At 35.6% G+C, this 144,179-nt stretch overlaps 4 protein-coding genes across 12 annotated transcripts; all 4 read left to right on the top strand.

Annotated features, from left to right (window-relative positions):
• Nucleotides 1–4,476: 4,476 nt before the first annotated feature.
• Nucleotides 4,477–5,687, top strand: LOC109790785 (uncharacterized). The gene is made up of 2 exons (XM_083067009.1): nucleotides 4,477–5,264; nucleotides 5,350–5,687. Exons 1-2 carry the CDS (start codon nucleotides 4,638–4,640, stop codon nucleotides 5,458–5,460), a joined length of 738 nt encoding a protein of 245 aa, XP_082923135.1. The 5' UTR covers nucleotides 4,477–4,637; the 3' UTR covers nucleotides 5,461–5,687.
• A 14,931-nt stretch (nucleotides 5,688–20,618) lies between these two features.
• LOC145953377 (uncharacterized) lies at nucleotides 20,619–21,203 on the top strand. The gene has a single exon (XM_083067316.1). It carries the CDS (start codon nucleotides 20,619–20,621, stop codon nucleotides 21,201–21,203), a length of 585 nt encoding a protein of 194 aa, XP_082923442.1.
• Nucleotides 21,204–21,362: 159 nt separating this feature from the next.
• On the top strand, nucleotides 21,363–22,211 carry LOC145953376 (uncharacterized). The gene is made up of 2 exons (XM_083067315.1): nucleotides 21,363–21,679; nucleotides 21,911–22,211. The coding sequence occupies exons 1-2, from the start codon at nucleotides 21,363–21,365 to the stop codon at nucleotides 22,209–22,211; spliced, it is 618 nt and encodes a 205-aa protein (XP_082923441.1).
• A 23,665-nt stretch (nucleotides 22,212–45,876) lies between these two features.
• On the top strand, nucleotides 45,877–114,402 carry LOC109790786 (uncharacterized). 9 transcript variants are annotated; one of them, XM_083067076.1, is made up of 5 exons: nucleotides 45,877–47,061; nucleotides 47,299–47,401; nucleotides 47,783–47,870; nucleotides 109,005–111,136; nucleotides 111,215–114,402. In XM_083067076.1, the coding sequence occupies exon 5, from the start codon at nucleotides 112,423–112,425 to the stop codon at nucleotides 113,848–113,850; it is 1,428 nt and encodes a 475-aa protein (XP_082923202.1). In that variant the 5' UTR covers nucleotides 45,877–47,061; nucleotides 47,299–47,401; nucleotides 47,783–47,870; nucleotides 109,005–111,136; nucleotides 111,215–112,422; the 3' UTR covers nucleotides 113,851–114,402. The 9 variants fall into 9 exon arrangements, with proteins under 9 accessions (XP_082923202.1, XP_082923201.1, XP_082923200.1 ...); XM_083067071.1 differs by adding an exon at nucleotides 47,478–47,548 and having other exon boundaries at nucleotides 45,880–47,401; XM_083067072.1 differs by having other exon boundaries at nucleotides 45,960–47,061; nucleotides 47,478–47,870.
• The last annotated feature ends 29,777 nt before the right edge of the window (nucleotides 114,403–144,179 follow it).

The following is a 144,179-nucleotide window of genomic DNA, read 5'->3' as shown; positions in this document are numbered from 1 at the left end:
GGTTTAACAACCCTTTTCGAACTTGTACCAGTTTTGAGGGTCCAACAACCTTTACTGATCTTGTACTAGTTTTGAGGGCCTAGCAACCTTTACTGCTCTTGTACTAGTTTTAAGGGTCTACCAACCTTTACTACTCCTGTACTAGTTTTGAGGGTCTAGTAACCTTTTCTGCCCTTATACTAGTTTTAGGGTCTAGCAACCTTTACTGATCTTGTTCTTAAGGAACTCAACAGTGTCCTCTCATTGGTGTTATGGGATGCCTCTCAAGTTGACAAGCAGGGGAATGTCTGAGATGCCCCCCGTTTTGGGCTAGGGCTAACGGGATGTTTGATGCCCCGTTAGGTGAGTATTGTAACGCCTTCTCCAGGCGCCTTCATTGGAGAATGAGATGGGTGGCAGGGATTATGATGTTATTCCCGCCGTGTGAGTATTGTGATGCCTCTCTAGGTGTCTTCCTTGAGGTAGGAGTATTTTTCTAAATTTTGTTTTCTTGGCTTCGACCTTTTCATGCTTTGAAGGTCGCCTCTTTTTTTTTAAGCTTTACCTTTTTCTATTTTGTCTTTTTTTGTCATCATTGATTTGTTTATCGGTGAATGTCTAATGGATATTGACAGTATCGCAAAAGATTCCCAAGAGATTTTAAGACGACTAATGTCTGTGTGAAACATGCCTCATTAACGCCCAAATTTGTACTTTTCTTTTCTTTTTTTTCTTTTTCTTTTTCTTTTTTTTTTTTACAAAAGGTACATATTAGATTCTAATAAGGCTTATTTCAACAGAAATAGCAAAATAAGAGCCCAAGTATAATATTTTTAAAATCGATTTGGGCCTTTCTTTAAAGCGCAGATATTGTCGTATATTAGAGCATTCACTTTTCTTAACTTTTTATACATGTTGTTACCTAATCCTTCCTTAACTAATAAAAAAACATGAATGAAAATTAATGAGTTAATCTAAAATGCATGTCATTTTCATCATTTTTTTTTCCTAAACTTTATCATGTTTTTATTATCTAAGAGGAGATGATGCATGGTAAAGATAGGGATTTTTATTTATTTCTTTTAAAATAAGAAACTACCTATATGATGTTAATGGAACGATGACCTAAGAATGTACAAAAGGATATAAATTTCATTATTTTTTATTTTTTTTTATTTTTTTTATTTCTTTATTTATTTATTATCTATTTGTTTGTTTTAAAATTCCAATTCACTCTTATTGAAACAAAATAATACAAACAAATACACACACACATGCTCAATCAACGTACACCCATGAACGATCACGTTCAAATTCATGGTCTAAGGTCCCTGTCAAAGAAAATGCTTTGTATAGGAATGATCTAATTTTCCTCACTAGTCTTTAAAGGCTCCCAAGGTGCCCCCCATTATAGGGACCCAGTACCTCTGTTGTCGTCACCTGAAAAACTCTAAGGTATGTCGTAGTATTTCAGGCTAAAGTAACTGGTTATCACCTTGAGTGTGAATTTTGACAAGGCTTGCAAGCTCTAAGGCCATCCTTGGGTCGGTCGTACGTCAACCACTCCCTATGTTTACGCTGTCATGTCCTCCGGTATAGAAGGAACTGTTGTGTGCAAGGGTTTATGTACAGTTGTTATTTCAAACAAATGCGAAATTTAAACAAACAAAAGATATCGAAGCTACTCTAAAACAGATAAGCATATATTTGCGAAAAAGCTAAAAGATAAGAAAAAAGAAAACAAGATAAATGTAAAGATAAAGATAAAGATAAAAGATAAATATAAAAGATAAGGCTAAAAGATAAAGATAAATAAGATTAAGATAAGTATTTACAAACAAAATGAAAAGGGAAAAGATATTTAAACTATTATTCTTATAATGCTAACTTCATCATTTATTTGGGCCTGACCCTCTTTAGGCATCCCCAGTGGATTCGCCATCTGTCATGACCCAAAAAATTTTGATCTTACGACTAATGGTTTGGACTACCTTTTTGAAAAATCTCATTAATTAAGGAATGTCCGGATACTAGACTAATCCTCAAAGAATGGTTTTGAAAAATGAGTTCATGGAGTCGCCACCAATGTTTTACTCAAAACATTGAAAAAAGAAAAGATTTTGAAATTAAAATAGAGGTCTTCATAGCCAAAATTGGGTTCGGGGGTCGGTTACGTTTAGGGAAGGTATTAGACACCCCTACAACGCCCTAAATTGGTACCCTTTGATGAAATTAGCATAATAATAAAAAAAATATTTTAAATATTTTATCTCCTTTTATTATTTAATATTATTTATATGACGAAAAATACTTATTATTTACATGATTATTTATTGGTATATAAGAATTATAAATAAAATAAATAAAATGATAAATAAAGAAATAAAATAAATAAATCAATAATATATTAAATAATAATAAATAAATAAATAAATAAAATAAAGGAAAAGAATTTAGAACCTCAAAAGCAAGCCTTTTATAAGGGAATCTTCCCAAATGCGTGCGGGGCGCGTTTTGGCAACCCTTCGCTCTACAAAATCCTCACTATCACTCAAAGGTTTTGGCAGCCCTTGGCCAGAGGGTTTCTTATATATCCAACTAGGAGACAAAATCATAAGAAAGTTATCCGATGTGGGACTAAATTTTATAAAAATACAATCTTTTCCTTGACACCATGCAGGCTTCTAGAGAACTCGTTAATCGTCGGATCATGCTGGTTTTTTTATGGTATCCTCACAATATATTGATCTTCAATTTCAATGTTGGATCGTTGAAATTAGGTTTGTAGTGAGAGATACTATCATAACAAAAACGTTGTCTGGTACTAGATTCATATTTTCCAGCTACAATGCAAGGCCTCTAGAGAAATCATTAATCGTTGGATCATGCTAAAAATTTGATGATATCTTCTTAATACATTGATCTTTAACTTCAATGGTCGGATAATGAAAATTAGGTCTTTAAAGAGAGAGATATTATGAGAACAAAAACGCTGCCCAACACAATTTTCTAAAAAGGGGAATAGGTCATTCCAGTTTCGTAACGGGTCGTTCCAACATTGGGAACGACCCGTTCCAATTTGAGAACGGCCGTTTCGCCCACTAGATCAGTTTTTTTGAGTTTTCTGGGCCTTCCAGAGCCATCTTGGCCCGTTTAGGTGCTCTATTGGGCCCTTAGGGGTTATACTTGCTATTTTTTCCACCTGTAGTGCAAGGCTTTTAGAGAACTCGTTAACCGTTGGATCATGCTAGAATTTTGATGATATATTCTTAGTACATTGATATTTAATATCAACGGTTGGATCGTCAAAATTAGTTCTTTAACGATAGATATTATCCTAACAAAACTGTTGCCCAATGCGTTGAGCCCCTCAAGGGTTGTTTGTCTCACTCTAGTAGACATTTGTCCTTGGTTTGGGTACCCTGGACGAAATGCGGTGTCTACACTTATAGAATATTACTAACAACAATAGTAATAGTTACTATTGTCGAAAGGAGTTTTTCAAAATTAAAATTACTTAACTAATAATACAAGATAGATTAAATAGATTAACCATCTTATCTATTGAGAGTAAAATGTTAGAACTACTTGATTATATAACATTGATAAATGATTTTACTGCTCAAAAATCTAGAAAATTAATAACTAATAAATTTATTTAAAAATTTTGCTTAGGACTCAATATTTTTAGACACAACCCTATACTTAGATAATTACTTGAAGAAACAAGTCAAAGAACACTTAGGTTGAGTTAGAAGTCACTTTAAAAGAATATTTGTATCTTTATAAAAGATAATAAAACTTGATTGGGTTCATTAAGAATTGAACATAGTCTTGGTAGTGAAAACGAACACATAAAAATATTATGTGTTCTTCTTACTTATCTCTTTATGAACACTTAAATAGTCATGTTACTACTTCGTTATTTGAAAGAGTGTTGAATTTTTATTAAAACTATTCAACCTCTTTCTAGTATATTTCTTTTCTCTATAGAAATGTTAAATATTTCATATCTATACATGATATTGAATGACTTATTTTGTAATTTTTTAATTTAAAGAATATATGAATGATGTATTCCATAAAAAAAATGAGAATAATTCTAGAAAAATACAAAAGTATTTAACTTAATTATTGTTACTTCATCTATATGTTTTTTTAATATGTTAACTAAACTTAATAAAAAAAATATATAAATATTTACTTCTTGAATAAATATTGAAGAAGCTAGAATTTGTCTTGAAGAACAATCATTATTTAACTGTCTTATTAACAAAAATTTATGATTACAAAGTGGTGTGATTATAGAAAATATATATTTTCTTTACTTTCATTTAATTTATTCACAATTACAATTATATAACGTGAAATATTTATGCTATATTTTAAAAATTATATATAAAAAAATTATAATATTAAAAAATAGTTTAATTTTAAAAAAGTACATATAGATTTTATATTTAAGCAAACAGCTTATGGTATAGGATATCCAAAACCCGAACGTGAAAAGGGCCTCCTATATAAACTCTCATTCTTCTCTCACTTTACAAAACTCAGAACATTCGCACACTACAAAATACAAAAATTTTCAGCTTCGTCGGTGCAGTTCCGTTTTCCCTTTTCTTCTTCTCCTTCTTGCCACCTTTCGCTTCCGATAAATGGTGCTGCGCGGTTCCGAGCAACAGAGAGGGGCCACTCCCAACCGATCCAACTCGCTCCACAATTTCCCCTTCTTGAAGTGGGGGAATCAGCGCAAGATGAGGTGCGCCACCGCCACCGCCACCGTCACCGCTGCCTGGGATCACCGCTCTTCGGCGTCGAACTCCGACGAATCAACGGCCACGTGGAGCAGGGAATCCGGTGAAAAGCGGCGACACGGCGGCGACGGGGACGGGATCGCGGTGGTGCGGCAGAGGCTGATCCTCGATCTGAAGACCGAAGCGGATAGAATGAAAGACGCGATTCTACGAAGCGAAGAAGAAGCTGTGAGGCCGTGGAATCTGAGGAAGAGAAGAGCCAAGGTTGAGGCTCCGGTGCCCGACGCGTTGAAGATCGGCGACAAGAAGCGAAACCACTCGCCGCCGCAGCCGCAGCCGCAGCCGCCGAGACACGACGGCGCGTCCAAGTTGCCGCAACTGAGAAGCGGATCCGACAAGACGGTAAAGGTCAAGTTCTCTTTCCAGCTATCGAGGAAAGAGGTTGAGGAAGATTTCGTGGCCATCTTGGGCCACCGGCCTCCCCGGAGGCCCAATAAGAGGCCCAAACTCGTGCAGAAGCAGTTGGATGTGAGTAATCGCCGCCTTTTAAATCCGTGTTTTCTGTTTTCCATGGAGTTAAATTTAACGGCGTCTTATTTTTTTTTTGGTGCAGACGCTTTTCCCTGGGCTGTGGTTGACGGAGGTTACGGCAGATTCGTACAAGGTTATTGAGAATGGCAAGGTGCGTCACAATGGGAAGCGGAAAGTTGACGCTGGATTTTGATTTTATGGGTTTGTTGATTTTTGCAGTGACTAACATGTGGGTTTCGCCTCTTGAAGGCTCATATTAGTTCATTCTTTTGTTTATAACAATAATAATTCTCTTTCCAATTGAATTTCAACACTGTAATTAGCTCACTAACCACTCTACTTATGTAATTCTGTGCCCTCGAGGACCTCAAATATCACGGTTAAACTCAACTCACATTATATGATGGAACTTGTTGAAAATTTCTAGTGTAGTCTCTTATTTTCTAGTTGGTATTGTTAAATGCAAACTTGCTTCACATATTCAAATTCCTTGTCACTGTTCTTTTTTCAATCACTATTATTATTATATTACTACTTTACCGTAAAATCCTATTAAATTCTCTGTTTCTTCATAACTGGTAACGGTTTGATTTCATGCAATGGGAACCCAGTTTGTTTAATAATATATTTTGTTGCAACTTGCAAGGGCTATTGATTGCTGATGAACCTTGTATATGATAGTAGTTCTTTGATTTTTTTACCTAAATTTCAGTTTAGTGTATGGTTATGTTTATCTTGTAGTCCCATCTTCATTTTTATTTATTAGTTGAAAATCTTATATGTGCAACTTTTGGCCCTGTGATTCACATGCTTATGTTTAAGGGCATTGGTTTTCCTATTACTATGTCATGGTTATTCAAACAAATGATTAGTGTGTTGGAAATTTGAATATTCCTTTGCGGAGTTTAGTGTGGAGGTCAGAAATGGTCCATCATTCACCAGTCTCGAATGACTGGCTGTTTCCTGTGTGAAGATTATTAGTGTAAGTAGCGTTATTTCTTTATTGGGGATTAGGTTGCAAAAAACACATTCAACTGCAAAGTTGTGTTTATGAAGATGGCCACCATGTTACAAATACGAATGAAATAATATATCTTTAATATATGTTTTGCATAAAAAGGCGTGTGCTTTCTCATGTTTATCAGTTGTATGATCATATAACTTTAATAGCCAAAAAATTGGATGAATTTCTAATGTAACAAAGCCCTTGATGCGAAAGGCGCCTGAAACTAGTGGAGTCTTGATGACAAGCTGTACCAGGGATACAACTATAGCTGCGAATTACATGTATCAAAAATTATGTTAAGAAGTATGAAGGTGTTAGTTATCTGTAAAATTGGGTCGATACTGAATTTTTTAACGTATTGAACATTATAACAACTAACTATCTTAAATACAAATAATACTTATTTGGATTGTTCTTATTATTTCTAGAACACAGTTTTGTTTACTTTTGATTGAAAGTAACAGGTAACTGGAGCAAATAGGAAGCAAGATGCTTTTTAACTTGTTACGGGTAATTTTTTTTGTAATATATTTTTTAAAAGACAATGTTGTGAACTACAAACAGGACTTGCTCTTTTATGTTGTTTATAAAAATTTATGAATTTCTAAATTGTATAAAGTTAAAAAAAAATTGAAATGGGTAAGTTGTGATATAAGAGCAACTTTAATTTAGTGTTTTACCGTTCAACTCAGGTGGATCCAGCTGAGCTCATCATGAATCTAACCCTATTGAGTTGAGTTCACTATATTCGATCCAGAATATCACGTTAGTCTAGGGATAGCTCTCACACTATCTCTAGGAAGTATGAAATAAATTAAAGAGTGACACATCAAGGATAATATCCCAACCATTAAACATAATGTGCAATCATAGGAACTTATTCACAAATATCATGCAAGATTCTCTTTAAAATCATGCAACATTATAAATCCCTTATATATGGGACATCATATATCACTCTAACCCTATTTTAATTCTTTACCTAAATTTCTCTCTAACTTGTATGTTAGAGTGTCTTTACAAGTGTCTCCCTCCCCTCTGCCACTATCAACATACCTTTAGTCACTAAAAGCCTCTTGTCCACTAGCCTATTACCTTCCATAAGCAAACCATCCCACTTAACAACATAATTCTCAATACTAGATAGCACAGCGGAGCGACCGTCCCTAAAAGTGGGATAACAAGATTATAGATAGTGGAATGACCTCTATTTTAATATTATATATATATATATATATATTAAATAATTAATAATATATATTTAAAAGCTAAAAATAGAAAAATAACTCTAAATTCATGCAATAATCATTTTTAATAACCCATTGATGGTGCGAGACTAGGATTGGGACCAGTTCCAACAGCACTAATCCTTAAGCTTTAATTTTTTGGTTGGACCATGGTTTTGTTGATCACCAAAAAACAAAAATGCCTAAAAGAATGAATAAAAGAAAGAAAGAAATGGAATTACAAAAGAAGAGAATATTGTAGAAGAGGACCAAAGAAAGAATGCGAGAAGAGGAAGAAGATGACGTAGAAATAGAGACAAGTGGAGACAAGGTTGGAGAATCTATCCGAGAAGACCCATGAAGACGAGCACGGAGAGAGCCTGATATGACACATGAAGATGAGTGTCAGAGGCTAGGGTTGTATTGTTTACATAGAAGTGAAGGGACAAGAGTTGTGGTGCTCAGACTTGAAATGGCAAAAATACCTTCATAGATTTGCATTGTGCCACGAAATCCACCTCACCGCTCCTCAAGAAATCATACTCCAAGGGGCTAAACAGAAAAGTAACACCCATATGTTGTATAGCATAATGGTACTTGTACATGAATGGACAAGATACATCATCTTGCCTAAATACAGATGATCATCCTCAATGCACGAGCGAACAATGAACAGATGCGCTTTCGATGGTGTAGAAAACGCACAACTATCAAGTAATGCTATCATGGACTCCTTACTATCCAACCAACTTTCATACCGATCCATCTCACTCTTAATCCATTCATAGCCCTCACTATCTAATGAATCTTTCCGTTTATAATCATTTGAATCTCTAGACATAAACTCAACAAACTCCTCAACCCTAACAAAGATGGGCTCCGTTGCCACTGGCTAAACCACATAATAATGGGCAACATGTTCCAACCATGTCGAAAGTTCCCTATCAAACACTAGTGGAGGTATTCCCATGAAGCAACCTCATAGTAGTCTCAAAGAATGTTAAGTTAGACGAAGCAACTCCTAGCTAGATTTTGAATATGACAAATATATTACATATTGTTATTACTAATCTATGTAGTAGTGTTTCAGATATGTATAAGAACAGGAAAAAATAAAGCATGAAGCAGGGTCGAGCAAAACAAAGATCAGACAAACAAGCCAAATAATAGAAGGATCATGGCTTGCGCATCTGAAGACAACAAATACTAAACGAAGATATGCCAAGTGAGGTTAGTGGAAATACACACAAAAGGAGGGTTGAATGTGTGTGTTCATGTTCGAAGGAAGATTTTTGAAAGTCGCTTCGCAAGAATAATTTTTAAGCAGGGTGTTCCAATCTTGGTTAAAAAAACTTAAGCTTGTTTAGCAAAACTGATCTTCTACTTTAAGAAACAGGTTAAGTAAATTGGTTTTCCGTCTGAAAGGTTTATCGTCCAATAAAAATTGTTTTAGAAGGTCAAGTGTGTTTCCGTCTAATGATTTGTGGAAAAACAAAGTAGAAGAAAGACAAAGTAGGTAATGTTGAAAAATGAAGAGAATGCACAAATGGTTATACTGGTTCACTCAATCTGAGCTACGTCCAGTCTCCTTCCACTGAAGGGTTCCACTAATCACAAAGGATTACAAGTATTCTCAACCACTTCTGGCTCGTCAACCTCTCTTGTCGACGCTAGTATTCTTAACCACTTCTGGTTCTCCAAGTATTCTTGACCATTTCTGGCCCGCTAGCTTCACTTACTAGCGCTAGTATTCTCAACCACTTCTGGTTCACAAGTATTCTTTCTACCAGCCTCTTCAGGCTTTACAGCAATCGAGGGTGTTGAGTGTGTTTGCAACTCTCACAGAGAGGATAGGGTAGTTTCTACACTCACTAAGGTGCGTAACCTTCGTTTTACAGAGATAAGTGTCTAAGTGTTTGTTTACTCTCGTAGAGAGGATGGACTATTAGCAACACTTACTAAGATAAGCTATCTTAGTTTTTACACAGATATACAGGAAATACTTTGAGAAGAAATATAGCTTATGCTGATGGAAATCTAATCCCCAAGGATCCCTTTGGAAGAGGTAAGACCAAGAAGGGTGAAGGGTGATCCAAGGATGCTCACACTTGAAGATCATTGGGCCTTTAACTAGGTCCATGGTCAGGAGGCTAGAGGAGGCTTCTAGAGAGGAGGTGCTTCTTAGACCTATGCTCAATATGAGTATTGAGTATGATTCCTCTTGTTAGTCTCATAGTCTCTATTGTAAATACATTGTATAGTTTGATTTCTTGTACCTTGTATATAGTAGATACTTGTATAGGTGTATTTTTGCCTTTGTATTTGTGAGGCACTTTATTTCCTTTTTAGTAGCTATTGTATATTGTTTCTAGGGTAGGTTACTTGGGCACTTTGACTCCATTTAACCTAACCTAGAAATACATTCTTTTCTTAGTTTTCTAGTAGTAGGATTGGGAGTGGAATTAGCAAGCTAGAGAGTGCCATTAGCAAGCTAGAGAGTGTTACTAGCAATTTAGCCAAAAGGTGGTCCTAGGCTAAAATTTACATATTGGACTCATTTTACTCCTAATTTTTCATAGATTTGATTTAGCTAGGTTCCATTCACATCGGATGAACCTAACTAAACCAAATTATCAATTTCAAAACCGGTTGGAGTAAATTAAGTCCAAAGAGCCACCCACCTAGATGTGTTCACACTTGGCCAAATAGCTTGGTTCTTCTCAAGCTTGGAAGCTTGAAGCACAAGCTTCTCCTTAGCTAGCTTACCAAGCAAGCTAAGTGAGGAGCTTGCTCTCCAAGCCTCTAGACCATGGGTGGTTAGCTAGACCTTACCATGGTTCCTAGTGAACCATGGTTAAGGCTAGCTTGCTCTCTAAGCTTCCTACTCCTATATTTTCATTTTTCCTTCATTGTAAAACACTTTTGGATGTATTGAGATTTCATTTCTGAAATATTGTTCAGATTTCTCTCTTCTAAAAGTCCCTAAACCTCTTTGATATTCATCCAATTCTCTTATCCCTTCATTAGAAGAGTGTGGCGAGAATTGAAGAGGCTTATCTCTTCATCAAGGAGTGGCGCCTCTTGGGAGAGTTCTCCACCAAACCTTGGTGGTTCTAAGGCATCCTCCTCCATAGGAGACCTTAGCCAAGCCTAGGAAGAATCAAGAAGCCAAAGATCTAGGGAGGAACTTGAAGAGGATTCACATCAATTTGGATTCTCCAAGCAAGTTTCCATCATATGCTCTTTGCTTTCTTTTTCGTATTGCACATTTTCGCTACTTCTTTATTCTATCTTCTTCTTTTCATTGATACTTATAGCCATTTGATAATTCTGCCCGTTTTTTGAATTCAAATTTTTCCGTTAGAGCATAGTTGCAAATGGAGGCTTGTTCATGGCTATGTAAATCTTCTCATTTAATGCTTTTGATCTTGCATTAAATGTTTGCTTGTATTCGTGGAGTCTCTCTGTGTAGTTGATTACTTCAATATCTGACTTCAATCATGATCTAGGTATATTTGTACTTTCCTCATCAATTTAGCTTCTACTTTGCTGTCTTTTTCTAAAAATTAGGTGTCCTTTCTCTGATTCATTCAACTTTGACTTGTGATTCCACGTGTACTATCCACGCTGCGAAGCCGAGCTCCTAGCTCGGCATTACAACATAAGACGATCTCGGACACGTGTCGCGTGACCTCAGATCGTCACTTAAATAGATCATAACCGATCTCAGGCCCAAGGCCCAACACAGCCCTAATTCACACAAAGGTACGTGCATTACTTATAGGAAATTCATATTCACACAAACCCTAACTTTGGCATCGGAGTCTCTTTTGCAGGTACCACCCCCATCTTGGAACATCAACGTACCAGTAAAGGAGGCTCATCGACCTTACTCGGAGGATCTTTACAGCAAATTCCTGGTAAGAACATTTGGCACCCACCGTGGGGCTGATCGAGACAGCTCTCATCGGCCACGCTTATGGTTTACACCAGAAGCCATAGCAGACGCGCAACGGACGACCCAGATCATCCATCTGCCATGGATAACGAAGTAGCATTAAGGAGGGTGATTGATCAGGTCGAACAGATGCGGCAGCAACACAACGCCGATCTGCAGAACATGCGTGCCAGGCACGAGACTGACCTAGCTGCAATGCGGACCGCTAACGAGGCTAACCTAGCGGCGCTACGCGCTGAGAATGAGCGGATTCGCGCTCAGCTCCCTTGGCGACACTCCGATCATCCCCCTCATACGAGCAACCACAATGGGGAAGAGGAGCACTCAGTCTCCCAACCCCGGACCGCGACTAGGGTACCAACTCAAAGGCCCGCCACGCGTCGGTCTCAGGCACCAACGCACAAGTCAGCCCACGAAGTCAACAAGGCCCCTGCTCATGTCGTAGGAGACCAAACAACCTTCCGCCGCCACCCTTTTGTGGATGGCATCATGGAGACACCACTCCCTCATGGGTGGAAACCTCCCCCACCTCGATCGCTATGATGGCACGACGGACCCAGATGAGCACATCGACCTATATACAACACAGGTAAACCTCTACACTAACAATGACGCTATTTTGTGTAGGGTTTTTCCAACCTCGCTCAAGGGGGCCGCGCTCAACTGGTACACCCAACTGCCTGCCGAATCCATTGATAGCTTTGGCACCCTAGTCAGGAGGTTCACAGCGCAGTATGCAATGAGCCGACCTCACCATGTCACTAGGCCAAGGAATCCAAGAGGTGATACCTTAAAAGAACCAAGAGGAATGGGATGATCTTAAAGACCTTTTTCATATGTTTGTACATAAAGTAGCTCTTTTGTATAGGCTTATTTTTGCCTTTGTATTTGTGAGGCACTTTACTTGCTTTTTCTAGTGTTTGTATATTGATTTTAAGTTAGGCTACTTGGAGAGTTTAACTCCATTTAACCTCCCTAGTTGATACATTCATTTTGTATTTTTTCAGTAGAGAAAAGGGGGTGACATTTAGCAATACTTGAAGGTGTGACTAGTAATTGGGCCAGAACTGGGCCTAGGCAAAATTTTGCATATTGGACTCATTTTTCTCCTAATTTTTCATAGATTTGATTTAGCTAGGTCTCATCATCATATGATGAACCTAACTAAACCAAATCAAATATTTTTGAAATAAATCTTGGAGCAATTTGGAGCCAAGGCCGCCTAGCATTCTCTCTTGTTCATGGCCGAAAATTACTAGTTTTCCTTCTAGTTTTTGAAGCTTCTCCTCCAAGTCTCTAAACCATTGTAGGTTAGGCTGACTTTACCATGGTTCTTAAGTGAACCATGGTCAAGGATAGCTTCTCCTACAAGTTTTAGAAACCATGGATGGTTAGCTACACCTTACCATGGTTCTTAGTGAACCATGGTTAAGGTTAGCTTCTCCTAGAAGCTACCTCCCCTATATATTTGTAAAACCCTCTCTTGTAATCACTTTTGACAAAATTGAGAAATAAACTTCAGATTTCTCTCTTCAAGAGTCTCCCTAAACCGTAGAGAATTTCTCTCCTAGGTTTCCTATCCAAGGTTTTCAACCTTCTCTTTGGTTCCTCAAGCTTCTACACAAAGCTAGGAGTAACTGAATCACCTTGAAGACTTCTCCTCCATGGAAGGTTTCTTCGTGGAGCTTCCATCACTTTTGGTATCTAGAGCCTAGTTCTCTTGAGGTTTGGTGTTCTAATTTTTTTTGTATGAATCCGTGTTGTCTCTTCCTTCTCCTATGTCTAAATATGTGTTTGCTGCATGGATCTAAATTTTCTAAAATTTTTTGATAGATCCTATATGTCACATGAGAAGTAAATTGATTCATGTTCTTGCTTGTTCCTATTAATCCGTGAATCAATTGTGTTATGCTTTAGGTTCCTATACTTGTGCATTTTTTTTCTTTTATTTGAGTATCTCCATTCTATAACATGTGTCCGTGATTGGAAAACATTCATTGAGCATAGATTTTGTTTTTGAATCTCTTGTTTTGTCATAGAAGTCATGTGTAGTCCTTTTGCTTGTTGAAACTTCCTAGACTAGCTTGTTTGACCTAATTTTCTTTGTATTGATTGTGTCCAAATTTTTTGTGTATTTTCTTATTAAATCTGAACCTTACCTATATGTTCTTTTGATTTTACATATTTGAGTTCATGATTTGATATTAGTTCTAGCAAATTTCTTAGAGTTAGGTTTCCTTTATGTCTTGTTAAAAGTTTGTCAAGAAAAATTGTTAAACACTAATTCCTATTAGGTTTCTTTGAGTCTTGTGTTGTGGCTGAAACTTTTAACACTTTTTAGGCACTTAAAACAGAGACAAAACAGAGGTGTTTGTGTTCTAAAAACATTAAAAAAAAACAAGAGAAAGAGTGCTTAAAATTTGACAAAAAAAATAGTACAAAATTGTGAAGCACTAGTTGAAAATTGCATGTGAACACCTCTTGTTTTGTGTGAAATTTTTGCTGCAGTTTTTCTAACCTAAAACCGAGACTTATAAGTGATAAAAAGGCATTTAAACTCCTGATTACTCAAAGAAAAAGAGTGAAAAATATTTTGCAAAAAGAAAGAAAGAAAATAGCAAAATAATAAGCCAAAAGGAGTGAAAAATCTAGTAAAAATAGCTCTCGGTTTTGGTGTGAGTTTGCTTACATATTTTTTGGTCCAGCCACATCATTTGTGTCTTAATTTTGTTTCTAATCTTAGCTTTGATTTTGTAATCCATTCTAGTGCCTTTCATAGGTTATCCTTTGTGTGCTAGCTTTCTAAATTTGCCTTAATTTTTGCTTGTCATTTTTGTGGAACTCCTTTTAGTTTTTCACATTTTACTCTACCATTTGGTGTAGCCATTCTAAATTGTTCCTTTTCAGTTTTTGTAATAATATTCCAGCATCTTAAGGTGTGTTGAGTGCTTCTTGGAAGGTGTTGAAGGCCAAGCTCAAGGTTAGCCAATATTGAAGGACTTTGGTGGTGACCTAGGAGCTTGTTTCTCATTGGATTGGATTCTTGGAAATTCAAACACCTAGGAGTAACCATTATCAAGGTTGTTTCTAAAGAGGAGTGAAACACATTGAGAGGCTGCAAGCTAGGTGGCTGAATTGGAGAAAGAAGGAGCAAAATTTTTGTGAAAATTTTGTGAAGAATTTAGTAACAAATTTAGTGACGGAAATTTTTCTTCAAAAATTTGAACACCAAATCCGTCACTAAAGTTGTCACTAAATTAGTGGCTGATTTTTTGTTTCTAAAATTCTTGGTGCAGCCACTAAATTTTCTTTAAGTGAATTCACATTTCATTTGGTGTAAATTTGCATTTCATTTGAATGTGAATTTGCATTTCATTTGGTGTAAAATTTACATTTCATCTTTGTAATCTTTTAATTTCCAAATTTTTGTACAAGGCCTTTATTAAGGAGTGTCTTGGAGTGCCTTTGGTGTATCTCCATCTCTCCTTAAGTGTTCTCATAGTAATTTCGTTAAGTACTTGTGAGAGGGTCCTTGAAGGTCTTTGGTGCCTTTCAAGCTCTCACCTAGGTTTAATTGCTTTCCACGTCTAGTTTATGTTTTCTTGTCTTTAAGTTTTCATGCAATTTATGTTTTGAGCAATTTATGTTTTCAAGTTTTGATTGCATTGCTTAATTATACACATTAGGCACTTGCTTGTTATTTTTCTTTTGAAAATAACTTTGTGAAAACATTTTGTGAAAGGCAAAGTACAAAGGGGTTTAGAGATTTTTACTTGAAGAAGCTTGGTTATTAAGTGGCTCGATAGTAGCTCACCTCCCTCCAAAGTTCAATTTGTACTCTTAGACCTCCAAGTGCTAAGTCTAGCACTTCCAAAAATATTATTTTCTTAAAATCTATTTTTGTGTGAAGAGAAAAATCTTGTTGTTTAAAATGTCTCAACAATCCAACTATAGTGGAAGTGATAGCTCTCCTAAAAACATTTCTTACTTAACAAAAGAGCTAAAATCACTTAAACTATGGAAGAAGCAAGATGCCTTTCAAAAAGAGAAGGAGAAAATTGAAAGAGAGGCCAAACTTGCTATCCTAGATGAGAAGTTGAGAATTCTTAAACAAGAAGAAGAAAAATTGAAAGAAGACATGAGAAAACACAAAAGAAGAAGAAAAATGAAAATCAAAAGAAAAGAAGAAATAGAAAAAAAATAAAGAACTTTGTGCAGGGAAGAGTAAAGAGGAAGAAATATCCTCTAAAGGATTTGTGACTAAAGAGAATTGTTTTAGTACTAAAACTCCTATGAAAAAAATTCTCTTTATTCATAAAGATCTTAACTCTTGCCCTTATTCTGCCACTAGTCTTGAAGAGGAGATTCATAAATCCATTATTTTTAAAGAAAAAGAGTCTCAACTTCAAGATTTGGTAAAGGAGAAGTGGACTTCACTTAGTTCCACTTCTCATGCTACTTCCTTGGTGGTGCCCAAGGTAAATAGCCTTCCTTTGTGTAGGACTTTTCCTACCTTAGTTGTGTCAATAATGCACCCAATTTATGGAATATATTATTTGTTGGATATAACATATGAACTTTCAAGGTTCCTTGTGACAAATTCTTTTCATAACTATCCAACAAATAATATAATCCAAAATTGTTTAGGAAATTTCTTAGTAGTATTTTCATTAATTTCTAGGAAATGCCTAGGTTACCACATAGGGTACTTTAAGCAAGATATTTTAGTTTTTAGGATTAAGTCTTTAGTGTGCTATAGTTTTAGTTTTAGCACATTTTTAGGATTTAGATATATACCTAGTCTATGTTTAGGAGAGGATCCTATTCATTATATTAGTAGGTCTAGTATTATAGATTTCTTTAGGTTCCGTGAAAGGATTCCTACTAGGATATACCTTTCACATTTATTTGTTGAAAATATCACCTCTTATGAATTTTATTATATATTTGTAGGTGTGGCCAATAATCATGAAGACCCTCGAGATTTGAGGTCAAATCCTTTTCAAGAGGGAGGGAATGATAGACTATGGCCCAGGCCAAGGAATCCAAGAGGTGATACCTTAAAAGAACCAAGAGGAATGGGATGATCTTAAAGACCTTTTTCATATGTTTGTACATAAAGTAGCTCTTTTGTATAGGCTTCTTTTTGCCTTTGTATTTGTGAGGCACTTTACTTACTTTTTCTAGTGTTTGTATATTGATTTTAAGGTAGGCTACTTGGAGAGTTTAACTCCATTTAACCTCCCTAGTTGATACATTCATTTTGTATTTTTTCAGTAGAGAAAAGGGGGTGACATTTAGCAATACTTGAAGGTGTGACTAGTAATTGGGCCAGAACTGGGCCTAGGCAAAATTTTGCACATTGGACTCATTTTGCCCCTAATTTTTCATAGATTTGATTTAGCTAGGTCTCATCATCATATGATGAACCTAACTAAACCAAATCAAATATTTTTGAAATAAATCTTGGAGCAATTTGGAGCCAAGGCCGCCTAGCATTCTCTCTTGTTCATGGCCGAAAATTACTAGTTTTTCTTCTAGTTTTTGAAGCTTCTCCTCCAAGTTTCTAAACCATTGTAGGTTAGGTTGACCTTACCATGGTTCTTAAGTGAACCATGGTCAATGATAGCTTCTCCTACAAGTTTTAGAAACCATGGATGGTTAGCTACACCTTACCATGGTTCTTAGTGAACCATGGTTAAGGTTAGCTTCTCCTAGAAGCTACCTCCCCTATATATTTGTAAAACCCTCTCTTGTAATCACTTTTGGACATTTATGAGAATTAGAAATCAGATTTCTCTCTCATTTTCAAGAGTCAAATTCGTGAGAAACCTTCTCCTAGGTTCTCTCTCAAAGTTCCTTCTCCTAGAAGCTTGGTTTCTCAAGCTTCTTCACTTCTTCAAGAGGTAACCGAACCTCACTTAGGTGCTTCTCTACCATTGGAGAATCCTCTAAGGTGCTTCCGCAACTTCAAAGGAGTTCTACCTCAAGAGTATTCAAGGTCCTTCCATGGAGAACTTGGAAGAACAACAATCTTCTCCAAGTACTTCCATCAAAACACTGCCGGTACCACAAGAATCACGGCCACACTTCTGAGGAATGTCGCACACTCCGAGACCGCATTGAAGAACTCATCCAATCAGGCCACCTCGGTCACTATGTATAGCGAAGTCACCAGGGAAGCTACGGTGGACAAGGACGAGACAGAGGCCATGGTTCAGGAGCTCGCACGGACCAACCCTCTGGCCCTCAACTCAACCTCGACGGAGCAGTGCAAGCCGAGGTAAGCCGGGAAACAGAGCCAACTCCCCCACGGGGAGTAATCAATACAATCGCAGGTGGTTTTGCAGGAGGGGGCGCCAACAACTCGACCCGGAAAAAACACTTGCGCAACATCAATCGCATACACGCTACCACCTCAACTTCGCACCAAAGCTCGCCGACAATTACTTTCACCGACGACGACTATGCCGGGGTCAATCCCAACCAGGATGATCCCATGGTGATAGCCGTAGAGTTAGCCAATTGGGAAGTTCACAAGACACTGATCGACCAAGGGAGCTCGGCCGACATCCTGTATTGGCCAACATTCCTCAGGTTAGACGTCCCCAACTCTCTCATACAACCTCACACAAAGCCCCTAGTCGATTTTGCAGGAAAGAGTGTTCACACTTGGGGGTACGTGGACCTACTGACAACTTTCGGAGCACCTCCGAATAGAAGGCGGGTCATGATGGGAAGATTATCTCCGTCAAGGCGAACCAGAAGACGGCACGACAATGCTACACCAAAAGCCTGAAAATCGCCTCACCCGGTGAAGAGTGCAAGAGTGACCCTCCCACCGTGGCTCACGCCAACCACGAAGAAATCACCGATCTCGATCCAAGATCCGACTCTCATGACGAGCGGCCAAGCCCCGTTGACGAGCTCGATGACCTCCAGATCGGAAAACTCCCCGGGTAATGCACAAAGATCAGCAGACAGTTGACCCTAGAGTTGCGACAGCAGCTCGAAGTGGAAATCCTCAAAAATGCCGACCTTTTCCCCTGGTCCAGCGCTGACATGTCAGGCATAGACGCTGACTTCATCTGCCACAGGCTGGCGATACACAAGGAAGCAAAGTGATAGACTATGGCCAAGGCCAAGGAATCCAAGAGGAGATACATTAAAAGAACCAAGAGGAATGGGATGATTTTGAAGACCTTTTTCATATGTTGTAAATATCTTGTACATAGTTCTCTTGTATAGGCTTATTTTTGCCTTTGTATTTGTGAGGCACTTTAGTTTCTTTTATTAGTCATTACATATTGATTCTAGGGTGGGTTACTTGGAGAGTTTGACTCCATTTAACCTCTTTTGTTGATACACTCATTTTCTATTTTTCCAGTAGTAGAAGTGGGGTGGCATTTAGCAATGCTTGAGGGTGTGACTAGTAATTGGGCCAGAATTGGGCCTAGGCAAAATTTTACATATTGGACTCATTTTGCTCCTAATTTTTCATAGATTTGATTTAGCTAGGTCTCATCATCATTGGATGAACCTAACTAAACCAAATCAAACATTTTTGAAATAATCAAAGTGAGCAAAATAGGACCTTGGCCGCCCACCTTTGCCTAGCTCTTTGTCTTGGCCAAATTGTTTATCCTTTCTCAAAGTTGAGAAGCTTGTGCTACAAGCTTCTCCTAGCTTGCTTCCCAAGCAAGCTAAGTGAGAAGCTTGCTCCACAAGCCTCTTAACTAGCTTGGATGGTCAAGCCAACCAAACCATGGTTCACTTGAACCATGGTTAAGGTTAGCTTGCTCCATAAGCTACCTACTTCTATAAATTTGTAAACCTTTCATTTTCCCTCACTTTGGATGAATGAAATCAGAATTTCTAAAAGAATTCTCTCTTCTCAAAGTCTCAAAACCGTGGAGAACAAGTTCTCCCTAGTTCCTTCACAAAGGTTTCCACCTTTGTGCCTTGGAGCCTCCATCTTCTACTTCTTCAAGGAGTAACCGAGCACTCCTTAGTGCTTCTTCACCATTGGAGCTTCTTCAAAGGTGTTTCTTCATCATTGGAGTGTCTAACCTCAAGAGAAGAAAGGGACTTAGCATGGTTCAACTTGAAGAACATCAATCTTCTCCAAGTGGTTCCATCACAAAGCCAGTGGCCCAAGAAAGAGAAAGGTCGGTGGTGTGAGGCGAGAATCCATCATCACCGAATCACAAAAGTTGCTGAGCGTCGGCTTCATCCATGAAGTCAGGTACACCACATGGCTAGCGAATGTGGTTCTGGTGAAGAAGAGTTCGGGAAAGTGGCGCATGTGCGTCGATTACACCGACTTGAACAAAGCGTGCCCCAAGGACTCATACCCCTTGCCAAGCATTGACAAGCTGGTCGACGGAGCATCCGGGCACGCCCTCCTCAGCTTCCTCGATGCCTACTCCGGGTACAATCAGATAATGATGTACCCACCCGACGAGGTGCATACGACTTTCATCACCGACCACGCCAACTACTGTTACCGGGTGATGCCCTTCGGCCTAAAAAACGCGAGGGCAACTTACCAGCGGCTGATGGATAAGGTTTTTCACCAGCAGATCGAGCGAAACATGGAAGTTTACGTCGACGACATGGTGGTCAAAACCACCGCGGCAGTAGACCATGCTTCCGACCTCGCCGAGGTGTTCGCCCAGATCAGAAAGCACAACATGCGTCTCAACCGGGAAAAGTGCGTCTTCGGCGTCCAGGGGGGCAAGTTCCTCGGTTTTATGATCACCAGCAGAGGAATCGAGGCCAACCCCGAGAAGTGCAAAGCCATCATCCGGATGCAAAGCCCGCAGATGGTAAAAGAGGTCCAACGCCTAGTAGGAAGGTTAGTCTCACTATCCCGCTTCATCCCCAAACTCGCAGAGAAAGCAGGGCCAATCTTCACCCTGCTGAAGAAGCCAAAAGACTTCCACTGGACAGGACAGTGCGAAGAAGCCTTCCAAAACTTCAAAGTCTTTCTCTCGACCCCACCCATCCTGCAGAGGCCGAATCACAACACCGACCTCCTCCTCTACTTGGCCATAGCAGAAAACGCCATCAGCGCTGTAATAGTGCAAGAAAACTAGAAAACGCAAACACTGATCTACTTCATCATCCGAGTCCTCCAGGACGCGGAGAAGCGTTACCAGATGGTTGAGAAATTGGCGCTGGCACTCGTCACCGCAGCCCGGCGTCTCCGACCATACTTTCAAAGCCACCAGGTGGTAGTCAAAACCGACTACCCCATAAAGCAAATCCTGAGAAAATCGAAGCTCGCCGGACGAATGATCGCATGGTCAGTAGAATTATCCGAGTTCGGCATCCAGTACGAAAGTTGCGGCGCCCTGAAAGCCCAATCCTTGGCCGACTTCGTAGCCGAGCTCACGCCTGCTACTGATGAGGCACCCCAGGTATGGACTTTGCACGTTGATGGATCCTCCAACTCTAAAGGTGGTGGTGCAGGTATTATTCTGGACGGGCCAAACCAAGTCACCTTAGAGCAGTCCCTCAAGTTCAGTTTCAAAGTGACCAACAACCAGGTAGAGTATGAGGCTCTCCTCGCAGGACTGAGGCTAGCCCGCGACCTAGGAGACCGAAGGGTAAGTTGCAACAGCGACTCGAAACTCATGGTAGAGCAGCTCAAGGGGACATACCAGGCAAAGGACACCCTTCTGCAACGATATTTCCACATCGCATCCCATCAGATCTTGTCCTTCGACGAATTCACTATATAGCATGTGCCACGAGAGCAGAATGCCCAAGCTGACCTCTTATCGAAACTCGCCAGTACCAAAAAGCCCGGACAACACCGAACTATCATCCAGGAGACCTTACACTCGCCTAGCCTCGATGACAAGATTGTCAATGTTAGCGACAGTGAAGACCTGGGCTGGATGACGGACATTTGGAATTACTTGAAAGAGGGAACCCTGCCTGAGGACAAAGAAGAAGCTCGGAAGGTGAGAATGAGGTCAGCCAAGTTCGTCATCGTCGGGGACGAGCTGTTCAAATGCGGCATTTCCACCCCGCTGCTCAAGTGTTTGACCGCACCCCAAGCAGCCTACGTCATTGACGAACTTCATCGGGGCATATGTGGCTTGCATTCCGGAGCACGCTCGATGGCCGCCAGAGTACTCCGAGCAGGATACTACTGGCCCACTCTGAAGTCGGACTGCCAAGACTACATACAAAAATGCAAAGAATGCCAGCAGTTCGGCAACACACACCGACAACCGCCCGAAACCCTACACCACATGATATCGGCATGGCCTTTCTCCCAGTGGGGAATGGACATCCTTGGACCGTTCCCCCCTGCGAAAGGCCAGCTTAAGTTCCTCCTCGTGGCAGTCGACTACTTCACCAAATGGATTGAATCATGCCCACTCGCCAAAATCACCACGGAAAACGTGCAAAGGTTCACCTGGAGAAACATTGTTTGCAGATTCGGAATCCCTCACACCCTCGTCACCAACAATGGACGACAATTCATCGCACAAGGATTTGAGGACTTCCTCCGCAAGCTCGGTATCAAGCATCTTTCGACCTCGGTGGAACACCTTCAAACTAATGGCCAGGCCGAGGCAGCCAATAAGGTCATCCTTCGGGAACTCAAGAAGCGGCTGGGGAACGCCAAAGGTCAGAGGCCCGATGAACTTCCCAGCATCCTCTGGGCATTCACTGCACCCCCCAGTCAACCACGCAAGAGACGCCTTACAAGCTCACCTACGGGACAGACGCAATGATCCCAGTCGAAGTAGGAGAGACGTCCCATCGACGCCAAGTTTTCAACAATGAGCAGAACGCCCAAGAGCTAGCAGCCGACCTCGACCTAGTTGACGAGATCAGAGAAGCAGCTCAAATCCACGAAGAAGCCTGCAAGCTCCGAGCTTCCAGAAGGTACAACACGCGAGTACGACCTCGCTCTTTCCGAGTTGGCGACTTAGTATGGCGTTTGCTAGGCGAAGCTCGGAAAGACACGTCAGAAGGGAAGCTGGCACCCACTTGGGGTGGCCCATTCTGAGTTACGGAAGACTTGGGGAATGAGGCATACTGATGGAGCTAGGTTGAAGAAGATTGAAGTTCTTCAATAGTTTCATGCTTAGGACCATGAACTCTTGAGGTGTTCTTAGAAGCTTTGAAGCTCCACGAAGAAACCTTCCATGGAGGAGAAGCCTTCAAGGTGATTCGGTTACTCCTAGCTTTGTGTAGAAGCTTGAGGAACCAAGGTTAAGGTTGAAAACCTTTGGTAGTAAACCTAAGAGAGAATCCTCTACGGTTTGGAGACTCTTGAGTGAGAGAGAAAATCTGATTTCATTTTTCAAATTGTTCAAAAGTGAGTACATGAGAGGTATTTACAAATATATAGGGAGAGGTAGCTTCTAGGAGAAGCTAACCTTAACCATGGTTCACTAGGAACCATGGTAAGGTAAGCTTAACTTCCCATGGTTTAGCTAGCTTGTAGGAGAAGCTAACCTTGACCATGGTTCACTTAAGAACCATGGTAAGGTAGGCTTAACCTACTAAGGTTTAGAAGCTTGCAAGGCAAGCTTCAAACCTTGAAGAGGAGACAATGAAATTCGGCCAAGAACAAGGAAGAAGGCATAGGCGGCCTTGGCTCATATTTGCTCCATGAATTAATTCAAAAATATTTGATTTGGTTTAGTTAGGTTCATCATATGATGATGAAACCTAGCTAAATCAAATCTATGAAAAATTAGGAGCAAAATGAGTCCAATATGCAAAATTTTGCCTAGGCCCAGTTCTGGCCCAATTACTAGTCACACCCTCAAGCATTGCTAAATGCCACCCCTTTTTCCCTACTGAAAAAATACAAAATGAATGTATCAACTAAGGAGGTTAAATGGAGCTAAACTCTCCAAGTATCCTACCTTAAAAACAATATACAAACACTAGGAAAAAGCAAGTAAAGTGCCTTACAAATACAAAGGCAAAAATAACCTATACAAGAGACTATGTAAAAACTATACACTATATACAAGTAGAACTAGGCCTTCTCTTCATGATAGAGCATTCCAAGTGAAGAATACCTTGGGCTTGACAAGTTCACTAGTCTTCACAAGGTCCAACTCTTATGCTCCACCACGATGGAACGCTCTACCTCCTCAAGTCTCCTCTCCAACGCCGCCTTCTCGGCCTCCAGCGTCGAAAGGTCTACTCTCTGGGCAGCAATCTCCTGCTCTTTGCTACCAATAATGACCTCGTCATGGAGACGCTCCTCAGTTACCGACACCACTTCACTCTTCAAAAACGCGACCTCATCTTCCAAAGAGCGAACCTGGTCCCGAGAAGACATCACCTCGCCTCGGGACGAGGTAACAAGCCCCTACAGCTCACCTACTTGGGAGGCATAGCTTTCGTTGGAGTGCAGGGCGATCTCCAATGACTTCTGGACCCTGGCGAGGTCCTCCCTCGCCGCCTGGAGCTCGGCTCCTTGCATCTTCGCTTCGCCAAGGGCGGCAGTCAAAACCCTGTTTTCCTCCCACAGAACTCTATTTTCATCCTTCAGAGGCTGAACCAGACTCTTCAGCTTCGCCATGTCCTCCTGCTGTCTCGACCACTTGTGTTTCCAGTAATTCACAATGGTCGTGCCTCTCTACAGGAAGATTTGGGCGGCATCAAAACTCCCCATTGGCCCGGCCGACTCGATCATCGCCTGATCAGCCGTGCTCAGCGACCCCTTTGGGAAAAACTTCTCCGGAGTCACCGCGGCGCTCCATAGAGAGTCGATCTCCTCCGACTCACTCAAATGCTATAACCGCATCGGCGCGCCCTCTTGAGCATAGCGGTACGCAAGATACGGTCGCTTCGGCTTAGGAACTGGAGCAGGTGTAGGGATCCCGGAACTCGACCCTTCCCTACGGGCCTCGGCAGAAGTAGATGCGGGTACCCCCTGCTCGACCACGGAAGGATTCACTTCCGTCGCCCCTGAGCTCGGAGGATCCGAAACCCCGACGATGTTCCCCGCCTGCAAAAAACAAGCGATACTCTTCTAAGACAAAAAGTAAACAGAAGGGTAAGACGTCAACGCCACAAAAGGGCCAACCGCTTACCTCGCCAACCGGGGTAGCAGGTACAGCAGCCCGGATCACCTCCTCGGCAGCCGGGGTAGCCCGCCCAGCAGCAAGGACCACTTCCTCGGCAGCATCTCCTACCTATGGAAAATAACCCCAAGTCAAAACGTAGAAAAACAGCATCAAAGATAGAAGATAGAAGCAAGACTAAGAAAGGAAAGGTACTCACCACGGCGGCCTGGACAACTCGCTCAGCAGCTTGGGCCATCACCTCGCCGGGCTGAGCGGCAGGCTCAACAGCCGACGCCACCTCTTCGGTGGCCACAAAAACGGCCCCCTCCGGCGGCCACACAAACGGCCCCCTCCGGCGGCGGACTTTCAGTAAGGTCCACCGCGCCGGCTTCAGCGGCCTTGAAGGCAACCTCCCCTATTTCGCGAGGGGCAGAGGTCCCCCCGGCCTCTCTCCCGCCCCTCTTTCTTTTCCGGTTGACCTTCAGGGGAGAAGCCTCCTCCTCTGGAGGCTCGGAGGCCTCGAGCTCGATCATGTTGAAGCGATGCTTCAGTTCAAGCCACAAGTCCTTCCCTATAATGCCTGCAGACAGAAAATAGAGCACATCAGTAAAGAAAAAATTATACAAACCTTAACAAGCTACCGAAATACAAGATACTCACCCTCCAGGCCCCTCTCCCTGTGTGCCGAGTTTGCAAGCGACAGAATCGAATTGCAATCCAACGGGCGAGGGAGTGCCGAAAGATTCCTAATGGCGTCAGCCTCCGAAGTTGTCAGTTGCAAAGGGTCCACCCCGTGAAACCTAGACGGCTTGGGGCACCAGTAGAAAGGGAACTTCGGCAGCCTGCCGAAGTAGAAGCCCCCATCCTCTAAAGGGTCAACATCCACGAGGGCAACCTGGAAGAACTCGTGTTTGTAGTTTTTATAAGACTGGGAGTAAAGAGTGAATAAACCCCCTTCTTTACTCCCGCTCAAAGAAAGAACGCCATAAGGCAGAACACCCAACTTCAGCTGGTAGAAGTGAAGGAAAACGCGAAGGGACAGCTCCATCCCTAGGACCGCACGCAGGACTTGAAACGCCCTCAGAAAACGCCAGCTATTGGGGTGCAGCTGGCAAGGAGCCACGTTGATGTAATTTAAAAAATCACACTCAGACAGAGTGAAAGGAAGACAGACGCCCAAGTCCCTGAAGAGACACTGGTAGACATAGAAATGAGGAGAGTCGGTAGACCGCCCCATGTACACACCCACACCGGCCGGACAGGGCTCGAGTCGAATCATCCGCGAAATGGAAGGGTCGCAAATTCGGTGCGTCTCCCAAACCGCATTTACCTCCAGAAGTGATCTGAACACACTTTGGACCCCCCCCTATTTCACGCTTAACCTAGTCGTAACCAGGAACGCTTGGCTCCAGGTCCTTGGGCGGAGGCGGGTCTTTCTTCTCGGCAGTGGCTTTCCCGGTAGCCACCGCCTTGTTGCGCGCCTTGCTGTAGACCCCTAAAATTGTCCGGGTCGGAAATAAAGCTTGAAGACTCTGGAAGACTGAAGGAAGATCAGCCAGAAGGACTCCTGGAAGGCCCTAGGAGGGTTCTCTGTAGGTCTAGAGGTCTTAGAATAGCTCAAAATAAGGAAGTGGAGGGAATGAAGCCCAATACGGCCGTACTGAACTTAATACGGCCGTATTGAAGCTTCAATACGGCCGCAGTGAACTCAATACGGCGTATTGAAGTTTCTGAAACTTCAATACGGCCGTACTGAAATCAATACGGCCGTATTGAAGCTTCAATACAGCCGTATTGAACTCAGTACGGCCGTATTGAAATTTCTGAATTTCAATACGGCCGTATTGAACTCAATACGGCCGTATTGAAGTTCAAAAATTTCAATACGGCCGTATTGCTTCTGTAGGCCGTATTGCGCCTATTCCCTATAAATATGACGTCAATTGGACGTCATTCCACACTTTTGGAGATAGTTTTAACCCTCTCCTTGAGTATTCTGGGGTTTTTGAGCAGTGTTCTGCCCTAGAAATCACTCGGAGAGTTGATCCGACAAAGTTTTTGAGCCCCGAGCCATTTTGCTTGAGGATCGAACTTAGTCGAAGGGAAATCCTCCGGATTTCCATAGTTAAAAGTTTTTAGGAAGGAGCGAGCGAGCTTGTAGAGCGAGGGAACGCCAAAAAGCTTCCCAGTTTCACTCAATATATAAAAGCACGCTTCAAGAGGTTTCTTCTTAAATCCTTCCTTTTACTGCTTTCTGTGTGCATATTTAAACTGTCATCATGTAGATAGTTAATTTATAATTGCTTAGAATAAATAGGGGTAATTTAGTAATTTTACGCTGTTATTTTAGAAAATAATCTGTCATAGGGAACCCGAAAGGGGCGCTGTGGGGTGCTAACACCTTCCCTACGCGTAACCGACTCCCTTACCCAACTCTGGTTGCAATGGCCAAAGTTGATTTGTAAAAATCAATTGCCTTATCCCTTTTTCCAATGTTTTGAGTAAAACATTGGTGGCGACTCCACGAACCCCTCCTTTTTGCGAAAACCACTAATCCATGGAGGGTCCCGCTTGGGATTAATATGGATTGGTGAATCATTTAATAAAATTGCTCGTTTGACAAGGTCTCAGTTTGAGAATACGTCATTCTAGCAATCCATATTTTTAAACAAATAAACGAGTCCAACCATCCTTCGCGAATGCCGAAAGCCCGTTTGGGCCGGGTGGCGACAGATGGCGACTCCACTGGGGAAGCTTTGAGAGTCAGTCCCATTTAGTGACAGATTGTTTTTAACAAATAATAGTAAAAATTACTTCATTACCCCTTGCTTGTATGATAACGTGCTTTATATATTTGGCTTTAAATAACTGTTGTTTGTTTAAATTTCCGCAATTGTTTGAAATAAATTGCACACAAACCTTTGCACACAACAGTTCCCTCTATACCCGGGGGCATGAGTGGTAATCCATAGGGAGTGGATGTTAGTACGGCCGGTTGAATGGGTCTATAGGAGCCTACGAGACCGTTGTCGGAAAAACATCACTCAAGGTGATAACCATGAACTTGAGTCCGACAGTGCGTTGGAACTTTCCATCGACTTACGACGAGAGGAATTGGGTCCCTATAATGGGGGCACCTTGGGGGCCTTTGACCAAGTGAGAACAGTTAGATCCTCCTTGAATATGCACTTTTCTGCAGGAGACCCCTACCTCGTGATTCGTTCGTGACTGTTCGTGGATGAGTGAATTGTTTGTGTAAATGCTTATGTGCAATTGTTTGTACATTAATAAATAAACTCGTAATAAGGTCTAAGAATAAATCCCCATGCATGAAAACCATGACATGAGAGGAAAGACCATGTGTGAAAATATAATAAAAGTGAGGAGCATGTACATCATTACCAATAAGACATCATGCATCCTCATAAACCATGCATTTTAGGTTCACCAATACCTCTTGACATGAGTAAAAGAGACCCATAATTATCAAGATTCTCCGTTGAGGAGAGATCATAAGTCAAGGAGGGTGGTAACGCTTTGTTTTAAAAAGGCAGCGCCTTAAAAATGGAGGGTTATCAAGCTCATGTCAAGAGCGTATTCATCCCATAAATTAATTAGATTAAATATTCATTTTTAGAAAGTGGCTGGTCATCTCTCTGTCCTCACACGCGCGCAGAAAATCAAGAAAATGGACGCGTTGGAGGAACGAAATAAGGAGCTTACAGCCGAGCTCTCACAGCTCAAAGAGCAAATGGCGCAAATGATGGAACTCATGCGTCACCACAACATACAAGGGGCTGAGCACAGTGACCATGAGTCCCATCATGTTGGAGGAAGAGTGGAACAAGAGCTGAAAAGCGGGAAGCTAGCTAAACCTTCCCAATCATTTAAAGCTAAGAAGACCTTTGGGAAGAAGAAGGAGAGAGTAGTCAGTGCCATAACCATCTCTTCGTCTTCTTCCACTTCGAAGTCAGGAAAATCGCAATTCAAACCTGTGAAGAAGTTTGATAAACTTCCGACCACATATAGCGACATCCTGCCGAAGCTAGTGGAAGCACGTCTTCTAGCTTACGTTCCACTAAAGAAGATTGATCCACCTCATCCCAGTTGGTACAAACCACAAGACAAATGTTTATACCATTCGGGGACATCAGGGCATTCAACGGAGAACTGCAGAGCTCTCAAATATAAGGTCCAAGACCTTATTGATGCCGGGTGGATCACTTTTGATTCAATAGCGCCCGACGTGAGCAAGAATCCTCGGCCAAAACAGGATTAGAGAGAATAACAAGCCATGATAGGGCCCCTCCACTTTTTTCTTTTAGGGACTCATGATCTGTACCCGAGATCATGAGAACCTTTTCATGTAAATAAGGGTTTTGTACAGTTCTACATACATATATCAATAAAGAGGCATATTTCACACATTATTCTCTTATTTTGTTCTTTTCTCTCTCTCTCATTAACATTAATAATTCTAAACCTAAACAGAACCAATAAAATAATTATGTCTGTAATTGTTCGCTCTGACCGGGATCCGAAAGTTGAGGATAAACGGGTTGAGTTGGACAGTGATGAGGAGACCATCTCTCCGGATCTGCAAAGACTACTAGATCAAGAAACTCGTCTACTCCAACCGTGTCAAGAGAAATTAGAGACCGTGAATTTGGGGCAAGGCCGAGAGATAGAAGAGGTCAACATTGGGACCCATATCAGTGATGAAATAAAGACTAATGTTTCCACTATGATTATAATAAAATCATTCTTCATTGCTTCTTTTCTTGCTTATAATAAAATTCTAAACCACATTATTTTTAACCCTGTTTGAATAAACATGAATGAAGTTAAAATCATCTTAATAATAATAAGCCCACATCATTTTTATGTGGAGGTGTGTGTGACAACTTGGAGCACCTTCCCTTGGCCTTGACAAGTGCCATCATGGGTAAAAAGAAACCTTTCAAAATAAAAGAAGCTCGGCAGGAAACTCAAAAAAGGGGACTGCGCAAAAATAAGAGCAAAAGACCCGCTAGGAATCCCATGAAAGGGTGACCTAGGCAAAAGTTAGGGTTACAAAAAATAAACAAAAATAAAGGTCCGCTAAAACGCCACAAAAGGGTGTTTTAGGCAAAAATAAGGACAATCAAAAAACAAAATAAATCCATGATGGTACCATGAACCGAATTCAAAAAGAAAGGTTCAAGGGAAGTTATCTAAGTTGTCAAATCACAACGTCAATAAACAAAGATTTTCTTAACTTCATAAGTGTTTAATCAAACAAGCCTAAACACATAAGCCTACCTTGGCCAAACATTCTTACAAAAACCATTTTTGAAAAATAAATCCCTTCTAAAACACAAACTTCAAAACAAAAATATCTTTCCCTTCTTTTCTCTCTTGTCCCAAAAGATTTTAGAATAATCTAGTGGAAGCATGGAGAAATAAATCATCACTGATAATGGATCCAATCTAAATAACAAGATGGTGGAAGAACTGTGCCAAGAGTTCAAGATCCAACACCACAACTCTTCCCCATACCGACCAAAAATGAATGGGGCAGTCGAGGCAGCCAATAAGAATATCAAGAAGATAGTACAAAAGATGGTTGTCTCATTCAAAGACTGGCATGAGATGCTACCCTTCGCTCTCCATGGTTATAGGACTTCAGCACGTACATCCACAGGAGCTACTCCATTTTCCCTTGTTTATGGAATGGAGGCAGTTCTGCCTGTTGAAGTCGAAATACCTTCTCTGAGAGTAATCATGGAAGCAAAACTTTCCGAGGTAGAATGGGTTCAAAGCCGGTATGACCAGTTGAACCTCATTGAAGAGAAACGGCTGAACGCCATATGCCATGGTCAAGCCTATCAGAGGAAGATCAAAAAGGCTCTTGACAAGAAAGTCCACCCTCGAGTCTACCATGAGGGAGAGTTGGCAATGAAGAAATTACTACCAACTCAAAAGGACAAAATCGGAAAGTGGGCCCTAAATCATGAAGGACCGTACATGGTAAAACGAGCTTTCTCAGGAGGAGCATTGATCCTCACAAACATGGATGGAAAAGAACTTCGATACTTAGTCAACACTGACGTGGTAAAGAAGTACTATGCTTGAAGACGTTGCTTGCATAGGCCCGCTAGGATGAAAACCCAAAAAGGGCGTCCTAGGCAAAAGTTAGGGTAAAATAAAAAGCCCGCCAGTACAAGGGTACTAGGCAAAACAACGGCAAAATCATCCCCGCTAGGATACGTCCTAGGCAAAAGTTAGGGGCAAAAGAATAAGATGTAAAAGCAAAGCAAGCAACGATCGCTTGAATCGAAAACCGAAAGGCGATTCAAGTGATTATCTTCTAGAAGCAAGCATCTTGCAGCATCTACACTCCTGGCTCAGGCCGAAGCAATTAGGGGAACGTAAAGAGCAACAATTACAGATATAATTGTTAAGCCCAATGTATATAGCCTACCCTGGCCAGCCATTCTTCATAAATTTCCTTCTGTATATCTTTCTGTAAAAACACTTGCGAATATTAATAAAATATCCATTCATTTCTTTTCTCTCTTGACCATGTGATTATGCCTTTAAATTGGTATTTCTAAAAATTGTATGAGATTCCTTAATAATCGGTCAATAAAGAAAATTGGAGGGGTTCCTGTAAAATCCATAATCTCCTGCATAAAAGGCTCACAAAAATCCTCCCTCGCGTCTATGACAGAAACTCCTCCAAAAAAGAAGAGGATAGGGAGAGTCACTCACTTTTCTAAATAAATGAACAAAAAATAAAAAATTGTATTGCATGCATCACACATATTAGTTGCACATTCAAAGACCTTATCATGAGGCAATTACATAAAATAGAAAAATAGAAAATTGCTTGTGTATGACAGCAGCAAGCAAAATGCAAAGATTCAGAAAATCAACAGCATCATACAGAATAACTGAGCCTGGAGAGGCTTGCTGAAAGAATACTCTCAAAATAACTGAGCCTGGAAAGGCTTGCCGAAACAATACTCCCACAGAATAATTGAGCCTGGAGAGGCTTGCCGAAACAATACTCCCACAGAATAACTGAGCCTGGAGAGGCTTGCCGAAACAATACTCCCACAGAATAACTGAGCCTGGAGAGGCTTGTCGAAATAATACTCTCTCAGAATAACTGAGCCTGGAGAGGCTTGCCGAAAGAATACTCTCAGAATAACTGAGCCTGGAGAGGCTCGCCGAAATAATACTCCCTCGTCATACAGAATAATTGAGCCTGGAGAGGCTTGTCGAAATAATACTCCTTCAGAATAATTGAGCCTGGAGAGGCTTGCCGAAATAATACTCCTACAAAATAACTGAGCCTGGAGAGGCTTGCTGAAATAATACTCTCTCATAATAACTGAATTTAATTTCTTTAGCACTTTTAATTTCTGTACAGCAAAAGCCAAATCAGAAGAAAAGGCAAAATACAGAAAAAGCCGAAAATGAAAAAAGGCAAGGATATAGAAAATCCAACAAACAGTTTGAACCGAATAACTAAGCCTGGAGAGGCTTACCAAAATAATACTCCACATCCTCCACAGTATGCAGAATAACTGAGCCTGGAGAGGCTCGCAGAAATAATACTCCCCAGAGAAATCTCAACTCAAGCTCACGGGCCAAATTTCCCAGCGAGAGCTATCAAAGCAAGATCGTCAAAATCCCCAATGGAAGTACGATCTCCCAAGCAGAATATCCAAGTCAAAGGACTTAAACTTCCTCAGTGAAGATAGCTCTCCAGCTCAAGCGTTGAGTGAGGCTAAGCCTGCAGAGGCTTCCTAAATAATACTCTGGGATACATAAGATCCCTAAATCCCCAGTCGCCTACTCAGAGGCACCCCTTCAAGAAAAATCACAAAAAGATCAATAACCATTCCCAAAGAGGAATCCGGCACTCAGCCGAACACTGAACATCAAGATAATTCGCCTACTCAGAGGCACTCTTCCAAAAAAGGAAAAAAATATATCAATAAATATTCCCCAAACGGAATGTGGCATCCAGCCAAGCACCAAACATCAAGATCATTTGCCTAACAGAAGAGGCCAGTCAAGAAATGAATGACAAAATCCCCAGCGGATAAACAGCCTACACAGAGGCTACAAAAATCAGAAAATTCAAAAGAGATACCCGAATAAGGACAACCGGGATACTCCACCCACGTCAAAAGGACGTCAGCCAAACATAAGGCATCGCTCAACTCAGAGAGAGAGCATCTGTGTCTACACCCCAAGGAGTCAAAAATTCCCCATGGGTACCAACAATGCAATGCAAGTTGGGGCACAAGAACCTATGAATGACTGCACATCCCCTAGACGGATCCCGGCGTTATCCAGCCCTCAGCGGCACAAAATCAGAAAAACCGTCGAAGCAGCATCGTGGACTGTGGAGACAAAAATCATATCAAATCATTGCCGAAGTGATCAGAAGACACGGAAGCAGGCCTGGAGAGGCGATACTCAACTACCTCATGTTGAGAGGAAGGGCCTGGAGAGGCGATACTCAACTACCTCATGTTGAGAGGCAGGGCCTGGAGAGGCAATACTCAACTGCTGAATGTTAAGAGGCAGGGCCTGGAGAGGCAATACTCAACTGCTGAATGTTAAGAGGCAGGACCTGGAGAGGGTAAACTCACACTGCTGAATGTTAAGAGGCAGGACCTGGAGAGGGTAAACTCAACTGCTGAATGTTAAGAGGCAGGGCCTGGAGAGGCAATACTCAACTGCTGAATGTTAAGAGGCAGGACCTGGAGAGGGTAAACTCACACTGCTGAATGTTAAGAGGCAGGACCTGGAGAGGGTAAACTCACACTGCTGAATGTTAAGAGGCAGGACCTGGAGAGGGTAAACTCACACTGCTGAATGTTAAGAGGCAGGACCTGGAGAGGGTAAACTCACGCTGCTGAATGTTAAGAGGCAGGACCTGGAGAGGGTAAACTCACACTGCTGAATGTTAAGAGGCAGGACCTGGAGAGGGTAAACTCACACTGCTGAATGTTAAGAGGCAGGACCTGGAGAGGGTAAACTCACACTGCTGAATGTTAAGAGGCAGGACCTGGAGAGGGTAAACTCACACTGCTGAATGTTAAGAGGCAGGACCTGGAGAGGGTAAACTCACACTGCTGAATGTTAAGAGGCAGGACCTGGAGAGGGTAAACTCACACTGCTGAATGTTAAGAGGCAGGACCTGAAGAGGGTAAACTTAGCTACCGAGGTTGTCAGGAGCGCCGAGGTATGCAACAACCTGGAGAGGTTACTCAACAATTTTCCACCGGAAGACGCTACAAGTCAGAAGGTCGGCGCATCACCCGGACAATTGGGTCAACTCCTTTACTTGTCAGCCGGTACACCAAAAGACCGTTTGACTAAGTAAAGGGGGGGGCAGCTGTAGACCCCTAAAATTGTCCGGGTCGGAAATAAAGCTTGAAGACTCTCGAAGACTGAAGGAAGATCAGCCAGAAGGACTCCTGGAAGGCCCTAGGAGGGTTCTCTGTAGGTCTAGAGGTCTTAGAATAGCTCAAAATAAGGAAGTGGAGGGAATGAAGCCCAATACGGCCGTACTGAACTTAATACGGCCGTATTGAAGCTTCAATACGGCCGCAGTGAACTCAATACGGCGTATTGAAGTTTCTGAAACTTCAATACGGCCGTACTGAAATCAATACGGCCGTATTGAAGCTTCAATACAGCCGTATTGAACTCAATACGGCCGTATTGAAATTTCTGAATTTCAATACGGCCGTATTGAACTCAATACGGCCGTATTGAAGTTCAAAAATTTCAATACGGCCGTATTGCTTCTGTAGGCCGTATTGCGCCTATTCCCTATAAATATGACGTCAATTGGACGTCATTCCACACTTTTGGAGATAGTTTTAACCCTCTCCTTGAGTATTCTGGGGTTTTTGAGCAGTGTTCTGCCCTAGAAATCACTCGGAGAGTTGATCCGACAAAGTTTTTGAGCCCCGAGCCATTTTGCTTGAGGATCGAACTTAGTCGAAGGGAAATCCTCCGGATTTCCATAGTTAAAAGTTTTTAGGAAGGAGCGAGCGAGCTTGTAGAGCGAGGGAACGCCAAAAAGCTTCCCAGTTTCACTCAATATATAAAAGCACGCTTCAAGAGGTTTCTTCTTAAATCCTTCCTTTTACTGCTTTCTGTGTGCATATTTAAACTGTCATCATGTAGATAGTTAATTTATAATTGCTTAGAATAAATAGGGGTAATTTAGTAATTTTACGCTGTTATTTTAGAAAATAATCTGTCATAGGGAACCCGAAAGGGGCGCTGTGGGGTGCTAACACCTTCCCTACGCGTAACCGACTCCCTTACCCAACTCTGGTTGTAATGGCCAAAGTTGATTTGTAAAAATCAATTGCCTTATCCCTTTTTCCAATGTTTTGAGTAAAACATTGGTGGCGACTCCACGAACCCCTCCTTTTTGCGAAAACCACTAATCCATGGAGGGTCCCGCTTGGGATTAATATGGATTGGTGAATCATTTAATAAAATTGCTCATTTGACAAGGTCTCAGTTTGAGAATACGTCATTCTAGCAATCCATATTTTTAAACAAATAAACGAGTCCAACCATCCTTCGCGAATGCCGAAAGCCCGTTTGGGCCGGTGGCGACACTTGCCCCTAGCCCTGGCAGGTGCAGAAGAACCGGCGCCATGTCCACCAGCCATCAAGAGAAACAAGAAGACTCGAAGAAGAACTGTGAAAATGGAGACGAAAAACGAACGGAAGCAAGGAGACAAGAAGAGCTACCGTACTCGAAAAGCCAAAGAATGAAAAAAGAATAAAGTGAAAAGAGGAAGAGGCGCGAGGGAGAGAAAAGGTTTTCCCCCAAATTCAAAACGGTCACGCCACGTGTCAGTTAAGGGACACGTCTGACGGCACATTAATTAATGGAAAACCATTATGACAAACGCAAACCATCATTACATAACCGTCACTCCATTAATGCGCCACTTGCACGTTTTCGGAAGTGACAGTTACGATACACAACACCTTCACAGGCCAACACATGTGGAAGATCACTTTCCCCAACGAGCTTAGTCTTAACTCCTCGACCTACGGTCTTCGGAGCTCGGGGGGCTAGTGTACTATCCACGCTGCGAAGCCGAGCTCCCAGCTCGGCATTACAACATAAGACGATCTCGGACACGCGTCGCATGACGTCAGATCGTCACTTAAATAGATCATAACCGATCTCAGGCCCAAGGCCTAACACAACCCTAATTCACACCAAGGTACGTGCATTACTTATAGGAAATTCATATTCACACAAACCCTAACTTTGGCATCGGAGTCTCTTTTGCAGGTACCACCCCCATCTTGGAACATCAACGTACCAGTAAAGGAGGCTCATCGACCTTACTCGGAGGATCATCTTTACAGCAGATTCCCGGTAAGAATACCACGCTTACCTATTTTTCTCCTTTCTGTATTCACGTTGATGTCCTCTTGTGTTTCTTGTATGATTTCTTTCATTGTGATTAGTGGACTTCAGACGTGCTTCAGTATTTTTGACATCGTCTGGTTACAAGATACTTCGTCTAATCTTGACTACCCTTTTCGTCTGGGTATAGGAGTGATAACTTTGCCTTCTAGTTTATTTGGTTCTTTCTGATGGTCACTTCATGTTGATGTCTGGACAAGTTGCATCTGATGCCTCAGGCTTCCGTTGATAGACTTGACTTATCTTGTATTTTGATTTGTGCCTGAATCAACCTTAGTCTTGATACTGGCCTTTCTATTGTTTGATGTTTTGTCTAGCTAGATTATGCTTGATCATACTTCATTGCTTGAACTTTTTGTTATCCGACTGAAACACTAATGCACATGTTAGTAATAACAATATGTATTATATTTTTCATATTCAAAACCTTGGTGGGAATCGCGAACGCGCTTCGTCTGACTTAACAATCTCCCTTTTTTTATGATGACAAACATAATCTATCTAGTTCATACATGTTTATACATATCAAGTATTTTTGTATTAGACACAGTACAGAGCAGAAAGAAAGCAGATAGCAAATATCATATTATATTCGTTTTCTTAAGGTCCTAAGGTTCCTCCCCCTTGGACTATACTCTCCCCTTTACTTAGTGAACGATTTAGTTTGATAGATTTTGTGTTCTTTTCTCCCCCTTTGTGATCATCAAAAAGAAATAGAGGGTGAGTATGATATACTATTAATCATCTACCAATTCCATACCTAGTCTATCTCTCAGCCAGACATATCTATCTTCTTGAAAGGGTTTGGTGAAGATATCAGCTAGTTGTTCTTTAGTCTTAACATAAATCAGTTCAAATATTCATTTTTTCACATGATCTCTAATGAAATGATGTTTAATCTAGTAATAACAATATGTATTATATTTGTCATATTCAAAACCTTGGTGGGAATTGCGAACGAGCTTTGTTTGACTTAACACGAAGAATAATCCAGAGCGCAACATAAGAAATCAGAAACAAGAGCAAAACAAGACCAAGACAAAGTTGGCTTAAACACCAAATGAACATTAGATGATGCTCAATGGTCAACCACATATAAGTCAACAAAACAATCATCAGTCGTTGGATAACACAAGACGAAGAAACATTCCAGACAGAATAAAATTTGTTCACCCTTAAGACTGATTAGACGAGATGAAAAAGTCAAAGTCTAACTCTTAGACGAGTACCCAGTTTTCAAGACGCAAACGAAGCATGATGAAAAACGTTTAGAGTCTACTAGTTACAACAAATAAGATCATACATCATCTCCATTCACAAGAAAAGCACACAAAGTTATCAAAGATATGAAAAGAGAAATAAAAAAAAATGTAAGAGCACGAATTCACAAGTCATAGCTGCATGTGTCAGGGCAAGTACACCTAGTTTTTCAGAGAAAGGCAATGCCTTCGCAGGTACAATCAAGGAAAAAGGACAAACATACATAGGTCATGATTGAAGTCAGAAATAAAAGGGAACAAATTATGCAAAGGACTTCACGTAAAACATATTAAGCAAGCAAAGTGTTTAATGCAAAATCAAACGTATTAAATGAAAAAAATTTGTGCAGCCATGAACGAACGTCTATCTGCACCTACGGAAAGCTTTGCCTCAACGGACACATTCAAATTCAAATAATGGGCAGATCTATCACAAGGCTATAAATAGCAAGACCTGAGAAGAAAATAAAGAGAAGAGAAGCAACAAGCGATAAGCAAAAACAAGCGTAAAACAATCTCATTTTTCTTCTTGTTCAGATTTGAATATCCGTGTAAAACTAAGATAGTTTATCTTAGTGAGTGTAGAAGCTATTCCATCCTCTCTACGAGAGTTACATACACACTCTAAACACATTCTTGTAAAACTAAGGTTGAAAACCTTAGTGAGTGTAGAAACCAGTTTACCCTCTCTGTGAGAGTCACGTACACATTAAAAACATCTATTGTTTGTAAAGCCTGAAGAGGCTAACAAAAGAATACTTGTAGAACCAGAAGTGGTTTAAGAATACTAGTGTCAACAAGTGAAGTTGACGAACCAAGAGTGGTTGAGAATGCTTGGGTAACCAGAAGTGGTTTAAGAATACTAGCGTCAGCAAGTGAAGTTGAAAAACCAGGAGTGGTTGAGAATACTTGGGTAACTAGAAGTGGTTTAAGAATATTAGTGTCTGCGAGTGAAGCTAATGAACCATAAGTGGTTAAGAATACTTGTAATCCGTTGTGATTAGTGGAACCCTTCAGTTGAAGGAGACTAGACGTAGCTCAGAATGAGTGAACCAGTATAAAATCTTTGTGCATTGTTATTTGATTTAGAAACGTTGTTTTTTCTCTCATTGACTTATCACTCTGAAAAACTTCGTCTACTACTATTTATTTATATTTAGACGAACTTATATTTGTTTGACTGAGGAAACAATTTTTGAACAGACGATAGATCTTCAGATGCAAAGTTCCTTTTAACAAATCCTGCACTTTCCTTATGTAGTTGAAACATTATTTTTTGACGGAAAGTAGCACCTTTGCGAAAACATTTTTAAAATCCTTCGTACACACACATTCAATCCCTCCTTCTGTGTGTTTTTCACTATACTTCAAAGAAGTCATTATCGTTAGACTCCACTCTCAAACATCCCTTCCCCACCCACACTCTCACACAAGACAAGCAAATTGAGATAATTAAAACTAGTGAAGAGGAGAAAAATACCTGAGAGCAAAGAAAATCGCAACAAAGCTACCACAAAATCATGATCAACCAAGAACGTGCAATTAACTCGTAACCCACAATAATCTGAAAGAAAAAATGAATAGTCCATCAAGGCTACCCTTAAACGACAATAGTGTAACCACTTGTCTCTCTCTCCTAATCAGCAAAACACATTTGAATTTGCAAAACAATAAGTGTCCTATATATAACCTTGGAAATAGTAATCATTACTTATAACGCATACGAGAAAATTGTCGATGTATGAGGGAAAACTATCAACAACGTACATCACATGCCAAACTGTCCAACCACCTACCCCACCAAATCATTGAACTATCCGAGTAATAACTACTTCACTGTTGCAAAGCTCAAAATTGACAGATTTATGTACGACATTTTCTTTAGTGCAAGTTTTGTTTAGGGGTACAAAAAATCTATGTGACTAGGACCACATAAACGATGACATGTATTAATTTTGTCAGAACTTTTATTTTTTAAAATTTTTTTAATATTTGCTATTTAACCCTCCAACAACAATAGCAAGTCCCTCACACCCTAATGAAACACAACTCAATCTAAATATGTAGCTCTCTCTGGGTCAAGACCTTCTCCTCCCTCAAAACCACCTCCTTCCCCAACCTCATCGGCTTCCTCTCAAACTTCAACCTCTGGCTCTTCGCCTACCAACGCTCTTGCGCCCACGCCACCGGCACCTTCCCTCCGCGCAACGCCGTCCACGCCCCCCTCCTTCGCGACCTCCTCTCCCTCAGCAATGCCGTCCTCCGCGCCCATTTCATATGGAACGACAAAACAAACCCTCTCCTCCGCGCCCCCAACGACACCGCCGTTTCCAAGCCCCTCTCCAAACGCAAACTCCAAAACATTCTCCAATCCAATGAGCCCTTCTTCCAAGATCGACGGCGAGCTCCGTTACGTCGGCAACCACACCAAAGTCCTCACTGTCCATCGTTCCGTTACCTTTTCTGGTTCGTTGCTTTCTCCCTAGCCTCCGTTTTCACTCTCGCGTTTTAATCTTCCTCTGTTTCGTTCGTTAACCGATTCGGTGTTGTGTTTGCAGAATTGATAATGAAGCTCGGCAAGTTTTGTGGTTCGTGTGTGATCTTGAGGTGTCAATTACCCGAGGGAGACTTGGAGACCTTGATCTCCATCACCAACGACGAAGATCTCGCCATCGTCATCGAAGAATACGATCACGCCTTGTCCAAGCTCGCGCATCAGTTGAAGATCCGCCCCGTTCTCTCGCCACCGAAGTCGATGAAGAAGGGTTCTCTTGCGCTGTCGTCGGCATCGTCCAGCGCGAGTCACTCTTCGGCCAGATCGCCTCACACCTCTTCCGAATCGCTGCCGTACGCGGTGGCATACCGCATAGGCAGACATAATCGGTCGCCGCCGGAAAATAAATTATTATAGTCAATGAAAAGATAAAAATATATTCAAATAGGCAGATAGTTATTATTTAAAATGTTATAAATTAACGAGGGTTAAATAGCAAATATTAAAAAAAATTTAAAAAATAAAAGTTCTGATAAAATTAACACATGTCATCGTTTATGTAGTCCTAGTAACAAAGGATTTTGGCACCCCTTAAATAAAACTTGCACAAAAAAATGCCTTTTATGTACCGCTCAACTCAGGTGGACCAAGTTGAACTCGCTGGTCATACCGAATCGAGCTCACCATGTTGAATCTAGAATATCACTTTGATATTAGTCAAAGAATAATCCCCACACCATATCTTCAGGAATCATGGAACACATTAAAAGCAACACATCAAGAGTAACATTCTCACCATTAAACACCACATGCAATCATAAGAATGTATCCACGAGACGAATTCTACCTTTTTGAGGAATATTTGTTTAAAAAAAGAAAACTTCGTATACTTCAAAGATCTATTAGAAAACTTTGCAAGTTATGCCAATGTAATATCAGTTTCAAGTTTTAAAAGTGTCTCTACCTTCATTCAAAACTCCAATTTCATCTTCCCTCTCGACCAAGTCTCTTTTATGCCTCCTTCCTCACCCCGCAACACTACACTACCACACTAAACCACCCACCTCTAATAACGTGGCTCGTTGAGATCTTCACATGGGAGTTACTACTTAAACATCATCCTTAGCTCTACTACTATTCCCACGCATGAAGGTTTATAACATATTCATTCCAATAGATTACATATTAATACTAAGAGAAGAAAATGATATCAAATATATGAAATGTAATAATTTGTGATATAAAGTTATAATAATTTACGTATTAAAAGTAGTAAATATAATATTTTATTATAAAAATTTATAATAAATTGCATTTAAATTTTTTAAGTATATAATTTTGGTATTAAACTTTTTCTATAGAGACGTAAATGTTTTCATATTATAATTTTTCAATCATAAATAAAATATTTCAATAAAAAGTTATAGTTAAAGAATTAATAGTTATTATAATAACTTAAAAAATACTAAAAAATAAATAAATTAAATTACTTTCTCATTGTCGTAGGCCCCCTACTCCAAATTAGAATAATTGAGTAATATATTTTTATTATTTTATTATAATTAATTTGTTATTACATAAAATCATATAATTATTTAAAATTTATATATATACACAGATAAATATTATCATAAAATTATTAATTTGAAAATTTTATTATACTTTAAAATTTATTTTACATTTATTTTGAATTTCAATAAAAAATAATGGTATCAAAATGAATATAAAGATTATTTCCTATAAAAAATAGTATGATTTGTATATAAAAAAAAAAATTAACAAAAATGATAGTGATAAGATTGTAAAAACATCATGTTAATTTGATTCTTCCAAAAAAAAGTATTTTATAGTTTTAATTATTTTGTATAAACATTAAATTATTTTATTTTTTTATCTACATCATATTAGAAAATATTTTAAAATATAATATAATTGAGTTTGATCAAATAAGGAACCTGAAGAAACTAAAATCATTGTTTGATTATATTAAGTAATGTAAATGTCAATTATATTAGATAACAACATTAAAAGAACATTAAATAAATTAAAATAGTAGTTGTAACATATATGAAGTATTAAATTATAGAAAGCGAACATAATCAAAGGTAAATTTTATTATCCTCCCCTAAGAAATAAGAGTATTACATTTCTCTCTTCTAGGATGTTAAAATATATAATTGAGTTAACTTAACTTAATGTAAATTACATTCCCCTTCCCTAAGAGATGCAAGTATTATAATATTTGTAATAGCTTTACTGGGTCGTGGGCCCAATTCGTTGCCCGAAACGGTCCGTTTCAAAAGTGAAACGGGCCGTTCCAGAATAAAGAATTTGCCTAAAAAATGTAGTTGAGAACGGGCTGTTCCGGTTGGAGAACGGGCCGTTCTAGAAGTGGCACGGGCCGTTCTGCTGGGATTGAGAACGGGCCGTTCCGGTTTTGGAACGGGCCGTTCCAGTTAAGAATTTTGCGTAATTTCGAAGAGCCCAGAACGGCCGTTCCACTTTTGGAACGGGCCGTTCCGGTAGGTGAGCCTGAAATCCTATAAATAGTGCCTCTCACCTCTCATTTTCACACATCTCTCATTCTCTCTTCCTATTATTTTTTGTTCTCTCTTCTTTCCCTCTTCTTCTCTCCGAAGACCAAGGGGCATTTACAGGAGGAGACCAAGAGATTCCTGTTTTAGTTCAACTACTGTTTATCCAGGTACGGGAGAAAATGGAATTATTTATATGTAGAGTTACATGAGGGAATTGGGTAGAGGAAGAATCCCTTAGGATTATGAGCAATTTTATAATTATTTCTGTTTGGAGAATTATTGGTCTTATTTGATTCTGTATGAATTTAGGATTATGAATATATGATTTATTTGTAAAAATGATGCTCTGGAAGAGAGAATGAAATTATAGAAAAGTGTCTGTAGGCTAGGTTTTGGAAAAATTGGAATATTTCTGTCTGAGAAATTGATGATCCCATTAGATTCTGTATGTGTTGAGGATTAGAAATACATATTTAATTTGTAAGAATGATGATCTGAGAGGGAGAACGAAACTGTACAAAAGTGCCTGTGAGTTAGGTTTTGGAATAATTGGGGTTTTACCGTTGATGTTAAAATTATATTAAATTGATAATTCTATTGATTATTATATTAATTTATGAATGTTATTGCTATATTACTTGATAAAATTGATGATCTAGATGTGAATTGCTTGAGGGATGTGTAAACCTTTATTTTGTTAGACTTATCTGTTGAGTATGTGATATGGAATTGTGTATGTGATTTGGAATCGTGATATGAGATGAGATGTTGTATGGACATGATTAAGAATGTGATTGCGATGTGTTTCCTCACACTAATGACTAGGGATGGCACGACCCCTGGGTAAGTGGTGCTACAGGGAGGGCGTGACCCTAGCATGGAGTGGGATGAGTAAGACAGTTAACACACACCACTTATGTCGATTATGGCAGCCCTGACATAGGGTTAATTGCAAGAGATTGTATGGATTGTAATGTGATTGTGGATCCTCACACTCATGCTTCAGGGACGAGCGTACTCCTGGATGATCAGGGATGATACGAACCCTGGGTAGGTGATGCTTCAGGGACGAGCGTACTCCTGGATGATCAGGGATGATACGAACCCTGGTATGGTGTGGGTTGAGTGAGGCAATTAACCCGTACCACTTGTGTCAGATGTGGCGAGGTCTTGACATAGTGTTAATTGTAAGATTGGCTTGAATTATGGATGTGGAAATGATATTATTAATCGTAAAATTGTGTGGATTGTGATGAATTGATAAATTATATGATACATTCTTGTATATATATGAATTATGATGAGATTTCATTATGATGTGGTTGTATGTACTTTGCATATAGATATTTTCTTTTCTCACCGTATAAATTGTGGATGTTTTAGGTGAGGAAGATCCGGCTTTGAGTGGCATCTAGGATGCCAACAGTTGAATTGTGGGTGTGGTCTGATATTGTGACATCGGGGCAGAGAATTCTAGGATATAGATTTTTATATGTATTTGGAGTTATACATTGCCTTTTGAAAACATTTTGTAACCTTTTATGTTTTATTTTCCAAGTTCCATTTTCAGACTATTTTGGATATTGAAGAATGTTTCTAAAGGTTTTTATGTGAACCCTTTTACCTATGTTGAAAAGTTTATTTTCCTTAGTTTATTGATATTATTACTATATGTGTTGGGGTAGTAAGGGTGTCACAATATTCACCCTGTATATGTTAAAATGTAAAATATACTAGACTTTTATCCCTTAAAGTTTCAAGTATTATATTATCACTTTTTTAATGTATTAACTTAAGGTCATTAAAGAATTATCATTAAAGATTTCACAAAATACTTTTAATTTAATTATTTATAAAAATATGATTTTAATTAAAATATATTTCAAAATATTTTTAAGTTCATTACCATTCATTCATTGAATTAAAATTTTAAAAAATATTTAATGAAATTTAAATTATTTTATTAAAATAATAAATAAAATAAAAAATATAAGTTATATAATATATTATACCTTTATTATATATATGTCAATATATATGATATTAAATTAATATATATATATATATATATATATATATATAATTTTTAATATAAATAAATTTATTTACAAATTATATATTTAATATACATATTTAATTTTAGCATCAAATTAATTAAATATAATAAATAATGCTTTATCATACAATATTAATTTATTTATATATTATTTAAATATTTTATTAGTAACATTAATTAAATAATATATTAATTTAACACACACACATTCACACATATATATATAATTAATACTATATAATGAAAATATTATTTTATTTAAATTTTTATAAAAATATTACATTAACTATATTGATTAAATAATATCTTAACACTAGTATTTTATTTTATTATACCTATATATATTATTTTTATTTTGATATTTAACTTTAAAAATATTTTGTAAAGATAATAATGAAAATATTTTTTTAAGATATATATATATATATATATATATATATTTAATTTTAGTAAAATTTGAAATAATTTTTTAGAATAATAATTAAATACGTCAATTAAGAGATATATGATTAGAGTGTAACATGTTTAAAATTTTTAAGGGAAAAATGTTTATAAGAAGGAAGGATAGTGTGATATTTACATCTATGAGGGGATGTTAGTGTACATGATATTTTGGTGATAATTCTTTTTGTAAGAGAGGTTAACAAAACTTTAACGAAAAATTTAAAAAATGGGTGAGGTATTATACATTAAAATTTGTGAAAGGAAGGAACAATAATTTTTTAACATAATAAAGGAGGATAGTATAATACTTGTATCTCTCAAGAGAGTATGTCAACCCTGACTAATGAGTGTCCTTGCAGCTAAGATAGCCTTGCAACTAATTGATCATAATTTTAGTTTCTTCCATTAAAAAAATTCAAGCATTCAAAAATTTGATGTAGAAATTACATTTTGAACACTCATTCAAGGAACCTAATTTTTCTGTTGATTGTCTTTCCATATTTGGTTTTTTTGTCAATCAGATTTTATTTTGTTGAATTCGTATTCTTTCTTAATGATAACCACTACAAGAAATTCATTAAATAGAGACTGATATAGAGACCAAATTTATATAGTCACTTTAGCAACTTATTTAAATACTATTTTAGAGATTGATTATAGTTGGTCCCTAATTCAATCTCTATTGTTATTAATATTTTTAATGTAATTAGAGACCAAACTTTTAGTAGTTAATAGTTTAAAAAATATTATTTATTTAATTAGATACAACTTTTTTAGTCTCTAATTAAAATATAATTTGAGACAAAATTTTTGGTCACTATTAAAATACTTTAGAAACCAATATTTTAGTCTTAAGATGCACTAAAATTAGAGACTAAATTTTCTAGTTTCTAATTTAAATATTACTAGAGATTAATTTTTTGGTCACTATTAACTCAATTTAGATACCATTTTTTAGTATCTAATTGTTCTATATTAGAAACTAATGTATTAGTCTCTAATAAAAATGTAACAAGAAACTAATATTTCAATCATTGTTAAATTATTTTAGACACAAAAATATTTGATCTCTAATTAAAATACACTAATAAATAATAATTAATTTTTTATTCACTATTAGCTCATTTTAGATTTTCTTTAGTATCTAATACAAAAATATAATATACAACTAATTTTTCACTCATTGTTAATTTATTTTAGATAAATTAGACTCTAATTAAAATACACTAAAAATTGATATTTTTTTTGTCATTGTTAACTCATTTTAGAAACTATTTTTTTAAGTATATAATTAAAATTAATAAAATTAAAATATTAATATTATTTATATAATATTTTTTTTATAACTATCAAAGCCTAATCTTTAAATTTATATTTTATCTAACTTATCAAAACTCAAAATTTTCTAAAGTGTATGGCATGAATATATATTGATACCATTATTATCTGATTAATTATATACCAAAAAAACAAATTAAGAACCTAAAGCATTAAAGATCTAGCCGTGTAAGAGATGGGCTTCAAGGGCTACTAAATAATTTAATAATAATGAACAAAGGTAAACCTTTTGAAAAAAAATAAAAAAATGAAGCAAGACATTTTCGTTTTGAGACGAAGAGCCTCCACGAGAAACGAAACTACGCGTCGAATATAGGAGCAAATATAGGAGCATCCGCGATTTCTTCTTGTCCACGTGTGGAGTGTTCATCTTTAAACCCTCACCCTCACCTTTACCTTCTAATTTCGACTCTCATGTTTAGGTCGCTGAGGGTGTTTGAGCTTGTGGAATTTGTGGTGGAGGTAGAGGATGATGAGGAGGTCAATTGGATTTCGTGTTTTCCCGAGACCCAAACCAATATGGAGTCTCTTGTGTTCGATTGCGTTGAGTGTCCTATTAATTTCGAGGCTTTGGAGGCTTTGGTGGCTAGGTCACCTTCCTTGAAGAAGCTTCGTTTGAACCGATGTGTCTTCATGGCTCAGCTTTACTGGTTAATGGTTCAGGCTCCGTAGCTTACTCACCTTGGAACCGACTCATTCAGTGCTACGGAGGGTGCGCTGGTTTCTGATCAAGAGTTGGATTATGCTGCCGCATTTGAGCTTTACTGATTAATGATTATATTATGCCATTGTGTGTTTTGATTGTATTCTTGTGGATTTGAATTTTGATTTGGGGCAGATTGGTGTTTGGATGTTGTTCTTGTACAGGTGCTTGATTCGATATGCGATGAAGGGCTTCAGGCAGTGGCTGTGGCTTGCAAGGACTTTATAAAGAGATTAACATAAGTGAGATTCAATTAGTTCTTTATGTATACAAAGTCGATTTTTGAAGTGTTAGCAAATATCAAAATACGGTGTCATGTTTTAATCAGGAAAAAATTGACTTGAGAAACGAAAATAAAAATATTTTTTGTCTCTATACATGTGTGTTTGATGTCAATACTGAATATATAATATTTTCTCTTATTTTGGTTGAAGGATGTGATTTTTTAAAATACTTTCACAGAGATATGGTTTTTGCAGTTATTAATGGACTTAATGGAACCAAAACAATTCTGGCTTTTTCCTTACTGTATCTCCTGATTCGATACAATTAGTTGCTGAACATGCAGCCAAGAATAACAAGGTTTGATATCAATAGAACTTGGCATTCCCATTTTACTAGCAGTTTTGGAGATCAAGTATTTTATTCCTGTATGCAGTTCTTCATAATGAACCTTTCTGCTCCCTTTATTTGTGAGTTCTTCAAGGATGAACAGGAGAAATTTTTGCCGTAAGGATCCTTTTCTGTTAAATTCAAATAAGGAAAAATTTACATGTTGATCTTACCGATATCCATTCCGGGATTCAGACATATGGACTACATTTTTGGAAATGAGATTGAAGCAAGAACATTTTCTAAAGTTCATGGCTGGGAGGGAATCCTTGCATAACAGATCTGTAGGGTCGTAGTTTTGGTTTCAAGTTTTAATTTGTTATCTATTTTGACTCTTTTCCTATTGACTAGATTGATAATGTCGAGGAAATAGCTTTAAAGATTTCCTAGTGGCCAAAGGCATCAGGAACACACAAAAGAATTACCGTTATCACACAAGGTGCAGATCCTATTTGTCTTGCTAAGGATGGGAAAGTTAAGTTGTATCCTGTGATACTATTACCTAAAGAAAAATTAGTTGACACAAATGGAGCAGATATAATACAACCTATTGCTTTTAGTATTTAAATATTAAACCAAGTTATATGTGCAATTGAGTTTATGGGAATTTGGTGTGCTCATAAAATACGTGCAAGTTATAAAATTTAGAATTTGATAAAATTAATAGAGAATTCACACATATAATTCTTTTGCAATCTAAATGCTAATAAGCTTTCATGTCTTTGGTTAAATATATATTTAATCTCTCATAATTATGTCCTTACCTTGAAGAAAGGTATACCTCTCAACCTTTGGATATATATATATATATATATATATATTTAGGCATCAGGGCGCTCATTTATGCGGAAAAAGAAGAGAAGAGAAGATAAGAATTATAAGAACAAATTTACAAAATCTTCTAAATATTCAAAATTACCACTTGAAAGAAGAAATATGCTAATAAAGTTATTATATTCTTCATCACTGTTAATTTCTTGATTATATATATAAACAGGAATTAAAAATGAAATTTCATAAAAATAAAATTCGATAATTACAAAAGATTCAAAGAGATTATAATTATCATACAGATGTACATGTGCAAAACCATCAATAAAATATTTAAGCATTATTATTAAACTTACAAATTTTTACAGACTCATTTCAAGGCTGGGCGTCTTAACTATGAAGGAGACTCAAAGGAAGATAGAGGTTTTAAGGCTCAGGAGAGCTGTGTCCTCTTACTCCGAATGAATACTCTTTTATAGATGAGAAAAGAGCCTCACGACTTAAAGCAACACATCCTATACATACACGTGTTGCAATCTAAGAAAAAGAAATTACAACTGGCAAGCCTTTACTTTCGGCTGCCGACACAAACGACAAACTAAAGAAAGCATCTTTTGGGCGACGTGGGAGAAAAGGGACCCACGACTTCTTACTCAGATGCACTAAACTATTCTTCAATAGTATTCCAGTACTGATCTTCATCTGATTTTATCTTCAATTTTTCCAAGATACGTTGCACTTGTTCATTCATTTTCTTCTTATTTTGCATACTTTGTTTTTCAGGATGTTCTTCAACATTTTTCTTAATTAAAACAATCTTTTCAGATGATTGCTATAAATTAAGAAAATCAATTTCTTCATCTTCTTCAGGCTTCTGAGCCATTTGGATGGCATAACAATCTTCAACTTCTTCTTCGTCTTCAGAGTCTGAACCCAAGGAAGATAAGGCTTCCATCAGTTTTTTCTTCAAGAGCGTCTTCTCTTCTTTGGATGAGGAAAATTTCTCTAAATTTTCAGATGTTAGAGATTCTCCTATTTTCAATTTGGGCTGGACCTTATATGATGATGTTTGAAGGCCCATTGTTTTCCATTTTTGAAAACGATCTTCAACATATTTTACTTCAAATTTTTTCCACCAAAAAACTTTTGTTTTTCTACAAATAGTTTTCGGGTAGGTTTCTTCTTTGTGTTGATGAACTTCAAGAAGATGGGCCATGAGCCAACTAATTCCCATGGCTGAACAGAATTTTATTAATCTGAGATGGGGTAATTCTTTTGGGGTAAGAACTTTATATTTTCGGTATATAGTCAAAACATTTTCAGGTATGATAGATTGGACTGGGCTGATTTTAAAGAACCAATCTACAAACCAATTGGGAATTGAACTAGGTAATTCATTTTTAAAGGAAATGTACCAGGAATGTTTTGGGTTATTTTCAAGGAGAATATATGACCAGGCCTTTTGATAATCAAAATATGAATATGAAGGAGGATCGAAAGGTCTGGAAAAGGTTTTTTCTGTGAAGGGATGGGTCTTCCAATCAAGGTAAGAGAGGACCTTGATAATTCTTAATTTTGAATAATTTACTATAGAAGGATCTCGGGTATCTGATACAGGAGTTATTTCAACAGAACCTGTATCTATTAAAATAAATTGATAAAACTTTTTATTTTTCTTTAAATTTTCATTTTTTGGGATCCAACTCCATTTAGGAGGAGCTAGACTTTGCATAATCTTCCATGGATCTTCTTCAGTCCAGTGATCTTCAAGAGTAACCACATGTTCACAATTTTCTAAAATATGAAATTCTTTAGGGATATTTTTGGTGGTAGAGGAAGTGGCCTTTTCAGGGGTTTTTGGTGTATGGGCTAATACAGTAAATTTGTTTTCAAGAGGGGTCTTCAGAGTATTTGGGAGTTTTCTAGTCTGGTTTAAATATGAGGGGGAGAAGTCATCTAGCGAAAGGCTAGATGGCCCAGATTTTTCAGGAGGATTGGGCTGAGAGCCCATTTTCTTTATGGGGTTCGACATAAACGGAGCCCTGCAAAAATTCTCTTGTTAAAAAGTCTGGTATAGAATTATTCTTTCCTTTTATAAATTCAATTTCAAAATCAAAACAAGATATTAAACTTTGCCATCTGGCAAAAATTTGTTTAGAAACCAGGTTTTTAACATCTTTTTCTAAAACTTCTTTTGCAGATTTACAATCTATTCGTAAAAGAAATTTTTTATTTATTAAATCATGCTGAAATTTATTCATGCATAAGACAATGCTCAAAATTTCTTTTTTAATAGTACTATATTTGGATTGGGCTGGGTTCCATATACCCGAATGATATTTTATTATTTGTTCAGGGTGGTTATCTATTTTTTGTTTTAATATTCCTCCATACCCTTGGTCCGAAGCATCTGTTTCTACTATTAGTTGGGCTTCAGGGTGTGGTATTCCTAGACAAGGTAAGGTTTTCACTTGGGCTTTTACTTCTTGAACTATTCTTGTTAATTCGGGGGTCCAAGGTTTTGGATTTTTTCTTAACCTATTATAAAGGGGTTTACAAAGAATTCTTATATTAGGGATAAAATCTGCTACATAATTTACACATCCCAAAAATCTTTGTAATTGAGTCTTATCTTTTATTTCATTGGGAAATTTTTCAGAAAATTCAATACTTCTTTTAATAGGAGTTATTGTTCCTTGATATATATCATGACCCAAAAATCTTATTTTTGTTTGAGCCAATTTTATTTTCTTTTGAGATATTACCATTCCATTTTTCTTGATTAAATTCTTAAATATTCTTAAATGTTTCATATGTTGTTCAATAGATTCTGAAAAAATTAACACATCGTCTATATAGACTAATGCAAATTTTGAATAAGGATTTATGATAGTATTCATTATATTTTGGAATTCTGATGGAGCATTTTTAAGTCCCATGGGCATTACATTCCACTCGTATTGACCAAAAGGAACTACAAATGCAGTTTTATACTTTTCTGATTCTTTTACTTTTATTTGATAATATCCACTTTTCATATCAAATTTTGAAAATATTGTTGCATTATAAATTCTATTTATTAATTCTGATTTATTAGGTAAAGGATATCTTATCCATTTTAATGCTTTATTTAAAGGTTTATAATTTATGACCATTCTTGGTTCTCCTCTTTCTATTTCCGAAGCATTTTGGACATAAAATGCTGCGCAACTCCAAGGAGATTTACTAGGCCTTATTAATTTTTTATCTAAAAATTGTTGAATTTCTTTTCTACAATATTCAAGAGTTTCTTTATTTAATTGTACAGGTTTGGCTTTGGTAGGAATGTCTTTTTCAGAAAAATCATCTTCATATGGTAATTCAACTTCGAAATAATGCCGTTCCCAAAAAGCATTAGGAACTTCAGAGCAAATTTCTTTCACTATTTCTTTTTCGATATTTTCAAATTCTTTTTTGATTTTAGGATTTTTTAATTTTTCTTCTATTTGTTTATATTTTACCTCAGTTTTTAACAGATTAATTTGTTTAGTTTTAGCTTCTATTCTTGTTAAAAAATTTTCTTCATTTAAGTCTTTTAAATTGTTAATATTTTTATTTTTAACAGGTTTTATGAATTCAAATAGAAGGTCTTTAAATTTTATCCCTTCTTGAGAAACTTCAAAAGGATATATTTGAGTAAGGAATGGAGTTCCTAAAATCATTTCTTCATTAATATCTGGAGTTAGTATGAAAGTATTTTTAAAACATTTTCCTTTATTACAAATATGAGCATTAGAAAGCTTATATTTAACTTTTAGTTTATTCGAATTTGCTGCTCTTACCTTTTGAACAGTTTTTTCATAATATTGAGTAGGTATCATACCTTCTCGTAAGCAATTTAAATCTGCTCCAGAGTCAACTAGAGCTATAAAATCTTTATGAAAATTTTTCCCGATTTTTAAACTTATTTTAATATGCCACTTTTGTTGACTGATTTTAATTTGACTTATCGAAGGTTGATTTTCGATTGTATAAGGTTGAGGATTTAATTTTTCAAGAATTTCTTTTATCTGTTCCTTTTGTTGATAATTTTCTTGAGTTATTTCAATCATTTTGGTTTTAATATTGATTATTTCAGTTTTTAAATCTTTTATTTCTTTTTGTAAGTCATTAATAGTTACAGGTATTTCTTTTAGAGAAGCTTTCTTTACTATTTGTGCAAAATCATATCCTTCAAACTCAGGTTTGGAGGTAGATTCGTCACGATTTTCTTCTAAAATTAAGTCTTTTAATTTATTTAAATATTCTATTTTATCTTCTTCGTTGATTATTTTATCTACCATTTCTAAAGCTATTTTGATTTCAGCATTTATTACATTGATATTAAATGCACAAGAACAAGGATTTTCCTCACATTCGCATTCACTCTCTTCTTCACTAGAAGTTTCTATATTCTCTAAATATTCTTCCTCACTTGTTTCCTCTTCACTTTCAGATTCATATAAAAGTATTTTCTCAATTTGTTCTTTTAATTCATTTGTCATATTTAGGTTATTTATTTTTTCTTTAACTCTACAATCTTTTTTCATATGACCATATCTTCCACATTTAAAACAAACTATTCCTTTATTTTTATTAGAAAAATTTGATTTTTTAGTAAAATTTTTATTATTATTATTATTATTATTATTATTTGAAAATTTTCTCTTCCTAAAGGGTGAATTATTTTTCTTTACAAAATTGTTTCGTCTTTTAAAAGGTTTTCTAAACTTCTTTTTAATTTTCCTAGAGGGTGGTACTAACCCTTCGTACCCATATTGAGCACAGAAGTTTCCTAACTCTTTTATTCCACTTTCTTTCTGCCTTTTCATTTGTTTTTCTAATTTCATATTATTACAAATTTCTAAAGCAGTATTTTTTATTACAGCTATTATTCGTCCATAAGTTAATTCAGACAAATTTTCAGGATATAAGGTATTTAATTTTTCTCTAACTTTTGTGGCAAAGACTGGGGGCAATCCTGCAATAAATTTTTCTTTCCAAAATTTTTCTTTACAATCTTCCCTAGTCATAATCATTATTATGAAGTTATCTACGTACCATATAAAGTCTCCTAAAGTGGGACACCTTAGATTATGTAGAAGAATATTCGTTTTAGTATCAAATACAGTTGAATCTCCCATAAAGCTTTGAATTATAGTTATTATTAAGGTTTCTACCTTTAAGGGAGTTCCATCCTCAGATTTTACTACTGTTAAAATATAATTTCTTTGATCAGAAGAGAGATAATTATCCCACCATCCTTTTAGTGCTCCTGTAAATCCAGCTATTAACAATTTAACAGTTTGTTGTTCACTATGTTTTGCTCTATATGCTGAAGCGGCCATGGACATTTCATGGGTTTTTCTTAAGATTTGATGTTCTGTCATCCCATCTATATTCCATTCAGAGATTCCTTCACCATTAAAGGAGGAAGGACTTTCTAAATTCCATTCTTCGAATTGTATATCTGGAAGGGTTGGCCTTTGATAATAATTTCTAGTGGTAGGCATATTATGAGTAGTTTGTGTTTCAGTAAATTTTCTTTGTATTTTAAGTATATTATCTTCTAAATCTTCTATATCTAAATTACCTATTTCTTCTTGAGGGATATCAAGTATATTGATATTTTTTATATTTAATTTTTCTAATTTTTTATTTATTTCTGACAATAAATTGTCTGTGTTGTTTCCTAATTTAAATTCTTTATATTCTTTATCTGTAAATCTAGTGGGAGTAATTAAAGATCTTTCTAAAGGTTTTATTCCTAAAGGATTTTTATCCGTACTTTCTAGTTTTTCTTCATAAACTTTTAAAGCTACTTGATGTATTAATTGATTAGTATAATTTATTTGACTATGAATATTCTGAATATCTAATACTGTGGGATTTTCATCTAGATTTCTTCTTCCTATCATTTTAAAGGGTGATGCTACTACTTCCTTATTTTCTATATTTGGAAATTTAACTTCTTCTAAAGGGGGTATTTCACTTATTTTTTCTCCTGATTTAGTTTTCCATATTTTAGTAGCATTTTTTAGAACATTAACAGTTAAATTTTTAAAACAGTTTTCTTCAAACCATAAGAAATATGGAATATTTTCTTGAATTTCTTCTAGATGTTTATAGTATTGTTCTCTAAGAGTTTTTAATTCTTCTTGGGTAAATGTTTCAAAAAACCATTTTCTTTTTTCTTTATTTTCTTCGGCTAAAAATTCTTGTTTTAATAAATTTTTATTTATTTCGAATTTATTAATAACATTTATAGTAGAATCTATATTTTCTTCTTCAGCAAGTTCAGTTTGTGATGGAGAGTTATGAGTTTTTATTTCTTCCCAAGTATATTCTGGGGTTGGGACCGTATGGTTTGGTCTAATTCCTTTTAAATTCATGTTTTTATGATATATTAAGCTTGATCTATCTAATGATCTTCTAGCAGTATGAAAAGTATTAGGGGATGCCCTAGAGCTTTCTCCTATTCTTAAAGAATTTATTCTTCTTAAAGGGGCAAAAGAAACTTCAACAGTTCCTGATTTATATTCTACGATTTCTTCTACTTCTACTGGTTCTGGGGGTTCTGGTTTTAATATTTCTTCTATCCTCCATTTTAGTCCAGTTGTTATTTCATTATGTTTTAAGGTTTTTGGTATTACTGCACTTATTTTTTCAGGATTTACTAATAACATGGTAGTTTCATTCTTCGGATTCATTAATAAGGCTTTAGGAGCCAACTGAGTTTTCATTACTTTATAATATATTCTATAAAGTATTGCTATAGGGTATGAATTTTCATTCCATTTATTTTCTTGTATTTTGACATCTAATATTAAATTATTATCGGTATGGTGAAAACTTTTAAGTGCTATTGAATAATTTGGATAGTTATTAATATATGCTGGTCCATTATGCAAATTTGTTTCAAACATAGCCAATATCTGATTTTCAAGTTCAGTAGGCCTATTATCTCTTAAAGCTACGAATATAGGAGTATCCATGCCTAACCTAAACAAAGGTTTAATAGCAATTTGAATAGAACCTATATGCATATATTTATAATTTTTAATATGTTCAGCTATTAAGGCTTTTGTTATTAAAGGGATTTGTTCATGACTTGTTTTAAGATCAATTTCTTTATCTACTGTTTTTATAACATATTCAGAGGTAAATTTTGAAGTCCATTCTTTTTCATATATACTAGAGATTTTCAATTTTGGAAGGGTCCACCTATTTAACTGGTTTTCTATTTCTGGGATTATTAATTCATGTTGTAATAACTGATTCATATTATTCTCTTCATCATTTTTCATATCTTCTTCTAACTTGTCTTTTCCTTTGAATATTTTTATTACCCTTTCCATCCTATCACACAAGTAGTCTAACGGGAACACCTCGGGTTTTACTGCCTCTCACTAGGTCTTACTACCACTCTCCGGCTTACCAACGTTTCCACTACCCACAATGAACTAGGCAAAGTTGGGATAATAAATTATTCTAGGGAAATTTCAAAGTCAAAAGATGATATTCAAATGATGCAGAAAACAAATATGTTTCAATTATTCAACAGAATTAATATTCTCAGAACTTATATTTCCCAGTAATGGTGGCTGAGCCTCCAAGTTAGGTCAATATAAGAACTTTAAATATTAACACTATATTAGCCAAAAATTTTCAGGTTTTTGGCTCTGATACCATTTAGGCATCAGGGCGCTCATTTATGCGGAAAAAGAAGAGAAGAGAAGATAAGAATTATAAGAACAAATTCTAGTGAAGAAGAGAGTGAATGCGAATGTGAGGAAAATCCTTGTTCTTGTGCATTTAATATCAATGTAATAAATGCTGAAATCAAAATAGCTTTAGAAATGGTAGATAAAATAATCAACGAAGAAGATAAAATAGAATATTTAAATAAATTAAAAGACTTAATTTTAGAAGAAAATCGTGACGAATCTACCTCCAAACCTGAGTTTGAAGGATATGATTTTGCACAAATAGTAAAGAAAGCTTCTCTAAAAGAAATACCTGTAACTATTAATGACTTACAAAAAGAAATAAAAGATTTAAAAACTGAAATAATCAATATTAAAACCAAAATGATTGAAATAACTCAAGAAAATTATCAACAAAAGGAACAGATAAAAGAAATTCTTGAAAAATTAAATCCTCAACCTTATACAATCGAAAATCAACCTTCGATAAGTCAAATTAAAATCAGTCAACAAAAGTGGCATATTAAAATAAGTTTAAAAATCGGGAAAAATTTTCATAAAGATTTTATAGCTCTAGTTGACTCTGGAGCAGATTTAAATTGCTTACGAGAAGGTATGATACCTACTCAATATTATGAAAAAACTGTTCAAAAGGTAAGAGCAGCAAATTCGAATAAACTAAAAGTTAAATATAAGCTTTCTAATGCTCATATTTGTAATAAAGGAAAATGTTTTAAAAATACTTTCATACTAACTCCAGATATTAATGAAGAAATGATTTTAGGAACTCCATTCCTTACTCAAATATATCCTTTTGAAGTTTCTCAAGAAGGGATAAAATTTAAAGACCTTCTATTTGAATTCATAAAACCTGTTAAAAATAAAAATATTAACAATTTAAAAGACTTAAATGAAGAAAATTTTTTAACAAGAATAGAAGCTAAAACTAAACAAATTAATCTGTTAAAAACTGAGGTAAAATATAAACAAATAGAAGAAAAATTAAAAAATCCTAAAATCAAAAAAGAATTTGAAAATATCGAAAAAGAAATAGTGAAAGAAATTTGCTCTGAAGTTCCTAATGCTTTTTGGGAACGGCATTATTTCGAAGTTGAATTACCATATGAAGATGATTTTTCTGAAAAAGACATTCCTACCAAAGCCAAACCTGTACAATTAAATAAAGAAACTCTTGAATATTGTAGAAAAGAAATTCAACAATTTTTAGATAAAAAATTAATAAGGCCTAGTAAATCTCCTTGGAGTTGCGCAGCATTTTATGTCCAAAATGCTTCGGAAATAGAAAGAGGAGAACCAAGAATGGTCATAAATTATAAACCTTTAAATAAAGCATTAAAATGGATAAGATATCCTTTACCTAATAAATCAGAATTAATAAATAGAATTTATAATGCAACAATATTTTCAAAATTTGATATGAAAAGTGGATATTATCAAATAAAAGTAAAAGAATCAGAAAAGTATAAAACTGCATTTGTAGTTCCTTTTGGTCAATACGAGTGGAATGTAATGCCCATGGGACTTAAAAATGCTCCATCAGAATTCCAAAATATAATGAATACTATCATAAATCCTTATTCAAAATTTGCATTAGTCTATATAGACGATGTGTTAATTTTTTCAGAATCTATTGAACAACATATGAAACATTTAAGAATATTTAAGAATTTAATCAAGAAAAATGGAATGGTAATATCTCAAAAGAAAATAAAATTGGCTCAAACAAAAATAAGATTTTTGGGTCATGATATATATCAAGGAAAATAACTCCTATTAAAAGAAGTATTGAATTTTCTGAAAAATTTCCCAATGAAATAAAAGATAAGACTCAATTACAAAGATTTTTGGGATGTGTAAATTATGTAGCAGATTTTATCCCTAATATAAGAATTCTTTGTAAACCCCTTTATAATAGGTTAAGAAAAAATCCAAAACCTTGGACCCCCGAATTAACAAGAATAGTTCAAGAAGTAAAAGCCCAAGTGAAAACCTTACCTTGTCTAGGAATACCACACCCTGAAGCCCAACTAATAGTAGAAACAGATGCTTCGGACCAAGGGTATGGAGGAATATTAAAACAAAAAATAGATAACCACCCTGAACAAATAATAAAATATCATTCGGGTATATGGAACCCAGCCCAATCCAAATATAGTACTATTAAAAAAGAAATTTTGAGCATTGTCTTATGCATGAATAAATTTCAGCATGATTTAATAAATAAAAAATTTCTTTTACGAATAGATTGTAAATCTGCAAAAGAAGTTTTAGAAAAAGATGTTAAAAACCTGGTTTCTAAACAAATTTTTGCCAGATGGCAAAGTTTAATATCTTGTTTTGATTTTGAAATTGAATTTATAAAAGGAAAGAATAATTCTATACCAGACTTTTTAACAAGAGAATTTTTGCAGGGCTCCGTTTATGTCGAACCCCATAAAGAAAATGGGCTCTCAGCCCAATCCTCCTGAAAAATCTGGGCCATCTAGCCTTTCGCTAGATGACTTCTCCCCCTCATATTTAAACCAGACTAGAAAACTCCCAAATACTCTGAAGACCCCTCTTGAAAACAAATTTACTGTATTAGCCCATACACCAAAAACCCCTGAAAAGGCCACTTCCTCTACCACCAAAAATATCCCTAAAGAATTTCATATTTTAGAAAATTGTGAACATGTGGTTACTCTTGAAGATCACTGGACTGAAGAAGATCCATGGAAGATTATGCAAAGTCTAGCTCCTCCTAAATGGAGTTGGATCCCAAAAAATGAAAATTTAAAGAAAAATAAAAAGTTTTATCAATTTATTTTAATAGATACAGGTTCTGTTGAAATAACTCCTGTATCAGATACCCGAGATCCTTCTATAGTAAATTATTCAAAATTAAGAATTATCAAGGTCCTCTCTTACCTTGATTGGAAGACCCATCCCTTCACATAAAAAACCTTTTCCAGACCTTTCGATCCTCCTTCATATTCATATTTTGATTATCAAAAGGCCTGGTCATATATTCTCCTTGAAAATAACCCAAAACATTCCTGGTACATTTCCTTTAAAAATGAATTACCTAGTTCAATTCCCAATTGGTTTGTAGATTGGTTCTTTAAAATCAGCCCAGTCCAATCTATCATACCTGAAAATGTTTTGACTATATACCGAAAATATAAAGTTCTTACCCCAAAAGAATTACCCCATCTCAGATTAATAAAATTCTGTTCAGCCATGGGAATTAGTTGGCTCATGGCCCATCTTCTTGAAGTTCATCAACACAAAGAAGAAACCTACCCGAAAACTATTTGTAGAAAAACAAAAGTTTTTTGGTGGAAAAAATTTGAAGTAAAATATGTTGAAGATCGTTTTCAAAAATGGAAAACAATGGGCCTTCAAACATCATCATATAAGGTCCAGCCCAAATTGAAAATAGGAGAATCTCTAACATCTGAAAATTTAGAGAAATTTTCCTCATCCAAAGAAGAGAAGACGCTCTTGAAGAAAAAACTGATGGAAGCCTTATCTTCCTTGGGTTCAGACTCTGAAGACGAAGAAGAAGTTGAAGATTGTTATGCCATCCAAATGGCTCAGAAGCCTGAAGAAGATGAAGAAATTGATTTTCTTAATTTATAGCAATCATCTGAAAAGATTGTTTTAATTAAGAAAAATGTTGAAGAACATCCTAAAAACAAAGTATGCAAAATAAGAAGAAAATGCATGAACAAGTGCAACGTATCTTGGAAAAATTGAAGATAAAATCAGATGAAGATCAGTACTGGAATACTATTGAAGAATAGTTTAGTGCATCTGAGTAAGAAGTCGTGGGTCCCTTTTCTCCCACGTCGCCCAAAAGATGCTTTCTTTAGTTTGTCGTTTGTGTCGGCAGCCGAAAGTAAAGGCTTGCCAGTTGTAATTTCTTTTTCTTAGATTGCAACACGTGTATGTATAGGATGTGTTGCTTTAAGTCGTGAGGCTCTTTTCTCATCTATAAAAGAGTATTCATTCGGAGTAAGAGGACACAGCTCTCCTGAGCCTTAAAACCTCTATCTTCCTTTGAGTCTCCTTCATAGTTAAGACGCCCAGCCTTGAAATGAGTCTGTAAAAATTTGTAAGTTTAATAATAATGCTTAAATATTTTATTGATGGTTTTGCACATGTACATCTGTATGATAATTATAATCTCTTTGAATCTTTTGTAATTATCGAATTTTATTTTTATGAAATTTCATTTTTAATTCCTGTTTATATATATAATCAAGAAATTAACAGTGATGAAGAATATAATAACTTTATTAGCATATTTCTTCTTTCAAATGGTAATTTTGAATATTTAGAAGATTTTGTAAATTTGTTCTTATAATTCTTATCTTCTCTTCTCTTCTTTTTCCGCATAAATACCATTTAGGCATCAGGGCGCTCATTTATGCGGAAAAAGAAGAGAAGAGAAGATAAGAATTATAAGAACAAATTTACAAAATCTTCTAAATATTCAAAATTACCACTTGAAAGAAGAAATATGCTAATAAAGTTATTATATTCTTCATCACTGTTAATTTCTTGATTATATATATAAACAGGAATTAAAAATGAAATTTCATAAAAATAAAATTCGATAATTACAAAAGATTCAAAGAGATTATAATTATCATACAGATGTACATGTGCAAAACCATCAATAAAATATTTAAGCATTATTATTAAACTTACAAATTTTTACAGACTCATTTCAAGGCTGGGCGTCTTAACTATGAAGGAGACTCAAAGGAAGATAGAGGTTTTAAGGCTCAGGAGAGTTGTGTCCTCTTACTCCGAATGAATACTCTTTTATAGATGAGAAAAGAGCCTCACGACTTAAAGCAACACATCCTATACATACACGTGTTGCAATCTAAGAAAAAGAAATTACAACTGGCAAGCCTTTACTTTCGGCTGCCGACACAAACGACAAACTAAAGAAAGCATCTTTTGGGCGACGTGGGAGAAAAGGGACCCACGACTTCTTACTCAGATGCACTAAACTATTCTTCAATAGTATTCCAGTACTGATCTTCATCTGATTTTATCTTCAATTTTTCCAAGATACGTTGCACTTGTTCATTCATTTTCTTCTTATTTTGCATACTTTGTTTTTCAGGATGTTCTTCAACATTTTTCTTAATTAAAACAATCTTTTCAGATGATTGCTATAAATTAAGAAAATCAATTTCTTCATCTTCTTCAGGCTTCTGAGCCATTTGGATGGCATAACAATCTTCAACTTCTTCTTCGTCTTCAGAGTCTGAACCCAAGGAAGATAAGGCTTCCATCAGTTTTTTCTTCAAGAGCGTCTTCTCTTCTTTGGATGAGGAAAATTTCTCTAAATTTTCAGATGTTAGAGATTCTCCTATTTTCAATTTGGGCTGGACCTTATATGATGATGTTTGAAGGCCCATTGTTTTCCATTTTTGAAAACGATCTTCAACATATTTTACTTCAAATTTTTTCCACCAAAAAACTTTTGTTTTTCTACAAATAGTTTTCGGGTAGGTTTCTTCTTTGTGTTGATGAACTTCAAGAAGATGGGCCATGAGCCAACTAATTCCCATGGCTGAACAGAATTTTATTAATCTGAGATGGGGTAATTCTTTTGGGGTAAGAACTTTATATTTTCGGTATATAGTCAAAACATTTTCAGGTATGATAGATTGGACTGGGCTGATTTTAAAGAACCAATCTACAAACCAATTGGGAATTGAACTAGGTAATTCATTTTTAAAGGAAATGTACCAGGAATGTTTTGGGTTATTTTCAAGGAGAATATATGACCAGGCCTTTTGATAATCAAAATATGAATATGAAGGAGGATCGAAAGGTCTGGAAAAGGTTTTTTCTGTGAAGGGATGGGTCTTCCAATCAAGGTAAGAGAGGACCTTGATAATTCTTAATTTTGAATAATTTACTATAGAAGGATCTCGGGTATCTGATACAGGAGTTATTTCAACAGAACCTGTATCTATTAAAATAAATTGATAAAACTTTTTATTTTTCTTTAAATTTTCATTTTTTGGGATCCAACTCCATTTAGGAGGAGCTAGACTTTGCATAATCTTCCATGGATCTTCTTCAGTCCAGTGATCTTCAAGAGTAACCACATGTTCACAATTTTCTAAAATATGAAATTCTTTAGGGATATTTTTGGTGGTAGAGGAAGTGGCCTTTTCAGGGGTTTTTGGTGTATGGGCTAATACAGTAAATTTGTTTTCAAGAGGGGTCTTCAGAGTATTTGGGAGTTTTCTAGTCTGGTTTAAATATGAGGGGGAGAAGTCATCTAGCGAAAGGCTAGATGGCCCAGATTTTTCAGGAGGATTGGGCTGAGAGCCCATTTTCTTTATGGGGTTCGACATAAACGGAGCCCTGCAAAAATTCTCTTGTTAAAAAGTCTGGTATAGAATTATTCTTTCCTTTTATAAATTCAATTTCAAAATCAAAACAAGATATTAAACTTTGCCATCTGGCAAAAATTTGTTTAGAAACCAGGTTTTTAACATCTTTTTCTAAAACTTCTTTTGCAGATTTACAATCTATTCGTAAAAGAAATTTTTTATTTATTAAATCATGCTGAAATTTATTCATGCATAAGACAATGCTCAAAATTTCTTTTTTAATAGTACTATATTTGGATTGGGCTGGGTTCCATATACCCGAATGATATTTTATTATTTGTTCAGGGTGGTTATCTATTTTTTGTTTTAATATTCCTCCATACCCTTGGTCCGAAGCATCTGTTTCTACTATTAGTTGGGCTTCAGGGTGTGGTATTCCTAGACAAGGTAAGGTTTTCACTTGGGCTTTTACTTCTTGAACTATTCTTGTTAATTCGGGGGTCCAAGGTTTTGGATTTTTTCTTAACCTATTATAAAGGGGTTTACAAAGAATTCTTATATTAGGGATAAAATCTGCTACATAATTTACACATCCCAAAAATCTTTGTAATTGAGTCTTATCTTTTATTTCATTGGGAAATTTTTCAGAAAATTCAATACTTCTTTTAATAGGAGTTATTGTTCCTTGATATATATCATGACCCAAAAATCTTATTTTTGTTTGAGCCAATTTTATTTTCTTTTGAGATATTACCATTCCATTTTTCTTGATTAAATTCTTAAATATTCTTAAATGTTTCATATGTTGTTCAATAGATTCTGAAAAAATTAACACATCGTCTATATAGACTAATGCAAATTTTGAATAAGGATTTATGATAGTATTCATTATATTTTGGAATTCTGATGGAGCATTTTTAAGTCCCATGGGCATTACATTCCACTCGTATTGACCAAAAGGAACTACAAATGCAGTTTTATACTTTTCTGATTCTTTTACTTTTATTTGATAATATCCACTTTTCATATCAAATTTTGAAAATATTGTTGCATTATAAATTCTATTTATTAATTCTGATTTATTAGGTAAAGGATATCTTATCCATTTTAATGCTTTATTTAAAGGTTTATAATTTATGACCATTCTTGGTTCTCCTCTTTCTATTTCCGAAGCATTTTGGACATAAAATGCTGCGCAACTCCAAGGAGATTTACTAGGCCTTATTAATTTTTTATCTAAAAATTGTTGAATTTCTTTTCTACAATATTCAAGAGTTTCTTTATTTAATTGTACAGGTTTGGCTTTGGTAGGAATGTCTTTTTCAGAAAAATCATCTTCATATGGTAATTCAACTTCGAAATAATGCCGTTCCCAAAAAGCATTAGGAACTTCAGAGCAAATTTCTTTCACTATTTCTTTTTCGATATTTTCAAATTCTTTTTTGATTTTAGGATTTTTTAATTTTTCTTCTATTTGTTTATATTTTACCTCAGTTTTTAACAGATTAATTTGTTTAGTTTTAGCTTCTATTCTTGTTAAAAAAATTTCTTCATTTAAGTCTTTTAAATTGTTAATATTTTTATTTTTAACAGGTTTTATGAATTCAAATAGAAGGTCTTTAAATTTTATCCCTTCTTGAGAAACTTCAAAAGGATATATTTGAGTAAGGAATGGAGTTCCTAAAATCATTTCTTCATTAATATCTGGAGTTAGTATGAAAGTATTTTTAAAACATTTTCCTTTATTACAAATATGAGCATTAGAAAGCTTATATTTAACTTTTAGTTTATTCGAATTTGCTGCTCTTACCTTTTGAACAGTTTTTTCATAATATTGAGTAGGTATCATACCTTCTCGTAAGCAATTTAAATCTGCTCCAGAGTCAACTAGAGCTATAAAATCTTTATGAAAATTTTTCCCGATTTTTAAACTTATTTTAATATGCCACTTTTGTTGACTGATTTTAATTTGACTTATCGAAGGTTGATTTTCGATTGTATAAGGTTGAGGATTTAATTTTTCAAGAATTTCTTTTATCTGTTCCTTTTGTTGATAATTTTCTTGAGTTATTTCAATCATTTTGGTTTTAATATTGATTATTTCAGTTTTTAAATCTTTTATTTCTTTTTGTAAGTCATTAATAGTTACAGGTATTTCTTTTAGAGAAGCTTTCTTTACTATTTGTGCAAAATCATATCCTTCAAACTCAGGTTTGGAGGTAGATTCGTCACGATTTTCTTCTAAAATTAAGTCTTTTAATTTATTTAAATATTCTATTTTATCTTCTTCGTTGATTATTTTATCTACCATTTCTAAAGCTATTTTGATTTCAGCATTTATTACATTGATATTAAATGCACAAGAACAAGGATTTTCCTCACATTCGCATTCACTCTCTTCTTCACTAGAAGTTTCTATATTCTCTAAATATTCTTCCTCACTTGTTTCCTCTTCACTTTCAGATTCATATAAAAGTATTTTCTCAATTTGTTCTTTTAATTCATTTGTCATATTTAGGTTATTTATTTTTTCTTTAACTCTACAATCTTTTTTCATATGACCATATCTTCCACATTTAAAACAAACTATTCCTTTATTTTTATTAGAAAAATTTGATTTTTTAGTAAAATTTTTATTATTATTATTATTATTATTATTATTTGAAAATTTTCTCTTCCTAAAGGGTGAATTATTTTTCTTTACAAAATTGTTTCGTCTTTTAAAAGGTTTTCTAAACTTCTTTTTAATTTTCCTAGAGGGTGGTACTAACCCTTCGTACCCATATTGAGCACAGAAGTTTCCTAACTCTTTTATTCCACTTTCTTTCTGCCTTTTCATTTGTTTTTCTAATTTCATATTATTACAAATTTCTAAAGCAGTATTTTTTATTACAGCTATTATTCCTCCATAAGTTAATTCAGACAAATTTTCAGGATATAAGGTATTTAATTTTTCTCTAACTTTTGTGGCAAAGACTGGGGGCAATCCTGCAATAAATTTTTCTTTCCAAAATTTTTCTTTACAATCTTCCCTAGTCATAATCATTATTATGAAGTTATCTACGTACCATCTAAAGTCTCCTAAAGTGGGACACCTTAGATTATGTAGAAGAATATTCGTTTTAGTATCAAATACAGTTGAATCTCCCATAAAGCTTTGAATTATAGTTATTATTAAGGTTTCTACCATTAAGGGAGTTCCATCCTCAGATTTTACTACTGTTAAAATATAATTTCTTTGATCAGAAGAGAGATAATTATCCCACCATCCTTTTAGTGCTCCTGTAAATCCAGCTATTAACAATTTAACAGTTTGTTGTTCACTATGTTTTGCTCTATATGCTGAAGCGGCCATGGACATTTCATGGGTTTTTCTTAAGATTTGATGTTCTGTCATCCCATCTATATTCCATTCAGAGATTCCTTCACCATTAAAGGAGGAAGGACTTTCTAAATTCCATTCTTCGAATTGTATATCTGGAAGGGTTGGCCTTTGATAATAATTTCTAGTGGTAGGCATATTATGAGTAGTTTGTGTTTCAGTAAATTTTCTTTGTATTTTAAGTATATTATCTTCTAAATCTTCTATATCTAAATTACCTATTTCTTCTTGAGGGATATCAAGTATATTGATATTTTTTATATTTAATTTTTCTAATTTTTTATTTATTTCTGACAATAAATTGTCTGTGTTGTTTCCTAATTTAAATTCTTTATATTCTTTATCTGTAAATCTAGTGGGAGTAATTAAAGATCTTTCTAAAGGTTTTATTCCTAAAGGATTTTTATCCGTACTTTCTAGTTTTTCTTCATAAACTTTTAAAGCTACTTGATGTATTAATTGATTAGTATAATTTATTTGACTATGAATATTCTGAATATCTAATACTGTGGGATTTTCATCTAGATTTCTTCTTCCTATCATTTTAAAGGGTGATGCTACTACTTCCTTATTTTCTATATTTGGAAATTTAACTTCTTCTAAAGGGGGTATTTCACTTATTTTTTCTCCTGATTTAGTTTTCCATATTTTAGTAGCATTTTTTAGAACATTAACAGTTAAATTTTTAAAACAGTTTTCTTCAAACCATAAGAAATATGGAATATTTTCTTGAATTTCTTCTAGATGTTTATAGTATTGTTCTCTAAGAGTTTTTAATTCTTCTTGGGTAAATGTTTCAAAAAACCATTTTCTTTTTTCTTTATTTTCTTCGGCTAAAAATTCTTGTTTTAATAAATTTTTATTTATTTCGAATTTATTAATAACATTTATAGTAGAATCTATATTTTCTTCTTCAGCAAGTTCAGTTTGTGATGGAGAGTTATGAGTTTTTATTTCTTCCCAAGTATATTCTGGGGTTGGGACCGTATGGTTTGGTCTAATTCCTTTTAAATTCATGTTTTTATGATATATTAAGCTTGATCTATCTAATGATCTTCTAGCAGTATGAAAAGTATTAGGGGATGCCCTAGAGCTTTCTCCTATTCTTAAAGAATTTATTCTTCTTAAAGGGGCAAAAGAAACTTCAACAGTTCCTGATTTATATTCTACGATTTCTTCTACTTCTACTGGTTCTGGGGGTTCTGGTTTTAATATTTCTTCTATCCTCCATTTTAGTCCAGTTGTTATTTCATTATGTTTTAAGGTTTTTGGTATTACTGCACTTATTTTTTCAGGATTTACTAATAACATGGTAGTTTCATTCTTCGGATTCATTAATAAGGCTTTAGGAGCCAACTGAGTTTTCATTACTTTATAATATATTCTATAAAGTATTGCTATAGGGTATGAATTTTCATTCCATTTATTTTCTTGTATTTTGACATCTAATATTAAATTATTATCGGTATGGTGAAAACTTTTAAGTTCTATTGAATAATTTGGATAGTTATTAATATATGCTGGTCCATTATGCAAATTTGTTTCAAACATAGCCAATATCTGATTTTCAAGTTCAGTAGGCCTATTATCTCTTAAAGCTACGAATATAGGAGTATCCATGCCTAACCTAAACAAAGGTTTAATAGCAATTTGAATAGAACCTATATGCATATATTTATAATTTTTAATATGTTCAGCTATTAAGGCTTTTGTTATTAAAGGGATTTGTTCATGACTTGTTTTAAGATCAATTTCTTTATCTACTGTTTTTATAACATATTCAGAGGTAAATTTTGAAGTCCATTCTTTTTCATATATACTAGAGATTTTCAATTTTGGAAGGGTCCACCTATTTAACTGGTTTTCTATTTCTGGGATTATTAATTCATGTTGTAATAACTGATTCATATTATTCTCTTCATCATTTTTCATATCTTCTTCTAACTTGTCTTTTCCTTTGAATATTTTTATTACCCTTTCCATCCTATCACACAAGTAGTCTAACGGGAACACCTCGGGTTTTACTGCCTCTCACTAGGTCTTACTACCACTCTCCGGCTTACCAACGTTTCCACTACCCACAATGAACTAGGCAAAGTTGGGATAATAAATTATTCTAGGGAAATTTCAAAGTCAAAAGATGATATTCAAATGATGCAGAAAACAAATATGTTTCAATTATTCAACAGAATTAATATTCTCAGAACTTATATTTCCCAGTAATGGTGGCTGAGCCTCCAAGTTAGGTCAATATAAGAACTTTAAATATTAACACTATATTAGCCAAAAATTTTCAGGTTTTTGGCTCTGATACCATTTAGGCATCAGGGCGCTCATTTATGCGGAAAAAGAAGAGAAGAGAAGATAAGAATTATAAGAACAAATTCTAGTGAAGAAGAGAGTGAATGCGAATGTGAGGAAAATCCTTGTTCTTGTGCATTTAATATCAATGTAATAAATGCTGAAATCAAAATAGCTTTAGAAATGGTAGATAAAATAATCAACGAAGAAGATAAAATAGAATATTTAAATAAATTAAAAGACTTAATTTTAGAAGAAAATCGTGACGAATCTACCTCCAAACCTGAGTTTGAAGGATATGATTTTGCACAAATAGTAAAGAAAGCTTCTCTAAAAGAAATACCTGTAACTATTAATGACTTACAAAAAGAAATAAAAGATTTAAAAACTGAAATAATCAATATTAAAACCAAAATGATTGAAATAACTCAAGAAAATTATCAATAAAAGGAACAGATAAAAGAAATTCTTGAAAAATTAAATCCTCAACCTTATACAATCGAAAATCAACCTTCGATAAGTCAAATTAAAATCAGTCAACAAAAGTGGCATATTAAAATAAGTTTAAAAATCGGGAAAAATTTTCATAAAGATTTTATAGCTCTAGTTGACTCTGGAGCAGATTTAAATTGCTTACGAGAAGGTATGATACCTACTCAATATTATGAAAAAACTGTTCAAAAGGTAAGAGCAGCAAATTCGAATAAACTAAAAGTTAAATATAAGCTTTCTAATGCTCATATTTGTAATAAAGGAAAATGTTTTAAAAATACTTTCATACTAACTCCAGATATTAATGAAGAAATGATTTTAGGAACTCCATTCCTTACTCAAATATATCCTTTTGAAGTTTCTCAAGAAGGGATAAAAATTTAAAGACCTTCTATTTGAATTCATAAAACCTGTTAAAAATAAAAATATTAACAATTTAAAAGACTTAAATGAAGAAAATTTTTTAACAAGAATAGAAGCTAAAACTAAACAAATTAATCTGTTAAAAACTGAGGTAAAATATAAACAAATAGAAGAAAAATTAAAAAATCCTAAAATCAAAAAAGAATTTGAAAATATCGAAAAAGAAATAGTGAAAGAAATTTGCTCTGAAGTTCCTAATGCTTTTTGGGAACGGCATTATTTCGAAGTTGAATTACCATATGAAGATGATTTTTCTGAAAAAGACATTCCTACCAAAGCCAAACCTGTACAATTAAATAAAGAAACTCTTGAATATTGTAGAAAAGAAATTCAACAATTTTTAGATAAAAAATTAATAAGGCCTAGTAAATCTCCTTGGAGTTGCGCAGCATTTTATGTCCAAAATGCTTCGGAAATAGAAAGAGGAGAACCAAGAATGGTCATAAATTATAAACCTTTAAATAAAGCATTAAAATGGATAAGATATCCTTTACCTAATAAATCAGAATTAATAAATAGAATTTATAATGCAACAATATTTTCAAAATTTGATATGAAAAGTGGATATTATCAAATAAAAGTAAAAGAATCAGAAAAGTATAAAACTGCATTTGTAGTTCCTTTTGGTCAATACGAGTGGAATGTAATGCCCATGGGACTTAAAAATGCTCCATCAGAATTCCAAAATATAATGAATACTATCATAAATCCTTATTCAAAATTTGCATTAGTCTATATAGACGATGTGTTAATTTTTTCAGAATCTATTGAACAACATATGAAACATTTAAGAATATTTAAGAATTTAATCAAGAAAAATGGAATGGTAATATCTCAAAAGAAAATAAAATTGGCTCAAACAAAAATAAGATTTTTGGGTCATGATATATATCAAGGAACAATAACTCCTATTAAAAGAAGTATTGAATTTTCTGAAAAATTTCCCAATGAAATAAAAGATAAGACTCAATTACAAAGATTTTTGGGATGTGTAAATTATGTAGCAGATTTTATCCCTAATATAAGAATTCTTTGTAAACCCCTTTATAATAGGTTAAGAAAAAATCCAAAACCTTGGACCCCCGAATTAACAAGAATAGTTCAAGAAGTAAAAGCCCAAGTGAAAACCTTACCTTGTCTAGGAATACCACACCCTGAAGCCCAACTAATAGTAGAAACAGATGCTTCGGACCAAGGGTATGGAGGAATATTAAAACAAAAAATAGATAACCACCCTGAACAAATAATAAAATATCATTCGGGTATATGGAACCCAGCCCAATCCAAATATAGTACTATTAAAAAAGAAATTTTGAGCATTGTCTTATGCATGAATAAATTTCAGCATGATTTAATAAATAAAAAACTTCTTTTGCAGATTTACAATCTATTCGTAAAAGAAATTTTTTATTTATTAAATCATGCTGAAATTTATTCATGCATAAGACAACGCTCAAAATTTCTTATAATTCTTATAATTCTTATCTTCTCTTCTCTTCTTTTTCCGCATAAATGAGCGCCCTGATGCCTAAATGGTATCAGAGCCAAAAACCTGAAAATTTTTGGCTAATATAGTGTTAATATTTAAAGTTCTTATATTGACCTAACTTGGAGGCTCAGCCACCATTACTGGGAAATATAAGTTCTGAGAATATTAATTCTGTTGAATAATTGAAACATATTTGTTTTCTGCATCATTTGAATATCATCTTTTGACTTTGAAATTTCCCTAGAATAATTTATTATCCCAACTTTGCCTAGTTCATTGTGGGTAGTGGAAACGTTGGTAAGCCGGAGAGTGGTAGTAAGACCTAGTGAGAGGCAGTAAAACCCGAGGTGTTCCCGTTAGACTACTTGTGTGATAGGATGGAAAGGGTAATAAAAATATTTAAAGGAAAAGACAAGTTAGAAGAAGATATGAAAAATGATGAAGAGAATAATATGAATCAGTTATTACAACATGAATTAATAATCCCAGAAATAGAAAACCAGTTAAATAGGTGGACCCTTCCAAAATTGAAAATCTCTAGTATATATGAAAAAGAATGGACTTCAAAATTTACCTCTGAATATGTTATAAAAACAGTAGATAAAGAAATTGATCTTAAAACAAGTCATGAACAAATCCCTTTAATAACAAAAGCCTTAATAGCTGAACATATTAAAAATTATAAATATATGCATATAGGTTCTATTCAAATTGCTATTAAACCTTTGTTTAGGTTAGGCATGGATACTCCTATATTCGTAGCTTTAAGAGATAATAGGCCTACTGAACTTGAAAATCAGATATTGGCTATGTTTGAAACAAATTTGCATAATGGACCAGCATATATTAATAACTATCCAAATTATTCAATAGCACTTAAAAGTTTTCACCATACCGATAATAATTTAATATTAGATGTCAAAATACAAGAAAATAAATGGAATGAAAATTCATACCCTATAGCAATACTTTATAGAATATATTATAAAGTAATGAAAACTCAGTTGGCTCCTAAAGCCTTATTAATGAATCCGAAGAATGAAACTACCATGTTATTAGTAAATCCTGAAAAAATAAGTGCAGTAATACCAAAAACCTTAAAACATAATGAAATAACAACTGGACTAAAATGGAGGATAGAAGAAATATTAAAACCAGAACCCCCAGAACCAGTAGAAGTAGAAGAAATCGTAGAATATAAATCAGGAACTGTTGAAGTTTCTTTTGCCCCTTTAAGAAGAATAAATTCTTTAAGAATAGGAGAAAGCTCTAGGGCATCCCCTAATACTTTTCATACTGCTAGAAGATCATTAGATAGATCAAGCTTAATATATCATAAAAACATGAATTTAAAAGGAATTAGACCAAACCATACGGTCCCAACCCCAGAATATACTTGGGAAGAAATAAAAACTCATAACTCTCCATCACAAACTGAACTTGCTGAAGAAGAAAATATAGATTCTACTATAAATGTTATTAATAAATTCGAAATAAATAAAAATTTATTAAAACAAGAATTTTTAGCCGAAGAAAATAAAGAAAAAAGAAAATGGTTTTTTGAAACATTTACCCAAGAAGAATTAAAAACTCTTAGAGAACAATACTATAAACATCTAGAAGAAATTCAAGAAAATATTCCATATTTCTTATGGTTTGAAGAAAACTGTTTTAAAAATTTAACTGTTAATGTTCTAAAAAATGCTACTAAAATATGGAAAACTAAATCAGGAGAAAAAATAAGTGAAATACCCCCTTTAGAAGAAGTTAAATTTCCAAATATAGAAAATAAGGAAGTAGTAGCATCACCCTTTAAAATGATAGGAAGAAGAAATCTAGATGAAAATCCCACAGTATTAGATATTCAGAATATTCATAGTCAAATAAATTATACTAATCAATTAATACATCAAGTAGCTTTAAAAGTTTATGAAGAAAAACTAGAAAGTACGGATAAAAATCCTTTAGGAATAAAACCTTTAGAAAGATCTTTAATTACTCCCACTAGATTTACAGATAAAGAATATAAAGAATTTAAATTAGGAAACAACACAGACAATTTATTGTCAGAAATAAATAAAAAATTAGAAAAATTAAATATAAAAAATATCAATATACTTGATATCCCTCAAGAAGAAATAGGTAATTTAGATATAGAAGATTTAGAAGATAATATACTTAAAATACAAAGAAAATTTACTGAAACACAAACTACTCATAATATGCCTACCACTAGAAATTATTATCAAAGGCCAACCCTTCCAGATATACAATTCGAAGAATGGAATTTAGAAAGTCCTTCCTCCTTTAATGGTGAAGGAATCTCTGAATGGAATATAGATGGGATGACAGAACATCAAATCTTAAGAAAAACCCATGAAATGTCCATGGCCGCTTCAGCATATAGAGCAAAACATAGTGAACAACAAACTGTTAAATTGTTAATAGCTGGATTTACAGGAGCACTAAAAGGATGGTGGGATAATTATCTCTCTTCTGATCAAAGAAATTATATTTTAACAGTAGTAAAATCTGAGGATGGAACTCCCTTAAAGGTAGAAACCTTAATAATAACTATAATTCAAAGCTTTATGGGAGATTCAACTGTATTTGATACTAAAACGAATATTCTTCTACATAATCTAAGGTGTCCCACTTTAGGAGACTTTAGATGGTACGTAGATAACTTCATAATAATGATTATGACTAGGGAAGATTGTAAAGAAAAATTTTGGAAAGAAAAATTTATTGCAGGATTGCCCCCAGTCTTTGCCACAAAAGTTAGAGAAAAATTAAATACCTTATATCCTGAAAATTTGTCTGAATTAACTTATGGACGAATAATAGCTGTAATAAAAAATACTGCTTTAGAAATTTGTAATAATATGAAATTAGAAAAACAAATGAAAAGGCAGAAAGAAAGTGGAATAAAAGAGTTAGGAAACTTCTGTGCTCAATATGGGTACGAAGGGTTAGTACCACCCTCTAGGAAAATTAAAAAGAAGTTTAGAAAACCTTTTAAAAGACGAAACAATTTTGTAAAGAAAAATAATTCACCCTTTAGGAAGAGAAAATTTTCAAATAATAATAATAATAATAATAATAATAATAAAAATTTTACTAAAAAATCAAATTTTTCTAATAAAAATAAAGGAATAGTTTGTTTTAAATGTGGAAGATATGGTCATATGAAAAAAGATTGTAGAGTTAAAGAAAAAATAAATAACCTAAATATGACAAATGAATTAAAAGAACAAATTGAGAAAATACTTTTATATGAATCTGAAAGTGAAGAGGAAACAAGTGAGGAAGAATATTTAGAGAATATAGAAACTTCTAGTGAAGAAGAGAGTGAATGCGAATGTGAGGAAAATCCTTGTTCTTGTGCATTTAATATCAATGTAATAAATGCTGAAATCAAAATAGCTTTAGAAATGGTAGATAAAATAATCAACGAAGAAGATAAAATAGAATATTTAAATAAATTAAAAGACTTAATTTTAGAAGAAAATCGTGACGAATCTACCTCCAAACCTGAGTTTGAAGGATATGATTTTGCACAAATAGTAAAGAAAGCTTCTCTAAAAGAAATACCTGTAACTATTAATGACTTACAAAAAGAAATAAAAGATTTAAAAACTGAAATAATCAATATTAAAACCAAAATGATTGAAATAACTCAAGAAAATTATCAACAAAAGGAACAGATAAAAGAAATTCTTGAAAAATTAAATCCTCAACCTTATACAATCGAAAATCAACCTTCGATAAGTCAAATTAAAATCAGTCAACAAAAGTGGCATATTAAAATAAGTTTAAAAATCGGGAAAAATTTTCATAAAGATTTTATAGCTCTAGTTGACTCTGGAGCAGATTTAAATTGCTTACGAGAAGGTATGATACCTACTCAATATTATGAAAAAACTGTTCAAAAGGTAAGAGCAGCAAATTCGAATAAACTAAAAGTTAAATATAAGCTTTCTAATGCTCATATTTGTAATAAAGGAAAATGTTTTAAAAATACTTTCATACTAACTCCAGATATTAATGAAGAAATGATTTTAGGAACTCCATTCCTTACTCAAATATATCCTTTTGAAGTTTCTCAAGAAGGGATAAAATTTAAAGACCTTCTATTTGAATTCATAAAACCTGTTAAAAATAAAAATATTAACAATTTAAAAGACTTAAATGAAGAAAATTTTTTAACAAGAATAGAAGCTAAAACTAAACAAATTAATCTGTTAAAAACTGAGGTAAAATATAAACAAATAGAAGAAAAATTAAAAAATCCTAAAATCAAAAAAGAATTTGAAAATATCGAAAAAGAAATAGTGAAAGAAATTTGCTCTGAAGTTCCTAATGCTTTTTGGGAACGGCATTATTTCGAAGTTGAATTACCATATGAAGATGATTTTTCTGAAAAAGACATTCCTACCAAAGCCAAACCTGTACAATTAAATAAAGAAACTCTTGAATATTGTAGAAAAGAAATTCAACAATTTTTAGATAAAAAATTAATAAGGCCTAGTAAATCTCCTTGGAGTTGCGCAGCATTTTATGTCCAAAATGCTTCGGAAATAGAAAGAGGAGAACCAAGAATGGTCATAAATTATAAACCTTTAAATAAAGCATTAAAATGGATAAGATATCCTTTACCTAATAAATCAGAATTAATAAATAGAATTTATAATGCAACAATATTTTCAAAATTTGATATGAAAAGTGGATATTATCAAATAAAAGTAAAAGAATCAGAAAAGTATAAAACTGCATTTGTAGTTCCTTTTGGTCAATACGAGTGGAATGTAATGCCCATGGGACTTAAAAATGCTCCATCAGAATTCCAAAATATAATGAATACTATCATAAATCCTTATTCAAAATTTGCATTAGTCTATATAGACGATGTGTTAATTTTTTCAGAATCTATTGAACAACATATGAAACATTTAAGAATATTTAAGAATTTAATCAAGAAAAATGGAATGGTAATATCTCAAAAGAAAATAAAATTGGCTCAAACAAAAATAAGATTTTTGGGTCATGATATATATCAAGGAACAATAACTCCTATTAAAAGAAGTATTGAATTTTCTGAAAAATTTCCCAATGAAATAAAAGATAAGACTCAATTACAAAGATTTTTGGGATGTGTAAATTATGTAGCAGATTTTATCCCTAATATAAGAATTCTTTGTAAACCCCTTTATAATAGGTTAAGAAAAAATCCAAAACCTTGGACCCCCGAATTAACAAGAATAGTTCAAGAAGTAAAAGCCCAAGTGAAAACCTTACCTTGTCTAGGAATACCACACCCTGAAGCCCAACTAATAGTAGAAACAGATGCTTCGGACCAAGGGTATGGAGGAATATTAAAACAAAAAATAGATAACCACCCTGAACAAATAATAAAATATCATTCGGGTATATGGAACCCAGCCCAATCCAAATATAGTACTATTAAAAAAGAAATTTTGAGCATTGTCTTATGCATGAATAAATTTCAGCATGATTTAATAAATAAAAAATTTCTTTTACGAATAGATTGTAAATCTGCAAAAGAAGTTTTAGAAAAAGATGTTAAAAACCTGGTTTCTAAACAAATTTTTGCCAGATGGCAAAGTTTAATATCTTGTTTTGATTTTGAAATTGAATTTATAAAAGGAAAGAATAATTCTATACCAGACTTTTTAACAAGAGAATTTTTGCAGGGCTCCGTTTATGTCGAACCCCATAAAGAAAATGGGCTCTCAGCCCAATCCTCCTGAAAAATCTGGGCCATCTAGCCTTTCGCTAGATGACTTCTCCCCCTCATATTTAAACCAGACTAGAAAACTCCCAAATACTCTGAAGACCCCTCTTGAAAACAAATTTACTGTATTAGCGCATACACCAAAAACCCCTGAAAAGGCCACTTCCTCTACCACCAAAAATATCCCTAAAGAATTTCATATTTTAGAAAATTGTGAACATGTGGTTACTCTTGAAGATCACTGGACTGAAGAAGATCCATGGAAGATTATGCAAAGTCTAGCTCCTCCTAAATGGAGTTGGATCCCAAAAAATGAAAATTTAAAGAAAAATAAAAAGTTTTATCAATTTATTTTAATAGATACAGGTTCTGTTGAAATAACTCCTGTATCAGATACCCGAGATCCTTCTATAGTAAATTATTCAAAATTAAGAATTATCAAGGTCCTCTCTTACCTTGATTGGAAGACCCATCCCTTCACAGAAAAAACCTTTTCCAGACCTTTCGATCCTCCTTCATATTCATATTTTGATTATCAAAAGGCCTGGTCATATATTCTCCTTGAAAATAACCCAAAACATTCCTGGTACATTTCCTTTAAAAATGAATTACCTAGTTCAATTCCCAATTGGTTTGTAGATTGGTTCTTTAAAATCAGCCCAGTCCAATCTATCATACCTGAAAATGTTTTGACTATATACCGAAAATATAAAGTTCTTACCCCAAAAGAATTACCCCATCTCAGATTAATAAAATTCTGTTCAGCCATGGGAATTAGTTGGCTCATGGCCCATCTTCTTGAAGTTCATCAACACAAAGAAGAAACCTACCCGAAAACTATTTGTAGAAAAACAAAAGTTTTTTGGTGGAAAAAATTTGAAGTAAAATATGTTGAAGATCGTTTTCAAAAATGGAAAACAATGGGCCTTCAAACATCATCATATAAGGTCCAGCCCAAATTGAAAATAGGAGAATCTCTAACATCTGAAAATTTAGAGAAATTTTCCTCATCCAAAGAAGAGAAGACGCTCTTGAAGAAAAAACTGATGGAAGCCTTATCTTCCTTGGGTTCAGACTCTGAAGACGAAGAAGAAGTTGAAGATTGTTATGCCATCCAAATGGCTCAGAAGCCTGAAGAAGATGAAGAAATTGATTTTCTTAATTTATAGCAATCATCTGAAAAGATTGTTTTAATTAAGAAAAATGTTGAAAAACATCCTGAAAAACAAAGTATGCAAAATAAGAAGAAAATGAATGAACAAGTGCAACGTATCTTGGAAAAATTGAAGATAAAATCAGATGAAGATCAGTACTGGAATACTATTGAAGAATAGTTTAGTGCATCTGAGTAAGAAGTCGTGGGTCCCTTTTCTCCCACGTCGCCCAAAAGATGCTTTCTTTAGTTTGTCGTTTGTGTCGGCAGCCGAAAGTAAAGGCTTGCCAGTTGTAATTTCTTTTTCTTAGATTGCAACACGTGTATGTATAGGATGTGTTGCTTTAAGTCGTGAGGCTCTTTTCTCATCTATAAAAGAGTATTCATTCGGAGTAAGAGGACACAGCTCTCCTGAGCCTTAAAACCTCTATCTTCCTTTGAGTCTCCTTCATAGTTAAGACGCCCAGCCTTGAAATGAGTCTGTAAAAATTTGTAAGTTTAATAATAATGCTTAAATATTTTATTGATGGTTTTGCACATGTACATCTGTATGATAATTATAATCTCTTTGAATCTTTTGTAATTATCGAATTTTATTTTTATGAAATTTCATTTTTAATTCCTGTTTATATATATAATCAAGAAATTAACAGTGATGAAGAATATAATAACTTTATTAGCATATTTCTTCTTTCAAGTGGTAATTTTGAATATTTAGAAGATTTTGTAAATTTGTTCTTATAATTCTTATCTTCTCTTCTCTTCTTTTTCCGCATAAATGAGCGCCCTGATGCCTAAATGGTATCAGAGCCAAAAACCTGAAAATTTTTGGCTAATATAGTGTTAATATTTAAAGTTCTTATATTGACCTAACTTGGAGGCTCAGCCACCATTACTGGGAAATATAAGTTCTGAGAATATTAATTCTGTTGAATAATTGAAACATATTTGTTTTCTGCATCATTTGAATATCATCTTTTGACTTTGAAATTTCCCTAGAATAATTTATTATCCCAACTTTGCCTAGTTCATTGTGGGTAGTGGAAACGTTGGTAAGCCGGAGAGTGGTAGTAAGACCTAGTGAGAGGCAGTAAAACCCGAGGTGTTCCCGTTAGACTACTTGTGTGATAGGATGGAAAGGGTAATAAAAATATTCAAAGGAAAAGACAAGTTAGAAGAAGATATGAAAAATGATGAAGAGAATAATATGAATCAGTTATTACAACATGAATTAATAATCCCAGAAATAGAAAACCAGTTAAATAGGTGGACCCTTCCAAAATTGAAAATCTCTAGTATATATGAAAAAGAATGGACTTCAAAATTTACCTCTGAATATGTTATAAAAACAGTAGATAAAGAAATTGATCTTAAAACAAGTCATGAACAAATCCCTTTAATAACAAAAGCCTTAATAGCTGAACATATTAAAAATTATAAATATATGCATATAGGTTCTATTCAAATTGCTATTAAACCTTTGTTTAGGTTAGGCATGGATACTCCTATATTCGTAGCTTTAAGAGATAATAGGCCTACTGAACTTGAAAATCAGATATTGGCTATGTTTGAAACAAATTTGCATAATGGACCAGCATATATTAATAACTATCCAAATTATTCAATAGCACTTAAAAGTTTTCACCATACCGATAATAATTTAATATTAGATGTCAAAATACAAGAAAATAAATGGAATGAAAATTCATACCCTATAGCAATACTTTATAGAATATATTATAAAGTAATGAAAACTCAGTTGGCTCCTAAAGCCTTATTAATGAATCCGAAGAATGAAACTACCATGTTATTAGTAAATCCTGAAAAAATAAGTGCAGTAATACCAAAAACCTTAAAACATAATGAAATAACAACTGGACTAAAATGGAGGATAGAAGAAATATTAAAACCAGAACCCCCAGAACCAGTAGAAGTAGAAGAAATCGTAGAATATAAATCAGGAACTGTTGAAGTTTCTTTTGCCCCTTTAAGAAGAATAAATTCTTTAAGAATAGGAGAAAGCTCTAGGGCATCCCCTAATACTTTTCATACTGCTAGAAGATCATTAGATAGATCAAGCTTAATATATCATAAAAACATGAATTTAAAAGGAATTAGACCAAACCATACGGTCCCAACCCCAGAATATACTTGGGAAGAAATAAAAACTCATAACTCTCCATCACAAACTGAACTTGCTGAAGAAGAAAATATAGATTCTACTATAAATGTTATTAATAAATTCGAAATAAATAAAAATTTATTAAAACAAGAATTTTTAGCCGAAGAAAATAAAGAAAAAAGAAAATGGTTTTTTGAAACATTTACCCAAGAAGAATTAAAAACTCTTAGAGAACAATACTATAAACATCTAGAAGAAATTCAAGAAAATATTCCATATTTCTTATGGTTTGAAGAAAACTGTTTTAAAAATTTAACTGTTAATGTTCTAAAAAATGCTACTAAAATATGGAAAACTAAATCAGGAGAAAAAATAAGTGAAATACCCCCTTTAGAAGAAGTTAAATTTCCAAATATAGAAAATAAGGAAGTAGTAGCATCACCCTTTAAAATGATAGGAAGAAGAAATCTAGATGAAAATCCCACAGTATTAGATATTCAGAATATTCATAGTCAAATAAATTATACTAATCAATTAATACATCAAGTAGCTTTAAAAGTTTATGAAGAAAAACTAGAAAGTACGGATAAAAATCCTTTAGGAATAAAACCTTTAGAAAGATCTTTAATTACTCCCACTAGATTTACAGATAAAGAATATAAAGAATTTAAATTAGGAAACAACACAGACAATTTATTGTCAGAAATAAATAAAAAATTAGAAAAATTAAATATAAAAAATATCAATATACTTGATATCCCTCAAGAAGAAATAGGTAATTTAGATATAGAAGATTTAGAAGATAATATACTTAAAATACAAAGAAAATTTACTGAAACACAAACTACTCATAATATGCCTACCACTAGAAATTATTATCAAAGGCCAACCCTTCCAGATATACAATTCGAAGAATGGAATTTAGAAAGTCCTTCCTCCTTTAATGGTGAAGGAATCTCTGAATGGAATATAGATGGGATGACAGAACATCAAATCTTAAGAAAAACCCATGAAATGTCCATGGCCGCTTCAGCATATAGAGCAAAACATAGTGAACAACAAACTGTTAAATTGTTAATAGCTGGATTTACAGGAGCACTAAAAGGATGGTGGGATAATTATCTCTCTTCTGATCAAAGAAATTATATTTTAACAGTAGTAAAATCTGAGGATGGAACTCCCTTAATGGTAGAAACCTTAATAATAACTATAATTCAAAGCTTTATGGGAGATTCAACTGTATTTGATACTAAAACGAATATTCTTCTACATAATCTAAGGTGTCCCACTTTAGGAGACTTTAGATGGTACGTAGATAACTTCATAATAATGATTATGACTAGGGAAGATTGTAAAGAAAAATTTTGGAAAGAAAAATTTATTGCAGGATTGCCCCCAGTCTTTGCCACAAAAGTTAGAGAAAAATTAAATACCTTATATCCTGAAAATTTGTCTGAATTAACTTATGGACGAATAATAGCTGTAATAAAAAATACTGCTTTAGAAATTTGTAATAATATGAAATTAGAAAAACAAATGAAAAGGCAGAAAGAAAGTGGAATAAAAGAGTTAGGAAACTTCTGTGCTCAATATGGGTACGAAGGGTTAGTACCACCCTCTAGGAAAATTAAAAAGAAGTTTAGAAAACCTTTTAAAAGACGAAACAATTTTGTAAAGAAAAATAATTCACCCTTTAGGAAGAGAAAATTTTCAAATAATAATAATAATAATAATAATAAAAATTTTACTAAAAAATCAAATTTTTCTAATAAAAATAAAGGAATAGTTTGTTTTAAATGTGGAAGATATGGTCATATAAAAAAAGATTGTAGAGTTAAAGAAAAAATAAATAACCTAAATATGACAAATGAATTAAAAGAACAAATTGAGAAAATACTTTTATATGAATCTGAAAGTGAAGAGGAAACAAGTGAGGAAGAATATTTAGAGAATATAGAAACTTCTAGTGAAGAAGAGAGTGAATGCGAATGTGAGGAAAATCCTTGTTCTTGTGCATTTAATATCAATGTAATAAATGCTGAAATCAAAATAGCTTTAGAAATGGTAGATAAAATAATCAACGAAGAAGATAAAATAGAATATTTAAATAAATTAAAAGACTTAATTTTAGAAGAAAATCGTGACGAATCTACCTCCAAACCTGAGTTTGAAGGATATGATTTTGCACAAATAGTAAAGAAAGCTTCTCTAAAAGAAATACCTGTAACTATTAATGACTTACAAAAAGAAATAAAAGATTTAAAAACTGAAATAATCAATATTAAAACCAAAATGATTGAAATAACTCAAGAAAATTATCAACAAAAGGAACAGATAAAAGAAATTCTTGAAAAATTAAATCCTCAACCTTATACAATCGAAAATCAACCTTCGATAAGTCAAATTAAAATCAGTCAACAAAAGTGGCATATTAAAATAAGTTTAAAAATCGGGAAAAATTTTCATAAAGATTTTATAGCTCTAGTTGACTCTGGAGCAGATTTAAATTGCTTACGAGAAGGTATGATACCTACTCAATATTATGAAAAAACTGTTCAAAAGGTAAGAGCAGCAAATTCGAATAAACTAAAAGTTAAATATAAGCTTTCTAATGCTCATATTTGTAATAAAGGAAAATGTTTTAAAAATACTTTCATACTAACTCCAGATATTAATGAAGAAATGATTTTAGGAACTCCATTCCTTACTCAAATATATCCTTTTGAAGTTTCTCAAGAAGGGATAAAATTTAAAGACCTTCTATTTGAATTCATAAAACCTGTTAAAAATAAAAATATTAACAATTTAAAAGACTTAAATGAAGAAATTTTTTTAACAAGAATAGAAGCTAAAACTAAACAAATTAATCTGTTAAAAACTGAGGTAAAATATAAACAAATAGAAGAAAAATTAAAAAATCCTAAAATCAAAAAAGAATTTGAAAATATCGAAAAAGAAATAGTGAAAGAAATTTGCTCTGAAGTTCCTAATGCTTTTTGGGAACGGCATTATTTCGAAGTTGAATTACCATATGAAGATGATTTTTCTGAAAAAGACATTCCTACCAAAGCCAAACCTGTACAATTAAATAAAGAAACTCTTGAATATTGTAGAAAAGAAATTCAACAATTTTTAGATAAAAAATTAATAAGGCCTAGTAAATCTCCTTGGAGTTGCGCAGCATTTTATGTCCAAAATGCTTCGGAAATAGAAAGAGGAGAACCAAGAATGGTCATAAATTATAAACCTTTAAATAAAGCATTAAAATGGATAAGATATCCTTTACCTAATAAATCAGAATTAATAAATAGAATTTATAATGCAACAATATTTTCAAAATTTGATATGAAAAGTGGATATTATCAAATAAAAGTAAAAGAATCAGAAAAGTATAAAACTGCATTTGTAGTTCCTTTTGGTCAATACGAGTGGAATGTAATGCCCATGGGACTTAAAAATGCTCCATCAGAATTCCAAAATATAATGAATACTATCATAAATCCTTATTCAAAATTTGCATTAGTCTATATAGACGATGTGTTAATTTTTTCAGAATCTATTGAACAACATATGAAACATTTAAGAATATTTAAGAATTTAATCAAGAAAAATGGAATGGTAATATCTCAAAAGAAAATAAAATTGGCTCAAACAAAAATAAGATTTTTGGGTCATGATATATATCAAGGAACAATAACTCCTATTAAAAGAAGTATTGAATTTTCTGAAAAATTTCCCAATGAAATAAAAGATAAGACTCAATTACAAAGATTTTTGGGATGTGTAAATTATGTAGCAGATTTTATCCCTAATATAAGAATTCTTTGTAAACCCCTTTATAATAGGTTAAGAAAAAATCCAAAACCTTGGACCCCCGAATTAACAAGAATAGTTCAAGAAGTAAAAGCCCAAGTGAAAACCTTACCTTGTCTAGGAATACCACACCCTGAAGCCCAACTAATAGTAGAAACAGATGCTTCGGACCAAGGGTATGGAGGAATATTAAAACAAAAAATAGATAACCACCCTGAACAAATAATAAAATATCATTCGGGTATATGGAACCCAGCCCAATCCAAATATAGTACTATTAAAAAAGAAATTTTGAGCATTGTCTTATGCATGAATAAATTTCAGCATGATTTAATAAATAAAAAATTTCTTTTACGAATAGATTGTAAATCTGCAAAAGAAGTTTTAGAAAAAGATGTTAAAAACCTGGTTTCTAAACAAATTTTTGCCAGATGGCAAAGTTTAATATCTTGTTTTGATTTTGAAATTGAATTTATAAAAGGAAAGAATAATTCTATACCAGACTTTTTAACAAGAGAATTTTTGCAGGGCTCCGTTTATGTCGAACCCCATAAAGAAAATGGGCTCTCAGCCCAATCCTCCTGAAAAATCTGGGCCATCTAGCCTTTCGCTAGATGACTTCTCCCCCTCATATTTAAACCAGACTAGAAAACTCCCAAATACTCTGAAGACCCCTCTTGAAAACAAATTTACTGTATTAGCCCATACACCAAAAACCCCTGAAAAGGCCACTTCCTCTACCACCAAAAATATCCCTAAAGAATTTCATATTTTAGAAAATTGTGAACATGTGGTTACTCTTGAAGATCACTGGACTGAAGAAGATCCATGGAAGATTATGCAAAGTCTAGCTCCTCCTAAATGGAGTTGGATCCCAAAAAATGAAAATTTAAAGAAAAATAAAAAGTTTTATCAATTTATTTTAATAGATACAGGTTCTGTTGAAATAACTCCTGTATCAGATACCCGAGATCCTTCTATAGTAAATTATTCAAAATTAAGAATTATCAAGGTCCTCTCTTACCTTGATTGGAAGACCCATCCCTTCACAGAAAAAACCTTTTCCAGACCTTTCGATCCTCCTTCATATTCATATTTTGATTATCAAAAGGCCTGGTCATATATTCTCCTTGAAAATAACCCAAAACATTCCTGGTACATTTCCTTTAAAAATGAATTACCTAGTTCAATTCCCAATTGGTTTGTAGATTGGTTCTTTAAAATCAGCCCAGTCCAATCTATCATACCTGAAAATGTTTTGACTATATACCGAAAATATAAAGTTCTTACCCCAAAAGAATTACCCCATCTCAGATTAATAAAATTCTGTTCAGCCATGGGAATTAGTTGGCTCATGGCCCATCTTCTTGAAGTTCATCAACACAAAGAAGAAACCTACCCGAAAACTATTTGTAGAAAAACAAAAGTTTTTTGGTGGAAAAAATTTGAAGTAAAATATGTTGAAGATCGTTTTCAAAAATGGAAAACAATGGGCCTTCAAACATCATCATATAAGGTCCAGCCCAAATTGAAAATAGGAGAATCTCTAACATCTGAAAATTTAGAGAAATTTTCCTCATCCAAAGAAGAGAAGACGCTCTTGAAGAAAAAACTGATGGAAGCCTTATCTTCCTTGGGTTCAGACTCTGAAGACGAAGAAGAAGTTGAAGATTGTTATGCCATCCAAATGGCTCAGAAGCCTGAAGAAGATGAAGAAATTGATTTTCTTAATTTATAGCAATCATCTGAAAAGATTGTTTTAATTAAGAAAAATGTTGAAAAACATCCTGAAAAACAAAGTATGCAAAATAAGAAGAAAATGAATGAACAAGTGCAACGTATCTTGGAAAAATTGAAGATAAAATCAGATGAAGATCAGTACTGGAATACTATTGAAGAATAGTTTAGTGCATCTGAGTAAGAAGTCGTGGGTCCCTTTTCTCCCACGTCGCCCAAAAGATGCTTTCTTTAGTTTGTCGTTTGTGTCGGCAGCCGAAAGTAAAGGCTTGCCAGTTGTAATTTCTTTTTCTTAGATTGCAACACGTGTATGTATAGGATGTGTTGCTTTAAGTCGTGAGGCTCTTTTCTCATCTATAAAAGAGTATTCATTCGGAGTAAGAGGACACAGCTCTCCTGAGCCTTAAAACCTCTATCTTCCTTTGAGTCTCCTTCATAGTTAAGACGCCCAGCCTTGAAATGAGTCTGTAAAAATTTGTAAGTTTAATAATAATGCTTAAATATTTTATTGATGGTTTTGCACATGTACATCTGTATGATAATTATAATCTCTTTGAATCTTTTGTAATTATCGAATTTTATTTTTATGAAATTTCATTTTTAATTCCTGTTTATATATATAATCAAGAAATTAACAGTGATGAAGAATATAATAACTTTATTAGCATATTTCTTCTTTCAAGTGGTAATTTTGAATATTTAGAAGATTTTGTAAATTTGTTCTTATAATTCTTATCTTCTCTTCTCTTCTTTTTCCGCATAAATGAGCGCCCTGATGCCTAAATGGTATCAGAGCCAAAAACCTGAAAAATTTTGGCTAATATAGTGTTAATATTTAAAGTTCTTATATTGACCTAACTTGGAGGCTCAGCCACCATTACTGGGAAATATAAGTTCTGAGAATATTAATTCTGTTGAATAATTGAAACATATTTGTTTTCTGCATCATTTGAATATCATCTTTTGACTTTGAAATTTCCCTAGAATAATTTATTATCCCAACTTTGCCTAGTTCATTGTGGGTAGTGGAAACGTTGGTAAGCCGGAGAGTGGTAGTAAGACCTAGTGAGAGGCAGTAAAACCCGAGGTGTTCCCGTTAGACTACTTGTGTGATAGGATGGAAAGGGTAATAAAAATATTCAAAGGAAAAGACAAGTTAGAAGAAGATATGAAAAATGATGAAGAGAATAATATGAATCAGTTATTACAACATGAATTAATAATCCCAGAAATAGAAAACCAGTTAAATAGGTGGACCCTTCCAAAATTGAAAATCTCTAGTATATATGAAAAAGAATGGACTTCAAAATTTACCTCTGAATATGTTATAAAAACAGTAGATAAAGAAATTGATCTTAAAACAAGTCATGAACAAATCCCTTTAATAACAAAAGCCTTAATAGCTGAACATATTAAAAATTATAAATATATGCATATAGGTTCTATTCAAATTGCTATTAAACCTTTGTTTAGGTTAGGCATGGATACTCCTATATTCGTAGCTTTAAGAGATAATAGGCCTACTGAACTTGAAAATCAGATATTGGCTATGTTTGAAACAAATTTGCATAATGGACCAGCATATATTAATAACTATCCAAATTATTCAATAGCACTTAAAAGTTTTCACCATACCGATAATAATTTAATATTAGATGTCAAAATACAAGAAAATAAATGGAATGAAAATTCATACCCTATAGCAATACTTTATAGAATATATTATAAAGTAATGAAAACTCAGTTGGCTCCTAAAGCCTTATTAATGAATCCGAAGAATGAAACTACCATGTTATTAGTAAATCCTGAAAAAATAAGTGCAGTAATACCAAAAACCTTAAAACATAATGAAATAACAACTGGACTAAAATGGAGGATAGAAGAAATATTAAAACCAGAACCCCCAGAACCAGTAGAAGTAGAAGAAATCGTAGAATATAAATCAGGAACTGTTGAAGTTTCTTTTGCCCCTTTAAGAAGAATAAATTCTTTAAGAATAGGAGAAAGCTCTAGGGCATCCCCTAATACTTTTCATACTGCTAGAAGATCATTAGATAGATCAAGCTTAATATATCATAAAAACATGAATTTAAAAGGAATTAGACCAAACCATACGGTCCCAACCCCAGAATATACTTGGGAAGAAATAAAAACTCATAACTCTCCATCACAAACTGAACTTGCTGAAGAAGAAAATATAGATTCTACTATAAATGTTATTAATAAATTCGAAATAAATAAAAATTTATTAAAACAAGAATTTTTAGCCGAAGAAAATAAAGAAAAAAGAAAATGGTTTTTTGAAACATTTACCCAAGAAGAATTAAAAACTCTTAGAGAACAATACTATAAACATCTAGAAGAAATTCAAGAAAATATTCCATATTTCTTATGGTTTGAAGAAAACTGTTTTAAAAATTTAACTGTTAATGTTCTAAAAAATGCTACTAAAATATGGAAAACTAAATCAGGAGAAAAAATAAGTGAAATACCCCCTTTAGAAGAAGTTAAATTTCCAAATATAGAAAATAAGGAAGTAGTAGCATCACCCTTTAAAATGATAGGAAGAAGAAATCTAGATGAAAATCCCACAGTATTAGATATTCAGAATATTCATAGTCAAATAAATTATACTAATCAATTAATACATCAAGTAGCTTTAAAAGTTTATGAAGAAAAACTAGAAAGTACGGATAAAAATCCTTTAGGAATAAAACCTTTAGAAAGATCTTTAATTACTCCCACTAGATTTACAGATAAAGAATATAAAGAATTTAAATTAGGAAACAACACAGACAATTTATTGTCAGAAATAAATAAAAAATTAGAAAAATTAAATATAAAAAATATCAATATACTTGATATCCCTCAAGAAGAAATAGGTAATTTAGATATAGAAGATTTAGAAGATAATATACTTAAAATACAAAGAAAATTTACTGAAACACAAACTACTCATAATATGCCTACCACTAGAAATTATTATCAAAGGCCAACCCTTCCAGATATACAATTCGAAGAATGGAATTTAGAAAGTCCTTCCTCCTTTAATGGTGAAGGAATCTCTGAATGGAATATAGATGGGATGACAGAACATCAAATCTTAAGAAAAACCCATGAAATGTCCATGGCCGCTTCAGCATATAGAGCAAAACATAGTGAACAACAAACTGTTAAATTGTTAATAGCTGGATTTACAGGAGCACTAAAAGGATGGTGGGATAATTATCTCTCTTCTGATCAAAGAAATTATATTTTAACAGTAGTAAAATCTGAGGATGGAACTCCCTTAATGGTAGAAACCTTAATAATAACTATAATTCAAAGCTTTATGGGAGATTCAACTGTATTTGATACTAAAACGAATATTCTTCTACATAATCTAAGGTGTCCCACTTTAGGAGACTTTAGATGGTACGTAGATAACTTCATAATAATGATTATGACTAGGGAAGATTGTAAAGAAAAATTTTGGAAAGAAAAATTTATTGCAGGATTGCCCCCAGTCTTTGCCACAAAAGTTAGAGAAAAATTAAATACCTTATATCCTGAAAATTTGTCTGAATTAACTTATGGACGAATAATAGCTGTAATAAAAAATACTGCTTTAGAAATTTGTAATAATATGAAATTAGAAAAACAAATGAAAAGGCAGAAAGAAAGTGGAATAAAAGAGTTAGGAAACTTCTGTGCTCAATATGGGTACGAAGGGTTAGTACCACCCTCTAGGAAAATTAAAAAGAAGTTTAGAAAACCTTTTAAAAGACGAAACAATTTTGTAAAGAAAAATAATTCACCCTTTAGGAAGAGAAAATTTTCAAATAATAATAATAATAATAATAATAAAAATTTTACTAAAAAATCAAATTTTTCTAATAAAAATAAAGGAATAGTTTGTTTTAAATGTGGAAGATATGGTCATATAAAAAAAGATTGTAGAGTTAAAGAAAAAATAAATAACCTAAATATGACAAATGAATTAAAAGAACAAATTGAGAAAATACTTTTATATGAATCTGAAAGTGAAGAGGAAACAAGTGAGGAAGAATATTTAGAGAATATAGAAACTTCTAGTGAAGAAGAGAGTGAATGCGAATGTGAGGAAAATCCTTGTTCTTGTGCATTTAATATCAATGTAATAAATGCTGAAATCAAAATAGCTTTAGAAATGGTAGATAAAATAATCAACGAAGAAGATAAAATAGAATATTTAAATAAATTAAAAGACTTAATTTTAGAAGAAAATCGTGACGAATCTACCTCCAAACCTGAGTTTGAAGGATATGATTTTGCACAAATAGTAAAGAAAGCTTCTCTAAAAGAAATACCTGTAACTATTAATGACTTACAAAAAGAAATAAAAGATTTAAAAACTGAAATAATCAATATTAAAACCAAAATGATTGAAATAACTCAAGAAAATTATCAACAAAAGGAACAGATAAAAGAAATTCTTGAAAAATTAAATCCTCAACCTTATACAATCGAAAATCAACCTTCGATAAGTCAAATTAAAATCAGTCAACAAAAGTGGCATATTAAAATAAGTTTAAAAATCGGGAAAAATTTTCATAAAGATTTTATAGCTCTAGTTGACTCTGGAGCAGATTTAAATTGCTTACGAGAAGGTATGATACCTACTCAATATTATGAAAAAACTGTTCAAAAGGTAAGAGCAGCAAATTCGAATAAACTAAAAGTTAAATATAAGCTTTCTAATGCTCATATTTGTAATAAAGGAAAATGTTTTAAAAATACTTTCATACTAACTCCAGATATTAATGAAGAAATGATTTTAGGAACTCCATTCCTTACTCAAATATATCCTTTTGAAGTTTCTCAAGAAGGGATAAAATTTAAAGACCTTCTATTTGAATTCATAAAACCTGTTAAAAATAAAAATATTAACAATTTAAAAGACTTAAATGAAGAAAATTTTTTAACAAGAATAGAAGCTAAAACTAAACAAATTAATCTGTTAAAAACTGAGGTAAAATATAAACAAATAGAAGAAAAATTAAAAAATCCTAAAATCAAAAAAGAATTTGAAAATATCGAAAAAGAAATAGTGAAAGAAATTTGCTCTGAAGTTCCTAATGCTTTTTGGGAACGGCATTATTTCGAAGTTGAATTACCATATGAAGATGATTTTTCTGAAAAAGACATTCCTACCAAAGCCAAACCTGTACAATTAAATAAAGAAACTCTTGAATATTGTAGAAAAGAAATTCAACAATTTTTAGATAAAAAATTAATAAGGCCTAGTAAATCTCCTTGGAGTTGCGCAGCATTTTATGTCCAAAATGCTTCGAAAATAGAAAGAGGAGAACCAAGAATGGTCATAAATTATAAACCTTTAAATAAAGCATTAAAATGGATAAGATATCCTTTACCTAATAAATCAGAATTAATAAATAGAATTTATAATGCAACAATATTTTCAAAATTTGATATGAAAAGTGGATATTATCAAATAAAAGTAAAAGAATCAGAAAAGTATAAAACTGCATTTGTAGTTCCTTTTGGTCAATACGAGTGGAATGTAATGCCCATGGGACTTAAAAATGCTCCATCAGAATTCCAAAATATAATGAATACTATCATAAATCCTTATTCAAAATTTGCATTAGTCTATATAGACGATGTGTTAATTTTTTCAGAATCTATTGAACAACATATGAAACATTTAAGAATATTTAAGAATTTAATCAAGAAAAATGGAATGGTAATATCTCAAAAGAAAATAAAATTGGCTCAAACAAAAATAAGATTTTTGGGTCATGATATATATCAAGGAACAATAACTCCTATTAAAAGAAGTATTGAATTTTCTGAAAAATTTCCCAATGAAATAAAAGATAAGACTCAATTACAAAGATTTTTGGGATGTGTAAATTATGTAGCAGATTTTATCCCTAATATAAGAATTCTTTGTAAACCCCTTTATAATAGGTTAAGAAAAAATCCAAAACCTTGGACCCCCGAATTAACAAGAATAGTTCAAGAAGTAAAAGCCCAAGTGAAAACCTTACCTTGTCTAGGAATACCACACCCTGAAGCCCAACTAATAGTAGAAACAGATGCTTCGGACCAAGGGTATGGAGGAATATTAAAACAAAAAATAGATAACCACCCTGAACAAATAATAAAATATCATTCGGGTATATGGAACCCAGCCCAATCCAAATATAGTACTATTAAAAAAGAAATTTTGAGCATTGTCTTATGCATGAATAAATTTCAGCATGATTTAATAAATAAAAAATTTCTTTTACGAATAGATTGTAAATCTGCAAAAGAAGTTTTAGAAAAAGATGTTAAAAACCTGGTTTCTAAACAAATTTTTGCCAGATGGCAAAGTTTAATATCTTGTTTTGATTTTGAAATTGAATTTATAAAAGGAAAGAATAATTCTATACCAGACTTTTTAACAAGAGAATTTTTGCAGGGCTCCGTTTATGTCGAACCCCATAAAGAAAATGGGCTCTCAGCCCAATCCTCCTGAAAAATCTGGGCCATCTAGCCTTTCGCTAGATGACTTCTCCCCCTCATATTTAAACCAGACTAGAAAACTCCCAAATACTCTGAAGACCCCTCTTGAAAACAAATTTACTGTATTAGCGCATACACCAAAAACCCCTGAAAAGGCCACTTCCTCTACCACCAAAAATATCCCTAAAGAATTTCATATTTTAGAAAATTGTGAACATGTGGTTACTCTTGAAGATCACTGGACTGAAGAAGATCCATGGAAGATTATGCAAAGTCTAGCTCCTCCTAAATGGAGTTGGATCCCAAAAAATGAAAATTTAAAGAAAAATAAAAAGTTTTATCAATTTATTTTAATAGATACAGGTTCTGTTGAAATAACTCCTGTATCAGATACCCGAGATCCTTCTATAGTAAATTATTCAAAATTAAGAATTATCAAGGTCCTCTCTTACCTTGATTGGAAGACCCATCCCTTCACAGAAAAAACCTTTTCCAGACCTTTCGATCCTCCTTCATATTCATATTTTGATTATCAAAAGGCCTGGTCATATATTCTCCTTGAAAATAACCCAAAACATTCCTGGTACATTTCCTTTAAAAATGAATTACCTAGTTCAATTCCCAATTGGTTTGTAGATTGGTTCTTTAAAATCAGCCCAGTCCAATCTATCATACCTGAAAATGTTTTGACTATATACCGAAAATATAAAGTTCTTACCCCAAAAGAATTACCCCATCTCAGATTAATAAAATTCTGTTCAGCCATGGGAATTAGTTGGCTCATGGCCCATCTTCTTGAAGTTCATCAACACAAAGAAGAAACCTACCCGAAAACTATTTGTAGAAAAACAAAAGTTTTTTGGTGGAAAAAATTTGAAGTAAAATATGTTGAAGATCGTTTTCAAAAATGGAAAACAATGGGCCTTCAAACATCATCATATAAGGTCCAGCCCAAATTGAAAATAGGAGAATCTCTAACATCTGAAAATTTAGATAAATTTTCCTCATCCAAAGAAGAGAAGACGCTCTTGAAGAAAAAACTGATGGAAGCCTTATCTTCCTTGGGTTCAGACTCTGAAGACGAAGAAGAAGTTGAAGATTGTTAGGCCATCCAAATGGCTCAGAAGCCTGAAGAAGATGAAGAAATTGATTTTCTTAATTTATAGCAATCATCTGAAAAGATTGTTTTAATTAAGAAAAATGTTGAAGAACATCCTGAAAAACAAAGTATGCAAAATAAGAAGAAAATGAATGAACAAGTGCAACGTATCTTGGAAAAATTGAAGATAAAATCAGATGAAGATCAGTACTGGAATACTATTGAAGAATAGTTTAGTGCATCTGAGTAAGAAGTCGTGGGTCCCTTTTCTCCCACGTCGCCCAAAAGATGCTTTCTTTAGTTTGTCGTTTGTGTCGGCAGCCGAAAGTAAAGGCTTGCCAGTTGTAATTTCTTTTTCTTAGATTGCAACACGTGTATGTATAGGATGTGTTGCTTTAAGTCGTGAGGCTCTTTTCTCATCTATAAAAGAGTATTCATTCGGAGTAAGAGGACACAGCTCTCCTGAGCCTTAAAACCTCTATCTTCCTTTGAGTCTCCTTCATAGTTAAGACGCCCAGCCTTGAAATGAGTCTGTAAAAATTTGTAAGTTTAATAATAATGCTTAAATATTTTATTGATGGTTTTGCACATGTACATCTGTATGATAATTATAATCTCTTTGAATCTTTTGTAATTATCGAATTTTATTTTTATGAAATTTCATTTTTAATTCCTGTTTATATATATAATCAAGAAATTAACAGTGATGAAGAATATAATAACTTTATTAGCATATTTCTTCTTTCAAGTGGTAATTTTGAATATTTAGAAGATTTTGTAAATTTGTTCTTATAATTCTTATCTTCTCTTCTCTTCTTTTTCCGCATAAATGAGCGCCCTGATGCCTAAATGGTATCAGAGCCAAAAACCTGAAAAATTTTGGCTAATATAGTGTTAATATTTAAAGTTCTTATATTGACCTAACTTGGAGGCTCAGCCACCATTACTGGGAAATATAAGTTCTGAGAATATTAATTCTGTTGAATAATTGAAACATATTTGTTTTCTGCATCATTTGAATATCATCTTTTGACTTTGAAATTTCCCTAGAATAATTTATTATCCCAACTTTGCCTAGTTCATTGTGGGTAGTGGAAACGTTGGTAAGCCGGAGAGTGGTAGTAAGACCTAGTGAGAGGCAGTAAAACCCGAGGTGTTCCCGTTAGACTACTTGTGTGATAGGATGGAAAGGGTAATAAAAATATTCAAAGGAAAAGACAAGTTAGAAGAAGATATGAAAAATGATGAAGAGAATAATATGAATCAGTTATTACAACATGAATTAATAATCCCAGAAATAGAAAACCAGTTAAATAGGTGGACCCTTCCAAAATTGAAAATCTCTAGTATATATGAAAAAGAATGGACTTCAAAATTTACCTCTGAATATGTTATAAAAACAGTAGATAAAGAAATTGATCTTAAAACAAGTCATGAACAAATCCCTTTAATAACAAAAGCCTTAATAGCTGAACATATTAAAAATTATAAATATATGCATATAGGTTCTATTCAAATTGCTATTAAACCTTTGTTTAGGTTAGGCATGGATACTCCTATATTCGTAGCTTTAAGAGATAATAGGCCTACTGAACTTGAAAATCAGATATTGGCTATGTTTGAAACAAATTTGCATAATGGACCAGCATATATTAATAACTATCCAAATTATTCAATAGCACTTAAAAGTTTTCACCAAACCGATAATAATTTAATATTAGATGTCAAAATACAAGAAAATAAATGGAATGAAAATTCATACCCTATAGCAATACTTTATAGAATATATTATAAAGTAATGAAAACTCAGTTGGCTCCTAAAGCCTTATTAATGAATCCGAAGAATGAAACTACCATGTTATTAGTAAATCCTGAAAAAATAAGTGCAGTAATACCAAAAACCTTAAAACATAATGAAATAACAACTGGACTAAAATGGAGGATAGAAGAAATATTAAAACCAGAACCCCCAGAACCAGTAGAAGTAGAAGAAATCGTAGAATATAAATCAGGAACTGTTGAAGTTTCTTTTGCCCCTTTAAGAAGAATAAATTCTTTAAGAATAGGAGAAAGCTCTAGGGCATCCCCTAATACTTTTCATACTGCTAGAAGATCATTAGATAGATCAAGCTTAATATATCATAAAAACATGAATTTAAAAGGAATTAGACCAAACCATACGGTCCCAACCCCAGAATATACTTGGGAAGAAATAAAAACTCATAACTCTCCATCACAAACTGAACTTGCTGAAGAAGAAAATATAGATTCTACTATAAATGTTATTAATAAATTCGAAATAAATAAAAATTTATTAAAACAAGAATTTTTAGCCGAAGAAAATAAAGAAAAAAGAAAATGGTTTTTTGAAACATTTACCCAAGAAGAATTAAAAACTCTTAGAGAACAATACTATAAACATCTAGAAGAAATTCAAGAAAATATTCCATATTTCTTATGGTTTGAAGAAAACTGTTTTAAAAATTTAACTGTTAATGTTCTAAAAAATGCTACTAAAATATGGAAAACTAAATCAGGAGAAAAAATAAGTGAAATACCCCCTTTAGAAGAAGTTAAATTTCCAAATATAGAAAATAAGGAAGTAGTAGCATCACCCTTTAAAATGATAGGAAGAAGAAATCTAGATGAAAATCCCACAGTATTAGATATTCAGAATATTCATAGTCAAATAAATTATACTAATCAATTAATACATCAAGTAGCTTTAAAAGTTTATGAAGAAAAACTAGAAAGTACGGATAAAAATCCTTTAGGAATAAAACCTTTAGAAAGATCTTTAATTACTCCCACTAGATTTACAGATAAAGAATATAAAGAATTTAAATTAGGAAACAACACAGACAATTTATTGTCAGAAATAAATAAAAAATTAGAAAAATTAAATATAAAAAATATCAATATACTTGATATCCCTCAAGAAGAAATAGGTAATTTAGATATAGAAGATTTAGAAGATAATATACTTAAAATACAAAGAAAATTTACTGAAACACAAACTACTCATAATATGCCTACCACTAGAAATTATTATCAAAGGCCAACCCTTCCAGATATACAATTCGAAGAATGGAATTTAGAAAGTCCTTCCTCCTTTAATGGTGAAGGAATCTCTGAATGGAATATAGATGGGATGACAGAACATCAAATCTTAAGAAAAACCCATGAAATGTCCATGGCCGCTTCAGCATATAGAGCAAAACATAGTGAACAACAAACTGTTAAATTGTTAATAGCTGGATTTACAGGAGCACTAAAAGGATGGTGGGATAATTATCTCTCTTCTGATCAAAGAAATTATATTTTAACAGTAGTAAAATCTGAGGATGGAACTCCCTTAATGGTAGAAACCTTAATAATAACTATAATTCAAAGCTTTATGGGAGATTCAACTGTATTTGATACTAAAACGAATATTCTTCTACATAATCTAAGGTGTCCCACTTTAGGAGACTTTAGATGGTACGTAGATAACTTCATAATAATGATTATGACTAGGGAAGATTGTAAAGAAAAATTTTGGAAAGAAAAATTTATTGCAGGATTGCCCCCAGTCTTTGCCACAAAAGTTAGAGAAAAATTAAATACCTTATATCCTGAAAATTTGTCTGAATTAACTTATGGACGAATAATAGCTGTAATAAAAAATACTGCTTTAGAAATTTGTAATAATATGAAATTAGAAAAACAAATGAAAAGGCAGAAAGAAAGTGGAATAAAAGAGTTAGGAAACTTCTGTGCTCAATATGGGTACGAAGGGTTAGTACCACCCTCTAGGAAAATTAAAAAGAAGTTTAGAAAACCTTTTAAAAGACGAAACAATTTTGTAAAGAAAAATAATTCACCCTTTAGGAAGAGAAAATTTTCAAATAATAATAATAATAATAATAATAATAAAAATTTTACTAAAAAATCAAATTTTTCTAATAAAAATAAAGGAATAGTTTGTTTTAAATGTGGAAGATATGGTCATATGAAAAAAGATTGTAGAGTTAAAGAAAAAATAAATAACCTAAATATGACAAATGAATTAAAAGAACAAATTGAGAAAATACTTTTATATGAATCTGAAAGTGAAGAGGAAACAAGTGAGGAAGAATATTTAGAGAATATAGAAACTTCTAGTGAAGAAGAGAGTGAATGCGAATGTGAGGAAAATCCTTGTTCTTGTGCATTTAATATCAATGTAATAAATGCTGAAATCAAAATAGCTTTAGAAATGGTAGATAAAATAATCAACGAAGAAGATAAAATAGAATATTTAAATAAATTAAAAGACTTAATTTTAGAAGAAAATCGTGACGAATCTACCTCCAAACCTGAGTTTGAAGGATATGATTTTGCACAAATAGTAAAGAAAGCTTCTCTAAAAGAAATACCTGTAACTATTAATGACTTACAAAAAGAAATAAAAGATTTAAAAACTGAAATAATCAATATTAAAACCAAAATGATTGAAATAACTCAAGAAAATTATCAACAAAAGGAACAGATAAAAGAAATTCTTGAAAAATTAAATCCTCAACCTTATACAATCGAAAATCAACCTTCGATAAGTCAAATTAAAATCAGTCAACAAAAGTGGCATATTAAAATAAGTTTAAAAATCGGGAAAAAATTTCATAAAGATTTTATAGCTCTAGTTGACTCTGGAGCAGATTTAAATTGCTTACGAGAAGGTATGATACCTACTCAATATTATGAAAAAACTGTTCAAAAGGTAAGAGCAGCAAATTCGAATAAACTAAAAGTTAAATATAAGCTTTCTAATGCTCATATTTGTAATAAAGGAAAATGTTTTAAAAATACTTTCATACTAACTCCAGATATTAATGAAGAAATGATTTTAGGAACTCCATTCCTTACTCAAATATATCCTTTTGAAGTTTCTCAAGAAGGGATAAAATTTAAAGACCTTCTATTTGAATTCATAAAACCTGTTAAAAATAAAAATATTAACAATTTAAAAGACTTAAATGAAGAAAATTTTTTAACAAGAATAGAAGCTAAAACTAAACAAATTAATCTGTTAAAAACTGAGGTAAAATATAAACAAATAGAAGAAAAATTAAAAAATCCTAAAATCAAAAAAGAATTTGAAAATATCGAAAAAGAAATAGTGAAAGAAATTTGCTCTGAAGTTCCTAATGCTTTTTGGGAACGGCATTATTTCGAAGTTGAATTACCATATGAAGATGATTTTTCTGAAAAAGACATTCCTACCAAAGCCAAACCTGTACAATTAAATAAAGAAACTCTTGAATATTGTAGAAAAGAAATTCAACAATTTTTAGATAAAAAATTAATAAGGCCTAGTAAATCTCCTTGGAGTTGCGCAGCATTTTATGTCCAAAATGCTTCGGAAATAGAAAGAGGAGAACCAAGAATGGTCATAAATTATAAACCTTTAAATAAAGCATTAAAATGGATAAGATATCCTTTACCTAATAAATCAGAATTAATAAATAGAATTTATAATGCAACAATATTTTCAAAATTTGATATGAAAAGTGGATATTATCAAATAAAAGTAAAAGAATCAGAAAAGTATAAAACTGCATTTGTAGTTCCTTTTGGTCAATACGAGTGGAATGTAATGCCCATGGGACTTAAAAATGCTCCATCAGAATTCCAAAATATAATGAATACTATCATAAATCCTTATTCAAAATTTGCATTAGTCTATATAGACGATGTGTTAATTTTTTCAGAATCTATTGAACAACATATGAAACATTTAAGAATATTTAAGAATTTAATCAAGAAAAATGGAATGGTAATATCTCAAAAGAAAATAAAATTGGCTCAAACAAAAATAAGATTTTTGGGTCATGATATATATCAAGGAACAATAACTCCTATTAAAAGAAGTATTGAATTTTCTGAAAAATTTCCCAATGAAATAAAAGATAAGACTCAATTACAAAGATTTTTGGGATGTGTAAATTATGTAGCAGATTTTATCCCTAATATAAGAATTCTTTGTAAACCCCTTTATAATAGGTTAAGAAAAAATCCAAAACCTTGGACCCCCGAATTAACAAGAATAGTTCAAGAAGTAAAAGCCCAAGTGAAAACCTTACCTTGTCTAGGAATACCACACCCTGAAGCCCAACTAATAGTAGAAACAGATGCTTCGGACCAAGGGTATGGAGGAATATTAAAACAAAAAATAGATAACCACCCTGAACAAATAATAAAATATCATTCGGGTATATGGAACCCAGCCCAATCCAAATATAGTACTATTAAAAAAGAAATTTTGAGCATTGTCTTATGCATGAATAAATTTCAGCATGATTTAATAAATAAAAAATTTCTTTTACGAATAGATTGTAAATCTGCAAAAGAAGTTTTAGAAAAAGATGTTAAAAACCTGGTTTCTAAACAAATTTTTGCCAGATGGCAAAGTTTAATATCTTGTTTTGATTTTGAAATTGAATTTATAAAAGGAAAGAATAATTCTATACCAGACTTTTTAACAAGAGAATTTTTGCAGGGCTCCGTTTATGTCGAACCCCATAAAGAAAATGGGCTCTCAGCCCAATCCTCCTGAAAAATCTGGGCCATCTAGCCTTTCGCTAGATGACTTCTCCCCCTCATATTTAAACCAGACTAGAAAACTCCCAAATACTCTGAAGACCCCTCTTGAAAACAAATTTACTGTATTAGCCCATACACCAAAAACCCCTGAAAAGGCCACTTCCTCTACCACCAAAAATATCCCTAAAGAATTTCATATTTTAGAAAATTGTGAACATGTGGTTACTCTTGAAGATCACTGGACTGAAGAAGATCCATGGAAGATTATGCAAAGTCTAGCTCCTCCTAAATGGAGTTGGATCCCAAAAAATGAAAATTTAAAGAAAAATAAAAAGTTTTATCAATTTATTTTAATAGATACAGGTTCTGTTGAAATAACTCCTATATCAGATACCCGAGATCCTTCTATAGTAAATTATTCAAAATTAAGAATTATCAAGGTCCTCTCTTACCTTGATTGGAAGACCCATCCCTTCACAGAAAAAACCTTTTCCAGACCTTTCGATCCTCCTTCATATTCATATTTTGATTATCAAAAGGCCTGGTCATATATTCTCCTTGAAAATAACCCAAAACATTCCTGGTACATTTCCTTTAAAAATGAATTACCTAGTTCAATTCCCAATTGGTTTGTAGATTGGTTCTTTAAAATCAGCCCAGTCCAATCTATCATACCTGAAAATGTTTTGACTATATACCGAAAATATAAAGTTCTTACCCCAAAAGAATTACCCCATCTCAGATTAATAAAATTCTGTTCAGCCATGGGAATTAGTTGGCTCATGGCCCATCTTCTTGAAGTTCATCAACACAAAGAAGAAACCTACCCGAAAACTATTTGTAGAAAACAAAAGTTTTTTGGTGGAAAAAATTTGAAGTAAAATATGTTGAAGATCGTTTTCAAAAATGGAAAACAATGGGCCTTCAAACATCATCATATAAGGTCCAGCCCAAATTGAAAATAGGAGAATCTCTAACATCTGAAAATTTAGAGAAATTTTCCTCATCCAAAGAAGAGAAGACGCTCTTGAAGAAAAAACTGATGGAAGCCTTATCTTCCTTGGGTTCAGACTCTGAAGACGAAGAAGAAGTTGAAGATTGTTATGCCATCCAAATGGCTCAGAAGCCTGAAGAAGATGAAGAAATTGATTTTCTTAATTTATAGCAATCATCTGAAAAGATTGTTTTAATTAAGAAAAATGTTGAAGAACATCCTAAAAAACAAAGTATGCAAAATAAGAAGAAAATGAATGAACAAGTGCAACGTATCTTGGAAAAATTGAAGATAAAATCAGATGAAGATCAGTACTGGAATACTATTGAAGAATAGTTTAGTGCATCTGAGTAAGAAGTCGTGGGTCCCTTTTCTCCCACGTCGCCCAAAAGATGCTTTCTTTAGTTTGTCGTTTGTGTCGGCAGCCGAAAGTAAAGGCTTGCCAGTTGTAATTTCTTTTTCTTAGATTGCAACACGTGTATGTATAGGATGTGTTGCTTTAAGTCGTGAGGCTCTTTTCTCATCTATAAAAGAGTATTCATTCGGAGTAAGAGGACACAGCTCTCCTGAGCCTTAAAACCTCTATCTTCCTTTGAGTCTCCTTCATAGTTAAGACGCCCAGCCTTGAAATGAGTCTGTAAAAATTTGTAAGTTTAATAATAATGCTTAAATATTTTATTGATGGTTTTGCACATGTACATCTGTATGATAATTATAATCTCTTTGAATCTTTTGTAATTATCGAATTTTATTTTTATGAAATTTCATTTTTAATTCCTGTTTATATATATAATCAAGAAATTAACAGTGATGAAGAATATAATAACTTTATTAGCATATTTCTTCTTTCAAGTGGTAATTTTGAATATTTAGAAGATTTTGTAAATTTGTTCTTATATTTCTTATCTTCTCTTCTCTTCTTTTTCCGCATAAATGAGCGCCCTGATGCCTAAATGTATACCATTCTTATAATTCTTATCTTCTCTTCTCTTTTTTTTTCCGCATAAATGAGCGCCCTGATGCCTAAATGGTATCAGAGCCAAAAACCTGAAAAATTTTGGCTAATATAGTGTTAATATTTAAAGTTCTTATATTGACCTAACTTGGAGGCTCAGCCACCATTACTGGGAAATATAAGTTCTGAGAATATTAATTCTGTTGAATAATTGAAACATATTTGTTTTCTGCATCATTTGAATATCATCTTTTGACTTTGAAATTTCCCTAGAATAATTTATTATCCCAACTTTGCCTAGTTCATTGTGGGTAGTGGAAACGTTGGTAAGCCGGAGAGTGGTAGTAAGACCTAGTGAGAGGCAGTAAAACCCGAGGTGTTCCCGTTAGACTACTTGTGTGATAGGATGGAAAGGGTAATAAAAATATTCAAAGGAAAAGACAAGTTAGAAGAAGATATGAAAAATGATGAAGAGAATAATATGAATCAGTTATTACAACATGAATTAATAATCCCAGAAATAGAAAACCAGTTAAATAGGTGGACCCTTCCAAAATTGAAAATCTCTAGTATATATGAAAAAGAATGGACTTCAAAATTTACCTCTGAATATGTTATAAAAACAGTAGATAAAGAAATTGATCTTAAAACAAGTCATGAACAAATCCCTTTAATAACAAAAGCCTTAATAGCTGAACATATTAAAAATTATAAATATATGCATATAGGTTCTATTCAAATTGCTATTAAACCTTTGTTTAGGTTAGGCATGGATACTCCTATATTCGTAGCTTTAAGAGATAATAGGCCTACTGAACTTGAAAATCAGATATTGGCTATGTTTGAAACAAATTTGCATAATGGACCAGCATATATTAATAACTATCCAAATTATTCAATAGCACTTAAAAGTTTTCACCATACCGATAATAATTTAATATTAGATGTCAAAATACAAGAAAATAAATGGAATGAAAATTCATACCCTATAGCAATACTTTATAGAATATATTATAAAGTAATGAAAACTCAGTTGGCTCCTAAAGCCTTATTAATGAATCCGAAGAATGAAACTACCATGTTATTAGTAAATCCTGAAAAAATAAGTGCAGTAATACCAAAAACCTTAAAACATAATGAAATAACAACTGGACTAAAATGGAGGATAGAAGAAATATTAAAACCAGAACCCCCAGAACCAGTAGAAGTAGAAGAAATCGTAGAATATAAATCAGGAACTGTTGAAGTTTCTTTTGCCCCTTTAAGAAGAATAAATTCTTTAAGAATAGGAGAAAGCTCTAGGGCATCCCCTAATACTTTTCATACTGCTAGAAGATCATTAGATAGATCAAGCTTAATATATCATAAAAACATGGATTTAAAAGGAATTAGACCAAACCATACGGTCCCAACCCCAGAATATACTTGGGAAGAAATAAAAACTCATAACTCTCCATCACAAACTGAACTTGCTGAAGAAGAAAATATAGATTCTACTATAAATGTTATTAATAAATTCGAAATAAATAAAAATTTATTAAAACAAGAATTTTTAGCCGAAGAAAATAAAGAAAAAAGAAAATGGTTTTTTGAAACATTTACCCAAGAAGAATTAAAAACTCTTAGAGAACAATACTATAAACATCTAGAAGAAATTCAAGAAAATATTCCATATTTCTTATGGTTTGAAGAAAACTGTTTTAAAAATTTAACTGTTAATGTTCTAAAAAATGCTACTAAAATATGGAAAACTAAATCAGGAGAAAAAATAAGTGAAATACCCCCTTTAGAAGAAGTTAAATTTCCAAATATAGAAAATAAGGAAGTAGTAGCATCACCCTTTAAAATGATAGGAAGAAGAAATCTAGATGAAAATCCCACAGTATTAGATATTCAGAATATTCATAGTCAAATAAATTATACTAATCAATTAATACATCAAGTAGCTTTAAAAGTTTATGAAGAAAAACTAGAAAGTACGGATAAAAATCCTTTAGGAATAAAACCTTTAGAAAGATCTTTAATTACTCCCACTAGATTTACAGATAAAGAATATAAAGAATTTAAATTAGGAAACAACACAGACAATTTATTGTCAGAAATAAATAAAAAATTAGAAAAATTAAATATAAAAAATATCAATATACTTGATATCCCTCAAGAAGAAATAGGTAATTTAGATATAGAAGATTTAGAAGATAATATACTTAAAATACAAAGAAAATTTACTGAAACACAAACTACTCATAATATGCCTACCACTAGAAATTATTATCAAAGGCCAACCCTTCCAGATATACAATTCGAAGAATGGAATTTAGAAAGTCCTTCCTCCTTTAATGGTGAAGGAATCTCTGAATGGAATATAGATGGGATGACAGAACATCAAATCTTAAGAAAAACCCATGAAATGTCCATGGCCGCTTCAGCATATAGAGCAAAACATAGTGAACAACAAACTGTTAAATTGTTAATAGCTGGATTTACAGGAGCACTAAAAGGATGGTGGGATAATTATCTCTCTTCTGATCAAAGAAATTATATTTTAACAGTAGTAAAATCTGAGGATGGAACTCCCTTAATGGTAGAAACCTTAATAATAACTATAATTCAAAGCTTTATGGGAGATTCAACTGTATTTGATACTAAAACGAATATTCTTCTACATAATCTAAGGTGTCCCACTTTAGGAGACTTTAGATGGTACGTAGATAACTTCATAATAATGATTATGACTAGGGAAGATTGTAAAGAAAAATTTTGGAAAGAAAAATTTATTGCAGGATTGCCCCCAGTCTTTGCCACAAAAGTTAGAGAAAAATTAAATACCTTATATCCTGAAAATTTGTCTGAATTAACTTATGGACGAATAATAGCTGTAATAAAAAATACTGCTTTAGAAATTTGTAATAATATGAAATTAGAAAAACAAATGAAAAGGCAGAAAGAAAGTGGAATAAAAGAGTTAGGAAACTTCTGTGCTCAATATGGGTACGAAGGGTTAGTACCACCCTCTAGGAAAATTAAAAAGAAGTTTAGAAAACCTTTTAAAAGACGAAACAATTTTGTAAAGAAAAATAATTCACCCTTTAGGAAGAGAAAATTTTCAAATAATAATAATAATAATAATAATAATAAAAATTTTACTAAAAAATCAAATTTTTCTAATAAAAATAAAGGAATAGTTTGTTTTAAATGTGGAAGATATGGTCATATGAAAAAAGATTGTAGAGTTAAAGAAAAAATAAATAACCTAAATATGACAAATGAATTAAAAGAACAAATTGAGAAAATACTTTTATATGAATCTGAAAGTGAAGAGGAAACAAGTGAGGAAGAATATTTAGAGAATATAGAAACTTCTAGTGAAGAAGAGAGTGAATGCGAATGTGAGGAAAATCCTTGTTCTTGTGCATTTAATATCAATGTAATAAATGCTGAAATCAAAATAGCTTTAGAAATGGTAGATAAAATAATCAACGAAGAAGATAAAATAGAATATTTAAATAAATTAAAAGACTTAATTTTAGAAGAAAATCGTGACGAATCTACCTCCAAACCTGAGTTTGAAGGATATGATTTTGCACAAATAGTAAAGAAAGCTTCTCTAAAAGAAATACCTGTAACTATTAATGACTTACAAAAAGAAATAAAAGATTTAAAAACTGAAATAATCAATATTAAAACCAAAATGATTGAAATAACTCAAGAAAATTATCAACAAAAGGAACAGATAAAAGAAATTCTTGAAAAATTAAATCCTCAACCTTATACAATCGAAAATCAACCTTCGATAAGTCAAATTAAAATCAGTCAACAAAAGTGGCATATTAAAATAAGTTTAAAAATCGGGAAAAATTTTCATAAAGATTTTATAGCTCTAGTTGACTCTGGAGCAGATTTAAATTGCTTACGAGAAGGTATGATACCTACTCAATATTATGAAAAAACTGTTCAAAAGGTAAGAGCAGCAAATTCGAATAAACTAAAAGTTAAATATAAGCTTTCTAATGCTCATATTTGTAATAAAGGAAAATGTTTTAAAAATACTTTCATACTAACTCCAGATATTAATGAAGAAATGATTTTAGGAACTCCATTCCTTACTCAAATATATCCTTTTGAAGTTTCTCAAGAAGGGATAAAATTTAAAGACCTTCTATTTGAATTCATAAAACCTGTTAAAAATAAAAATATTAACAATTTAAAAGACTTAAATGAAGAAAATTTTTTAACAAGAATAGAAGCTAAAACTAAACAAATTAATCTGTTAAAAACTGAGGTAAAATATAAACAAATAGAAGAAAAATTAAAAAATCCTAAAATCAAAAAAGAATTTGAAAATATCGAAAAAGAAATAGTGAAAGAAATTTGCTCTGAAGTTCCTAATGCTTTTTGGGAACGGCATTATTTCGAAGTTGAATTACCATATGAAGATGATTTTTCTGAAAAAGACATTCCTACCAAAGCCAAACCTGTACAATTAAATAAAGAAACTCTTGAATATTGTAGAAAAGAAATTCAACAATTTTTAGATAAAAAATTAATAAGGCCTAGTAAATCTCCTTGGAGTTGCGCAGCATTTTATGTCCAAAATGCTTCGGAAATAGAAAGAGGAGAACCAAGAATGGTCATAAATTATAAACCTTTAAATAAAGCATTAAAATGGATAAGATATCCTTTACCTAATAAATCAGAATTAATAAATAGAATTTATAATGCAACAATATTTTCAAAATTTGATATGAAAAGTGGATATTATCAAATAAAAGTAAAAGAATCAGAAAAGTATAAAACTGCATTTGTAGTTCCTTTTGGTCAATACGAGTGGAATGTAATGCCCATGGGACTTAAAAATGCTCCATCAGAATTCCAAAATATAATGAATACTATCATAAATCCTTATTCAAAATTTGCATTAGTCTATATAGACGATGTGTTAATTTTTTCAGAATCTATTGAACAACATATGAAACATTTAAGAATATTTAAGAATTTAATCAAGAAAAATGGAATGGTAATATCTCAAAAGAAAATAAAATTGGCTCAAACAAAAATAAGATTTTTGGGTCATGATATATATCAAGGAACAATAACTCCTATTAAAAGAAGTATTGAATTTTCTGAAAAATTTCCCAATGAAATAAAAGATAAGACTCAATTACAAAGATTTTTGGGATGTGTAAATTATGTAGCAGATTTTATCCCTAATATAAGAATTCTTTGTAAACCCCTTTATAATAGGTTAAGAAAAAATCCAAAACCTTGGACCCCCGAATTAACAAGAATAGTTCAAGAAGTAAAAGCCCAAGTGAAAACCTTACCTTGTCTAGGAATACCACACCCTGAAGCCCAACTAATAGTAGAAACAGATGCTTCGGACCAAGGGTATGGAGGAATATTAAAACAAAAAATAGATAACCACCCTGAACAAATAATAAAATATCATTCGGGTATATGGAACCCAGCCCAATCCAAATATAGTACTATTAAAAAAGAAATTTTGAGCATTGTCTTATGCATGAATAAATTTCAGCATGATTTAATAAATAAAAAATTTCTTTTACGAATAGATTGTAAATCTGCAAAAGAAGTTTTAGAAAAAGATGTTAAAAACCTGGTTTCTAAACAAATTTTTGCCAGATGGCAAAGTTTAATATCTTGTTTTGATTTTGAAATTGAATTTATAAAAGGAAAGAATAATTCTATACCAGACTTTTTAACAAGAGAATTTTTGCAGGGCTCCGTTTATGTCGAACCCCATAAAGAAAATGGGCTCTCAGCCCAATCCTCCTGAAAAATCTGGGCCATCTAGCCTTTCGCTAGATGACTTCTCCCCCTCATATTTAAACCAGACTAGAAAACTCCCAAATACTCTGAAGACCCCTCTTGAAAACAAATTTACTGTATTAGCCCATACACCAAAAACCCCTGAAAAGGCCACTTCCTCTACCACCAAAAATATCCCTAAAGAATTTCATATTTTAGAAAATTGTGAACATGTGGTTACTCTTGAAGATCACTGGACTGAAGAAGATCCATGGAAGATTATGCAAAGTCTAGCTCCTCCTAAATGGAGTTGGATCCCAAAAAATGAAAATTTAAAGAAAAATAAAAAGTTTTATCAATTTATTTTAATAGATACAGGTTCTGTTGAAATAACTCCTGTATCAGATACCCGAGATCCTTCTATAGTAAATTATTCAAAATTAAGAATTATCAAGGTCCTCTCTTACCTTGATTGGAAGACCCATCCCTTCACAGAAAAAACCTTTTCCAGACCTTTCGATCCTCCTTCATATTCATATTTTGATTATCAAAAGGCCTGGTCATATATTCTCCTTGAAAATAACCCAAAACATTCCTGGTACATTTCCTTTAAAAATGAATTACCTAGTTCAATTCCCAATTGGTTTGTAGATTGGTTCTTTAAAATCATCCCAGTCCAATCTATCATACCTGAAAATGTTTTGACTATATACCGAAAATATAAAGTTCTTACCCCAAAAGAATTACCCCATCTCAGATTAATAAAATTCTGTTCAGCCATGGGAATTAGTTGGCTCATGGCCCATCTTCTTGAAGTTCATCAACACAAAGAAGAAACCTACCCGAAAACTATTTGTAGAAAAACAAAAGTTTTTTGGTGGAAAAAATTTGAAGTAAAATATGTTGAAGATCGTTTTCAAAAATGGAAAACAATGGGCCTTCAAACATCATCATATAAGGTCCAGCCCAAATTGAAAATAGGAGAATCTCTAACATCTGAAAATTTAGAGAAATTTTCCTCATCCAAAGAAGAGAAGACGCTCTTGAAGAAAAAACTGATGGAAGCCTTATCTTCCTTGGGTTCAGACTCTGAAGACGAAGAAGAAGTTGAAGATTGTTATGCCATCCAAATGGCTCAGAAGCCTGAAGAAGATGAAGAAATTGATTTTCTTAATTTATAGCAATCATCTGAAAAGATTGTTTTAATTAAGAAAAATGTTGAAGAACATCCTGAAAAACAAAGTATGCAAAATAAGAAGAAAATGAATGAACAAGTGCAACGTATCTTGGAAAAATTGAAGATAAAATCAGATGAAGATCAGTACTGGAATACTATTGAAGAATAGTTTAGTGCATCTGAGTAAGAAGTCGTGGGTCCCTTTTCTCCCACGTCGCCCAAAAGATGCTTTCTTTAGTTTGTCGTTTGTGTCGGCAGCTGAAAGTAAAGGCTTGCCAGTTGTAATTTCTTTTTCTTAGATTGCAACACGTGTATGTATAGGATGTGTTGCTTTAAGTCGTGAGGCTCTTTTCTCATCTATAAAAGAGTATTCATTCGGAGTAAGAGGACACAGCTCTCCTGAGCCTTAAAACCTCTATCTTCCTTTGAGTCTCCTTCATAGTTAAGACGCCCAGCCTTGAAATGAGTCTGTAAAAATTTGTAAGTTTAATAATAATGCTTAAATATTTTATTGATGGTTTTGCACATGTACATCTGTATGATAATTATAATCTCTTTGAATCTTTTGTAATTATCGAATTTTATTTTTATGAAATTTCATTTTTAATTCCTGTTTATATATATAATCAAGAAATTAACAGTGATGAAGAATATAATAACTTTATTAGCATATTTCTTCTTTCAAGTGGTAATTTTGAATATTTAGAAGATTTTGTAAATTTGTTCTTATAATTCTTATCTTCTCTTCTCTTCTTTTTCCGCATAAATGAGCGCCCTGATGCCAAAAATATATATATATATATATATATATATATATATATATATATATATATATATATATATATAAAAGAGATGATAAAATAGGAATGAAACACTATAAGGGACATTCAATTCATTTCATCAAGATTCAGTTATGTACTCATTCCAATTTTGTATAGCATGTTTTTGTTTTGATTAATTATATATTTGTTTATTTTGTACTTATTTGTGTAGATGACTATTTTAGAAGAAACAAAAGAATGTGATGAACAAGAAGAGTTCCAGACACAAGATAAAGGACATGTTACATTCATGATATATGTTAAGTTTTTTATTCACTCATTTTTTGCACAGGTGTTTTTTTTTCTTGAGACAGTTTTAAGAACTTCATGCACTTCGTTGTTGAAAATGTTCCAATTTTTTGTGTTTTTCTTAAGTTCTTTTTTTTGGGAGAAAGAAAGACATCTGGTTGATTGATGTTCAAAGTGTTAAAGACAATTTGTTGCTATATTAAAACTAATTATTGTCAAACAAAATTTTATAGAAAGTGATTGTTTGAGTATTATAAATACAGCTAGTGAGGATTGTATGTTTGGAGGATATTATGTGCAATTTTAAAAAATTAGAAAATTTAATTTCTTAATTTTCATATTAGTATATAGCGTATGTTGATTCTTTTGCATAATAGTTTAACATAGAATAAATATGTGAAGTAAATAAATAATTAATGCTATACTTAAATAATTATTATGTTTTAGCAGAAAAATAATTGAAGTTAGGTATGTGGTGAATTTGAATAAAGAAGATAATAAATATGAAAGAAAATGGCATAAATAAGAAAGATGAATAAGGAAAAAATTTAGTGACTACTTTTTTATATATTATATTAGTCACTTTGAGTCATTGAAAAATGGGTCACTAATTTAGTTATTTTAAAATTTGGTGACTAAAATGGTTACTTTAGAATCAGTTATTATAACAGTCACTAAATTGATTATTACAATAGGTTACTAAATTAGTTATTACCAAAATTGGTATCTAAATTGGTTACTGTAATATTGGTAATTAAAACAGTCACTATAAGATTGGTCAATGAGATGGTCACTATAAATTTTTTTATCAAGATTTATTCTTTTTTTTTTATTAAAAAAAAACTCAAATCCTTCCTTCATTGTTTCTATTTTTTGTCAAGATTTAAATCTCGAATCTATGTATCGGAGAGTTGGGTCACGCATGTCGAGATGAAAACATGTTTATTTGCAGGTGTCCATGATAGAGACACGTCAATTTTGTAGGTATTCGTAACGCAGACGTGTCCGATTTGTATGGACATGATTTGTCGAAGCGTCTAAGGCACTCATCCGGTGTCTGCTCCAAAAGAGTGTCGTACTTGGGGATACAACAGTCTCAGACCAGACCGTACATATTTAGTAATACTATGTTAGTGTTTTAAAAAAAATATACTTAAAATAAATATTATTTATATACTTTAAAATTATCACTAAGACCAAAATTATTTATTTTATATCTTGGAGGAATAAAAATAAATAAAAAAATATTTTATGTAGAACAAAATCATAAGTAACTTATTTTACCATAACAAATATTATTTTACTAGGATTAAAAAGTTAAAAAAACATTTATAAATTTTAAAAGAATAAAAAATAAAGAAAAAAATTTCATGGGATTCAAAATTCAAACTTACTTATTTTATGTAGATTAAAAAATATTTAAGCCTGTGCAAAAATACAATATACATTCAATTTTCCATAAATTTTGGATAAAAAATTATTTTTTAATCTTCATAAATATATTATATTTTTTCCTTTCCATTTATATATTCTACGACCTAAATTCAATTTTGCATGAGTTTGGGGTAAAATATATTTATTACTTCCGTAAATATATGAATAAGTGATCATTTAATTTAAAATCATGAATTTTGTTTATTAAATTATTTTTTTATAAATTTAAAACTTTCTAGCGAGAAACACAATCAATTTGAACATTTGGGTTGTTTTCTGAAAATCTCGAGTTTCGTCAAACTCTTTCTCTAATAAGAGCGACATTTTCTTTGTTTCTTTATGGTGATGCCAGAATTGAGCCAAGAGAGGGGAATGAGTTTCGATCTGAACGACGTCGTTAAGGAGGAGGAGGAAGAAGCGCGGGAGTCATCACTGTTAGATAACAAGTGCTCCACGATGAAGATGCAGAACGACGTCGTTAAGGAGAAGAAAAGCATGCAACTGCGTTTGCAGCTATCAAGGGAGGAGATCGAGGAGGATTTCATGAGCATGACGGGCCGTCGGCCACCGAGGAAGCCCAGAAGGAGGCCCAGGCCCACCTTCGTGCAGAACCTACTCGATGTTAGTTTCTTCTTCTTCATGTGTATAATCTATATGCTTTTCTTGACTTAGAATATTCAAAATTTGATTTTTGTGCAGAGCCTTTTTCCTGGTTTGATGTTAAGAGAGGTTACACCTGATTTATACGACGTTCCTGAACTACCTCAGTCTGGGAAGAAGAATAACAGAAAAAGGAAGGCCAGTGATAAGTAGGATTTCAATTTTCATTTATCACTTTTCATCTGCTTTAGTTTGCTACGGATATGTCATTCATTCCTTCTATGTGAAAAGCATTACGATTTCACAATTTTGAACCGCTCAATTATACTTGATTTCGGATATTCATTTACATTTGATAGACCAATTTCTTTTTTTTTTTCTTTAAATTTCAATTTCATTACATTTTTTTATATTGACGAATAGAAACTGTACTATCCGTACTGCGAAGCCGAGCTCCGAGCTCGGCACCACAACGCAAGCCGACCTCGGACGTGCACCGCGTGGCATCAGCTCGACATTTAAGTGAATCATAACTGATTCCCGAGGATCTCGCCCCAGACGAGGTCCGTTATCTAATCAAATTACATCTTATCTCAGGCCCAAGGCCCAAAACAATCCTAAATCACACCAAGATACGTGCATTACATATACGAGACTAATACTCACACAAACACTAACTTTAGCATCAGAGTCTCTTTTGCAGGTACCACCCCCATCTTGGAGCATCAACGTACCAGTGAAGGAGGCTCACCGATCTTACCTGGCGGATCAGTTCTATAGCAGATTTCCGGTAAGAACATTTGGCGCCCACCGTGGGGCCGATCAGGATAGCTCTTATCGGCCACGCTTATGGTTTGCACCAGAAGCCATAGCAGACGTGCAACAGACGATGCAGATCATACAACTACCATGGATAGTGAAGCGGCGTTAAGGAGGCTGATAGATCAGGTCGAACAAATGCGGCAGCAACACGCCGCCGATCTACAAAACATGCGCGCCCAACACGATACTGACCTAGCAGCAATGCGTATCGCTAATGAAGCCAACCTGGCGACGCTACGCGTCGAGAACGAGCGTATTCGCGCTCGACACACTCTGATCACCCTCCTCACGAGAGCAGCCATCACGAGGAAGAAGAACATTCAGTCTCTCAACCTCAGACAACGACCAAGGCACCAACTCAACAACCAGCCACGCATCAGTCTCATGCACCAACGCACAGGTTGGCCCGTGAAGTCAGCAAGGCCCCTACTCATGTCCTAGGGGATCAGGAAACCTTCCGCCGCCATCCCTTTGTGGATGGCATTATGGAGACTCCACTCCCTCAAGGGTGGAAACCTCTCCACCTCGATCGCTACGATGGCACGACAGACCCTGATGAGCACATTGACCTGTACACGACACAGGTAAACCTCTACATCAACAACGATGCTATATTGTGTAGGGTTTTTCCGACCTCGCTCAAGGGGGTCGCACTCAACTGGTACACCCAGCTTCCCGCTGAGTCAATCGAGAGCTTCAGCACCCTGGTCAGGCAGTTCACAGTGCAATATGCAACAAGCCGACCTCACCACATCACTTCGGCCGCCCTGGCCAGTCTTAGGCAGAACGACGACGAGCCACTTCGGGCGTTCATGGAGCGATTTGCGGCCACCTCGATTAAGATAAGAAATCTAAACCCCGAGGTCGCCCTGCACGCCATGCTCATGACACTCAAGCCTGGGCCCTTCGTCGACAGCCTATGTCATGAGGCTCCTCACGACATGGACGAGCTTTGCGCCCGGGCAGCGGGCTACATCCAAATGGAAGAGCACTCCGCTTTCCGTGACCAGGTTCGTGGCAAAGGACCAGTGAAGCTAGAACAGGGCCACAAAGACAAAATCAAGGTCAACAACGACAGCCAGTTCAAAAAGTCGGCTAGGGCAAACAGAGGGGGGAGATATGACTTCTACACTCCCCTGAACGCGCCCCGCGTACACACACTGGAGGAGGCCAGTAATAGCAACTTGCTCACCCTGCCATCACCAGGTCACACCCCCAACAATGCCGACAAATCCAAGCACTGTCGATACCACAGAAATCACGGTCACACCACTGAGGAGTGTCGCTCTCTCCGGGACCGTATTGAAGAACTCATCCAGGCGGGCCACCTCGGCCAATATGTCCAGCGAGAACAGGGTCACCGAGAAGGCTATGGTGGACGAGGACGAGGTAGAGGCCGTGGTTCGGGAGCTCGCACGGACCAACCCTCTGGCTCCCAACAAAATGCCGGTGGCGTAGTGCAAGCTGAGATAAGCCAGGAGACAGGGACAACCCCATTACGGGGAGTGATTAACACAATCGCAGGTGGATTCGCTGGGGGAGGCGCCAATAGCTCAGCCCGGAAGAGACACCTATGGAATATCAACTGCATCTACTCTACCACCTCGACCTCACACCAGAGCTCACTGCCAATTTCTTTCTCTAACGAGGACTACGCTGGTGTCAGACCTAACCAAGATGATCCCATGGTTATCGTCGTGGAAGTTGCCAACTGGGAAGTACACAAGACACTCATTGACCAAGGGAGTTCGGCCGAGGTCCTATACTGGCCGACATTCCTCGGGTTAGACGTCCCCCATTCTCTCATCCAACCTCACACGGAACCCCTAGTCGGTTTCGCAGGAGAGCGAGTTCACACTCGGGGATACGTAGACCTACTAATGACCTACGGAGCACCTCCGGACACAAGATGAGTCATGGTTCGGTACCTCCTCGTGGAAGCCAACACTTCCTATAACATAATCATCGGGAGGCCAACCTTGAATCAACTTGGAGCAGTAGTGTCCACCCCACACCTCACCATGAAATTCCCAGGGAATGACGGTAAAATCATCTCCGTCAAAGAAAATCAGAAGACAGCTCGGCAGTGCTACACCGAGAGCCTGAAGATCTCCTCGTCCAGCAAGCAAAGCAAGGGGGATCCCCCCACCGTAGCTCACATCACCCGCAGGGAGGCCACTGATCTTGGCCCAAGGACCGATCCCCGTAGTCTTCCTTAAATTTCATTTCAACTAACTTTGTATGAACGAGTCGTGCACTCTTTTCCCGCCTCAGTCTTTGACTGAGAGGGTTTTTAACGAGGCACACAGATATATCTAATAAAATGACTCATTTTGCTCAATCCATATCCTTATTTTATGTTTTCATAGAAGACGAGATCGAACCAACCTCTTTCACTCTCACTGAGGTCGAGTACGAACCTTTGCAAGAGTTAAATAATGCCAATCCGAGGTCGAGTTCGAACCTCGCAACGATTAACTTAAGGTTGAGTCCGAACCTTAATACTCTTATCCGAGGTCGAGTACGAACCTCGTTAAAGTATGAGGTCGAATACGAATCTCAACACTCTCATTTAAGGTCGAGTCCGAACCTTAATAAAATCATTTTACGCCAATTTGAGGTCGAGTACGAACCTCGTTAAAATTTGAGGTCGAGTACGAACCTTAATACTCTTACCCTAGGTCAAGTACGAACCTTGTTAAAGTCTGAGGTCGAATACGAATCTCAACACTCTCATTTAAGGTCGAGTCCGAACCCTAATAAAATCGTTTTACGCCAATCCGAGGTCAAGTACGAACCTCGTTAAAGTCTGAGGTCGAATACGAATCTCAACACTCTCATTTAAGGTCGAGTCCGAACCTTAATAAAATCGTTTTACGCCAATCCGAGGTCGAGTACGAACCTCGTTAAAGTCTGAGGTCGAATACGAATCTCAACACTCTCATTTAAGGTCGAGTTCAAACCTTAATAAAATCGTTTTACGCCAATTTGAGGTCGAGTACGAACCTCGTTAAAACTTGAGGTCGAGTACGAACCTTAATACTCTTACCCGAGGTCAAGTACGAACCTCATTAAAGTCTGAGGTCGAATACGAATCTCAACACTCTCATTTAAGGTCGAATCCGAACCTTAATAAAATCGTTTTACGCCAATTTGAGGTCGAGTACGAACCTCGTTAAAATTTAATCGACTCTAGTTTAAGACCGAGTTCAACCTTCACGAAAATTACCCAACAAAAGCCTGAAGGCAAGTGCGAACCTCGGCACTACCAAATCAAGGTCAAGTTCGAACCTTTACAAGAATCACCAAAAAACTGAAACCAAGTACGAACAGCAAACGTCGAACACGCGTCCCACATCACAAACAGCAAAAAACAAATCCAAGAGCGAAAAGGTTAAAAGAAAGCGAAAACACAAAAAGGACAAAGAAAAATATATATATACAAGCAATATCCCAAGTTCCATACTTGAATTCCAACGAAAAAGCAAAACAGAAAAACATTGACTAAGCTACAACAAAAATGGCCTACACAGAGGCGTTCTCGCTAGAGCTGCCCTCGTGGTCGTCCTCCCTTACCAGCTTCCCAAAGCGGACTACCTTCTCCACGTGCATGGCGGAGAAGTCGAACCCCGGGGCGAGAAGCCTTGCCTGGCGAGTTGCCTTAAGGAAACCTCGCTTGTGTTCAACCACGACAGATCGTTCGGTTTCCTCCAACTTCTTCTCCAGCGCTTCCCTCGCCGCCTGCTGCCTCGCCAGTTCAGCTTTCAAGGTGGCGAGCTCCTCCTCTTTGCCGCTAATCATGACCTCGTCGCAGAGGCGCTTCTCGGCCGCCGTCGCCAGTTCACTCTTCAGGGAAGTTATTTCATCTTCCAAAGAGCGAACCCGACCACGGGAAGACGTCACCTCATCTTCGAGGAAGCGCACCCGACTTCGGGACGAGGAGGCCAACCCCCGCAGCTCGCCCACCTGAGAAGCATAGTTCTCGTTCGAGCGCAGAGAAATCTCTAGGGACTTCTGCACCCTCGCGAGATCCCCCCTCGCAGCTCGGAGCTCGACACTTAGGACCTCGTGCTCCTCCTTAAGAACCTTATTCTCCCCCTTCAGGACCTTGCTCTCGTCCCTCAGGGGTTGAACTCGGCCACTCAGTTTGGCTAAGTCCTCCTGCTGCTTGGACCACTGAGGCTTCCAGTGGCCCACAATGGCCATAGCCCGCTGCAGAAGGACCTGGGCGGCGTCAAAGCCATCCATAGGCCCGACCTCATCTATCAGCCCATGGTCTTCAGAGCTTAGCAAGCCTGAGGGAATAACTTCTCAGCGGTCACCCCCGCGCTCCATAACGAGTCCATGTCGGCCGAGGTGCTCACATGGTCCAATCGCACCTTCGAGAGGCCCTTCCCGAAGCGATGGGCTATGTATCGGCTCCGGGAAGCCCCCTGCGACGAACCAGACGGCGCCGCCGAAGCTGCAGGGGTGGAAGCCGGCGTCCCCTGCTCGGCAACCGAAAAGTCCACGACAGGAACCTCCGACGTCGCCTGTGAAAACCAGCACCATGTCAGAAAAGAGAAAAGACAACATACAGGAAATCACGAAAATCAGGGAACACTAGTTACCTCAGCAGCATGGGCAGCCTGCTCGGTGGCGGGATTCGCCACCTCGGTAGCCTGGGCGGCCTGCCCAGCAGCCTGAGTCGCCGCCTCGGCAACATCCCCTGCCTGCGGAAGACGGCCCTAAGTCAGAACACAGAAAAACATAACAGAAGACATCAAAAAGCCAAAGAAACAAGGTACTCACCACCCCGGCAGATTGAGCAACCTGCTCGGCAGCCTGAGCCATCCCCTTAGAGGCCACCTAAGGAGCCCCCGTGGGCGGTGGACTCTCGGTAAGGTACACCGCACCAGCGTCGGCAGCCTTGGAGGTCACCTCCTTGGCCTCCGGAGGGGCAGAGGTCCCTCCGACCTCCTTCGCTCCCCTCTTTCTTTTTCGGTTAACTTTCAGGGGGGAAGCATCTTCCTCTCGAGGCTCGGGGACCTCGAGCTCGGTAACATTGTAGCGATGCTTTAACTCACGCCACAAGTTCTTCCCCATGATACCTACAAACAGGAAATAAAACACATCAGCAAAAGGAATTTACACAAACTCCAACAAACCACCAAAAAACAAAATACTCACTCTCCAAGCCCCTCTCCTTGTACGCCGAGTTCGCAAGCAACAAAACGAGCTTGCAATCCAACGGACGAGGAAGCGCGGCGAGGTTCTCGATGGCGGCCGCCTCCGAAGCCTTCAGCTTCACTTGGCCCACCCCATGAAACCTAGACGGTCGGGGGCACCAATAGAAGGGAAATCTCGACAGCCCCCCGAAATAAAACGCCCCATCTTCCAATGGGTCAACATTCACAAGAGCGACTCGGAAAAACTCTTGTTTGAAATTTTTGTACGATTGGGAGTAGAGAGTAAACAAACCCCCATCCCTACTCCCACTCAGAGATAATATGACGTATGGCGGAACGCCTACCTTCAACTGATAAAAATGAAGGAAGACGGGAAGAGACACCTCTATCCCCAAAATTGTACACAGGACTTGAAAAGCCCTAAAAAAACCCCAACTATTGGGGTGCAACTGGCAAGGAGTCGAGTTGACAAAATTCAAAAAATCACACTCGAACTGAGTAAAGGGAAGACAGACACCTAAATCCCTAAAAAAATAGTGGTACATATAGAAATGGGGAGGGTCGGTAGACTTCCCCATATACACGCCCTCACCGGCCTGACGGGGTTCAAGCCGGATCATCCGGGAAATGGAAGGGTCACAAACCCTACACGACCTCGGGATCCCATTTACCTCAAGAAAGGACCGAAAAACGCTCTGGACCCCCGCCATCTCACGCTTAACCCAGTCGTAGCCAGGGATGCCTGGCTCCGGGCCTCGAGGCGGATCCTTCTTCTCGACGGTGGCTTTCCCGGTAGCCACCGCCTTGCCGCGCGCCTTGCCCCTAGCAGGCGCAGAAGAACCGGCACCACTCACACCAGCCATTAAAGAAAACGAAGATCTGGGGAAAAGAAAAAAAAAAGAAAACTGTAGAAAGGAAGTACCGAAAACGGCGACGAAAACGGTGAAAATAGCGACGGAGACTAGACGGAAGCAAAGGCGCACAAAGCAGTTTGCGCAAGAAGCTAAGGAAGAAAGAAGACGAAAAGAGTAAAGTGAGAGGTGAAGAGGTGCGAGTGAGAGAAAAGAAAGTTTTCTCCCAAAATTCAAAACGACCATGCCACGTGTCAACCTAAGGGCACGCCTGACAACACAATTAATTGCAAGACCATCATTACATAACCGTCATTTCCCTTAACGCGCCACATGCACGTTTCTAGGAAATGAACAGTCGCGACACATGGCACCACAACGAGCAAACGTACACGAAAGGTCACCTCCCCTCAGCGAGCTCGGTCTTAACTCCTCGACCTACGGTCTTCGGAGCTCGGGGGGCTAGTGTACTATCCGTACTGCGAAGCCGAGCTCCGAGCTCGGCACCACAACGCAAGCCGACCTCGGACGCGCACCGCGTGGCATCAGCTCGGCATTTAAGTGAATCATAACTGATTCCCGAGGATCTCGCCCCAGACGAGGTCCGTTATCTAATCATATTACATCTTATCTCAGGCCCAAGGCCCAAAGCAACCCTAAATCACACCAAGGTACGTGCATTACATATACGAGACTAATACTCACACAAACACTAACTTTAGCATCGAAGTCTCTTTTGCAGGTACCACCCCCATCTTGGAGCATCAACGTACTAGTGAAGGAGGCTCACCGATCTTACCTGGCGGATTAGTTCTACAGCAGATTTCCGGTAAGAACAAAAACAAATAAAGTGAACTACATAAAATCTAAACTAACTTCATGTAAAATAAAATTTGGAGGACTCCTTCATTTAACAAAAATTGAACTAAATTAGCAACAATATTGTTCTCTTTAGGAATATTTTTGCAATACACCTATCAATCACGATTAGTAGAGATGAGAATAGGTGATTTCTTAAACAGGAGTCTATTGTAACAGCCCAATTTTCATAGAATGTACGAGGGCTCAAAAGCCCAATGAGGGTAATTTAGTAATTTACAAGAGTGTTTTAGTAGTCCAGAATGGGTTGTTCCAAAATTGGAACGAGCAGTTCCAAGTTACTAAAACGAAGGTGATTTAGTGGCTCGAAATGGGCCTTTCCCAAAATAGAACGGGCCGTTCCAAACTATTAAATTTTCCTATTGTTCTTACCGGGGATCCGACGTAGAGATGGTCCGCTGGGTAAGATCGGTGAGCCTCCTTCACTGGTACGTTTTATGCTTCAAGATGGGGGTGATACCTGCAAAAGAGACTCCGATGCTAAAATATAACTAAACCAATAAATTTATAAAAAAAAATTATTAATATTTAAAATATTTTTTATACATTTTTTTATTATTATAAGTTTATAAACTTCTGACCTGTTAATGTGTGTACATCAACATACATGCCTAAGTATGAATTGCCCTTTCAACAGAAAATGATTCACTTTTTCTCCTAAATTTCATTTAAAGTTTAAATTTATTAATATTTTGTAAATTATATTTTTAAAAAATTTATATACTATAATAAAAATTAATGTAAATATATTATTATAAATATAAATATAAATAAATTTATAAAATAAAAAAAAATTATCAATATTTTAAATATTTTTTAAAACATTTATTTTTTATATTATAAGTTTACAAGTTTACTATCTATGCGGGGTGTACATTAGGGGTGAGAATAAGAAAGACTAGGCTAGACTTTAAATATATAGGTTAGACATGTCCTATAAAAGTAATGCCTAAACCTAACTTATTATCTATTATAGACTTTTTTTATAAGTTTGGTCCGACTTTTTCAAAGTTAAAACTAACCTATTAATCTATTTAAATTATTAATATTAATTAAGTTAATAAATTTAATTTTTAAAAATCAACAAAATTATTTTTAAAACAGAGTTTACTCAACATTATTAAAATTTAAATTTTAAAAGAAATATAAGAGAAAAAATTAATCATTTTCTATTAAAGGGACAATTCATGTGTAGCCATATATGTTGATGTATATTCATGCATAGATCTTAAACTTATAAACTTATAATAAAAAAAATAATTGTATAAAAAAATATTTAATATTAATAATTTATTTTTATTTTATTAAACTCAAGATGTAGATAGTTGACGTTAAGGGTTGCTCTGATAATGTGACATCGAGCCAGGCGACTTAAATCAAAAGTCTTGTTTTATTTAGATTTTTATTATTCTTGTTAGTTATAATTGTAAACTTATATTTTATAATTTTTGTTTCAAATTGGTTGGATGTTTGGAAGTGTTTCATATGTGAACCGTTTTACTCATAGTTATTAATAATTTTCTCCTTTTATTCTATTGTTATATGTTGGGGTAGAATGGGTGTCACAAAATATCTTCAACTATAATTTCATTCTAATTGATTTTAACATTTGATAATTTATTATTTTTTAAATTTTTTATATTATCAATTTAGAGTTAAATTATTTGTCTTAAATATCAATCATTCACTAATCTTTTTCTTTTTATGTTACAATTATTTTTTTCCAAAATATAAAAAAATACAAATTTAGAAGAAGAAAAAACAAAAAAAAAACAATAAAATAAAGTCTTTAGTTGATTTTTTTTTCTTCTTCTAAATTATATGGCATTTTAATATGTATGAAAATAAAACTAATATATGTACCCAAAAAATTAATAAATAAGTGTGATTTAAAATAAATAAATGGTTAATATTTTTTTATCTTAGTAATTTAATCTTAATGTAATATAAGAGACTTACAAAAAACAATAATTAAGATAAAATTATAATTAAGGTGTTTATTTGTAAAAATGGTAAATTTTAAGGATAAATTGTGACACACTCTATCCCACATTCATGATTACGAAATAAATAGGAATAATAAAAATCTTTCATAAATGAAACCAAATTCTCAAATATCTTACTTAGAGGATTCACATTCATAAACTCATAAACAATATCTTCAATGCGGAAATTACAAAGGAAAGAAATTGAGGTTGTCAAAAAAGTTCAATGGAAACAACATTCTAAACTAGTCCTAACCACGCCCCGCTGTCACATATCCTATCAGAGCATGCCCTGTAACGACCCGCCATGGTCTCTACACTTAATAGAATCACACTACTACTAGTGAACTAAGAGAAATATTAAGTTGGATAACTCATACATACAAGTATAGATAAGAATAAAAATAACTAAGTTTCTGGTTATAAAATAGAACACCATATATATACAGTCATCCCAAAAATAATATGACTCTAGTGTCGGTCAAGCACAGACGAAATCGTTACCCAAAATGGTAACTCTAACACGAGGATCAAAGTCCCCGTCTCGCAGCGGTCACCTTAACTCCAAGCTATCCCTGATCTGCTCCCATACCAAGTATGATCATCGCAGTCCATCCACATGGAAACAGAAGGGTAAGTTAGAGTTCAAAAATCAATCATACAAGTATAGAACAAAATCTATACTACACATCATCCAACTATCAATCATGTTCATAGAGTCACACCATACACTCTATCCAATACTACTCATGCATAAAATACAATCCACCAATCATGAAGTCAAACACCACACTTCATTATATTAATAATCATGCAATAAATGCATCTCTTGACAGATATCAATACATATCAATCATCTAATGCGTCATCACGCATACACCTAGGAGATCTCCCTAAAAATAGAGTTGTATAAGTGACATTCCATCCTACCGAAACCACCCCAACCGTTTTCATGCCCAATGCGCCCGCTCGGTCACAGCTAAACAGGATATTGTGACACCCTTACTATCCCAACACATATATAAATAAATCTTGTAATTAACTAAAGAATAAAATATTCAACAATGGTAAAAAGGGTTCACATAAAACCTTCATAAATAACCAAAATAATTAAAATGAAATTTAGAAAGTAAAACTTGAGAGTTTACAAATTGTTTTCAAAAGAGAAGCTATAACTCTAAATACATATAAAAATTTATCCTAGAATCCTCTGCCCCGATGTCACAATATCAGAGCACACCCATAACTCAATGGTTGACATTCTAGATGCCACTCACAGCCGGATCTTCCTCACCTAAAACATCCACAAATTATACGGTGAGAAAAGAAAACATCTATATGGAAAGCACACAAGGAAAAACACAACATCATCCATCATAACTCCTTACTGAATGAAATATTCACAAGCATTTATATATATCATAATTTATCAATCATTCATCATCTTCACATCTCAATTACATCAATCCATCACAATCTACACAAATCTTACAATTAACACTATGCCAAGGCCACGCCACAACTGACATAAGTGATACGAGTTAATTGCCTCACTCATCCCACACCACGCCAGGGTCACGCCCTCCTTGTAGCATCACTTACCCAGGGGCCGTGCCATCCCTGGTCACTGATGTGAGGAACCACAATCACAATCACATCACAATCCACACAATCTCTTGCAATTAACCCTATGCCAGGGATGCCATATTTGACATAAGCGATACGTGTCAATTGTCTCACTCATCCCACACCATGCCAGGGTCATGCCCTCCCTGTAGCATCACTTATCCAGGGGCCATGCCATCCCTGGTCATTGATGTGAGGAACCACAATCATAATCACATCCATACAACATCTCATCTCATAGCTCAATACCATACACACATCAAATAAGTCCAAAATAATGGGTTTCATACACATCAAGTAATTCACATCTAAATCATCAATTTTTATCAAGTAATATAACAATAATATTCATAAATTAATATAATACTCAACGGAATTACCAATTTAATCTAATTTCAACATAACGGTAAAACCCCCAATTGTTCCAAAACCTAGCTCACAGGCACTTTTCTACAGTTTCGTTCTCCCTCTTAGATCATCATTCTTACAAATTAAATATATATTTCTAATCCTCAACACATACAGAATCTAATGGGATCATTAATTCCTCAAACAGAAATAATCTAATTTTTCCAAAACCTAACTTGCAGGCACTTTTCTATAATTTCTTTCTCTCTCCCAGAGCATCATTTTTACAAATAAATCATATATTCATAGTCCTAAATATATACAGAATCACATGAGACCAATAATTCTCCAAACAGAAATAATTATAAAACTTCTCATAATTCTAAGGGCTCTTCCTCTACCCAATTCTCTCATGTAACTTTACATATAAATAATCCCTTTTTCCCCCGTACCTTGATAAGTAGTAGCTAAACCTACGCAAGATATGGTTGGTCTCCCTTGCTGGGTTCCCCTCGGTCTGAAGTAGAAAGTAGAGGGAAAGAAGAAAGAGTAGAAGAAAAGAAATCAGAAAATGAGAGGTGTGCTTTTTGGGAGTGGCAGAGTGCTCTATTTATAGGCATCAGGCTTCGTCGGAACGGCCCGTTCCAAATCCAGAACGGCCCGTTCTGGACCTTTAACTCACAACTAAAAATCACATCCAGAACGGCCCGTTCTCAAACCAGAACGTCCCATTCTGGGGTGCATTTAATACTCACAACGGTCATATTTTGGAACGGCCCGTTCTCAACTCTGCAACGGCCCGTTCTCAGTTTGGGAACGCCCAGTTCTCAATTTGGGAACGCCCTGTTCCCATCTAAAATTTGTAGACAATTTTTGGATTTTGGAACGGCCCGTTCCGATTATGGAATGGCCCGTTCTAGGCTACTAAATCACTCCTATTGGGCCTTTGGGCCCTCAAACAATCTGTGAAAAATTGGGCTGTTACAATTCTCCCCTCCTTTCAAAAATTTCGTCCCCGAAATTCACCTGAAAACAGAAATGGGTAGACTCCTTACATCTTGCTTTCTAATTCTTATGCAACCTCACTATCTTATAGATGTACAACTCTATCAATTTCACCAAGGAATGTCTATTATCAACAAGGGTTAGACAAGCAAACTTGGTGAGTCTATCCACTATAATCCAAAAAGAATTAATTTCTTAAGCATTTCAGACAAACCTATAACTAAGGTCTATCTACACACCATATCACTTCCAAAATGAGACGTCTAAAGGCTACAAAATTCCTAAAGACTTTGAGCATACTAAACACGAGTTCACAAATTACTCTATTCCTCTCCACCTAAGGCCACTACGCTTTCGCTGCGCCACTCTGATACATCTTAGTAGCTCCTAAATGAATGTTAAAAGTACTCTTATGTCCTTCCTCTACGATCATCTTCCTTAATTTAGGATTACTAAGCACCCAAGTTTTGTTCTTGCACCTCAACACAACGTCGATTTCTACTCAGAAATGGTTATCTATACTTCTACCAATCTTCTCCACTTGGTTCCCTAAGAAAGGATCTGACTCCTAGGCTTCTCTAATCTCATCCATTAATTCACTAGTCGCTTTCAACATAATCAATTCAATGCTCCTAAGGATAATCTCACACACCGAGCATAAGTCTCTAAATTCTTCAATCAAATCCAACTCTTAAATCATCAAAAATGATATATCAGAGGTCGTCATAATCAAGGCATCTGCCACAATATTGGTTTTACTTCTATGATCATCTCTAAAGATCAAGAACCTAAGCGTAAGTTCACTAGGTATACATATCAGATCTCTAATTTCACCACTCCATCTACACCCAAGTCAAACTCTTATCCATCACCTTATCCTATAGCCTCATATCTTGTCACCAAAATGAATCAACTAATTATGCTTTCCAATTTCCTTCAACAATCCATTAGTTACTCAAGTCTTACTTAGTCTCACACTACTAAGGGTAACCTTATAAGCCAAACTTAAGTCTCTAATTTGAGCAAAAAAAATTCATCTCTCTAATCATAAGGGAAAATAAATATAAAGGTTTCCTACACAAACATCGGTCACCACAATGGCTTTGGCCAAATGATAAATAAGATGAAAATCTTATTCCTTGAGAAATTCCAACTATCTCTTTTAACTCATATTTAACTCCTTTGATCAAAAGATATTTAAGGTTCTTATGATCACTAAATACCTCAAGCTTAGAATCATATAGGTAGTGTCTCCAAATCTTAATATAAATATTAAAATCGCTAACTCAAGGTCATGGGTAAGGTAATTCCTCTCATGAATTCTCAATTTCCTATAAGCATAAGCTACTATTGTTCCTTCTTGCATCCACACTCTGTCCAAACCTATCTTAGAAGCATAACTATATACCACAAAAGACTTACTAAAATTTAGTAGTATTAACACTAGTCAATCTTTTGTTAAGAATTTCAAAACTACTCTCGTACTTACTATCCCCCACAAGGATAACACTCTTCCTAGACGACCTAGTCAAAAGTAATGTTATCTTAGAAATTTACTCAATAAATCTCTAATAGTAATGAGCTAACCCAAGAAACTCCTAACCTCACTAATAGTATCTCTCACTTAAGCACAACTTCTACTTTAAATAGATTAATACTATACCTTCGCTAGAAATTACAAGACCTGAAAATTCACTTCATATAATCAAAAATCATACTAAGAATACCTACTTTAAACCTTCATATATACCATCCTTAAGCATGTACGAATCAATCATCGTTTACTCCATATAGCATGTACATGAACCAACTTTACCACATAGCATCATACAACCTTAAACGACCTCTCAATCCACGTGACAACACCTCATAATATCATATCCAAATCAGTTTTCATCCTTGCAATGCCTAACAACTCAAAAACATCATGACAACATATACCTACCTTCAACAATTGTCAAAGCAAATGACACACAGACAGTTATACTCATCCAAATGATCTCAAACCTATCTCAAAAGAAAGCTGATGGAAAACTTGTTGGAGACCCAGATTGATGTTGAGTTTCCTTCAAGCTCCTCCCTAGATCTTGAACCCCTTGATTCTTCCTATGCTTGGTTAAGGTCTCCTATGGAGGAGGAGGCCTTAAGACCACCACGGTTGGTGGAGAAACTCTCCCAAGAGGCGCCACTCCTTGAAGAAGAGATAAGCCCCTTCAATTCTCACCACACTTTTCTATGGAAGGGATAAGAGAATTGGATGCACTCAAAGAGGTTTAGGGACTTTTGGAAGAGAGAAATCTGAACTCTATTCAAAATATACAATCTCAATTACATCAAAAGTGTTTTACAATGAAGGAAAAACGAAAATATAGGAGTAGGAAGCTTGGAGAGCAAGCTAGTCTTAACCATGGTTCACTAGGAACCATGGTAAGGTCTAGCTAACCATCCATGGTCTAGAGGCTTGGAGAGCAAGCTACTCACTTAGCTTGCTTAGTAAGCAAGCTAAGGAGAAGCTTGTGCTTCAAGCTTCTAAGCTTGAGAAGAACCAAGCAATTTGGCCAAGTGTGAACACAAGTGTGAACACATCTAGGTGGGTGGCTCTTTGGAATTAATTTACTCCAACCGGTTTTGAAATTGTTAATTTGGTTTAGTTAGGTTCATCCAATGTGAATGGAACCTAGCTAAATCAAATCTATGAAAAATTTGGAGTAAAATGAGTCCAATATGTAAATTTTAGCCTAGGACCACCTCTTGGCTAAATTGCTAGTAACACTCTCTAGCTTGCTAATGGCACTCTCTAGCTTGCTAATGCCACTCCCAATCCTACTACTAGAAAACTAAGAAAAGAGTGTATTTCTAGGTTAGGTTAAATGGAGTCAAAGTGCCCAAGTAACCTACCCTAGAAACAATATACAATAGCTACTAAAAAGGAAATAAAGTGCCTCACAAATAAAAAGGCAAAAATACACCTATACAAGTATCTACTATATACAAGGTACAAGAAATCAAACTATACAATATATTTACAATAGAGACTATGAGACTAAAAAGAGGAATCATACTCAATACTCATATTGAGCATAGGTCTAAGAAGCACCTCCTCTATAGAAGCCTCCTCTAGCCTCCTAACCATAGACCTAGTTAAAGGCCTAATGGTCTTCATGGGTGAGCCTCCTTGGATCAACCTTCACCTTTCTTGGTCTTACCTCTTCCAAATGGATCCTTGGGGATTAGATTTCCATCAAAAGCTAAGAGAATAAGCTACAACTCTTATGAAGACATAAGATTCCAAAAAGATCATCATCTTAGCTAAAAATTCAAAAATCCAACAAATATATTCAACGCTTACAATTAGACTTCTAACCACCAAAGCAACTATAACTGGAGTTCTAGATCTCCATTTTATCTAATTCTAGTTCCATTAGAAAGATAACATCCAAGGCTACAACTTTCCTGAAGACTACAAAAATCTAATTCTATCAATACGGTACTCAAACTGGCACAACAAAACTACCAAAAAAAACTTCCTCTACACCAAACCACAATAGTGTATCAACATCTAAGGCCACAAAAATACCTCAATTCTTTCAAACTCACTCCTTTACCTTAAATTCATATCCAAGCTTCTCACTACAATCCTAAACCAAAACAACTCACATACTCCACACAAAAGACTTAGAGTTGAAATAAAATCCTTATGCAACCTAACCCCTAACAAGGTTAATATGCAAGCATCAAAACTTAAGGAAATCACCAACACTCTGACCTTTCATCAAGAACACTCAAAGCTCTAATGCTCAACACATAACCTCTAAGATTCAATCACTAGAACTATAACTTTCAGAAAATATACTAATCGTAAACTCTTAATACACTCGACAAATCAATGTCTCACCCACATTCAAAGTCCTAATAGTTCTAGTTGATTAGCAAAACTTCGTCCACTACTAGTGGCACATATGCTCGCAATACGAGCGATACCACTCAACCACTACTTCTTACGTAAGTAAGAAGTATCAAAACAAATAAGTAATCATGAATAGCATCAACTAAGCTATATCATGTCTTTCAACCAAATTTTTAGAAAACAATACACAAGTAATCACAACACTAACAACACAAGAAAACATCATCATTATCCTCATCATAATGCAAAACATTGTTAGAGTACACACAATTAAATAACAACAAACAAAATCAATCATCATACTAGCATATCAATAAATTTCACAATCAATTCATTCTATCATTCACCTACTAAACAAGCATAGTAGACTCATAACTCACGGCCAATTGGATCAACCTGCTCTGATACCACTAAATGTGACACCCTTACTACCCCAACACATATATAAATAAATCTTGTAATTAACTAAAGAATAAAATATTCAACAATGGTAAAAAGGGTTCACATAAAACCTTCATAAATAACCAAAATAATTAAAATGAAATTTAGAAAGTAAAACTTGAGAGTTTACAAATTATTTTTAAAAGAGAAGGTATAACTCTAAATACATATAAAAATTTATCCTAGAATCCTTTGCCCCGATGTCACAATATCAGAGCACACCCATAACTCAATGGTTGGCATTCTAGATGCCACTCACAGCCGGATCTTCCTCACCTAAAACATCCACAAATTATACGGCGAGAAAAGAAAACATCTATATGGAAAGCACACAAGGAAAAACACAACATAATCCATCATAACTCCTTACTGAATGAAATATTCACAAGCATTTATATATATCATAATTTATCAATCATTCATCATCTTCACATCTCAATTACATCAATCCATCACAATCTACACAAATCTTACAATTAACACTATGCCAAGGCCACGCCACAACTGACATAAGTGATACGAGTTAATTGCCTCACTCATCCCACACCACGCCAGGGTCACGCCCTCCCTGTAGCATCACTTACCCAGGGGCCGTGCCATCCCTGGTCATTGATGTGAGGAACCACAATCACAATCACATCACAATCCACACAATCTCTTGCAATCAACCCTATGCCAGGGCTGCCATATTTGACATAAGTGATACGTGTCAATTGTCTCACTCATCCCACACCATGCCAGGGTCATGCCCTACCTGTAGCATCACTTACCCAGGGGCCATGCCATCCCTGGTCATTGATGTGAGGAACCACAATCATAATCACATCCATACAACATCTCATCTCATAGCTCAATACCATACACACATCAAATAAGACCAAAATAATGGGTTTCATACACATCAAGTAATTCACATCTAAATTATCAATTTTTATCAAGTAATATAACAATAATATTAATAAATTAATATAATACTCAACGGAATTACCAATTTAATCTAATTTCAACATAACGGTAAAACCCCCAATTGTTCCAAAACCTAGCTCACAGGCATTTTTCTACAGTTTCGTTCTCCCTCTCAGATCATCATTCTTACAAATTAAATATATATTTCTAATCCTCAACACATGCAGAATCTAATGGAATCATTAATTCCTCAAACAAAAATAATCTAATTTTTCCAAAACCTAACTTACAGGTACTTTTCTATAATTTCGTTCTCTCTCCCAAAGCATCATTTTTACAAATAAATCATATATTCATAGTCCTAAATATATACAGAATCACATGAGACCAATAATTCTCCAAACAGAAATAATTATAAAACTTCTCATAATTCTAAGGGTTCTTCCTCTACCCAATTCCCTCATGTAACTTTACATATAAATAATCCCCTTTTCCCCCGTACCTTGATAAGTAGTAGCTGAACCTACGCAAGATATGGTTGGTCTCCCTCGCTGGGTTCCCCTCGATCTGAAGCAGAAAGTAGAGGGAAAGAAGAGAGAGTAGAACAAAAGAAATCAGAAAATGAGAGGTGTGCTTTTTGGGAGTGGCAGAGTGCTCTATTTATAGGCATCAGGCTTCGCCGGAACGACCTGTTCCAAATCCGGAACGGCCTGTTCTGGACCTTTAACTCACAACTAAAAATCACATCCAGAACGGCCCGTTCTCAAACCAGAACGTCCCATTCTGGGGTGCATTTAATACTCACAACGGGCATATTTTGGAACGGCCCGTTCTCAGCTCTGCAACGGGCCGTTCTCAATTTGGGAACGCCCCGTTCCCATCTAAAATTTATAGACAATTTTTGGATTTTGGAATGGCCCATTCCAGTTTGGGAATGGCCCGTTCTGGGATACAAAATCACTCTTGTTTTAGTCGTTTGGAACGGCCCGTTCCGATTTGGGAACGACCCGTTCTAGGCTACTAAATCACCCCTATTGGGCTTTTGGGCCCTCAAACAATCTATGAAAAATTGGGCTGTTACAGTTATAATCCTCACTCGGGTTTACTCGGATGATGTCACTTACACAATTGGAAGTCCAGATCCACCGTCAAGTATAGCACAACTGGGTTAGGCTTACCACGACCTTGGCATGCATAACCAAGTCAATTGTGGAGTTCGCCCACCGACTATCCGCAAGGATCCACGCACCTTCCTGAGTACTTGGTTAAGGGAATAACCCTCGACCTCATACCCCGCTCCAACACTAGCTAAGGACTTAGAGGAGACTCACCCAACCCAGTGGCCTACCTGAGCACCACTCTCCCAAATCCAGTGGCCTACCTGAGCACCACTCTCATATATCAGTGGCCTATCCAAGCACCACTCTCAAGAGACTCTATGTGAGCTCTTCCAGTTCGAAAATATTTTTCCTCTCCTCAAGTCCTAGGCTAGACTCATGCCTTAAGGCATCACATGCAATTATACATCACACATCATACATGGTCTGCCCACCATCATGATCAACAATCATACACGTGTCATAAAACATCACATGTAATAATGCATCATACTTCATACATGGTCTACCCACCATTATGATCAATAAACATACCCATATGAACATATACACATGTCATATCATATTCAAACATTCATACGTATCATCACAAAGCATACATATGAATGACACCTCACCAAACATCATATATCATACATACATGATCTAAAACTTCAATTTAACATGCATTACCATCATTTCATTCATAAACATGTTCACGCCCGGCGTAGCCTGAGCTCGCCCAGCCTAATCCCAACCTGAGAGTCCTAAAACTCATTCACACCCGGCACGTTCAACTCACGCTCGGTGTCCTTAAGACAGAGACTCCTAAGAGTCTTCACGCCTGACGCAACCAAATCACGCCTGGCCCAACATCCAACCTGAGAGCCCTAAGCTCTTCCATGCCTGGCACGCTAAACCTACGCCTAGCCTAATCTTAGTTAGAGAGTTCAAAACTCTCATCCAAACTAACAAATCCAACCATATGCAAACACAAAAAAAATAATGCATAGGCTCCATACAACACAAAAAAACTCAAAATCAACATGCACCCATCTGATCCATCAAACTCACCAAAATCCCCATTTTTCCCAAAACCTTGAAAAATGAGCGAATTCTCCGATCCAGCTATGGATCCTCAACTTTTATGCATCAATTGAGTTTCTAAACTCACATGCAACTTAACAACAAACATTCTAGCTTCCCTCACTTGAAGATTGGCTGAAAATAGCCAATAAATGAGAAGTAGAATTCCCTTCCAAAGCTAAAAAATCACATGCAGAATGACCTGTTGTGAAACTAGAACGGCCCGTTCTAGGATTCATCCAGAACGGCCCGTTGTCCATCCAGAACGACCCGTTCTCAACTACGATTTACAGGTCAATTTAGTAGTTTGGAACGGCCCATTCTAGATTGGGAACGGCCCGTTCTGGGCTACTAAATCACCCATATTGGGCTTTTGGGCCTTCAGAAATAACCTACTACGTTACACACCCAATTGAAGCCTAAGCCTCATCACCAACATCCTCATGTTGATGATCACCTACAACACAATAAAATACACATAGAACAACAAGGGAGTGAGAAACATGTCACTCAGGTTCAGGTGTAGAAATAAATGTTAGGCAACTCTCACACAATCATAACAAATACCACACAAGTTACACATAACCAAGCATAACTCTCAAGTTATAGATACATTAAAATGCATATACATTCACTTATCATGCAATAATGTCATGGACTCGACTAATAAATGTATGCATGTAGCGCCATATAGAAGTTTCACATTTCTCATCATTTCATCACTGGTGACCCAAGGTACACCTGGAATAGCTTGTTACATCATTGGTATGAGGCATAAGCGGCATACCTAGAATAAATCATTTTATCACTGGTGACCCAAGGTACATCTGGAATAACTTGTTACATCACTGGTATGCGGCCTAAGCGGTACACCTGGAGTCATATATGCACATGATGCATGTCACACATTCACTATTTCATTGACTCAACATTTCACTTATCATGTCTCATCATATCTCATGTCACATTATTTCACAATATCATATCACAGATCATATATTCACCTTTCACATTCTCATGTCATATTCACATAGTCTTATACAAGAAATTTCTCGTAGTCATATACATCAAAATAGTACATAAATCAAGAAAGAAAAAATCTAATAACACGTCAACATGAATCACCTTTTGGAAGGGATCAAGTCAACCGTCGCTAAACAAAAAATTTCAAAAAAAAAAAAATAATTATAACAAAATGAACAATTTAACTGCAGTACAGTATATATATATATATATATATATATATATATATATCACTTTTATATAAAATTATTTTCATTTTTCTCTTAATGAATAATATTAGAGAAAATTGAATTATAATTTTAGAATTTTCAACAAAAATAAGATTTCAAAAATTATAATTAAAAACAAAAGTAATTATTTTATTTTTATTTCTCAATAATTAATCAATCCAAATACAAAATTATTTATGAATTTAAGTTAAATACTCTAGCGATAACTAAATATATGAGTTGGTCTTGTGAATACAGGCCCACATTTATATAGGTTAGGTAAATACTCTATCAATTCCTGTATCTCCTTCTAACTCTCGAATATAAGTAAAATTAAGTAGTTTATGTATCAAAATAGAACAATCAGAAAGAAAAACAGAAAACATTCATATTTTGCTTGTTCCTAGAAGCATGCATCAAGCAAGGGATTGGGGACCAATCTTGCTACCTAATAATTATTCCCACACCCTCGAGAGAGGTTTCTCACTCCCTCCTTACCTGGATAAGCAGAGGATGAAGTTAGAGTAGAATCTGGTTGACCTCCTTCTCTTGGTTCTCCTTGGTCTTCAGGGCGAGCTGGAGAGTGCGCGGAGCCGAGTTCTACCCTTGGAGGAGGAGAACCGGGCCTTGAAGGCCGCACTGGAGGCGGCGAAGAAAAGTGAAGCTGAGCTTCAAGCTTCGAGGAGAGATCTCTCAAAGACTCAAAATTCTTTGGAAGTCACTCTGAAGGCCAATGAGGCATATGCTGCCCAAGTTAGCGACCTGCAAGAGGTTGCCAAGGTCTGCAAAGCTGAGGCAAAGGCTTCACGGGGTCGGGCTCTAACCTTAGAGGAGGAGAATGCGGCGTTGCGGGCCAACCTGAGGGAGGCAGCCGAGAAGCATCTATGCGACGAGGTGCTTCTGGTTGGCAAGGAGGAGGAGGTTGGCGCCTTGAAGGCTAACTTGATGCGATGGCTGCGGCGAGGGCAAGCTTGGAGAAGAGGCTCGTCGAGACTAAGCGGGCCATTTTTATGGAGCATAAGAGGGGGTTTGCAAAGGTGGCTAGCCAGGGTCGATTTATTGCTTTTGGGGTGGAATTCTCCATGATGCACGTTGACAAGGATGTGCGAGGTGGTCAGTTGGTGAATGAAGATGACCTTCCGGAGAGCTCGAGCGAGAATACTGCCACTTAGGCTAGATGTAATAATTTAGTTTATTTTGTTTACTTTTTGTGATGAACTCATATCTTTTATGGATGAACTTGCTGCGTATATGAATTGTTTTTCTCATTGTCGTTTGAGTTTTTGCTTTTGATTTCGCACTCAAATGAATTCGACTAGGTGTAGCCTTGGGTTTTTTGGTCCTGGTTCATAGTTGACCTTTTTGCTTTTTTGAGGTTTTGGACTTGCCCTTAGGGTTCAGACTTGACCTTTATTGTTTCTGAGGTTCGAACTCGACCTTAAGGTTCAGGCTTGACATTTTAATCATAATTTGTGCAAAAGTCCAAATGTGACCTTGATTTAAAATGAATCGTGCCAAGGTTTGAATTCGACCTTAGCTTAATCTGATTTGTACCAAGGTTCAAATTTGACCTTGGCTTAATATGATTCGTACCGAGGTTCGAATTTAACCTTGGCTTAATATGATTCGTACCAAGGTTCGAATTCGACCTTGGCTTAATATGATTCGTACAAAGGTTCGCATTCGACCTTGGCTTAATGTAATTCGTTCTAGTGGTTCAAATTCGACCTTGGCTTAATATAATTCGTGCCAAGGTTCGAATTCGGCCTTGGCTTAATATAATTCATGCCAAGGTTCGAATTCGACCTTGGCTTGATATAATTCGTGCCAAGGTTCGAATTCGACCTTGGCTTAGTATAATTAGTGCCAAGGTTCGGATTCGACCTTGGCTTAATATAAATCATGTCACAACAGCATAAAATTGAGGGGATATGAGTAAAATGAGTCATTTTTATTAATGTTGTAGGTGTGCCTCGTTAAAAACCCTCTCAGCTAAAACCCATTTTTCTATTTTTTGGGACAAAAGACCAAGTAGGAAAAAGAGTGCAACACCTTATTTGTACAAGTTAGCTGTAGTAAAATTTGAGGTGAGTGGCATTCCAAGTTCTTGGGATGGCCTTGCCACTGAGTTCTTCTATCCGGTATGCCCCATTATCCAAGCTATCAGCAAATCAAAATGAACCATCCCAGTTAGGCGCGAGTTTCCCTTCTGATGGGTCTCTTCTTGCCTCTCCTTGTAGTCTCCATACCAGGTCTCCAACTCGGAAAGAGCGAGGTTGGATCCTAGTATTGTATCGTCTAGAGGAACGAAGTTTGTAGGCTTCTTCTTTGATCCGAGCTTCTTCTCTGAGTTCGTCTATTAGGTCGAGGTTGACGGCCGTTTCCTAAGTTTTTTGCTCGTTGTTGAAGGTGTGACGTCGATGGGACGTCTCGCTGACCTTGACTAGGATCATGACGTCAGCCCCGTAGGTTAGCCTATAAGGGGTCTCTTGAGTCATGGATTGGGAAGTGCAATGATATGCCCAGAGAATACTGGGGAGCTCGTCAACCCATTGTCCCTTGGAATTTCCTAGTCATTTTTTGAGTTCCCGGAGAATAACCTTGTTTGCAGCTTCGGCTTGGCCGTTGGTTTAGGGGTGTTCCATCGAGGTGGGGAGCTGCTTGATACCGAGCTCTCAAAGGAAGCTCTCGAAGCTCTATGCGATGAACTGCCTTCCGTTATCGGTGATGAGGAAGTGTGGGATACCAAACCTGCAAATGATGTTCTTCTAGGTGAATTTTTGCACATTCTCGGCGGTGATTTTCGCAAGCGGGCAGACCTCAATCCACTTGATGAAGTAGTCGACTGCACAAGGAGGAACTTGAGTTGACCTTTCGCGGGGGAGAATGGACCGAGAATGTCCATTCCCCACTGGGCAAAGGGCCACGGGGACATCATTTTGTGGAGGACTTCAGGTGGTTACCGATGTGTGTTGCCGAACTGCTGACACTCCTTGCATCTTTGTATGTAGTCTTGGCAGTCTGACTTTAGTGTGGGCCAGTAATACCCAGCTCGGATTACCCTGACTACCATGGAATGTGCGCCAGAGTGCATGCCGCAAATGCCCCGGTGGATTTCCTCAATAAAATAGGTGGCTTGGGCCTTGGTCAAGCACTTTAACAGGGGGGCCGAGATGCTCCTTTTGAAAAGTTCACCTGCCACAATGATAAATTTAGATGACCTTACCCTTAGTTTCTGAGCTTCATCGTTGTCGTCCGGTAACGTCCCTTCTTACAAATAGCTCCATATGTTCGTCATCCACTCCTTGTCCCCCACGTCGTTGACGCTTACGACCTTGGCGTCCAATCTGGGGGAGTTGATAGTCTCCTGGATGATGGTCTGATGTTGTCCAGGACGCTTCGTGCTTGAGAGCTTGGACAGGAGATTGGCCTGACATTTTGTTCTCGGGGTACATGCTGGATGGTGAATTCCTCAAAGGATGAGGTCCATTGGGACACTGCGTGGTAGTACCTTTGCAGTAGGTTGTCTTTGGTCTGGTAGGTCCTGCTGAGCTGTTCCACCATGAGCTTTGAGTCGCTGTTACATTTTACCCTTTGGGCCCCGATGTCTCGTGCCAGCCTCAACCTGCTAGCTTGGTTGTTGGTGATGGGGAAACAAAACTTGAGGGACTGTTCAATGGTAACGTTGTTTGGGCCTTCTAGAATGATACATGCGCCACCTCCTTTAGTGTTAGAAGATCCATCAACGTGTAAGGTCCAAACCTGTTCATCATCTGCCAAGGTCGGGGTGAGCTCGGCTATGAAATCTTCTAGGCATTGGGCTTTGAGAGGTCCTCTAGCCTTGTATCTAATGCCAAACTCGGAAAGCTCAGCCGACCATGCAATCATGCGCCCTGCCAGTTCTAGTTTTTGTAGTATCTGCTTGCTTGGGTAGTCAGTTTTTTACGACCACCTGGTGGTTTTGGAAGGTCGAAGGCGCCGAGCTGCAGTGACGAGTTTCAACGCCAGCTTTTCGATCGTTTGATACCATTTTTCTGTGTCTTGCAGGACTCGGCTGATGAAGTAGATGGGCGTTTGCTCTTTGTGATGCTCTTGTACTATTACCGCGTTGATTGCATCTTCTGCCACGGCCAAGTAGAGGAGGAGGTTGGAATGATGGTTCGGCCTCTGTAGGACTGGTGGAGTGGCGAGGAAACTTTGAAGCTCTTGAAAGCTTTTTCACATTGGTCAGTCCACTCAAAATTCTTTGGCTTGCGTAGTAGGGTGAAGATGGGCCCTGCTTTCTCCGCCAACTTGGGGATGAAGCGAGAAAGAGAGACTAACCTTCCTGCCAAGCGTTGGACGTCCTTGACAGTCTGGGGGCTTTGCATCTGTATGATGGCGTTGCATTTCTCCGGGTTGGATTCGATTCCTCTATCGGTGATCATAAAGCCAAGAAATTTACCTCCCTGGACGCCGAAAATGCACTTTTCTGGGTTTAGGCGCATGTTGTGCTTCTGAATTTGGTTGAACACCTCGGCCAAGTCAGTGGCGTGAGCCTCGACCGACGGTGTTTTGACAACCATGTCGTCTACGTAAACCTCCATATTTCTCCCGATTTGGTGCTGGAAGACCTTATCCATTAATCGCTGGTAAGTGGCTCTCGCGTTCTTGAGACCGAACGACATCACACAGTAGCAGAAGTAGGCTTGATCGGTGATGAAGGCGGTGTGTTCTTCATCCAGTGGATACATGATGATCTGGTTGTACCCCGATTATGCGTCTAAGAAGCTGAGGAGGGCGTGGCCGGAGGCTCCGTCAACTAGCCTGTCTATGCTCGGAAAAGGGTACGCGTCTTTTGGGCATGCCTTGTTCAGGTCGGTGCAATCGACGCACATGCGCCACTTGCCCGAGTGTTTTTTGACGAGTACTATGTTGGCTAGCCAAGTAGTGTATCTGACTTCTCAGATAAAGCCTGCTCTCAACAATTTTTGCGTTTCAACCACGATGGCTTCTCGTCTTTCTCCCCCGACTTTGCGTTTTCTTTGAGCCACTGGTTTGGCTTCTTTATGGATTGCCAACCTGTGACAGATAAGGTTAGGGTCTATACCTGGCAAGTCGACGCTGGATCATGCAAAGAGGTTGGCATTTTTGGAGATTTCGGCTACAAGCTGTTGTCGCAACTCTGTGCTCAAATGTTGGCTTATCTTGGTGCACTGGCCAAGGAGTTTTCTGATTTGCAGATCAGCAAGCTCGTCAATTAGACTCGGTCGGTTGTCATGGGATTCTGACCTCGGATCCAGGTCAGTGACATCATCTTGGGTTATGTGAGCTACCGTAGGGGGGTCATTTCGGCGATGCTCCTTTGAAGGTGAGGCCATTAGGCTTTCGGCGTAGCATTGCCAAGCTATTTTTTGATTTGCCCTAACTGAGATTATCTTGTCGTTGCTCCCTGGGAATTTCATTGTCAGGTGCGGGGTAGATACCACAGCTCCAAGTTGGTTCATGGTCGGCCTGCCGATGATGATGTTATACGACGTGTTGGCCTCAACGAGGAGGTATCTAACCATGATCTTCCTTGAGTCGGGAGGGGTCCTGAAGGTTGTTAGCAGGTCGATGTATCCCCGGGTGTGGACTCGTTCACCTGCAAAACCAACTAGGGGTTCTGTGTGAGGTTGGATCAAGGAATGAGGGACGTCTAACCTTAGGAATGTTGGCCAATACAAGACGTCAGTTGATCTTCCTTGGTCAATCAGCATCTTGTGGACCTCCCAGTTAGCTACCTCTACCGCGATGACCATGGGGTCATCTTGGTTTGGGCAAATGCCCGTGTAGTTGTCATCCGTGAAGGTGATGGGTGGTGTGTTGCGGTGCAGGGTCGAGGTGTCAGTGTGGACGTGGTTGATGCTCTGTAAGTGTCTTTTACATGCCGAGCTACTGGAGACTCCCCCTGCGAAGCCACCTGCAATTGTATTGATGACTCCACGCAAGGGAGTCGTTCCTGTATCATGACTTACCTCGGCCTGCACTGCTCCGCCGGTGTTTTGTTGAGATCCGGAGGGTTGATCTGTGCGAGTGCCGAAACCTCTGCCTCGTCCTCGTCCGTGGTAGCCTCCTCTATGAGATTGTTGCCGTTGGACGTATTGCCCGAGGTGCCCTCCTTGGATGAGTTCCTCGATGCAGTCCCTGAGTGTGCGGCATTCCTCGATTGTGTGACCATAGTTTCTATGATACCGACAATGCTTAGATTTGTCCGTGCTACTGTGCCCAAGCAGTGGCAGAGTAATAAGGTTGGTATTGCTAGCCTCCTCTAGAAGGTGTACTCAGGTGCATTCAAGGGGGTGTATAAGTCATACCTCCCTCCTTTGTTCAGCTTAGCCTTCTAGAATTGGCTGTCGTTGGTGACTTTTACCTTATCTTTGTGGCCATGGTCTTGCTTTCCCTGTGGTTTCCCACGAACTTGGTCACGAAAAGCAGTGTGCTCTTCCATCTGGATGTACCCGGCAGCTCGGGCACGGAGTTCATCCATGTCAAGGGAGGTCGTCGACAAAGGCTATCAATGAAAGGTCCTAGCTTGAGTGCCATGAGCATGGCGTGTAAGGTGACCTCGGGGTTTAGGTTGCAGATTTTGACGAAGATGCTGGCAAAGCGCTCCATGAACGTCCTCAATGGTTCATTGTCGCCCTGTCTGAGGCTGGCCAAGGCGGCAGACGTGATGTGATGTGGTCGACTCGTCGCGTACTACACCGTGAATCGCCTCACCAGAGTGTCGAAGCTATCGACTAATCCTGCTGGCAAATTAAGTATACCAGGCGAGTGCCGATCCCTTGAGCGAGGTCAGAAAATCCCTCCACAGGATAGCATCATCGTTAGTGTATAGGTTTACCTGCATGGTGTACAGATCGACGTGCTCATCTGGGTCAGTGGTGCCATCATAGCGGACGATGTTGAAAGCTTCCATCTAAAAGGAAGAGGCGTCTCCATGATGCCGTCAACAAATGGATGATGGCAGATGCTCACCCTATGTCCTAGAGCCTAGGCTGGTGCATTGCTGACTTCATGGTCTGATCTATACGTCGGCACATGTGACCGATGTGCAGTAGACCTATGGGTCGCCACCCTGGGTGCAGTCGGTGGCTGGGAAACCGAGTGCCCTTCTTCCTCGTTTTGATTGCTTGGTTGAGGGGGTTGATCAGGGGGCGCTGAGGGAGTTGTGCACGGATGCGCTCATTCTTAGCTTGTAGTGCCACTAGGTCGGCTTTGTGTCGGGCGCGCATGTTCTCCAAGTTGGCGGCGTGTTGTTGTCTCATTTGGTCGACCTGCTCAATCAGTCGTCTCAATGTCGCTTCTCCTTCCATTCTTGTTGCGTGATCTTGTTCGTCTGTTGCTCGTCTACTATGGCTTCGGGTGAAAATCATAAGCGTGGCCGATAAGAGATGTCTTGATCGACCCCATAGTGGGCGCCAAATGTTCTTACAAGAGATCGGTCGTAAGGGACGATCTACTGGGCAAGATTGGTGAGCCTCCTTCGCTAGGTACGTCGGCTATTTTGGAGTGAGGGCGGTACCTGCAAAAGAGACTCCGATGCTAAAGTTAGTATTTGTGGGTGTATGGGCCTTTATTTTGGTCGATGTCTTGTAGTGCTTATCCGATGTCATGCGGGGCTCAGCGCCGAGTTTGAGCTCGGTGCTGGGCGCGGATAGTACACAATAGATTACATATTAATACTAAGAGAAGAAAATGATATCAAATATATGAAATGTAATAATTTGTGATATAAAGTTATAATAATTTACGTATTAAAAGCAGTAAATATAATATTTTATTATAAAAATTTATAATAAATTGCATTTAAATTTTTTAAGTATATAATTTTGGTATTAAATGTGAGGACCCTACCTTTCCTTTTTCCCATTTCACCCTCCCACCCTTACTCACTTTCAGTCTCACTCACTCTCTACTCTCACTTCTCTTTTTCTCTCATTTTTACTTGTGGTGTTCTTGGTGGCTGAAGGTGCAAGTGGTGTGAACTGATTTCTTCCCGGAAGCTCAGATTTCGCACCAAGGTAAGGGAAGCTAGTTTTCTTAGCCGATTTTGTTGGAGATGAGTTCTTAAACTCATTGTGTGGCTGATTTCTTGAAGATTGATGGCTGTGTGTGATGAAAATTTGTTTTTGGAGTCTTTCGGGGTTTTTGATGAAACTTTGGGTTTTTGATGATTTTTGGTTACATGTTGAAAAAGATTGTATTTTTGAGACGTTTGATGAAAATGTGGTACCTTGGATGGGTTGCATGTGGAGTTTCTGTTGATTTTTGCAGGTTTTGAGAAAACATTCGAACTTAGTGAAGTTGCTGCTGGGTATCACGCCGGGCGCAGTTTGTCGCGCCGGGCGCGTGACCATCAGAGGGCTCCATTTAGGCAAGCCCACCGGGTGCAAAGGTGTGTGCGCCTGGCGAGCTTGAGGATGGGAGCCTCTAGATGGCCCATGTCGGGTGTGACATGGACCGCGCCGGGTGCGTTGACAGTATGTGACAAGTTTTGGGTACTCTGGTGTTGCGCCGGGCGCGACCATTGTCGCCCTGGGCGTGGGGACTCCTTGGGGCGCAGGGCGCAATTGGAATTGCGCCGGGTGCATTTTGAGCCTTGATCTCTCTGGTTGGTACACGCCGGGCACGAGTACTCTTGCGCCGAGCGTGCTAGCCCTTGGTGCTCTCTGATTGTGCCACGCTGGGCGCGACTAGGAGTGCACCGGGCGCGAAGGTGATGATTATCTATATGTTGTTTGATGTTGTAAAATGTTGATACATGTTGTTTATGCTGAGTTGAGCTGTTATTGATGAATATTGATGATGCTGAATTATAATATTGTTGTGTTGTATGCTGATAAGATGTGTTGTGCTGTATGCTGTTAAGCTGTGTTGTGTTGTATGCTGATATAAACCGTTGTAGGCCGAAAGGCTGATCTGTTGTAGGCCGTAAGACTGAGCTGTTGTAGGCCATAAGGCTGAGCTGTTATAGGCCGTAAGGCTGAGATGTTGTAGGAGATCTCCGAGCTGATATGTGTGACGATGCATTATGTGATTAGTGTTGTTTATGTTGTATAGTCGATGAGATGTATGCTGATGTTGTGTTGATAGTCGTAGCTGTGCATATTTCTTATATATGTTTTATATGCTGATTCTTTTCACTAGCTTACCCTTTGTTGTTTCCATGTGTTTGGACTGCGATGATCATACGTTGTATGGGAGCAGAGTAGGGTTAGGTTGGTGATTGTGGCAGGTCTGCAGCTGGCAGATAGAGCTGACTTTTTAGATGTTTTGATGTTTTAGCCACTAGTTTGGCTACTTTGGGTTGTATTTTGTATTCTGTTTTGTTCAAGCCCCAGACTTGGACCTTGTGTATATATTTTAGATGTTTATATATATATATATATATATATATATATATATACTTGTTCCTTTTGTGAGGCACTGATTTGTTGAGCAGCGTGTAGTGACCAACCGGGTCGTTACACTTTAGTGATATCAGAGCAGTTCGAGTCTAGTGGACACTCTTTGGGGGTGGTTCCTTTAGGCTTTTGTTGTGCTGAACTCTATGCTGTGCTGATTTCTTGTTGTTTGCTGTGCTGTTGATTGTTGTTTGGTTTAGTTATTGTATATTGAAGATGCTATTACTTTTGTAGACAGTGACTAAAACCAATGAGCAGATAGCCCGTGCCATGGAGATGATGGTTATGGCTATGCAGCAGCAAAATGCCTATTTTGCTCGGATGAATGTTGATAGAGCTGCAGCTGGTGCAGCAAGGCCCACGGGGTCACAGGAGAGCCGGGATCTTGCTGAATTCCGGAAATTCCATCCTCCACAGTTCAAGGGAGATGCAGATACGGAGGTAGCTGACCACTAGATCTGTGAGCTGGAGAAGATCTTCACGGTGCTGGGATGTTCTCAAGAGAGGAGGCTGGCATACGCTGTTTACATGTTGGTAGGAGAGGCAGAGCATAGGTGGAGGGGTACTCACCATATGCTTACTGCTAGAGGAGTAAAGTTGACTGGGAGTGCTTTAGGGCAGTGTTCTTGGAGAAGTACTTCCCGAAGAGCGTGAGGCACGCCAAGGAGGCTGAGTTCATGCGGTTAAACCAGGGTGGGCTGTCTGTATCGGAGTATGCGATGAGATTCGAGCACCTGGCTCGTTTCTATTCGCAAGCTATATCTGAGGCCTAGAAATGCAGGAAGTTTACTGAGGGTCTGAAATATGAGCTGAAGAAGGTGGTGGTGCCTATGGCCATCACCGAGTTTCCGGCCTTAGTGGAGAAGGCGAAGGTTGTGGAGAGATTAGAAGGTGGTAACCATGTGACTAGAGCTGCTGAGGGACCAGCTGGGTCTAAGAAGGGAGGAAATCAGAGGAAGCCATATGATAGGTCCCAACCACAGCAAGGGGTTCCTGTCATTAGGCAACCTGCTGATGTTGCTAGAGGAGGGAGACAGGGTGGAGGTGCTGCCCTTAGATGTTACAAGTGTGTTGGGCCCCATTTGATCAGGGATTATCCACACATAGAGAGCCGGTGTTTCAGGTGTCAACAGATGGGCCATGAGTCGTTCAACTGCCCCACTAGAAACAGACTGGAGAGGGGTGCTCAAAGGAGTGATGTGCAGAGAGGTGATGCCCAGAGGGGTGACAGACCCACTACAGTTGGTAGGGTATTCGTCTTGATGGGTGCTGAGGCTTCGACTTCTTCTGATCTTGTGAAGGGGAAAGGCAAAGCTGCTGGTAAGGATGTGATGTTTTTGTTTGACTCTAGGGATTCTCATTCATTTATTTCCTATGCTTGTGCTGCTATGTTGGGGTGCCTGTGTGTGATTTGGGGTTGAGACTGCTAGTGTCGACGCCCGATTCTGCTTCGGTAGTTGGTTCAGAGCTGTGTGCTGGCGACCCCACTGTTTTGAATGGAAAGAGGTATAAGGTGAACTTGATCTGTTTACCTTTGGTTGATATTGACATAATCTTAGGGATGGATTGGTTGTCTGCCAATGGCATCCTTATAGATTGTGCCAATAGGCAGTTGATCTTTCCTTAGGTGGAGGATGAGCTGTTGATTTCAGCTGGCCAAGCTGAATCATTGCTGAGAGATGGAGCAGAGTGTTGTCTTCTACTTGCTGCTATGAGTGTGGAGACCGAGAGGGTCATTGCGGAGATTGATGTGGTGCAGGATTTTGCTGAGGTGTTCCCGGATGAGGTGTCTGGGTTGCCTCCTGTTAGGGAGATGGAGTTTAGCATTGACTTGGTTCCAGGTGCAGGGCCAGTGTCGGTGGCTCCCTATAGGATGGCTCCTGCTGAGCTGGTTGAGCTGAAAGGTCAGTTGGAGGACCTGTTGGAGAAGCAGTTGGTGCGGCCGAGTATTTCGCCGTGGGGTGCTCCTGTGTTGTTGGTGAAGAAGAAGGATGGAGGTAGTCGACTTTGTGTGGATTACCGGCAGTTGAACAAGTTGACCATTAAGAACAAATATCCACTTCCTCGGATAGATGACTTAATAGATCAACTGAGGGGAGCATCCGTTTTCTCGAAGATTGACTTGAGGTTAGGTTATCACCAGATTAGGGTGAAGGAGGGTGACATACCGAAGACTGCTTTCAAGGCTAGGTATGGTCACTATGAGTATGTTGTGATGCCGTTTGGTATGACCAACGCCCCTGTAGTGTTCATGGATTACATGAATAGGATCTTCCGGCCTTT

Source organism: Cajanus cajan, chromosome 11 (genome assembly GCF_000230855.2).
Source record: "Cajanus cajan strain Asha chromosome 11, NIPB_CcT2T_4, whole genome shotgun sequence".
Classification (NCBI taxonomy): domain Eukaryota; kingdom Viridiplantae; phylum Streptophyta; class Magnoliopsida; order Fabales; family Fabaceae; genus Cajanus; species Cajanus cajan.
This window is presented reverse-complemented; position numbering and strand designations above follow the sequence as displayed.

Excerpts from the sequence above, each read along its gene's own strand:
- LOC145953376 (XM_083067315.1), top strand. The coding sequence starts at position 21,363 with ATGACGGACATTTGGAATTACTTGAAAGAGGGAACCCTGCCTGAGGAC. Across the intron at positions 21,680-21,910 it reads AAATGCAAAGAATGCCAGCA|ATTCGGAATCCCTCACACCC; the intron begins GTTCGGCAACAC and ends CATTGTTTGCAG.
- LOC145953377 (XM_083067316.1), top strand. The coding sequence starts at position 20,619 with ATGGTTGAGAAATTGGCGCTGGCACTCGTCACCGCAGCCCGGCGTCTC.
- LOC109790785 (XM_083067009.1), top strand. The coding sequence starts at position 4,638 with ATGGTGCTGCGCGGTTCCGAGCAACAGAGAGGGGCCACTCCCAACCGA. Across the intron at positions 5,265-5,349 it reads TCGTGCAGAAGCAGTTGGAT|ACGCTTTTCCCTGGGCTGTG; the intron begins GTGAGTAATCGC and ends TTTTTGGTGCAG.
- LOC109790786 (XM_083067076.1), top strand. The coding sequence starts at position 112,423 with ATGGAGACTCCACTCCCTCAAGGGTGGAAACCTCTCCACCTCGATCGC.